Source organism: Ictidomys tridecemlineatus, chromosome 7 (genome assembly GCF_052094955.1).
Source record: "Ictidomys tridecemlineatus isolate mIctTri1 chromosome 7, mIctTri1.hap1, whole genome shotgun sequence".
Lineage (NCBI taxonomy): Eukaryota > Metazoa > Chordata > Mammalia > Rodentia > Sciuridae > Ictidomys > Ictidomys tridecemlineatus.
This window is the reverse complement of record NC_135483.1, coordinates 152,325,870-152,470,048: the sequence shown is the minus strand read 5'-3', so window position 1 is coordinate 152,470,048 and position 144,179 is coordinate 152,325,870. Positions and strand designations below refer to the sequence as shown.

At 33.1% G+C, this 144,179-nt stretch overlaps 1 protein-coding gene across 1 annotated transcript; it reads right to left on the bottom strand.

Annotated features, from left to right (window-relative positions):
- Nucleotides 1-37,744: 37,744 nt before the first annotated feature.
- Fsip2 (fibrous sheath interacting protein 2) lies at nucleotides 37,745-126,013 on the bottom strand. Its single transcript, XM_005324407.3, has 23 exons — nucleotides 125,881-126,013; nucleotides 125,445-125,570; nucleotides 121,620-121,781; nucleotides 120,612-120,701; nucleotides 119,502-119,644; nucleotides 117,641-117,782; nucleotides 116,180-116,290; nucleotides 112,503-112,626; nucleotides 109,870-109,956; nucleotides 92,134-92,246; nucleotides 91,318-91,363; nucleotides 88,384-88,496; nucleotides 86,141-86,207; nucleotides 75,462-75,519; nucleotides 74,399-74,435; nucleotides 63,168-72,144; nucleotides 52,433-61,899; nucleotides 49,374-49,871; nucleotides 48,012-48,109; nucleotides 45,088-45,134; nucleotides 41,732-41,775; nucleotides 39,389-39,458; nucleotides 37,745-37,940 (listed from the first exon to the last, which is right to left on the bottom strand). The coding sequence occupies exons 1-23, from the start codon at nucleotides 125,977-125,979 to the stop codon at nucleotides 37,804-37,806; spliced, it is 20,856 nt and encodes a 6,951-aa protein (XP_005324464.2). The 5' UTR covers nucleotides 125,980-126,013; the 3' UTR covers nucleotides 37,745-37,803.
- Nucleotides 126,014-144,179: the final 18,166 nt, after the last annotated feature.

Below are 144,179 nucleotides of genomic sequence, written 5' to 3'. Positions count from 1 at the left end.
AGACTCTTCAGTTTCAATCACTCAAATACCTTATAATTAACTTTCACACACACATACAAAAAAAATACAAGGAATATTAAAAGCAAGGATAAAATATAATCTTAAGAGTCAAAGCAAACATAGCTGTGTTCAAGTAATTAAATAGAGGTTGGAATGGTAAGACAGAGACTTTAATATAGCTATGACTGATATGTTAAAGGATCAAATATAAAAAGTAGAAAACACTGGAGAACAATGGTTTCTTTAAGTGAGGGGTGAAAACTGTAAGCAAAAATTAAAAGGAAATCCTACAAATCAAAATCACTCTAGCAAAAATTAAAGTATGCATCAGGAAAGCATCAGTGAGCTTGATGATACATCAACAGAGGCACCCTCAATTGAAACACAAAGCGAAAAGAGATTGGAAGTAAACAAAAGCCAGAACAACCATGAACTGTGGGACACTAACAAAAGATACAACATATGTGTAATGGGAGTAGCAGAAGGAGAAGAAAAAGACAATGTTATGAAAGTTCAGACCTCATCCCCAATGACAGCTGGATAATGAAGACAAAATTTTGAGGGGAAAAAAAAAAGTTTTATTGCTTTGCTAGAATGGAAAAACAGAGAGAACTACTGTCCCAGAGTCTGCCACTCGACCAGTGCTGGCTTCATGAAAGAAGGTTCGATTCATAAGTAATTGCTAGGGAGTTTTAAATTAAAGAGACAAGACTCTCATTACCTTTAATACCAGATCCAGGACGGCTTCTCCTAGCTCCCACCTCCAGCCACCTAATGCGGTGGCGAGGTTTACAGAGGAGACAAGGGAGAGAGAGAGAGAAAGAACATGCCAGGGAGTGGGCTTTTATTGGGGAACAAAAAATTCAAGGGAAAATCCCATCCAATGAACGTTAAGGGGGGCAGCATCCCAAGGTCAGGGGCTACGATTGGGTCTTCAGGGCAGTGGCCAGGCACACCTCTGCATGGACAAGACCTGGGACCTGGAAAAGGTTGGGGAAGGCTCTAACACAGCTGTGTCTAAGTGCCTCTCACCCAGCCAGAAAGGTAACTCAAATCACGTGCAAGGATGGCCTCCCACACTAAAGTCTATAATTCTCCCTATGATGGGGAACTGAGGTTTTTTTAAAGAGGTGATTCAAAGGTGATCTCTGTTTCCTGAGATTAGGGAGGAGATATCTGGGAAGAAAGGGTCAGGGAGAAGAAGATCAGGAAGGAGAGAAAATTCAAGTCCATTTTAGAGCAGCAAGGGCTGTATTCAAAGCATGAAGTGAACCATTGTTACTAGAGTTCAAGTGTTTGAAAGAGTAGTGGTTGAGAATTTTCCAAAAGTACTATTCCACCCACCAAAGATTCCATATTCAATGACATTATGCTTAAAAAGAAAGGTCAAATGAAAACTTTCTCAAAGATAAACCTTGGGACCCATCCCCAGTAGAACAACTTTATAAGATGCATTAAAGGATACTCTTAAGGAAGACGTAAAATTATATAGGCCCTTATAGGAAACTGTCAGTGTTTTGAGACTGAGTAACAAAATGGGAGTGATGTCACAGTTTTGATGGAAAATCACCCTTAAAGAATTACCAACTAAGCTAAAATATAAAGAATGAAGATTGCTGCTATGAATGCCAGGGAGAAATTTTAAGTAGAGGAAACAGCTCTGGGTTTGTGAAGGAAGGAACTGAGTGATAGCCAGCATATGTATAGCACACATGCTGACAAGTACATATTTTAAAAGTTTTAGGCAAGACCTTGAAATGACTCAAGATTATTGGATTTACATTACTATTGTTACTACTTGTAAATTCTTTACATTAAGGGGGGGAAAAGATACATTTTTAAATAAGAGCAAATGTGTTAGGCAGTTCAAACATTCTAAAAATTCCTATAATTAAAAAAAGTCACTAGAAGAATTTCTGCTTATGCATCTGTGTTGAAAACTGTAAGGGAACATCATGTTATTCTAAGAGAAAAAAAGTCAGACAATGTAAAAAGAAAATCATACTGCTACTTAAATCCAACAGAGATCTGATGTTCTAAGGAAAGTAGATAAGCTGACTTTTAAAAATGGTAAAGCCCTTCTGCAATGGTTTGGATATGGCTTGAGTATCTTCCAAGAGGTCATGTGTAGAAATTTAATCCATATTGTGAAACAGTAAGAGGATAGAAACTTAATTCAAATATGTGGTTTAGAGGTATGGTCTTGAGGAGGTGATTAGGATTACATAAAGTCATCATTGTGGATCACCATTATTGTATACCCAGGACATTAGAGGGAAATATAATTCTATACTATTTGAGCAAGATTGTAAAAGACATTATGTAATGAATGTAAACATTTTCCCCAGAGGGAGTGGGAAAATGAACAGGAAAATCATTTGAGGGTGCTTTTGTAAGCATAATCAAGCAAGAAAATGTTGGCCAAAATCATGAGAGAAGCTGGTACCAGGGACTACAATTAGAATAATATTATAATTTTCAATGAATATATGATATATATATTTAAGAGAAAGTCAACAAAAAGAAGATATTGATTGAACATTTACTTCATATGATTTGTTATGGGGTTTTGGAACATTTTATACATTTAACATATACTACCAGTTTAGTCCATGCTTAAATATAACATAGAATGGATACCACAATATTACCAGGTAAAATCCTGATATCACTTTTATGTTATTTCCAAATAATCAAAATCACATTTTCAAAACATTTAATTTTCTGGATATAAAAATTATAAATCTTGTTCATATTTATTAGCTGTTTATAATTCTATCCATATAACTCGACATAGGAAATGAGCAAACAACTTTGCCAGGTTAAAAGGTATTATGAAATGTTTAATTAGATGTAAGCTGTATAGTTAATAATTTTGTCACTAACTCAGGATGCAGTAGTTAATGGGATTTAACTTGTTAGCATTAAAATCCTGATTAAAGAGAAGAGTAGTCTTTTGTAACACATCAAATGAATTTTCTCTGCTATGGTTTATATGGTACATATTTTATGCATAAATTTGCATAATATAATCACAAGGAGGAAAGTCTATATACTTTCAACAATGATGTTTAAAGCAACAGGTTGTTTAACCAAAAAGCTATTGCAAAAATTTAATACCTTTTTCTATTTTGGTTAATTTGAAGGTAAGTGAAAATAAATAGACATTTAAAGCAGCTTTGCAAATGTATTATCAAACTTGACTGGGGAACATTGTAAATGAAATCTCACATGAATATTATTGAACTTATCCTTTACTCTTAATTCTCTGAAAAGGGACATGATAACATATATACAATGAATTGGGTTTTTTTAAACAAACAATGTGGGAAAAATGATCAGGAATTTGCAGTTATACAAAATTTCCTATCAAATTCTACTTGAAACTATAATTTTTAATGCACATGTCAAACTTCCTCAAACAAATATTTTTGTTTAATTTAGTTTCTATACTGTCAGCAGCACTTATTAAATTGTAAATTATTAACTATTTGATGATTATAAGTAAGTTTATATTGGATGTATAGACATTTTACACCAAGTTAAGACAAGTGAGTGAATATTCACTTATAGTTATATTTTGTAGCCAAATTCATCAACTTTTTTCTTAGAATCTGTAGCTTTTGGAATCCTATCTAAAAAATTCTTTCCACTCCACAAAAATCTTCTTTAGATTTCTCTTGAGTTTTGTAAATTTGCCTGTCATATCTGGAAATTTAATCTACCTGGGGCTTATTTCTACATGTGATGTGAGTTGATAATAATGATAAACCTCTTTTTTTAATAAAGTGAGTCAAATTTTCTCAAAATGATTTATTACACTGTATTATTTTCACATTTATTTGTAATGATACCTCTACATAAATTCATACTGTTTCTGGACTCTATTTGGACCATTAGTCTCCAAGAGTTCCATCCATATATTTGAATTTCAGTGGCTTCAGGTAGCTTAGTATTTGGAAGAACACATTTTCCTTATTTTTTTTTTTCTGATGTGAATTTTTAAAAATTTCTTGAGTTCATGGTAGGCATCTATTTTCCTATGTAACTTTCAGAACTCATTATACACACTTATACTTTGGGTTACATTGATTTAAATTTATAATTACTTTTTTAAAAAGTAGGGCATTTTAATAATATTGATGCTTTTGATCACTCTGTTAATATAATATATGTGCATTCATTTAGGTCTCATTTTATGTATTTTAATCAAGTTTTAAAATTTCTAATAAAATTCTTACCTATTTTTATTAGGTAAACCTATGTCTTCTTCCTATGATTGGTTATTTTTATATTGAAAAATCCTATTAATTCATAAGTTGTTGTTAAATTTAACAACCTTTTCTCTTTCTATTAATTGTCACTTCAGTTTGTCCACAGTGTAAAGAAATTTAAATTTTAAGTCTTACCTGTGACTGGTTTTTAAGTCATGTTATATTTGTGGAAATACTGCAGTAACCCCTTGGACTTCTTATTGGTATGTGTTATGCATACAATTTCTTGAGAGCAAAACTCTAATTCTTTTTTTTTTTTTGTACTGGAAATTGAACCCAGGAGTGCTTAACCACTGAGCCATATTGCCAGCCCTTTTTATATATTATTTTGAGACAGGATCTACCTAAGTTGTTCAGAGTCTTGCCAAGTTTCTGAGGCTGGCTTTGAACTGATGATACTCCTGCCTCAGCCTCCTGAACCACTGAAATTACAGGTGTGCCCTATAGTGTCTAGGTGCAAAAGTCCAATTCTGATCCTGTTGCTAGTATCGTCTATGTAACTGTTGTATTCATGTTCAGGGTAGAAATCATTTTCCAATCAAAGATGCACAATTTGCCTTCAACAAATGTTACTAGCTTTCAAATCTTATCACTGCAGTGCAACACACTATGTAACAGCAAAACACCATGGGGCATTTCTCCTTTTAACCATACTTACCGGCAATTTGCTTTTAGGAGAATCACTTTCTTATACATTGAGACACCCTGTGAGGCAATGTATTCAGACCTCCAAGTTGGGGGAACAAAGGCCCTAATCAAGGCAATTGTAAATTTTCTTTCCCTCTATGATAGCATCTGTCAAAAAATTTAGGATAACATTTCAACAGTACCAATGAGATAAACTTTAATACTAATTTTAAAAATGGCTTGTTCTGGGGATGTGGCTCAGTGGTACAGAGCTTGCCTAGCACATGCAGAGCCCTGAGTCCCATCCCTAGCACTGCCAGGAAAAAAAAAAAAAAATGTTTTCATGAATGGCAGGGGGTCCCTCTAAACCGGTGCTTTCACCTATTTGAATGATGGAAGTCCCTCTGTAAAAGTCATGAAAGGAGATTCACACTTAGGAAAAAGAATTAAAAGAAATGGGGATTTAACTTATTGGCAGATAACTTGTCTGGCATTCACCAAGCCCTGGGATCAATCCCTAGCACCGAAGAAAAAAAAAAATCCAAAAGGCCTGAGTTCATGATCCCTTCTCATATTATCTTTTGACAGGCAGCATATTTTCTTTATTGGAAGTATTGGAGATATATTGATATCCTATGTATTCACAAGTATACTAATACTTATTCTGACACTTAGATAGCGGTGGGCCTTACACCTCTAAAGTATGAGAATCTTGTGTCATTGGGGAAAAAACTATAAGTGGGAATTTGCTAATCCTTATTTGGTAGTAAAGTTGCTGGTTAAGTGATATTTCTGTGTGGTGTGCATGTTGAGGTTTGCTGAGAGCCACAGCTGAGTCAGAATGGCCCCTGGCATTTTGCCAATAGTACTGATTGACAGGCGAGGCATTTCTATCCACCTCAGCCGCTACTTTTCAGTTCTCACGCTACTTTGGAGTTCTCATGGGGATTCCTGAGAGTTCCCATTGGTTGGGGAAGTGCAGGAGGAGGGATTTCCAGAGGATTTTTTCCAGCTGCTGGTTGCTGGACCAGCCGAGTCGTGTTTGGGAGGAGTTTCCAGGAGCGTGTGTGGAGTGTGCTGGTGGAGTTCAGAAATAAAGTTTGTTCCCTCTTCAGTGGCTTGTGATTTGTGCCCAGCCAGACTGTGGCAGAGGTTGGAGGGAAGCCTACAAGGGTTGAAAATTTCAAGAACTAAGTTGAAACATGTCAAACTGTATAGTTGTATTGGTTCAATCTTGTAGTCTTCAATACTCTCTTATAAAAAATTTCAAAGAAAATTTTCTTTTCTTGAAAAAAATGTAATGACAAAAATACATATAAGGAAAATTGTTAACTAGTGTATAAGAAATAGAGTGAATATTTCAAAATAATTAAAAAAAAGAAATATGGGCAAAATTCTCAGAATTTGGAGAACCACAGAATTTGGAGAATGATATAGGCTATTGTTAGGACTTTGGCCTTTGCTTGGAGGGAAATGGAGAACCCTTGAATAGTTTTGCATAATAGAATGAGATGATCAGAGTAATAATGTTAAAAGCTTTCTCTGAAAAGCAGAAATTCCAGGAAAAGTCAGGAATCTATTATGATAATCCAGGTGAAAAATAATGGTGAAAAAAGTCAGGTGCCGTGGATATAGGTTTGGAACTTCAAATAGATACATCAGTCCAGATACATCCCAACAGAGATTATTAGTCAATTGACTATGCCAGATTGATCATCTGTAAAGACTGACAACCTAATGTATCTACAAATACTGATTCTTCCAGTTGCCTGGGTGTCCTGCCTTCCATTTTCAGTTCATTCAGTAGGCTGAGGTATCAGATTCCAGGGAAACAGAATGCTTAAATATATTTCTTCAAGCTTTCACTTTACATGATTTCCTATTGTCATTCCAGCCACTAAAGTGTCCAATATGAAGGCATTAAATACATGTTAAGCATATGAATTGATAAATGTAGACCAAAAGAGATGGCAGGCATACTGTGACTTTTTATCATTGTCTGTTTAACTCCACAAAGTTATATTAAATTTTTTATGTGTATGGTTAAATTGGTATGCTATAATTTAAATAGAGTTTGAATGTTTGTAGTAATTAAATGCAATTTTGAGTCTGTTACAGAGACAAACTATTAAACTTCTAGTCATGCAGAACTATATATTATTCTCTCTTGAGAATTATATGATCAAATTATTAACTGGTGCAGCTGAGACAAAAACGAGTGTTAATTATGTTTATAATGACAAATAAATAATACTACATAAGTAAAATATGTTGCTGTCAAATTAATGAACATTAAGAAAATTAAGAAGGATCTATCCTATGCTTATTATAACAAGTGTTGTTTTTGTACTAGCATTTTAATTTTCACTTGCAATCTAAAGGAGATATTTTAATGATGTAGTTTAGATAAATTCAGAAAAAGAGTTAAAAAGAGAGTTAGAAAATATTTTAGTTCTTTTATCTAAGAAAGATTTATTTCTGAATTTCTATATTTTAATGAAGAAAATGATTAATTAAAAACTGGACAAGATGTTTCTCCATATTGATAATGAATAATTTATATTTTCCTATGATAGATAACTTTGAAAGTTAACTTATTTTCTTCTATACACTACTAATATTTCAAAAACAATTTTAAAAAGTAGAAAATTGAAGAATGTACACCATATGATGAGATTTATCATTAAACTATAATAAAGAAGATAGTGTTGTATTAGTTAAGTCTAAACTTAAGTAATACAAGTTAGGTATTAACTTACAGATTGGTAACACAAAATAAAGACTTTAGGAGTACATGTACACTTATGTGTTTATTTCTGTTTTGACAATGTGTCAAGGAAATTCAGGGGGTAAGTGATAAGCATTTTTAAAAAGTGATGGGAAAATTATCCATAAAAGAAAAAAATAGATGTAAATATTGAAACACATGTTTTGAGATAAAACTCAGTTCACTGCTTTTGCTGATAAGGTCTACACAAGCTGTAGTTCTCTGAAGCTCTTAATGGTGGGCTATACCTTCCAGTGTTACAGGAGACCCCAGCATCTCACCATCAATTTTTTCTTTCTAAGTTCTTATCTAGCACATTTGAAGCATGAAATCCACCCACCAGGATGAGTGAGGGTAATAGTAGGATTCACTGAAGAATAGAAACAGGAACAGAACTTTTGCAGTTCAAGAGGTGACCAACAGTGGATTTTTCTCCTACAGAGTACTCTAGTCTAGAGCGTTAGCTCTTGGGTCAATACTATTTGTCCAAATTTATGCTAATCGGAGTTTGACAAAGTACCAGTGTTATTAGTCCAAAATTATGCTAATTAGGGTTTGGAAAGGTCCTAACATTAGTTAATTCTGAATCCCGTTCAGGTTTGCCTTCTTTCCATCCCCTAACTCCACCATCCTCTACCCCACATGCTTCTTGGAAAGCCAGAAGTTGAGGTCTGTGAATTGCTCATGCTTAGAGTGTGTGTGTGTGTGTGTGTGTGTGTATGTGTGTGTGTGTGTGTGCACGTCTGCAGCCACTGTCCTGCTAAAATGGGTAATTGTGCCTGGCAGAGCTGCGGTGGGATGACAGGTAGCACACCTTGGCTCATCTGCTGTGGAGACCCACTGCTTCAGACCCACTGCGCCTCAGCCCAGCTTCTTGCAGCATGGCCCAAGCTTGCCACCTGTGTTCCAGCCCAATTGGGCCACTGCAGTGCTACTTCAATGCTCTACTCCTGTTTCTCAACGAGATCAGGAAGTAGGCTGGCTGTATCACTTGGTGGCGAGGAAGCCATGTCAACATTAACTTATACCATTTGCAACCCTTAATTCAAAATTGATCATTGACCTAAATGTAAAACTGAAGTTATAAAGTTTCTAGAAAGAAGTGGAAAGAAACAAAGAAAAATTTTAGGTGTGGGTTAGGCAAAGATTTCTTGGACTACACATGGAAATAATTTCATAAGATATAGAAAACAATAAATGGAATGTTTTCTAAATTAATATTATGGTGTTCCTCAATAGATATAGAAAAAACAAACAAGAATGGAAGAAAGTATTTAAAAAAATACACTCCAAACAACTTAAAGACCTAACATACAAACCCCAGTAATATGAGTAATAAAGTATCATTCTTTATGTAGCATTTATTCCAAATTGTAAGTATTTTGCTTATATTAACTTATTTAAATTACAAAGAAAATATGACATAAATAACTTTATTTCTAACTTAAATATAAGAATAATGTAATAGAGATAATTTAATAAAGCTTTCTGAAATCCCTGTTAATAAGTACAGAACTGTGATTTGATCACAGAGAGAATAGCTGTAGATTCCACGTTCTTTGCCTACTATTTTTGCTTATCACTTTTCTAAAAAAAAGCATGAAATTTAAAGTTATAATTTAGACTTGAGAAACAGAATGAAAAATTATCAAAATTCAGTTGTCTATTCCACCAAAGAAATCTCAATATGTACCAATAAATCAATCAAAAAGACTGTATCCTGTGGCTACAAGGATTTACAATGAGAAATTAGTAGCAAAAAGACGGAAAGTGTGCTTCTAAAATGAAAATAAAGCAAAAATAACAATAAATTGTCCATGTTATCATATATTGACATACTTCTAATCAATTTTCAAATAATTTTGTAAAATTTAATGAATATTTATTTCATTGTTGTATTTGCCATTTGCTTTTTCCATCTCTCATGTTCCAATAAATTCTAGCTATCAAATTAATAGATTTTGATTAATTTCCAAATATAATTGTGTTATTTATTTATTACTATTCAATGAAATACCCCAATACTTAGCAGGAAAACAAGAAGACTTCATTACCTCATAGTATCTCTAAGTCAAGAATACAGGATCAATTTAGTAGACTTTTCCACATAAAAAGAGTTGCGCATAAGATTACAATCAAATCGTGAGCCAGGGCTACAGTTGGGAATGAATTAGTTTCCAAATTAACTTGCTGTTGTTAGAAAGCCTCAAAAAACCTATTTGCAGATTTGTTCATCTGCATCTCTCTCCCCAAGGTTAACTCAAGATCTGGTAACTGAGTTCGCCAAATATTTTTTTTTAAAAATTTAATCTGTGAGTGACACATCATGATTTTGGTTTTATTCCATTCATTTGAAGAGACTCAGCAAGCTCAGTCCACATATGAAGTGAGGATATTACATATGGGTATAAATTCCAAAAGGCAAAAATATTAGGGGTTTTTAGAGAACTACTACAGCCACCCTTCCATCCCCAGTGATTCAGGTCTCTCCCCACATGTATTATGCCCAAGGCCCCAAAAGTTTTAACCTATTACAAACTGCATCAGTTCAAAACCCAGAGTCCCATTACTAAATCATGTCTATACATAGATGAGGCTTTTCAGGTGTGTTTTTAATGTACAGCTTCTCAATATAATTCCTTTAAATGTATAGAAAAAGGAAACTAAAAAGATAAGTTATCTACCTTCATTATACATAGATAGCATGCAATGGTTAGATAGACATAAGATAATTGCTACAGTCTTGTTTTCATAAAGGGAGAAAAGGGAAGGCAGAAAGTAGTCATTCATCTATAAAAAGTTTTAGTCTATCTGTATGGCACTGATCTTTACTTTCTCTCTCTCTCTCTCTCTCTCTCTCTCTCTCTCTCTCTCTCTCTCTCTCTCTCTTTCTCTTTTTTTTTTTAATGAAATCTAGCTCCCGGCCCCTTATAATCAAATGTATTAGCCTGTTTTCTATAAGCAGAAATTTGAAAGCCTAAGATTTTTACATTTGGTGCTTTTTAAACTTTAGCATAATTTGCAGTCTGGAGAAGCTGAGAAAAAAATTGTTAATTTTTTTTTAGTTGTAAATGAACATGATACCTTTATTTTATTTATTTATTTTTATGTGGTGCTGAGCATTGAACCCAGTGCCTCACATATGGTAGGCAAGTGCTCCACCACTGAGCCGTAATCCCAGCCCAGGGGAAAAAAATATTTTAATGATAATTTGGCTTTTTAAAAACATATTCGTTCAACGTATTTCTTTTTGTTGCATTTCACTATTAGCAGCATAAAGAACCAGTAAGCACCTTTCTTTAGATATATCTTTTAGAAATATCATTCAGTTCTCATTTTCAACACAATCCTATCTACTGTTGTTAGTCTTTCTTCCATTAAATGACAAGAATTCACCTTCTTCCAGTTTTCAAAGAGATTTTCTCCACTTCTGTATGTTGCTACCCATAGCACCATTGAATTCCAAAATTCCACACACAGTGTGTTCAACTTGTCACTTTGTCATTAACACCGTGATCAATGTCCACTGCTCAATTTCAAAATCTTCACTGCTTTATGTTTTTGTAATGGCAACCCTCACATTCAGGCACCAAAATTTATGCTAGTAATCTATTTCTGCTTAATAAAGTACTCCGAAATTGGTTTACTTAAAGATCAAACATTTATTTTCTCATAGTTTTTCTGGGTCAAGAAGCCAGGAGCTTTTTTGTAGATGTTTCTCCTCATGGATTCTCATGAGACTGCAATCAATGTGTCAGATGAACTGTAGTCACCTCATATTTTAACTAGGGTAGGATTCACTTTCAAGCTGATTTTCTAAATAAGAGGATCTTTTAAAGATCTGCTAAGATCAAGGGTATAGAGGATTATACAAGGGCTTGGATACCAGCACACAAGGGTCACTGGGTGTGGAAGCATCTTTATGGCTGCACACTTCAAAATTTGAATAAATATATACATATCAATAATGGTTTAGAACTGTTCATTATATTGATTAAAATTTGTCAATAATCCCAAAGTTTTACAAAAAATACTTTATACTTCAGGTCTTAATGGGGAAACTATAGACCTTAAGTACATGGAAATTTTTCTTATTGTGTCTTTTAACTGCTAATTTAACATATCATTATCAGATATAAGTAAATTGACCTTTTTTCCCTACTTCTAGCTTTTGTTTTGTATATGTATGCACTTAAAAAAAAGAGGCCCACTACTTAAAACATTATGATCTTGTTAAATTGGTTTTCTTGTTGAATTTACAATATAGGAATTTCTATAAGATTTGACTTGTGCTTTCTTGCTGCCATTTCTTTTTCCAATATGTCTTCCCAATCTTATATTTAAGCACAAAGACTTTTAATGTTAGAGAAATTAGACCAAGTTCAGAAAAAACATTTGGCATCAATCAGGATCTAGTAAAGAAGAAAATAGAAGCAATTTAATATAAGGAATTACTTTTATGAGTGAAGACTAAAAAAAAAATAATAATAAGGGAACAATGAGGGAAAGAGATTTCTAGCTGTTTAAAACTCCCACCATCCTTGGGAGGAAAACCAAAAGAAAAAGGTGAAATTATCTGAAGACTGAGGAAGGTGTCTGGGGAGAGTGGTGATTTGAATCATGGTCTTTCTGATTATCTCGTGGCTGGGAACTTTCTGTGTGAAGTACAGGTCAAGATGGCTCAGTTGCTGTGGTGACGCCAGTCAGAAGAGGCTATGTGCAAAGATTTGCAGCTTTAACAGTCAAGACCTTGAGCTCAGGCACCAGCTCTGGGGGATCCAGAACATAACAAGATAACCCTAATGTCTTGCCAGTGTTGCATCTTTCAGATTGCTTGCTTTGCTAAAACTTCCCCACAAATAACCTTTTGATGAAATCTATATAATAAACATGCTGAGCTAGCTCTGGGTCACTGCTTCTTCATCAGAGAGCAGGGTCTGGTTTGTTTCCTGAATTAGTAGCAGCAACTGAGAGATGAGAGGGCTGCAGCAAATATTTCTTGCAGCCAACCTTTAATGAGGAGCCCTGGTTTGACTATGCCCAGAAGGCAGAGGAAACACTCAGGCAACTTGATGCTTTCAACACTCAAAATCCAAAGTGAGTATTTTTGAGCTTTTATTTATACTCAGAAGTAGTTACATACAGTGGCTGAGTGTGTCAAAAGAAGCTATAGTCTGGACATATCTGTCCTAACTACAGAAAGGTTACCAGAACAGGGATCTGAAAGTTCTTATCACTTTCAGCTTTATATCTTCCACTAGTGACTACATTAGGAGAGATTAATATCCACTTTCAGTGGAGTTGGTTAAGAGACAAAAAGTAAGTATCCCTTACAACAGAATATTGTAATGCTTTTAGGTAACTAAAGTCTTGACCAACCATAACATTTTAGGAACTCATATGCATGTATTTTCAGGGTGATATTAATAGTGTTAATTCAGGTACTGGTACAACAAAGTTGACATAGATTGGTTTCCCCATAAGCAGGTGCTGCCAAAGTGTTAGGTTATAAGATATTTATTAGGGGTTAACATCTACATGGGAAGGGAAAGAAATTATTAAGGAGACTAGTGTTTCTCAAACTTTAGCTTCTATTAAAATTACCCAAAGCATTTGGTAAAACAGAAATTTCTGATATCCACTTCCACAATATCTCATTGAATAATTCAATGATAAGCTCAAGAATTTGCATACTTAGAAAGGTTCTAGTTGATGTTGATAATGCTCCTATGGGACTCATATAGAGGAAGATTCAAACTGCAATGAAAGTTCAAGAAAAGCCTTTGTTAAACTTTAGGAGTTTTCAGGAGACCTTGTCTGTTGGGAGCCACGAATGAATTGTGGACTTGTTGCTTGTCTGAGCCATCTCTAAGCAAAGTTGTGCCCCTTGGTAAACTCTTGGTGTCATCTCACCCATCTGAGACTGCTCCATTCCCTTGGCAATGTCCTGCTCAAAGAGAATTCTGTAATACCACAGAATTTACTGGTTCAGACAGCCCCAGGTTTCCTACCCACTCATGGACAGCAAGCTGTTCCTTGATATGGGAATCTGCAGGAATATCTCCAAATACACCAAATAGTTTGAAAACAAGTTTCTTCACTCTAGACTGCTGCAATTTTTATAAAATTGAAACTAAATTAATGTGCTATATCCAGTATTCAAATAAAACATGAAATATAGAATCACGAGTCCCTATTCAACCATAAAACAAAATGGCAAGAAAAAATATGCTTACAAAATGAATGCAATATCTGTGTCCTCATGTTGTCTGAAATGATTATGCAATAAAGTTATAAAACAACGCTATTTTATAAAAACAGTGCAAGATGCAATTAAGAACGTTAGAGCTTTTTTGAAAGATAAAGATGTAAAGTCCAGGTATAATGGATGAAATTTATGATTCAGTTATGCAAAATATTCACATTCTTGGTTGCAAACATAAACTATGCTCAAAATATAGTTGGTCTAATTAGAGATTCATACTGGAAACTAAATATAAATTCACTGATGACTCAACCTATTTCAATGTTAATATTAAAGTGTATTTAAATACATTATATTCAGACTAATTTCTGAAATTTACATATATTTTAAAGCTTTAAAACTTTATGTTTATATATATTCAAAACCACAAACACTATTTATTCAGAAAGTAATTAGCAAAAAGTTTTCATTTTGGGAAATGAGGGAACTATTTACTAAATAAAAATTTTCTATTTTAAAATCTAATTCTCTTAACAGAGGTTAGATTAGATTTGGTAAGATTTTTTGCTTTATTTTACAAATTCCAATATTGCTAAATATACAGTTTAGGTGATAATTTTACAGTGGTTCATTCTCAGGTAGAGTGCTCAAGCCCATGACAATAAGTTTGTTCAAAAGTCACCGTGTAAGCTCTGAAAGCCACATGGAAAGAGTAAAATTTAAAACTATCTAAAAATGTGTGAAATGTGTTTCATTTTTCACAACATACAATTGGAGGATTATTATTTTTGTTTTAATGGCTGAAAGAATTGAAACAAATCTTCACCCCAGAAATGACATATTTTTAAAAAAGAGAGAGAAGAGATAGTGTTCATGATTGCCAATATTGTAATGTGAACACTTTATATTTTAGCACTGGATGAGGCCATTCAATTGTTGCATTTTTAAATTTTTATAATATCTCATATGTATTTAAATCATCAGAATATATTAATAGGGAAATGTTATTTTAGGGTTAATTTTATTACATGAATATGTGTGCACACCAATTAAATTCTGTATATGTATAAATGTGTGTGCTTTGGGGTGTATATGGTATTTTCTTTGTGGAACTATCTTTTAGGGATCTTTTATAACCAGGGTACATGATTGCTAAGTTGCCTCTGAATGATCTCTGCTCACATTACATGATGAACATGAAAGTCTGTTATATGAATGAGTCAGATATGTTCTCTGTATATTGACTTTTATGGCATTTGTATTTTCGTAGCAGTCTAAATAATTATCTTAACAATCCACCAACATCAAACTCGTAATTTTCTATATCCAATTATTTTCAATATAACTTAAATTTTTAGTCATTTAGAGCCAAACTTCTTTGTGTCCTCTGTCAAATTGCACTCAGTACACTCAGTATGTGCTAGCGATGGACAATTAAACCTTGGATTTATGATGACCTCAAATTGCTTTCTCACCAGAGACTGAACACTGTATTGCTATATATTTGCAAAATCACTACACAGACACAATTATACTTACAAACTTTAGAATTTGAAATATTCTTTTAGAACCACATTAATGTTCCATACATTGAGAATCACTTTGTAATGAACTGAACTTTTATTAAAATTATTTCAAGACTAAAACAATCAACAATCATTTATTTTTGTTTTAAAAAATTCTTTCCAGAAAGTCTTTGTTATATAATCTTGAATAGAGAGGACAAATATAATTCTCTTTCTTCTCTTATCTACCATATATATGAATATAATATATATGGATACATTTTATATATTCAAGTTTTATATGCATATAAATTTTATACATATAAATCTTGAAGAAATATTAAAAGTTTCAGCTCCTATGTGTATGTTAAGAATTTTAAATATATGTTACAGACAAGGATTCCATGTTATGGGTAGAAACTGCCAGCTTATAGGTGGCAGAGAGAAGTTTTGACTTTGGGCAGTCTGATTTCAGAGACTGCACTATTAATCACCATATCAAACTACAGACTAAGAGAAATTTGGCTTTTAAAAGAAAACATTGTTTTCTCAAAAGCTTTATATTCATCATTCTTTCAAAGAAAGCAATGCAATTGATGCTTATTTTTACTCTGGCTGAGAGGCAGCTCAAAGTTTTGTTTGTTCTCTAGTCATTAATTTTATCAATGCCTTGCAATACTTGTCTTCTCTAACATGCTATTTCAGTTTTAATCTAGACAAATATGATGAATTAAAAATATATAATTTACCATTTGGAACCCTAATTTGTTTTTGCTGTGTTATGCCCTGAGTAATTTGCATTGAAAACAAAATAATGAGGAAAAATTGATAAGACCAAAGGAGAAGACACTGGTTACTAAAACCAGGAAAATAAGGACTATCATTACAGAGCCTTTAGACTTTGTTCTGTCAATTATTCTGTGTAGTTTTTCCTTTTTCAAAGTTTAGTTAACATAAATATTGCAATTGATTAGATAGATAGCACTAGGCTATTTACCCTTCTGAAATTCGTTATATCATCTCAAGTAGGACCACAACTTCTCTGTTATATATTGCATAGTATTAAATACATTTATATATAAAATAACATACATATAAAGTGAAATGTAAATCATAATATGGCATATAAATATAAGCTATACATATTTCAATAAAACATGAATATAACACTAGTCTTCATGTATTGCTATATGTAAATTAAAGGCACATGGCTAGAGCTCTGAATAGATGATGACTTCATCTCTATTATCCAAATATGTGTGAAAATATGGTTCCAGATTGGGATTTGAGATGTCACTATTGCATAGTTGTGTGGTTTCTCCAGTGCATAATGACATTAGGAGTCTCAGTTTAACTGTAGCTCTTAATAAATTTAGTAATTGCTAAAATTTCAGTTAGTTCTGGAGACAGGAGGAAATTTTAATTTTGCTAGAGTAGTCTACCCTCTGATGATTGACAAGCAGAAGTGTGTGTGTGTGTGTGTGTGTGTGTGTGTGTTTAAAATGCTGAATTCCTGCAAGCTTCTGATGTGAATTTGATCTATTTTATGAATTTCTTTCTATCATTAAAGAGTAATATGGTATCTCTGCTTACAGTAGAAAGTGGAAGTTCCTCACGGAACTTCCATGATTACTCACAGACCATATTCTGTCACTCAACTGGTATCGGTGACCAAAGTTAAGAAAGATAGTTTCTTGGTAGTAAGTTCAGAAGGAACGCTCTTTACACAGGAATCTGAGTATGCCTTTCTCAGTATAATACAGCTAATATAGTGGCAACCTAATTTCCCAGTGAAGATCCAGTTTACCAGCTGCAAGGCTTTACCACTAGTTACATTTTTATTTTAGATAGAAATAGTCATTTTTGTAGAGAAGTAAATTGCTTTATTTATTGCTAGTGTTGCTTGCCTCATTTATTGAAACACTTTGTCACAGCTGGAGAATGCAGCTGCTTCCTTTTTCCTTACATTACAATCAAAGATAAATTGTTGGAGAAATATATTAGAAAATAAAAGTTTGTTCAGTATTTAAATTTGGCTGTCACCAAGTGAGAAATATATAATTTTCAGAAAATGAATACATAATTTAAACTAAGATATATTGATAATGATCAATTTTCCTAATTGTGTTGCAGTAAAAATTTGAAACTTTTGTTTCTTGGTTTAATGATACACAAAATGTCATATTTAAAAGTTGTAAGGAAGGTGAAGTTTGAGAATTATAGAATCTTTTGTATAGACATTGCAAAAGGTTGTCATATATAAAATTGACTTAAAGATATTTAATTATATTGAATCCTGTTCACATCAGTAGTAGGAAACTTGAAATTTGAAACTGTAATTTTTCCTAATGATATGATATGAAATACCAAAAAATAACTTAATTATTACTTTTAGGTCAATAATAAACTAAATTCAGATACATTTGCTTTATTTTGTTTACTTGGACATTCCCTCTTAGTTGTTTTACTCAGGTCTGCTGAATTCTATTGGGTGGAAATTCATATGCAAAATAAGGAATGTATATATCTTCCCTTTCCATCCCTGACAGAATAATGGAATGGATTCACCCTATTTCCTTGAGAAAAACAAAGCTAAGAAGCAGACAAAAATATATTTAAAAAAGTGTTTTCAGGCCTTAAACAAAGTACAATTTAAGTCTAAAATCTTTGAAAAAAGCAAAACAAGATGAGTTCTCTGAGCTCTCCCAAATTATTGCCTGGAAACAGTATTCTTACTATAGTGAAAGAAAGAACACCCAAACAAAGCCTGATGCATCGCTGAGTTCAGAGAACAGAGGGTGAAATTTTGACTACCATAGTTTCAAAGCATCCTGGAGAGCTGGAAGAGAGAGAGGGTGAAAGACACTCTTGAAGATCTGCAAAGAGATCCCTTAGAACCTTGACTGGGTACTGGTCTGTGCATAACTGTGCATGAACAATCATCACTTTGAAGTTCATAATGTGTGACATCCAATCAAAAATCCAGAAATAAGTGAAGAATCGGGAATAAAATACATACTTAAGATAAAAAGCAATCAGTTAAAAGAGAAACACAAATAAGATAAATGATAGAATTAGCATGCAAAGACTTTAAGATAGCTGCTATACAACATGCTCAATGTATTCAAAGCAGAACAAACATAATTGTCATGAGGAGAAAAACGTAAGGTATATAGTAGAGATAAAAATACACCATTGTAGAAAAGAATTTCAATGAATTCTACAAAATAGCTATAGAAAATACTCTCTGATAAAGCACAGAAAAAAATATTTAAATGATTAGAGTGCAGCAGTGTCCCATGAAATATGTCAAGAGGTTTAATACAAGTAGATTTGGTAAATCTGAGAGAAGAGAATAATAACAAAAAATAAATAAATAAAAATTTCCCAAAATTATTGAAATAAGAAACCTCCCAAACAAACAATAAGCTCAATAAATTCCAAACAGAATAAATGTAAATAAAAATCATTCTTCTTCCATGATGTCCTGCCTTACCGCAGGCACTGAGGAATGGAGTCAGTCATCTACCAACTGAGACCTCGAAAACTGTGATCATCAAATAGACTTTTCCTCCTCTAAAATTGTTCTTCTCAGGTCGGTTTGGTCCCAATGACAAAAAAAAAATTGAGTAAAACATTCACTGTAATAACTATTTTTAAATAAATTGCATTTTTTAATGTTCAAAGCAAAAAAAAAAAAGAGGAAAATTATAATCAAATTCCTAAACCAGCGTTAACTGGAAAAATCTTAAAACAAACCAGAATAAATTCACTTATTGTGAAGAAAGATGAACTGACAGCACACATCTTGTTAAAAATGATCCAGAAATAGTATGTTATTAATTATTGAATAAAGTCAGGTGCAGTGACTTAAACCTAGAATTCCCGCTACTCAGGACTCGGAGGCAGGAAGATTTCAAGTTTGAGTTTAGCCTTGGCAGTGTAGGGAGATACTGTCTTGAAATAAAAAATAAAAAGGACTAGGGAATGTAGCTCAATAATAGAGAGTTCCTGGGTTCAATCTCCAGTACCAATAACAAAATTGAATAAAAGGGCCTTCAATTTAAATTTTTTACTCACAAAAAACAATTTTTGAAAAATAAAGGCCAAATGACACTTTTCAAAAAAACAAAAGCTGAAGAAAGCATCACCTTTAGATGTGCACTGCAATAAATTTTAATGGTCTTTGTTCAGACAGCAGGAAAATAAGAGCAAAGGAAATTTAAATATCTACACAAAGAAATAAATAACATAAAATATTAAATACATCAGTAAATGCATATTTCTAATCTCTAAAAGAACTGGTTGTTCAAAATCAAAATGTTTAAATGTGTTTTATAGTTTGAGATATGCAGAATTAAATTTTCTGATATCAATAGAATAAAAGATAGGAAGCATAAATGGGAATATGTAGTTTTAAAATTAAGACACATATTCTAAACATTATAACAACAACCCCTGCCTCCCCCACAAAAAAGCAAAAAACTAAAGATATGTAACTAAAAACCAATATTGGGAAAAAGTTTAAAAAGCTAGGAGAACTAAATTCTCCAATAAAAGGCAGAGATTGTCAGACTGAATAGCAAAGCAATTGTTACTCATGTATTATCCATAGAAAAACCACTTTATAAAACATGGATGCAAAAATATATATCATGAAAACAGTCAAAGAAAGACAAAATGTTTATATTAATATCAGAATATAGTATATAGTAGATTTCAGAAAAAAATATTTTTATTATGGCTGTCAGTTCATTATGAGGACACGATAATCCTAAATATGTATGACTTTAATAATAGGTCTTCAATATACATCATGCACATAATACTGGAAATGAAAGAAAAAAGTAGACTGGACTATTATACTGCCTTATGAATAATGATTTGGTATTGGTGATGTGGAAATTGATGAAGTAGAAAAGGAAATATATTTATTTCTACTTCATTTATCTAGGCTGCAAGTTTTCTTTGAGGTCCTAATATATCTTGTTATTTTTCTAAGCACTAATAATTTAATATATATCCATATACATTCAGTAGGTTTTCCATTCTTAAATGGGAAAGGTGAGAAGAGAAATCATAAAAGGTATTTTGATTTTGAATCTTATCATCAACATTTTAAATGAGTTTTTGAACATTGCAATTATCATGATTACTCAGAGTTTCTTTTGGCTGACTCCTGCTCTCTATATATGGAATTCTAATGTTCTACTTCATAATAACTCGATTTGAATCTGATGGACTATCTGTGAATTCCCTGTGTAGGACTTATAATGTACCCATTTGTGCCTTCTACATTAGTGGCCCACAGTTTAATTATGAGAAGCATCAACATATTCTTATCTCTTGCTATTTTTGGAAATGTAGCCCCATCTCTGCTATTTTTTTTCAGTCTATTTCAAAAGCCTCTTGTCTTTAAATATTTTGGAAATGTGAGAAATATTATTATTAGTGCTTTTTTAAGAAAGAAAATATTATATTTCTACATACAAATCTCACCAGGCTTTGTTATTTTTAAATTAATTTAATTGTTCTTCAAAGTGCTTAAAAATGAGGTGAAATATAGCCTACATATATTAATTTCCTTAGCAATTCTGGAACTTTACATTTCTTTGTGTAGATCAAAGTTTCCATCTTGTTATCTTATTCTTACAGGCCTAATATTTTTTTCTCACCCATTTTATAGTGAAGTGTTTCCTGTAAACTAATTTATATTGGTAAAAAATGAATTTCTTTTTCATTTTCATTCATGAAATATATTTCAGTAGATACAGAAGTGGCATACATGGATAGTGATGTTTCTTCTAGGACTATGGTTTTCTAGGACTATGGTCTTCTAGGACTATGGTCAGCTTTCTTCTGCTTTGCACTGTTGAGAATACTGTGGGGTTGTGTGTGTGTGTGTGTGTGTGTGTGTGTGTGTATGTGTGAACACTTTGGAAATATTTATTCAATCCCTTCTATCTTAAAATTGTGTTTAGTGTGTGTGTGTGTATCTTACTTGGGGATTATTGAGATTCTTAGCAGTGTATGTGTGTTTGAATTTTCCTCAAAATTGGAAAAGTTTTTCCCACTATTCCTTCAGGTATTTTTCTGTTGTACCATTTTTTTTTTTTTTACCCTAGGACTCCAGATTCACTTTTGAATAAACATTTGACATGGCCTGCAGATCAGTGAACTTCTCTCTCTCTCTCTCTCTCTCTCTATATATATATATATATATATACACATATATATGTATATATATATACACACACACATGCATACTTTTTGTATGTATGTGTGTATATATATGCATGATATGTATATATATAACATATATATATATAAATGTATATATCTAAAATGTATATATATATTTTTTCTCTCCAGCATCTCTTTATCCTTCTGTAATTTGTGTAGTTTTTATTTCTAAGTAAAGCTTACTTATCACTTCCTTTGGAGTCTGACCTGTTGTGAAGCATATAGTCAAGTTGACATTTAAGATATTTCATTGGTTCTTTTATATAAAATTCTCTTTCATCTTATTCTTCTATGTTTTTAAAATATTTAATACTAATGTATAATATTCCTTTAATAGTTCTAATCTAAACTTTACTGAAATTTCTATTAACTGATTTTTCTCCTTAGCATGGCTTGAATTTCTCTGTTTTTTCACATTTATTTTAATTATCATTGTATGCCCAATTTAAAGATTAGTATATTATCAATTATCTTTTTCTCTTCAAACATGGTAGGATTTGTACAAGAACTCACTTTAATTACTCCCCAGCTTGTTCTTTGGAGGTCTATTTTCAGGCTTTGTTTGAATGTAAATTATCCTTTACATTCTTATGTCACCTCTACAGTCCCTGCTGAACATCATCAGTATTATAGGAGTTATTAGCACCCAAGAGGTAGCCACTGAAATATTCCCTATGTCTAATTCGGTGTGAGCTCTTCACTATTTATAATTTATAATTCCCAAATTGATTTGTTTTTTTTTGTTTTGTTTTTGTTTTTATTTATTTATTTATTTGTTTGTTTGTTTATTTATTTATTTATTGGTACTGAGGATTGAACTCAGGGGTGCTTAATAACTGAGCCACATCCCAGCACTTTTTTATTTTTATATTTTGCGATAGGGTCTTATTGAGTTGGTTGGCCTTGCTACATTGCTAAGGCTGGCTTTGAACTTCTGATTCCTCCTGCCTCAATCTCCTGAGCCACGGGGATTTCAGACATGTGCCAGCACACTCAGCTTGTTTGGTTCTTGTTTAATTTTCTTTTATGAAAATTATGTAGATTTATCCTACACATGTATAGAATTATTGTTCAGTTAGATTCAAGGACCCTTCTAGGAAGTCTTGGAAATTGGATTATTTTCATGGCTTCCTCCTGTATGGTATTACACCTTAGCTATGTTGACAATAAAACACATAAAAATAAAAATTAGCCTACTGCTGACAGTGTGTCATAAAACAAAGTTGTAAAGTTTCATTTATATTATTTGCACTAAAATTAAGCATGTAAATGTGATATTTATTTATTAACAACCATATAAATATATGACTTGTGGTAAGTTTTATTCTCCAAAAAAGGTAACAGTAATTGTCACTATCCTATATTCTCTTCTTACCATGTAACTTTTAGATAATCTATTTTGAAAGATAGGATATGTAATACCTCTTATAGAATCTATGTGCATTCTAATACTGTTATGGAGGTGATGGCTTCCCGTTGGTTGTTCTTGGATCCTCATTGTGACAGGCAGACACAGGCAGCCATCTCATTAGGAGGAACTGTCCACAGGAAAGAATCACAGCATCAACTCTTCTCCCAGTGACAGCCAGTCACTGAGTGAACCCAACCCAATTTATAAACTATGAATATCATGCAGGATACCCTTTGATCTTTGCCCAAATAGAACAAAGTAAGAAATTATGGCTTTAAGCTTCTAATTTTTCCAGCTTGTGAAATTATTTATAGTAAATGATTATTAGAATTCATTTAAATGACTTTTAACCAACTGAAACAATAGTGAATTTTTCTTTTATTATTTTTAATGTATACTAATGAATTTCCAATGTGTAGTGCAACATTATATTCCTGAGAATTGACTTTGTAATTCTGTCAACTGGGCTGCTGTAGTGGATATCATGGACTGGATGGCTTAAGTAGAAATTAATTTCTCTCACTTCTAGAGAGTAGAAAGTCCAAGATCAGGGCACCAGCATGGCCAAATTATAATGAAGGTCCTCTTCCTGGTTTTCAGATAGACATCTTTCTGTATCCTCATCTTGTAGAGAGAGAAAGAGAAAGTATATCACTTTTGCCCATTTGTCTCTGCTCATAAGGGCACACTATACCATTCATGATGGTGCCACCTAATTATCTTCCCAAGGTCCTACTTGTAAATATCTTCACATGGGGGATTTGGTCTAACCTACGAATTAAAGGCACCAACACTGCATCCATGCCATTCAGTATGTACTCTTTCTTAACACTGTATTGAATTGAATTTCCTAAAATGTTATTTGGAAGTTTGACTTTTTTTCTTTCTAAATGAGACTCAACAATATTTTTCTTTCCTCCACCTACTATAAAATTTTGGTGTTATTATTTTGGTGTTCATTTTTCATCACTATAACAAATATTTTAAATACTCAGCTTATAAAAAGAAAGGTTTATTTTGGCCCACTGCCTTAGAGGTTCCAGTCCATGTTCATTGGTGGTGTTACTTTTGGGTCTGTAGTGAGGAAGAATATCAAGTCAGGAGAATGTGGTGGAGCAAACTTGCATACTTTATGATGGTGAGGCAAAGTGAAAAAGAGAGACTGGCTTCTTAACAATCCCCTTTAAACCTACAGCCCCAGTGACCAAAAGACATCCTAGTTTTTGCCCCAGCTGTAAAAGTTTCTGCCATCTCCAAAAAATGTTAAGCTGGGGACCAGCCCTTGTCTATCTTTCTTTATTTTCATATTTTCTCAAATTCTTTGTTAGGATGCATATTTCCTCCAAGAGGCTTGGTAAATCTTCTGTTTAATACATTATGGGGCCTGACTAGTAAGCACAAGACCCTGGATTTGTTCCCTAGCACTATAATAAAACAAAACAAAGCCAAATGAATAAACAAAAACCATTATGAGTTAGCTGTATTCTGATGATTAATAAAAATAATTTAATTATTATTGGTTTATTTTGGCTTGCTACTTATTCAAGTTTTATTCTATAGATATTTACAGAGACACTAAGAACTTGAAAAAAATACTTCAAACTTATTTAAATATCTATAGAATGCTATTTTAAAAATGGAATTGCAACTCAGCCATTTTCAAAATCATTTATTGAATTCTTTTGAAATTATCTTACAAGGTTTAGTTTCAGCATATGTTTAGATTTTCTATCGGCAACTTTTTCTTTGGCTATTTTGTCAAGTTGTAGTCTATATCAGAGTGTAGAGAAGTTGTTATGCTGCCTTCATTTCTAGATTGGATATGTTTTTTTGTTGTTGGTAAAATTATTGAGAAAAGTTTCAAATCTTCCCTAACATCTTTAGACATTTTTTTTAGTGTTTAATGCCAAGCATTACAGAAACTTTTTGTAAATACTGTTTGTAAAATGTTATACTTTCATCTCTTGTTTTGGCATCTGGATATTCTTCTATATGTGTCATTATTGTTTTTTTCTAATCCCAGCCATATAGAATAATATTGTTATTTATTTTAATCAGTTTTTTGGCTTGATAAGAACAATTTTAACAGTCAGATGTTAACATCAGCAGAACTCATCCTGTAATCATTGGTGCTAATCTCACGTAATATTTGTTAACTAAATTGAATGAAGGTATGTTGATAATAGATCATATATTCTATTTAACTCCAACTTGTCAAAAAAAGATTTCTAAATGTGTTGATTTTGCTTATTTACCAGGAATTCATCAGAAGAGTATTTCCAAACATGACTTGCAATTGTAAAATTGTTACAAATTAGAATAAATTATTGGCAATAGTTTTTTGTTTTTATGTGAAATATTAATCTAAAAATATTTATAATTTATGTTAATTGAAATGTAATGAAACTTATTATTTTTGTGTATATGAGTTTACCATGATGATTATTGTGCTGTAATAAACACCAGAGCAATACATATCACCTTATATTCTTTTACTTAATAATTAAACATAAACTCCCATCTTGTTTAAAGCACATTATAGAAGAGTAGCCATTAAAATGTATGAATCAGTTTAAAATGTGGTTATTTCATAAAGTATTATAGACTATTCAACTAATATTAATCAGGGATTTAGAAATTATTTTGCTTTTTCATTCTAATGTTTATTTTTCTGGGGAAGATGTATTTATCAAATCCAGTCTACAAATATAGAGATGTATTAAGAAATTTTCCTGTCATGTGATTGTATAACCTAAGATGTGAGAAATAATACAACTGAGTGCCGCAGTCTGGCTGGGCACAAATAACTGAGCCACCACACAAGCCTTGTAGATTCCAACAGCAACTCTTTATTCCCGAACTCTCACCAGAACTCTACACGCACGTTCTGGGAAAATACACCACCTCCACCCAGCTCTGCGTACCAAAATACCCTCTGAATCCCAGGAGAACTCAACAGGAACTCAAGGAGAGGGCGCCTGAGGCAGCAGGATACACCCTATTCCCAGCAGGATCCACCTTAAACCCGGATCCGCCCTAATCCCTGAGCAAGGTCACCTTTCATGCAATGTCACTGCAAATGACCTGGGACCAAGGCAAGCCCATTTCCACAATGGAGAGTCCTCCCTCTAAGCAACATTGGGTAGGCTGACAAGGAAATTGCCATTCGTCATTCCTACTTGGCTATGGCTCTCAGCAACTGAGAAACTAAATACAACTGAGAAACTAAGTACAACCGAGAAACTAAGTACTTCTACAAAATATAGAAAGTTAAAAATAAAATTCCTGTTTTCAGATATCCCAGCACAAATGTACTTGATGTACAAGGCAAATGTGTTGGATAGGCATACATTGTACTATAAATATCTCCCTAAATTGATAAATTTAGCATTATTTCATGTGCTTCTATGGTTAATCATGCCTGAAAATTTTGAAGTTGAATTATCAAATTGGTCAACTTTGAAAACACACTTGAATATAATTTATGAATAAGTAAAGAAAATTTACATTCTACTAGATTAAATTCTTTTAATTTTAAAATCAAGAAATTTTTTTGTAAGAGATTAGTACTCATAACTTACATATGATAAGTGATTAGGAGGAGGAATTAAAAATTAGAAATACCTGACCAATATAAGATATCTGCACTATCATTAAATGCTATAATATTAGAAATAGAACCTTGCTTAATTTATAAAGGCATATTGAAATCTGTAGGGCAACCAGTGTCAGGGGGACAATAAACAAAGGGGGAATAAGAAATATGGTTGATATGCTAATGGAATTCATCGATGATTACTATTAACATTTAAAAAATAAATTATACAATTTCTCTAAGATCCCCTTCCAGAAAATAGAAGTAATTAATCCATAGCTAACTCTATAATGCCAACATTAAATTAAAACCCAAACTGAAACATTACAAGAAAACTATCAACCAATTGATGTCTCATGTATATTGAGGCAAAATTCCTTAAAAAATGTTAAACTGAATTGTATAAAACAATTTTACATCAGAATCAAGTGAACTATATTATAGGTATTCAAGGAAGTCCCAGCACTTGAAATTAGTATTGATATATTTATCATATCAATGGGTCAAAGAATGAAATTCATATGATCACATCAATATATTTTAAGAAGCATTTAACAAAATCCAATACACATTCATAAAAAAATAAAACCTATCAAAAACTAGGAATGAAAAGGAACTCTTTCAATTTGATAAGGAATTGCCGCAGTCCAGCTGCAGCAAAATACCTGAGGGGTGACAAATAACTTGTGTATGTTGATACAGCAGGAGTAGGAGCCGTTTATTGTAGGACAACAGAGCTATTTATACATTTTGCACAGCTTATCTTAATTAGCATAAACTAGATACATCAGTCAGCCAATAAGGAATCTCCACATTTAATGGCTCACTTTTGTTACTTCTCAAACCACTCCCTCTGGCATTTTGCCAGGCACCATCCAGACTTATTTACGAACTCTAACATTCCCCTGGCAAAATACCAGGTGTTATTTTGACTTGTTTACAGACCTTAACAAGGAATATCTGCCCAGAAACCTACAGCTAACTCCATACTTAATGAGGAAGATAAGAAGTTTTTGAGTTAAAATTAGAAGAAGGCAAAGATGTTCTCTCCTCACTTCCATTGACATTTAACTGGAAGTCCTGGTTAGTGAATTTAAATGATAAAATGAATCAAGTGATACACATAAAGGGAAATAAGAAATAAAATTTTGTTTACAGATGATTTATCTTCATAAGAAAAGGTCCCAAGTTAACAAAAACAAAATATCTCCTGGTACTGATATCCATTTATAGACAGTTTGCAGAATTCAAACTTTATGTGAAAAGATCTGTTACTTTCTTTTATATCTGCACTAAAAAATTATTCTTCAAAGTTAAAACACAATAGTACCAAAACAAAAGTAATAATTCAGCACTAATCCACTGTAATACATTCCAAATCTATTTTAGGAAAGCAACAAATATACAATGATTTTTTTAATACTAAATAAGTGGAGAAATAATCAATGTATGTGGATAGTGCTATGGATGAAATGTTTGTTTTCTCTCAAAATTCATAAGTTGAATTCCTAATCTTCAATGTAATGATAGTTGAAGATAAATTATTGGGAAATAAGTATGTCATGAAAGTGAAGCCCCTATGACAGGATAAATTCCCTCATAAGAAATTACATCCCACTTAGTCCTCACCAGTGGAACATAACATGCTTTTGGAAAATGGAGGGAAGATAATTTTTTTAAAACTTAAATATGTTTAAGTTTAATCCATGTTAACATTTTACCTATCACTTCTGTTTTTTTAAAGATATATATGAGTGTATTTTGATATTTTATGTACATGGAGTATAACTTCTCATTCTTGTGGTTGTACACAATATGTCCCTGATGGTTTCTAGTATCTCACCATTTAGGGGGAGACAAATAATAATGACAATGAATGAATACAATATACAGCATTAAACCAAATAGTTCCTGCTTAAACGTCTACAATGTCAGAATAAACAGAAATAATATTATCAGTATTGCCTACAGTAAAAACAGTAAGTTTGCAAATAATTTTATAATTTCAAATGGTGAAAAGGGAGAGAACAGAAGTGATGTAGGATGTGATGATTATGAGGGAGGAGAAGAGAAGCCAGGAACAAATAAATTAAATAGTGAAAGATGTGGCAGCTGAAATGGTCCTGGGGATTTCTTCCTTATTTTATTGTATGCAACCTCCTAAGTCCCTGATCTGCTTTGAATATCTAGTATTAAATCCCAGTAATGTCCCCACCACCACCCACCTTGCTTAGAAACTATCAGCTTTCTTGATTTCACACCACAGAGCAGCCAAGAAAATGACCTCTATTCTCTGATCTTGAGACCTCCAGGAAGATAATCCTTGTTATAAATGGGAAAGTAGTTGGCTGAATTGTCTGAATTCTAGTGTTTTGTGGAAGATAGTACCTGAGCATGATAAAATTGTATATTTAGCTGAGGAGAATTCTAAGTCAAGCATTGAAGGAGTGGTTTGGTCTCTTCAGATTGCTTATAGTAAAATATAAGAAAAGAGACAGAAATTAGGATGTTATTATAAAGAAACTCAAATTAAAATAATGAGATACAACTGCATTTCTATTAGAGCAGCTAAATAATATAAAATGCAACTTTCCAGTATTAAGTCAAAGGTTAGCAGAATATAAAGCAGTTCCAAATTTCTCATTAATTTAGTTGATATTTTAGTAAAGATGTGTTGTCGTAAATATGTTTAAGTTGAAATCCTAGTTTACTTTTTGTTATTTTGAAATTATTTTATAATGACTATTGTTAGAGTCCGTAACAAGTCAGGATGGCGCCTGGCAAAATGCCAGAGGGAGTGGTTTGTCAAGCAAGCCATTAAGTGTGGAGATTCCTTATTGGTTGACTGATGTATCTAGTTTATGCTAATTAAGATAAGCTGTGTGAAATGTATAAATACCTCTGTTGTCCTACAATAAAGGGCTTCCACTCCTGCTGTATCAACGTACACAAGTTCTTGGTCACCCCCTGATTATTTTGCTGCAGCCAGACTGCGGCAGACTATTTTATAAATTTCAGAGTTTTCATTCATAGTACAATAATATTTATAAATCTAACCCGTGGAAGCTCTAAGATGTCTTTAATAATTTTTAAGAGTGTGAAGTATTTTTGAGACCTAAATGTTTGGAAAACACATGTATTCACATGCACACACACAAACTGATGAATTAACTAATTATAAGGCAGAACACAAGTTTACAATGAACATGCAAACTGTATTTCTGTGTATAGTACACACAATAGAAAAATTAAATTGATATTTATGTTTTAAATATTTAAAGTTACATATTTTTAAATTGTAACAATACCAGTATATGATATTCTATCAGATTATTTTTCTTTGCAATATATTTAATGGTTTTCCCCCCCAGAGTTTTGATCTAAAGAAACTTTTATATTCCTAAACTGATTTAAAAATCCAGTGCAATCCTAATCAAAACCACAGCAGGGCCTATTTTGTAATAAAGCATCATGAGACAAAATATTCTTAACCTTTTTAGTAAACAAACAAACAAATCTACAACCCAAAACCAAAACAAAACCTTGAAAAATTTGATTCCATCAAAATCAGATCTATATGCAAATTTATCAAATTGATTTTAAATTACAAATAATAAAAATGCTCCAAGCACTACAAAAATCAAACAAAATACTTTTAAACTCATAAATCAAAGAAGCACAAAATAATTAGAAAAATTATTTCAAACTGAGTGACAATGCAATAGAGCATAAACAATTTCATGTGATATGATTAAAATATAATTTGGAAGAAAGCTTTAATTATAAGGAAAACAAAGAGGTTTTAAATAAATAACTTATACTTTTTTAAAGAGAGAGAGAGAATATATATATATATATATATATATATATATATATATATATATATATATATATATATATATATTAGTTTTCGGAGAACACAACCTGATCCGCATGCATGCCAGGCGAGCGCACTACTGCTTGAGCCACATCCCCGGCCCATAAATAATTTATACTTTAATCTTAAGGTAGTATATAATGAGAATCATATTAAACTCAATATTGGAAACAGGAGGAGACAAATAAGCCACAAATGTAAAAATAAATCAAATAGAAAAGGCAAGTAGTAAAGAAAATCAAACAAGTCAAAAATTGATTCTTAGAATTTAAAACATTGAAAATTAACACCACTGATAAAGAAAAAAAAACAGAAAAAAATACCTATATCAGGAGTACAAAAAATAATATCACAAATAATATATGAAAATGGTAATAAATATTTCTAATCCATTCATTAATTTAATTAAAAGAGACATTATTTCTAAAAATTGTGCTAAAACAGAAAAACTGATTAAAAATCTGATAATCCCCATCTATCATAGCAAATAAAATATTCTCAGAAAATTTTAGATCCATATAGTTTCACTTATAAATTCTATCATTTAAGAAAGAAATAACACAATACTTACAGTGACTTGGTGTATAAAATTGTGGAACACATTTTAATCTACTTTTTAAAATTTTTAATTTGTTAAATACAACAACAGAATGCCTTGTAATTCATATTACACATATAGAGCACAATTTTTCATATCTCTGGTTGTACACAAGGTAGAGTCATATCCTTCGTGTCTTCATACATGTACTTAGGGCATTACCCTATCTTTCCTACCTCTATACCCCCTTCCTTTCCCTCCATTCTCTTTTCCTATTTTCCCTATCTAGAATTCACTTAATTCTGCCATCCCACCCATCCCCCAGAATATTAAGCATCAGCATCCTTAAATCAGAGAAATAATTCAACCTTTGGTTTATTTGGGATTGGCTAATTTCACTTAGTATTATATTTTCCAGCACCATCCAATTACCTACAAATGTGATGATTTTATTCTCTTTTAATGCTGAATAATATTCCATTGTGTATATAAACCACTTTTTTTTATCATTTCGTCTACTGAAAGGCATCTAGGTTGGTTTAGCTATTGTCAATTGTGCTGCTGTAAACATTGAGTGGCTGTGTCTCTTTAGTATGCTGATTTTAAGTCCTTTGGGTATAGATTGAGGAGTAGGATAGCCATGTCAAATGTTGGTTTCATTCCCAATTTTCCAAGAAATCTCCACACTGCATTCCATATTGGCTGCACTAATTTTCAGTCCCACCAGCAATGTATGAATGTGCCTTTTCCCCTACATCCTTGCCAACATTTGTTATTGTTTGTATTTTTAATAGCTTCCAATGGCATGATTCTATATGAGAAGACCCAAAAAAAGTACACCAGAAAACTTCTAGAACTAGTAAATGAAAATGTTCATTAAGCAAAGTAGCAGGATACAAAATCAACACCCATAAATCAAAGGCATTTCTGTATATGAGTGACAAATCCATTGAAAGGGAAACAAGGAAACTACACAATTTACAATAGCATCAAAAGAAATAAAATACCTGGGAATCAACTTAATGAAAGAGATGAAAAACCTCTCCAATGAAAACTACAGAACGCTAAAGAAAGAAATCAAAGAAGACCTTAGAAGATGGAAAGATCTACCTTGTTCTTGGACGGGCAGAATTAAAATTGTCAAAATGACCATACCACCAAAAGCATAATACAGATTTAATGCAATTCCAATCAAAATTTCAATGACATTCCTCACAGAAGTAGAAAAAAGCAGTCATGAAAATTCATATGGAAAAATAAGAGATCCAGAATAGCTAAAGCAATCCTTAGCAAGAAGAGTGAAGCAGGTGGCATCACTATTATCAGACCTTAAAGTATACTACATACAGAGCAATAGTAAAATAAAACGAAACAAAACAAACAAAAAAAACCCCAGCATGGTATTGGCACCGAAATAGACTGGTAGACCAATAGTACAGAATAGAGGACACAGAGACTAACCTACATAATTACAATTATATTATATTTGACAAAGGCACCAAAAACATTGGAGAAAAGATAGCCTCTTCAACAAATGGTGCTGGGGAAATTGGAAATCCATATGGAACAAAATGAAATTAAACACCTATCTCTCACCATGCACAAAACTCAACTCAAAGTGGATCAAGGACTTAGGAATAAAACCAGAAACCCTGCATCTATAAGAAGAAAAAGTAGGTCCTAATCTCCATCATGTGGGATTAGGCCCCAATTTCCTTAATAAGACTCCTATAGTGCAGGAATTAATATTAAGAATCAATAAATGGGATGGATTCAAACTAAAAATCTTCTCAGCAAAAGAAACCATCAGTGTGGTGAACAGAGAGCCTATTAATTGGGAACAAATTCTTACCACACACACATTAGATAGAGCACTAATCTCAAAAATATATAAAGAACTCAAAAATCTTAACACCAAAAAAGAAAATTAACTTATGTTTGAGTCCAGCACTTCACAGGGATATTTCCAAGAAGAATATTTTATGAGCAAGGTAAAATAAAGAACCCCCTAAATTTGAGGAAGGACATATATGAAAAATATTCAGCTGTCAGCATACTTAATCATGAAATTTGACATCCAGTCCTATTGCTTCTATTCAATATTGGATTTCAGATAATAGGAAGTGGAATAGATCAACAAAATTAAACAAAGAGAAGGCATGTAAGCTTAGGAGATGCAGTAAAACTATACTACTCACAAGTTATATTTCTGCTTATGTATGAAATGCTAAGGCTTGATCACAGTATACTTTAGAATTAATGTTGATATTACAGGACATAAGGTCATTGAAAAATCCATAATGCTTTTATATACCAGCAATAGGAAAATATAATGAAAATAAATTTCTAATACCATTATTGAAATGTTTAAGGTTAAATTGCAGTAAATTTGAGCAATAACTCTATATTCAAAACTACAAAATAGAACTTGGGGAAAAAGAAGAAATCATCAGTCAGTGGAGAGATAGATCAGATTCATTTATTAGAATATAGAATGTTGTTTAAAAGCCATTTCTCCTCAAATTTACATATGGATTCAAATCAATCCGAAACAAAATCCTAGTGTGTATTGTTGAAAAAACTATCCAAACAATACTAAAATCTAAATGGATGCAACATACATCCCAATGTGCAAGGCCATTTAGTAATTTAGAATCTGTTGGGAAGGAAAATATTACTCAGTCAATTTAGAAAACTGTTAAGCAGTTTTAATCAATATGCACTTACAATGTGACCTAGAAATTGCATTCATAGTTATGTATCTAATATAAATGAAAGCATATGTCCATCAAAACATTTGCACAAGCAACAACCACATGTCCCTGAAGAGGATGATAAATAACATGTAGTATATTTATTCAATGAATAGTAGTGAGCAATAAAGAGAATGAATTACTTAATATGTTAAAAAGTAGCTGTAAAATCAAGATATTGAGCAGAAAAATCCAACACAAAATAGTCTATAATATATGAATTCATTTATGTAAAGCTTTGAAAACGTCCAAATTATTCTAGAGTGATGAAAATCAAACACTGCCATTGAGATGGGACAGTTGATTTGAAAGGAGCCTAAAAAACTTCTAGGTTTAAATGTTGGTAGACTTATTAAGACCCTTTTATTTTTCCTGAATAAATTAAATGTTGATTTTTTAAATTGAAGTCAACCAATGTGAAAGCATAATTCATGAAACATAATATTACTTCCCCCAAACCTGAGAACTTACAAAAAATACTTAAAAAAAATAAAATGTATCCCGTATATCTGAGGTTTACAACATAATGTTATTATATATATATATATATATAATATATATATAATTGTGAAGTAAATTTACTTATCCCACATAGTTTATTTTCCTATGATTAGAGCAGCTAAAATCAATTCATTTAAGAAGTATATTACAGTTTGATTAACTATATTTCTCATGTTGAACATTAAATCTCTAGACTGATCATATATATCTGATACTTTATATATTTCAGCTTATGTCTTTCTATTTCTCTCTCCAGATACCACTCATAGTAACCATTGTTTTATTTTCCATATTTGTTATTACTATCATCACCATCATCATCATCATCATCATAATCATCATAATTTGCAGTGTAGGGTATTGATCCAAGGGCTGTGCCATACCCCAGCCTCTGGTTTGTTTTAGATTAAAATGTAAGTTTATATCATTCAATATTTTCCTTTCTGTGTTTGATCCATCTGTTTTGGACAAATGACAGAATCGCTTTATAAGGCTCAACAGTTTTCCATTTTCTTCAGCCATTCATTCTTCAGTAAACACTTAAGTTGTTTCCTTGCCTTGGTTCTTGTTAATAATGCTACAATGAACACAGAATAAAACAGAGAAGAGAGCCCAGAAATAAACCCAAACACATATGGTCAACTAATTTTTGAAAATTGCACTCAGTGGACATAATGAGGAAGGATAGCCTCTTCAATAAATAGTACTTCTCAACAATATACTGAAGAACCAAATCAGTAAAGAGATCAACATTTGAGTTTTGTAAACTCTTTTTTGCAATAACATTCGATCCTTTAGTGATAGAGGCCTTTTTTTGGTGTGGGGGGGGCAGTCTACATACTTTATATCATAATAAACTTATTCATGGGTTACAAATTACCAAAGTGCAGAGGTAACAGGCAAACTGACATTAATGGGCTTTTTTTCTTTTTTTTTTTTTCTCCTTTCTTTTTAACAGTAATGGCAATTGAACTAAGGGCTTTGCACATGCTTCATGAACACTCTACCACTGAGTTGCATCCTCCCAAACCCCACCCACCTTTGGGCTAAATCTGGTCTGTCACTAGTTTGATCAATCAAAGAACTTTTAAAAAATATACTTAAATTACTGAAAAAAATCAATAGAAGACTAATATGTTGTAAATGCAAAAATTACATAAAATTCAGATTTCTGTGTCCATGAATAAAGTCACATAGATCATATTCACATTAATTTTTTTATGTATTGTCTTTGACTACTTGTGTGGTACAAGTAGCACATGTTTTGACAGGGATCATATGTCCCACAAACCCAAAACATATACTATCCAACCCTTCCCAATAAAAGTTTTCTGACTTCCTTTTCAGTACAACCTAAAAAAACAAACAAAAAAACAAACCAAACAACAACAACAACAAAACTAAACCTAAAATGCCTTTTTATACTCAGTCAGCAGATGGAAGGTCAATATTACTTCTGGAAATTTCAGCTACTAAAGATTTTCTCCAATAATTTGCCTTCATTCAATTCAATCTTTGATATTTTTATCTTCTTTACTTCACTACTTTAGCGGAGAATAAGGACATTGTTTCACATAAAACATTGTATCAAATAAAATATTTCTGAATAAAAGTTTTCCCTAGGACATAAATTTATCAATAATTTAAACCATTACTTTCCAAAAGCTTGACAGCTTCAAGTGCAAATTCTGACCTTTTTTCTTATTTCTCTCATTGAGTTGAAGAAAACTGGAAACTTCTTTCATAACAAATCCTTCCTTTATGATAAATTCTTCTTATATCAGAGAGTACATTGCTCTTACATATTAAATTTTTAAATCCAGAGGTATGTGAATCATATTGCTTTAAATTTTTATAGGGAAATATGTTATTTTGAAAGAAAGATTTATGAGCATGAGATATATCAGTCTGGGAAACATTAATGTCTTGAATGACAGATTTGAGGTTACTTCCCATAACATTGTCAATTAATGCACACCGATACAGAGTTAGGTCTCTTGAAAATAAGTCTGAAATGAATTTCCAGGTAGTTCTGATTGTTAGAAAGATTTGTATCTATAGGTTATGCACTATTACATGATCTTTAAAAGCATCAACTTTTGAGAAATCATTAGAAGTAGATTAAAATATCAATTCAATAATTTATTACTACATATACATTTTTGAATATATAACCAGTTCTTTCTTTTCCTCTCAAGTTCCCTGTCATAACTGACCTGAAAAATTTCACCAAGGGAATCCAATTTGGTAATTTTATCAGATATTTCTGCTTTACCACTGACAATTTTCCAGAAAATTTATTAAAAAGACAGTTTATCACATTCTCCAAAAATTGATGCATCAGCCTTTGGGAAGATGGCAATGATCTTGGACATTCTTTGCTATCGGTTTGTTTTACCTTTGGATATTTTTTGCTTTAGATTTCAGCCACAAACATGCTGAAGTTGGGATCATTTCTCAAAGTAGCAGTTTAATTGATACAGAAAACTTTAGCACTGCACTGCCTAGCTATCTTTTTTTAAATAGTCTTCATTACTTTTTATATTCCTACAGTCTTGATATCTATATTCATGTTGAAACACACAATTGGTTGAAAAATTAACAAATTCTTTACGGACATTTTATCTACTTGAGGTACCATGTCTGAAAAGAGATCATTTTTCATCACATGTGCCATTTTATGCATGTATGTTATTTTATCCACAGTTATTTATTTCCAGATGGCACTTTATCTAAAGTTGAATTATTTTGCCTTGGAAGTATTTAAGAACTAATGAAACTTTATCAGCAGCTGATAAAATCAGATTTGTCTGGTATAAATACTTTTATTTTAGCATCTTAATATGCCTTTGACAGTGGAACAATCTGTTTCATAACTGTGTCTATAATTCAGCTTGATTTTTATGTTGATTTGATAGCCATCTTGGTGAAACACATCTTATAAAAATTTAACAGGAAAAATCCAAATTTATTTCTGGTGGGTCCTGTGTGTTGTCTGTTTTACTAATTATAATCTTATTTATTTACTGTATACAGGTAATAATATTGTTTAAGATTTTATAACAAAATGCTTACCCAAAATATTTATAACATCCAGTGGTGGGATTGCTGGATTATATTGTAGTGGTACAATAGGGTGAGAATATATAACAATAATGTACTGTACATATTTAAAAGCTAGAAGAAAGTATTAAATTTAACCATTAAGAAATTACAAATGACATATTTGAGGAAATATATATGCTTAAAATGATTTCAACATTACACATTATATACATGTGCTTAAATATCATGTTATTCCTTTAATAAGTGGTGTGATTTTAATGTTTCTACATAACAGTTAAAATTTTTGAAAAGTAAGTTGTATTTATCAACTCATTCTTTTACCCAGGTATTTTGTATTTTCTTTTGCTTATTTTCATTTTTTAGGAATCATAGGGCACCAGGCTACGTTTTAAAGTCATTTTATTTTCTAAGGGAAGTAAGCATATGAAGTGTATGGAAGATTCAGTGTTCATCCTGGTGAGGTGGTGAGGAAGATTTGGGAATATTGCTGTTAGACCGGGAGAACACCTTAGACAGAGCTGAAGATACCTTTGCCAGCATTTTAGATCTCTGTTTGGGAATACTGGACTTCAGAGTTTCTGTGGACAAAAACAAACAAAGAAACAAACAAATAATAAATGAATGCAATATGGATGTTTATTAAATATTTTAATTGATGCAGTTATATTAGGGCAATGGTGTTCTAGAATTCTGAAGTTGATATTTACAAAATAATTTCTAGAATTTAAAGAACATGGGCAAGGAGTGTTTTTACTTGACCCTTGTGACACTCCTATGAAGGAACAGGGAGAAAGAGACCTTCTATTTTTGGATATTGAAGCTTGGCAAGGTCACATATCTTGCCTAAGATCATATGAGTAAAATTGTTCAAAGCTGGGAGTAGGATCCAGGCTCCCTGACTCTCTTGGCCTCATTAGGCATACTTCACCTTGAGGCATCTCCAGTCAGGTGTGGAAAGCCCCTCTCTTTTTTCTCCAGAAAAAACAAACTCACTGAAACTGCCTAAAAAGCAGAATTGGAAAATAAATTTTGGCTCTACATTGAGAGTATCTATTTCAAAATGGTCAATTGAAAGCAGAAGTGCATTAAAAATGCTATGATTTCTCACCCATGTTGGGTAAATTTTCTGCTGACAAGTCTCCAGTAATATTTTGGCTCAGGTAAGAGAGGACTGTATATTCAATAAGTCTTTATTTTGATTCATTTATTTTGTACCATTTATTCAGCACATGGTTCTCTTAGAGAATATCATATTTCTGTTTAACAAAACTATTATTTCACACATAGGAGGAAAAAGAAGCATTAATGTGCTTTTCTGATCTTCATGATAGGATATGAAAATACCCATGGCACCAAGAATCCATAATTTCTTTATTGCAGTATATTATATTTAAAAATCAGGATTTTTAAAAAATATAAAGCTTTCATGTTATGCTTGAGAAGCGGTAAGACCTGAAATAGAAAACCTGGCAGTGATTGAAGCTCTGGTCTTCAGAGGAAGTATGCTGTTTCCAGTGAGTCACAGACACTTATTCAACCTACTGCTTTGCTTACATTACTACCTTGCTGAGTATATGAACTATGATGATGCTAAATGAGCTTTGGATTTGAAATCAAAGCAGATTTGTGTTTGCATCACAGCTCCACAGTTTACTAGCCATGAAGTGACCTTGGAGAACATACCGTAATATTCTTCCTTATTTATTCTCATTTTCCCCCTCTAATAAAATATGAATAAATGTTAGTTGCACTGTCTATTGACCTTTGGGAGTGAATTCAAAGAAAAATGACTGTCCAATAAGCTTTAAATCAAATAAATCAGTTATATAACTATATCTAATAGAGAATGGAAGGGCCACTCTCAATTTATATATAATTTTACCATTTATATAAATATTTCTATTCTAAATTGTTAACAGAGAGAAGGGCCATTACTTCCAAGAGTATAAATGATGAAAAACTCTAAATTCAAGATGATGTAATTGGGAACTTTATTTAGTTGTTAAAATGATAGTATATTTTGTACCTGCAATGACTTCCTTTGAGGGATATGCTTTACCAGCAGAATTCTTTGATCCTTCAAAGATGTTGGTAAACTGCCAAGGCAAATTGACATATTATCCTACTCTTCTTTGGACAAAGGATACAGCACAACCTTTAGGTCATCTTATATAAATAAAATCTGTACTCTGCACCCTAAAGCCATTGTTCTCTGAAAGTTAGGTTCATAATTTTTGCCAGCGATGATTCCTAGGATTATTCTTTATTATGAATGTAGACTTTGGGTACCACTACATGATACTCAAGGCTTGGCCATATTAAATAATGAAAAATGTCAGCTCCATCTTCCTAATTCCTCCTTTGGGTTAATTGCAGTAAGTTACAAATCTTTTTTAGAGAAAAGATAAAATAATAGAGGAGAAAGAAAAGAATGCTCATTTCCTAACTCTCAATTACCTTTTATGGAAATCTTAGCCATTGCGTCTGTAGCAATCAAGTGGCTGTGTTTACCTATTAGCTAGGATCATGGCTCAGATACTTGCTTTGTTCTATAGACCTGAGTAATTTCTTTGAATGCAGGAGCAGCATTTATCCCAAAAGGACAGCATGTGAACCACTCTAAAGGCCATCAGTTCAAGTTTTCAAAGCTTTTTTTCTATGTAATTTCAAGTCATTTCTATCTGTGTATAACTCGGGGAGACGATATTTTTAGGGGTTCCCTTTTTCAGTGTCCCTCCTTTTTATCGCTTGCCTCAGAGTTTCTGATGCTTAGCCTCCCCTTTTCGGGTTCTATGGCTAGAACGTTGTGCTGCTAACCTCCCTGTATGTGCTATCTCATTTCCTAAGACTCCGTTCTACCACCATGGTAAAATAAAAAGAGAAAGCAGAGGCAAAAATAACAGGTTTATGCAATATTCGTCATTCTCCTGAGGGCCCTAATATCTCTGGCATGAGAGAAAAAATTTCTTTCACAATTTTAGGTTGTGTTTCAGCAGCCTCTTCCACTGCTGACATGCAGCTTCATAACTGAAACTTATGTCAACCCAAATCCAAAGGAAAAGGGGAGTGGAAAATAAAGCAGAGTCCCCCTACCCCACACACAGTCTCTACAGGTATTTATACTCTAACTCAGGTCAGAAGGAAATGACTTTGCTTAAAACTTTATTCTACCTAATCCCTCTGTGAAATTCCAGGTTTGAACTGCTCCAATTCTAAACAAGAAATTGTAGGAAGAAAAAGGCCAAGAAACTCACAATGATATTGGTTTTTCTTTAAATTTTACTTCCTGGCCCAAATACCTGCTATCATTTATTTTCAGGTCCTCAGTACTTGTTTAGTGTTTTTAGTTGTACTCAATGAGAGATACAGTGAACTGTGCTTATTCTCCTTTAGCTGGAATTGGACTAGAAAACTAATTAATCAAGTTTTACTGTGGAAAAAGTAGAAAATGAGAGAAAGAACAAAGTGGAAAGGGTTCAGGTTAGTTAGAAATTCAGGTATGGCACAAGAAGTGTCAATAAATTCTCAGATTAGAGTCTCAGTTTTAGAAAGTGTGGCCTAAGTGAAGTCTGAGATTTTTTTTATAGATGTATCTATTCATAAATAAAAGTTAGGATGACTGGGAACTAATCTAGTATGTTTGGAAATTTAAGTATTAGTTATAAGATTTTAATAATTGTTTCTGAAAAGTGTGCCATATATTGATACTGAGAAGTGACTAGAAAATTGTGCATTTATGGAGGTAGGAGACCTACTTCAAAGCTAATTAAATTCATCCAGGAAGAAAACAAGGTGAGTAAAAAAGAGAGAAAATAGAATCTGTTGCTTTATTCCTTATTAGAAACAAGGAGGATTTAGGAAGAGGAAATTCCCTGGACTGCACTGGGGCTGATGTTGTCTACATAGAATCTGTCCTTGGGAATACAGAGAAGTAGGTGGAATAAGCACTTGCCTCCTGCAAGTCTTTGCCCCTCCACCTTTGAAAGTGCTCCTTTCTCCCTACCTCCACCAAGTCCTGGGGTCTACCCACTCTAGCCAGAGCTATATGACTTACTTCCTCTAGGTTTCTCTCTAGAGATGGAAGTAACAGAGCTAATCAGTGGAAAAGAATTTAGGTGCTAGAGAGAGCCAGAGGCTTTATCTTGCACCTAAAGAAGGAATGATGATTTAAACCTAGGGGGTAAAGATTTTCATTAAGAGATTTTCAGATGCTAGGGACAGGTCTCAGCCAGAGGGGACAATTTGTGAATACCGGAATGCTTCCTGAAGTTTCCCATATCATACCACACAGTGTCTGGACCTTTAAAACTGGGCTATACTTAACTGGACCTTATTGTGCACCAATTATAGGCTAATGGAAAACATTTACCTTAATGCTGCTTGAATTCTCTGGCTTTTGTTCCTGAGAACTTGCTATAGGAGGGGGAAACAAAGAAAAACAGACATTTTTCCCCCCCTGAGTCTTATGTATTTGTTGACACAAACATGTTATTACATTTTTTCATCAAAATTATATAATTTAGGCATATAAAATTATGATTTTTAAGTACATATACAATTAGCTCAATGCTGAAATAGGTGAGAGTTCTCAAATGTTGAGGTATGTCTTAGGGATTATGAAAGATGAAGTGTGATGTACTAGAAGAGGCATGATGTATAACTCAGGAGGAAGAGATAAGGCTGGAAGGATAGGAAGATGGGCTCCTGGGTAACTTTCTGGATAGTACAGAACAAATAGCACCTGCAAATAGTTGCTTAGAAACCTACAAAAAGGCTGCTTTTAAATCAAGACCTAAGTGACTGGGGGGGGGGTCTATGCCTCTCCAAAGAAGGAAAAATACCTGATCGATGTTCTGATTGGACTAAAACCTACATGAATACACTGCATGCCTTACCAGGGATTGGGCAGAGGGCTGACTTCCTTAAACCTATAGATCTATATAAACTGCTAGACTGTAGCCACTCTTTGGTATCCCTCTCTTGGGATCCCTCCCTCTTTGGGAGATCTTCTTTCTTTCTATTACTCTAATAAGTCCCGTTACTTTGCTCTTATCCTTGCGTTTGTGGATTTTAATCTTCAAATTCATCAAAGAAACCAACCCCACACTCCATGTTACATATTCAAAATCATTCTGTCTTTATGACCCTGTTTATCAGGTGATGAGGGATTACTCTGCAGAAGATTCCTAAAGGTCCTTCCAACTCTAACTCTCTTCATGCATAATTAATTAAAAGAAGATCCTTGAAATAAAGAGTAAAATACTGACATAAATATCACTACAAGAGAAGTTTTACAAAGACCTACGGAAGCAGCTAACATGCTAAGGGGTCAAAAAACCTGCCCCCTGAGTCTTAGCTTCACTCCCTAGGGCTATGAGAACTCTGACAAATTGCATATAACTTCTTTAACTTAGTTTTCTCATATAGAGAACAGAAGTGAAATTCCCATCTTACAAGGGAACACAAGGAAAAACATGCAAAAACTATGAAGTTTATACACATGCAATCTTCAAGAGTCAACAGTTACTCTTCAGTCCATTGAATATTCTAGAAGTGAAGAGTAAAATCCCAATTAACTGAATTATGAAAGAGAAAACTTAAATAAATTGCCAAAAATTGGTAAAATTTTATGATTGCTTATCAATATTCTTAAAGTGTCTGAATCAACTTTATATTGCACATAAGTAAACTTGACTATAAAGTGACTGAGTTTATTTGGGTTTAATGCCAGGGCCATCATTCCAAATAAGTTTTAAATTTCTAAGCTTTATAGGTATCAGAACTCCTAAATAAGCTAGAAAGTTCTTTTGATGAAGACATGCAGAAAAACTCCTCATATTTAAGTGACCCAAGTATTTAGATTTAATTTATTTGAGATGCTTTTGTGGATTCTATGGATCCAGCCTGATCTCTTTATTGAACTCTATAGATTTTACATCCAATTGCTTATGTGACATCTCAACTTGAGTAGCAAATGGATACCTCAATCTGAATGTAATCAAAACATTTACATTCTCCCTCTTATACCATTAGCTCATCTTATAGTTTCTACTGTCTCACTAATTACTCCCCTCTACTATATGCCAACATACTGCTTTGGGTTTGCTCACAAAATGTGAGCAGACATAAATCTCCACCTTCATGAAACTTACATTTTAGAGAAAGACAGTAAGTAAAATATACAGTTTGCCAATGCTGGGGAAAAGGAAAGCAATGAGGTGGGAAAGGTAGGGCATGAAAGAAACGGATTGCAGTGTCAGAGTGTGTTCAGAGCGAAATGGAGAATGTGACATTTGAGCAAATTTTTATGGCCAGGAAAAAGCAACATAGATATAGGAGAAAGAACCCTACAGAATTATTTGCAAATGCAAAGACCCTATATTGCTGAAAGAGCCAAGGAACAGAAAATTCAGTGAGTCTAACAGAGGTTATAAAGGCAACTGGAGGTTAGGGTAGTGCTCAGCTGACGATTTGTAAGCCATTGTAATGACTTTGTGATTTTGTCACAGATGGAAAGTACTTTTAAAGACTGGAATTATCTTATGTCCTTACTCTTCAACTCCTTACCCCAAGTTAAAATGTAAATTCCACAAGAGCAAGGACTTTGTGAGTCTTGTTAACCCATAAAGTCATAACAAAAATGAGATGCTCAGTGAAGAGTGAATGAACATATAGATAAATAAGTTTTTGGTAACTTTGAATGAATGAATAGATAAATGAGTAGCTTGGAGAGTCATGGTACTTTGAATTATTTAAGAACTTAAGCTTGATCACAGCAACAAAGTTGGACAAACAAAACAATGTACGGAATTTAAGGGCAGAAGTTGAGGTCAAGATAGGACTATGTTTTTGAAAAGGATTGAATTAGACAGTTTCTGTTTGGAACTAATAGCTTATGATTCCAAAGTGCAGAAAACATGTCAGTAGTTACTGTGATACCTATAGGTTAAGGAATGTTCATGGAATCCAGGAATGACTACTGCTGTGTTATGGATTATCTTAATGAAAATTATTCCCACTTTCAAATTGACTCTTGAGTGGTCTGCATGATGGTGATAAACATGTAGTTTGAATTTCAAGGCTATTTTACAGTAAACATGTTATTCTACCTTTTCTTTACACTGTCATTGTTAGAATTAAATTTATCCTCTTAGGTGTGAACAAATAGAGAATGAAAAGGTTCTAAGAAAGGTCCTAAGGGGTTTACACAAATCAATTCAAAAAAAAAAAAGAAAAAAAAAGAAAAGAAGGTCCATACTATTCAGATTTTAACATAAGCAAATAAGTTTAGCTTTAAAAGGCCTTTTATACATTTTAGTAGGACTAAACTATGACACAAAGGAAGCACAACTAAGGTTGTGCTTTATACCCAAGTATTAGGAGTTCTTGCTCAGATATCAACTGGTTTGACAATACATCCTTTTACTCTCTCATAGGACCATGATGAATGTGAATTCACAAATCACATTATATACTGGATATCAAAATTATTAATGAAATATGAATAGCAATTCAGATAAGACAAAGTATTTTGGTTCATTTTAACATGTGAGTGATGTAAAAATACATCACTTTGGATCACTTTCCAAAAGTAGAAATGCTCAAAGGAAGAAAAACAATATTAACTTCAAATTTGATACCTAAATAATTACTGAAATATTGAACAACTAATTTATCAAACTGAAAAAAATAGTTTAATTTTAAGCAATAAAGAAAATGTCAAACCTTGTAATACTTTAGCACTTGGATATGGGTTATAATCTTCTCCTTCACTAAAATAAGAAAAAAAATCATCATTTTTATTTGGATATTTAATAAATGAAAAAATTACTGGTTAAGAAAAATAGCAATCATTCATTCTTCATGTGGGAACAAACATGTAATAGTATAATTGCTTAAATTCCAAAATGAAAGAAAGTGTTTTCTAAATAGTCTTTACATCACCTTTAAAGGTATGATTAAATATACATAAGATTTATCTGCTCAAAAATTTTTAAGTTCTCTTTATTAGAAATGTTTCATTACATATTAAGTGCACAGTTTTGCAGTATTAAGTGCATTTACATTTTTATTCCACCATCCCTACACCATGTATCTCCAGAACATTTTCATCTTCCCAACCTGAAACTCTATACCTGCTAAACAACCTAGTTCTCCTCTCGCATCGTCACACAGAAACCACTATTCTACTTTCTGAGTCTATGAATTTGACTAATCCAAGACCTTTATATAGTTAGAATCATGCAATATTTGTCCTTTGGGGACTGACATGTTCATAATATAATGTCTGCAGTTCCTTGTGTTGAATTTTCACTCCATTGATACGTCATTTCAAGCATGAAAAATTTTCAATTTTGATGAAATACAATTTATTATTTCTTTTCGTGTCTGTGCTTTTCATGTCATATAAAAATTATTATCAAATTTAATGTCATAAACTTTTCTTCTATGGCCTTTTATAAAAGTTTTATAGTTTTGGTTCTTATGTTTGAATCTATAAACAACATTGAGTCTTTTTTATATGATATAAAGTAATGGTGTAACTAATTCTTTTTTGTTGTTGTTTGCTTTGCATATTGGTAAATTTTCCCAGTATCATTTTTTGAAAAGTCTACTTATTCCCCATCAAATGGTATCAACATCCTTGTCAAAATTATTTGACTATACATTCAATGATTTATTTCTGAGGTTATATTCCATTGCTCTTTATGTTCATCTTTACATTAGTAATGACTGCTTGATAACTGTGGCTTTTCAGTAAGTTTTGAAATCAGGAAGTGAGAAAAAAAGCAATGTTCTTTTTCAAGATTATTTTGGCTTTTAATGTTCTCTTAAGCTTTCAGTGATCTTTAAAGTTTTCTATTTCTGAAAAAAAAATTGGTATTTTGATAATAATTCTTTTAAACTTGTAGATCACTCTGAGTAGTACTGACATATTAATTATATTGTTATTTCAATCCATGAGCATGGGATATTTTCCCACTTATCTGTGTCCTATTTGATTTATCACATTTATTACATTTATTACATCTTTCTCTCCCTTGTTTAAGTTTATTCCTAAGTATTTTTTTTTCTGTTTAATGCTAGTGTAAATTCAATTTTTCCTTAATTTTGTTTTTGGATTGTTCATTGTCTATGTATAGAAAACAACCATTTTTTTAGTATTAACTTAACAGACTGCAATTTTGTTGAATTTGTTTATGAGTTCCAATATGATTTGGGGAGATTCTTTAGGGTTTTCTATATATAAAATCTTATCATCTGGAAACAGGTCATTTTACTCTTATTTTTCCTATTTGAATGCCTTTTATTTCTTTTTCTTGCCTAATTTCTCTGGATGTGTCTTCATGTACTATGTTGAAATGGGAAAGATAGGTGTGCTTTTGTTATTCCTGTTCTTAGAATAAAAATCTCCATTGTTACCCCCAGTGAGGACAAAATTAGCTGTAGATTTTTTCACATATAGCCTTAGTGCTCTTGAGATGATTTCTTTCTAATACTAGTTTGTTGGGTGCCATTCTCATGAAAAGATGTTCAGTTTTTTCAAGCTTTTTCTTATGCCTCTATTTTCTTAAGATAGGCATATATGTTTGTTTCTCCTTTATTCTGTTAAAATGGTATATTACCTAGATTCTAGGCCTAGATCCAAAAAGTACTCCACCTTTGTCTATCGGAGCTTCTAAAATAATTTTCTCAGGAAGTCTATAGACAGGTCAAAACATTTAAAGCAAATAAGAAAACAAAACATTGAAAACACATTTCCTCTGAGGGAAGAAATGTAACTGGACTCTGCCCCCATGATGGGAGGAGGTTGGGTAAAAGTAAGAAAATATCCATAGAACTGTTCTTCTCTAGTTTCAGGGTGGTTTTTCCCTTCATTTGTTTGCTGCAGATATTTGACTGGTTTATAGAGGTCTTAAAAACTTGTTTTAGTCTGTTTATAGTTGTTTATTTATTTATTTATTTTGTTCCCATGGCCTGAGACTTCTTTTGGGACCATCTTACTCTAAATTGCTTTTTACTTAGTATTATCTATGCTCCTTCTCTACTTCACATATACAAATAATAAAAGGTGCATGAATTACTAATTATGCATGTAAACAGATAGTTTTCTCTGTATACCCAATTCTTCTCTGCAGACAGAAAATAACACCTCTTTGTGGTTATAAATATAACAACAATAAACTTAAGAACATTTTAACAATAGTTTTAAGAATTATTAACAGAGTTACTAATCAGATTTTAAGCCTACAGTGGACTTTGTTTCTCTCTGTACTCTGTAACTGCTATAACTCACATACTTTGTTCCTATAGCAATACAGATTTGGATTTGTCTTTTTGTCACGTAAATGATATCCAGTTTTAAAAGACACATCAAAATTTATTGCGTTCTAGAATTCATCTCCGAAGCTTCCCACTTACATTCTTCCCTCTCCTCTTAATTGTTCTTTCAGGCAGCACAATATACTAGGAAATTTAGCTTAATTATCAGAGTTGAACAGAAACCCTTTTGTGATGATGCTCCATATTCTATTGCTGACCTAATGCCTATCTCTCAGGTTAAACAATACCATAACACATTAGCAAATACCTGTCTGATGTAATTGACATTTTGTGATGATACTTCATATTGTTTTAATTTCATGTACCTTGTATTTGAAATGAGATCTTGATTATACGAAGATGTACTCATAATTCTGTGTATGAAGTAATGTGCTGGTTCAGTAACTACAGTCTTTTCTTCTTTCTGTAAAATTGCAAATAAGGTGTTACAAATATGAGTTTGATATGTACTTTTTCATCTTACTGGCATTTTTGCAGTCTAACCTACACTTAAGTGAAAAAAAGTTTTGGAATTACTAAAAAGATTGGTGAACTCTATCACTCTAGTTAAAATGTCTCTTCCAGTATAATTCTTTTAAAATGGCTCAGAGAGATGTTCTAAATTATTATATTGGTTTTTGAATAGATTTTAAGCATAAACCTAGTAAAGTGTTTGAAGGATATACTTTTCTATTTCTAAACTATAAAAACATTTTAGCCATATTTTACTAGTAAAAGAATTCGGATATAACTCTGGACAATTCAGAAACTTGTGAGGTCAATCATCTTTAAATATACTCTGATCTATCTGTGGGGAAATCATGGGCTTCTGAATTGACTAAAGTTGTATCTTCATTTTCTCTGGTTCACCTCAGTGTTTGTGTTAACCAGGGACATCAATCACATCAAGTGCCTAATCAAGAGAATTGTCTCATCAGGGAATCCTAAATTATATATTCTCCAAATAAAAATAGCAGAAATTTTTGGACAGGGCCAAACCCAAAAGGTCATTTAGGCCAGATTATCATTTGAGGATTTGGAAAGAACAACATGAAATGTTCGCCATGATGATAGTGAAGTTAATGTCTGATTGTAAAGGTGATAGATATTCAAAATACATTTATTAACTCGTTAAATTCTGGAAAATGGGCTAAAGATTATTTAAGAAGTTCATATGTACTTTGTCTAAAGGTTAGATAGTTATTAAGTGATGGTCAATATACAAACTCAAACAATCTGATTTTCTTTTATTTGGGGGCAGGTGGTAGTGCTGGGCATAGAACCTAAGGCATCATTCATACTAGTTGGGATTCTGAATTCCTATGGATCATTTCAACTTCCTCTACAACAATCACCCTCTACAAAAGATGTTCAATAAGTGATTCTCAGTTCAAATACAAAAGGACTGGAATCTATTGTTTAAATAATTAGCTTGCATTTCTCTTGACTGGTTTCTATTTTCTGTTTCCCTTGAGCTTCTAATTAGTTTAGATTTCTTTCCATTATCTGTTCGTTCCTTAGTTCAGTTTCTGAGTTCTATATTAATTCTCCCTATACTTTAAATATCTATAGATTTAGAAGAATAATGAGCTCATTTTAGTATTCTTTCTACTTAAGGTACATTCTTGGACAGAGTTTGTGAAGTTCCCTATCCTTTCTATTCACTGATAGTCACGTTTCTCACTTACCTTATGTTGTGTCTTTTTCTGTGGAGAAGAGTCTGTTTCAGTCAAGGTTTTTGAAAAGGGCATGTCAATCTCAGAAGCAGTTCCTTGAACTTGTGTGTCATGAGATTCTAGTATCAGATTTGAGGTTGTTTCAATACTTTCAGTATTCACACCATTTGTATTCTGACAACATTTGCTTATTGATAAGATTTTTTTCAGGTTGCTTGCACTTATTATTGTCTTGGAAGAAGCAACTTTGCTTGCTACTGTCATCCCAAATTCTTTCTCTTGATCTTCAGATAGTTCTCCTAAGCTTCTTTGAACAGCAACCTCACCTAAAACAATTTCATCTTCATCAGAAATTACTTCCTCGGCTACATTATTTCCTGGATGTTCTTGATTAATATCATGGGCTACTAACCGAATGATCAGATCTTTTGAGGTTTGAACATCTTTTAAAAGCTCTACTGTGGTGATATCAGGCTTTTTTATATTCTGAAATGAATGTCTGCAAACAGCCTGAAATTAAAGGTACAACATATATTAGAAACAAATCTCAATCACATTTCCTGTGGTACTATTGTGATATTGCTCTTTTCTTATAATTTCTAGTTTCAATTTAAGTAATACCTTCTAATACCACTTACTAGTGTATTAGCAGTATTTTAAAAAGAAGAAACAAATAAAAATCATAAGAAACATTTATTGGTGTCTATCATTTCTTTTACATTGAGATTATATTAAACTATTATAACATTCCATAAGGCAGGTCTAACATGAGTTGTTGCTTAAATGTTATATTTTCTTGCAAAATAATTTTATTACTTTCAATTTTTCTCATTTCTCTTGAAAGTTTTGTGACAGAAGAAGATATAACAACTTATTTTTAAATCCTAGGTAGGAAATCCTAGAAAATCTAAATACAGATACTGAAAAAAAGGCAAGATATTGCTTGATCTTCACTCATAGAAATAATGAGTAGACAAAATTATGAGCTTTGAATTTTCACTTTTTACTCCTCCACTCTTGATCCTTTGGACATATTTTCCAAAAGATTATTCAAAATATAAACCTTCATTATTTTCCTCCTTCCTAGTCAAATCTTAAGTTCTATTTTCAATGTTAAAGACAGATAAAAATATAATTATAATTAAATAAACAAATTACATCCATTTTGTGGCCTTTGACCAGGCCATAGAATCTCTAAATTAATAATCTTGAACCCAACCTTCCTTTGTAATATTGCAAGCCAGCTTTTCATATTATGATGCCTTAAAGGAATATCTTCTATAAAAACAAACTATTAGAAGCAACTCTTTAAGAACTGAAAACAATCAATTATCCTTTGTGGTGGAGGAAAAGAGTGGGTTAAAAAATATTCCAAATCATTCTTTATAGTTTTGGTATTTGCTACTGAATGTTATTTTAAAATCATATGTCTGGTGAGTTCAGAACTTGTGGTATCTCAAAACAAAGAATTAATCTCTGAGGCAGAACCAAAAATTGTCTGTACTATCTGAGTTGATCTACTCTTCTTTTGTTTCTTTGTCATTTTGTATAAAATAGACAACATACATCTCAGATTGGTGCATAAAATCTATAATTTATGTGCCTTAATTAAAGTCCCTGGGGATGCTGGAGTATTTTTTGTTTGTTTGGTTAGTTTATACAAATTTCTTTTCTTTCTCTTAAAAGGACAGAGGCAATAGTTTGGTTTCAACACTGCTTTCTGTCTTTTTATTCCTTAGGAGAGTCAGTAACTTATGGCTTTCTATGATTTTATTACTTAAGAGAGTTGTGAACTAAAAGTAGAATTTGTGACAAAAAATTCTATAGATAATTAAAAACTGATCTTAGCTAATGGTATTTGGTCTGTTTATGCACATTTTATTTCCAAGAGATTACTTATATATAAAAATGTCACTATGTATGTGCTAAATTAATGATGAGAATTCAGATGGAAAAGAATATTTTACAACTCAAAGGAACCATCACCTATTCCAAAACCTAAGGATAAAGATTAGAGAGTTGCAGACATGATAGTTTCAGTATTTGGCTTTGAAAACACAAATAATCTACTGGTTCATTTATCAGCTTGATATTTAGTTCAGTGAGTTGCAGAACTATGCTGAGTTTATGTTCCAGGGTACATGGTTCTATAAATCTTTGTTAAGTACCCAGTTCATAGACTACAACCTTAAGCACTCACAGCTCTTTTACAAATGCATAACTATCTATACAAGGAGCTTTGATGAAAAGCGAAATGTGCAATGGGTTAGTATAACTATATCCACTGGCAAAATAATTCTGTTATATTCATTAATAGTTTTCTTGTAACAAGTACATAATTTTTGACGTTTTGAAGTCCCATTAAGTTTAATATATTTGAGGCATGAATATGAGACTCCAGAGCAGAATTACATCCACAGAAATGGGAACAGTTTCCTAAAAATAACAACATTAGGACAGTTGGGTCTTCAGCAGGGATAGAGGAGGAAAAAATCTGGGTACATCTAGACAGTATAGGGCAAATGTGAAGGGCCAATGTAATTAAATGAAATCATAAGAACAAGCATAATCTAATAGCAGTATGTTTGCTGAAGAATGTTGTGAAAAGAAAAGTAACACTATTTAGGAGACTTAAATTTGAAAATCAAAACTATTTTAAATGGTTTCAGGTACCTGATATTCCACTAACTTGTCCTTTAGAATACTGTTATATATCCACAATGAAGAATTAAAAGAATTATACACGACTATATTTCTTCTGACTCTTCAAATGACAATTGTACCTTCAATCAGTGTTGTACTACTGTTAAAGACATGTCTTTATATTCCCGTTCTTTATAAGATAAAAAGCTAGTTTAAGTGAATTTTTTAAGGAAAACTTGCCTGAGAACTTTAGAGTGAGTCAAGGTATCAAATGAGTCTTAGTAAACCAGATAACTGTGTGGACGAACTGGTGAAACCAATTCCCTTTTAGGCTAGGCAACAACAAAAAATATGCATTCCCATTTAACTATCAGACTAAAGAAATCACAGAATCACCGTGTCTCATTGACCACTGCCTTTACACTTACCTCCAAGGGTTTTATATCTATTCGTCCTGTCTTACTCAGTGTGGTTCGTCTTTCTTTCTGTCTCTTTTCTGAATCAATTGGTTCTGTAGAAGAGTAACTTTTCCCACTTATTGATGCTTTTCTCAGTTCTGCTATGCTATGTCCAGTTCTTCTTATACATTCCATTTTAAGCTTCTCAAGAGGTTGGGTTTTTACAGAAAGGACTGTTAAGTGTTCTGAAACAATCTCTGGATCTATTTTGATTGGTTTTTTCCCAAGATATGGAACTATTTTAATTGTAGAGTTTTCTTCATCTGGTTCTTCATTATCTAACTCAGGCATAATTTTGAGAACATGGTTTTGTGCCTTGTCAACAATTCTATTAATATCCAGCTCTCCACAGAAATGAGAGTTTGAATTCTTTGTGTTAATGCTATCTGATGAAACACTTGAAACTCCATCAATAATTAAACTAGCCACATTCTTAGGAAAGACTATGCTTGTATCTTTGGTGTCATAAAATTCTTTATTAGTTTCAGATTGTTGAAATACATTGCTATAAACAGAATCAATAACCTGAGAAATCATTTCCATGCTTTCTGGTTCTAAAGACTGTTCTTCAGAATCAGCAGCTACAAGAGAAATATTACTTTTGGAAATTTCAGCAGTTACATTTTTTGTCAGTTGAGATGCGATTTTACTTAACTCTGGCTTTGTTAAGTTGTTTGTGTCTTTGCTTGATGCACTTGGCAATCTTAAAAGTTTAGCCAAAAACAAGGCTAGTGCTTCCTCTAAAACCTTGGCATGTAACACAGAACCTTTTCTGGATGAAGACTTTTCCTGGGACTTAAGTTCATCGATAATTTTGACCACTTTTTCCATAATTTGTACAGCTTCCAGAGCTAATTCTGAGCTTGATACTTCTTCCCCTCCTTGCAGCTGAAATTCAGAATTGGAAATTTCTTTCACCATTAGGAAACCTATTATATCAGAAAGGACATTGCTCTTACCCATTAATTCTTTAAAAACAGACGTATGAGAGCCAGAGTGTTTTAAAACGTTGTCATAAACAGAATTAACTATGTTTTCAATAGATGCATTGTCAGCTAAAGGTACAGTAGGTGATTCCTTAGTTGGTGATACAAGTTTAATCTTACTTTTAGAGATAAATTCTTGGAATGATTTTAATATTTTTAATGTTATATTTTGCATTTCGTTTTCTAGAGATTTGGTTATTTCTTTACCTCCCTTTGGAAACACAGAAAATAACTTAGACAAAAATTTTATAGCAATTTCTTCTATTACATTATAAGACAGTTTATGAGCCTGTGATGATTGAGGTGAAGCAGTCTGAATAATATCTTTAAGGATATTTTCAACAGTACTATCAACTTCTGCACACTGATGTGGAGTTAACTCTCCACAAAAATAGTTCTGCAACTGATTGCCAGCAACTTCTCGTAGAACTAAATCAACTATGGTTTCTAAAAGGAGTATGCATCCACTAGCTACACAATTTTGTATGACCTCTCTTGTTCCAAATTGTGGCAACAAATTATTATAAATAGACTGAACCACTAATTCAATGATCTCATCATCACTGGGGTGTAAAGATTCTACATATTTCACAACCATATTTTCATTTCTAGAGATTTCTTCTGCAACTGTATTTACTAACTTCATTTGAAGAAAATCCAGTTCTGTGGATTTTTTTCCCTCAGGTGATTTTTCTTTGTTTTTGCTGTTGGATATTGATTGAAAATTGAAAATTTTTGATAAAAGAGCAGAAATCACATCCTCTAAAAATCTATGAGGCAACATTATGGTATATGGTGATGATGTTTGACATTCTTTGCTGGATGTTTGGACCACCTTTTGGACTTTTTTGACAACTTCCTTAGATTCTAGAGGAAAACATGCTGAATTTGGAACATCATCACAAAATATCAAGTTAAGATGATGTTGAAAAATTTCATCTATCACTGCACTAGTTACACTTCTTGCTAAATTTTCCCTGTTACTGTTGATTTTCTTACAAATGGATTCCTGAGATCTATTCTCCTTCAAAATATTGCAAACAGAAGAATGAACAACTTTATTGACTAATGTTTTATCAATTGACTGGCTTTTTTCTAGGGAAGGTAACTTATCTGAGAGTGCTTCTTCAGTCATTTTATGCATATGTGACACTTTATCTACACTTTTAGCCTTAATACTGGATGATGCTTCATCTGTAGTTGGTTCTTTACACTTAGGAAGTCCTGTCGGATCTGAAGATATTTCAGCATGTGGGAGAAACTGATTTACCTTATGTGGTCTGAACACCTTAATTTTAGCATCTGAAAACTCCTTTAACAGTGAATCAATGAGTTTCATAGCGGTTTCATAGAGTTCAGCCTGATTTTGATGATCATTTGCTTTTAGACATTTATCACATATTTGTGGTTCGGGTGAGGAAGAAAAAACCAATATATTAACAATTTCACTGATAACATCTTCTAAAAAGTTAGCCGGAAAAACTGCAGGTTTATTTCTTGGTAGGTGCTGAGGATGGTCAGGTTTACTAGGTTTAATTTCAGTATTTTTCTGTCTTGCACATTCTCTTTCTCTCTTTTTCTCATTTTCGTTCTCCTTTTCCCCTTCTTTAACTTTTTCTCCTTCTTTCTTTTCTTTCTCTTTGTCAAGGACTTTTTCATTAATCGAAGGGGATAAACCCTTTTTAACAGATTGTGCAGAATCATTGCCAACCACCTGAACTATATTCAGTGCTTTATCACTTGGAGAGCTTTTTCTATATCCAGGTTTTGATAAATCCAATGGTTCTTGAAGAGATGGCATTTCTAAAACATTCTCATAAATATTTTCAATGACATTTTGAACACATTCATAACCTGAATATGGTATTTCATCCACATGTATATGAGCTGAAGGGTTTCTCTTTTCTTTATTGCTTGGCTTTTGGATTATTTTTGAAGTTTTGTCTCTTATACTCTCCATACTTCTTGCCGTGGGCTTGAGAGGAGATGCCTGAAAGTGTTTGTCAACTTTTTCTGTCGGACTTCCCCTGGTACTGTCAATCTTCTTTTCATTGTCTATTTTACGGTCTGACCCATGTACATACTTATCATATTCTTTATTATCAGTAGCAACTGAAAATTGTGTGTCCACCCCAGCACCTTGCTGTTCATTTTTTGCAGTGGATTTTTTCTTCTTCTCAATTTCATTATCTTTAAGTTTTTTATCTACATGTGGATCTTGAGCCTCCTTCCTTTTCACAGTGGTGGGTGGAATAGTAACTTTTGATACATTCTCACTATGTTCTTTAGTATGAATTCCCAGTTTATTTTGATTCTCTTTCTTTTTATTTGCTACACCTGCAGCTGAATCTGATACTAGGTTAAACAGATTGCTGTCCATAATGGCATTTATAGAGCTGATTATTGAATCTTGGATGTCACTCTTTCTGCTCACTGCAACTCTATCATCAGTGTCGGTAACATTTTTCTGATCTGAGCTTTGAGAACTCTCCTTGCGTGATTGTTCTGGTAAAGTAGGTTGATCTTTTAAGCATCTAGTTATCTTCATAGAGGTTTGTTGTGGTAGGTTTTGAACCCTTTGGGTAATGTTGTCTGGGTTTAGAAATGAAAAGAAGGTAGAAGACCATTCTCCTGAGAACAGTGGTTGAATCTTGAATGCAGAGATGGCCTTCTGGGCTAACGTGGCAATCATTTCTATAACAATACTACTTTTATCACCTTTCTGAATATCCTTAGATCCATATTTACCTATGAACTCATCATATACAAAATTAGATATATTATCAATTGTCTCCTTATCAATTGGTGGAAAAGAAAATATTTCTTCAGCATGTGGTAAAACTTTAACTTCACTTTTCCTAAATTCGCCTATGAGTGAGTTTGCAAATTTGATAGCCAACCCCACAATATCTGACTCTGGAATTTCTTTGTTAGAATCTTCAGTAATAGTTGGGAAAGGACAAAATTTGTTAACAAGGTCAACAATTACATCTTCTAAAAACGTAGCTGAATACAGAGAATGCCGTTTCTTTTTCTTATCAGATTTAGCAATTACAGAAGCACAATCATTACCAGATAAGTCACTGGAAGATGATTCTTCACCATATAAAAATGGTCGTAAGTGATGATCCATAATTTCCTTCATAATGAAGCCAGCTATCTTACTGAGAAATGAACGTCCTTTTTGGTCTGCTCCTTTCTGTACTTCAGCTTGGAATTCAGATTTTTTCAAAATATTATTACATATGGAGTCAATGAAGTTCTCAATAGCTTCTAATTGCACACTTTCTGAATTCTCTTCTGATATGGCAAGTCGAATCTCATGTTCATAAATTTCTTTTATAATGTCATCAGTCAATTTTGAAGCTGTGTCCACGGACTTATCATCTGGTATAACTTCTTCCTCTTTTGGTTCATTTTCAGCATCAGTTGAAGGGGCGATATGCACTAGAAGCTTAGAAATCATATCTTTTAAAAGAGAACGAGGCAACACAGTAACACATGATGGCAAGCCACTGCTATCCTTCGTTATGATACTAAGCACATTTCTGATGATGTTGTCAGCTTGAGGGGAAGAATAGGAAGAAGACACTAATTCTCCTGAAACTAATGACTGTACTTGATAATCATAAATTTCTTCCAATAGTAAATGATATATTTTTCTTCCAAAAGAAGCAGTATCACTTTGTATGGCCCTATATATTTGAATTAGAGATTTATATTCATCTAATAGTTTTTCATAAATTGGATTGACTGTTTTTTGAACCATTTCTTTATACTGCTCTGGAAAACACAAATTTTCATCCAAGTTATCTGCAACTAAAATCTCTGATGTGGTGAACTCTAGAATGATTGATTTTACTAATGTTGTAACAATGTTAGTAATTCTGGCTTTTGCTCCATCTGGGTTTTCAGCAGCCAAGACATTGTGTGTGAATGCATAAAGAATTTTGCATAAAAGCTCAGAAATTACTTCCTCCAAAAAGGCTGCTGAGTTCACAACAAATGACAATTCTCTTTGTTTAGGATCTATTGCTTTCTGTTTATAAGTTTGATCAGCTGAAGCTGAAAAGAAAGTTTTATCTCCATATAAAAATGACTGTAGATGGTGGTTAAAGATTTCTTTTATTATAAAACTTGCTATTTTTGAAACAGGTATGTTACTTATACCTTTTTGATCTTTTGCAAGAGATTGGTATAGATTTGAATGAGAAAGATCAGCATATATGGAATCAACCATAGACTGTATATCTTTTTCTGAAATCATACTTTGCTTTTTATCCCCATGTTTAGTAATACATATTGCATGTTTTGAAATTATTGACATAATTTCCTTTATAAGTTTTATGACTGTATTATTTAAGTCTGATTGGGAAATATCTGTATGTTCTACACTGGAAGCTGATGGACTAATCTGAGACATAAGCTGAGTGACTATTTTTTCCAAGTGAGTATGAGATAACATAGTAGTGTACATTGTTGAAGCCTGTCTCCGGAATCTTGATTTGCTAATGTCATATTGAACTCTATTTATCAATACATTTTCATTGAGTTTGGAATGTGACTTAAAAGGAAGATTTGCTATAAGATCCGAATGGATTTGGAAATGAAGTGTTTCAGTCAGAATGATTTTAGTTACCCTTGCAGCCAATGTCTTTATGTCATTTAAGAAATCTTTATCAGGCATAATTTCCCTTTCATATTCTTCTAAAACTTTGCTATATACCATGTCGATAATGTTTTTGACTGTAGCTCTCTCCACTGGAGGCAAACACAATTGTTCCTCTGCATTATCTACAATGCTCACTTGGGCTTTTGAGAATTCTTCTGCTATGAAATGGATGAGTTTTTCAGCTTTATCAAACAGTTCATCTTCTGAATCTTTCACTGACTTCATTTGTACAATGCCTACCACTCTGTGAAATATTTTGCCTAAAACCCCAGAGACTACATCTTCCACAAAAGTTGAGGAATAAGCACCAGTGTAAAATAATTGCTCTCTGATATCATCAAAATACTCATCTGATAAAGATGATAATGACTTTCCATGCACAAATGGCTGAAGATGTTGTTCACAGATATGTTTAATGATAAAACCTGCTATTCTATCAATAAAAACATCATTATTGTTTGTGATATTTTGCTGCACTAAAGCTTGAGAATCAGAGTTTTGTAAAATATTTTTGAATACTGAGTCAACAAGATGCTGAACATCATCTTCTGAATAAACAGACTTTACTTCTTCATCTTTTGAAAATCGAATTTCATGCTGGGAAATTTTCATCCTAATATCACTGATTAGGTTGGAAGCAATTTCATTAAAATTCATTCTTGATTTATCTTTTGGAGTTTCTCTGTTTGGAACCAGGCTGGATGTAGGAGGAAAGAATCTAGATAATAGTACTCGGATCATATCTTCTAAAAATGTGTATGGCAGTAAAGTATTATATGGAGGTAAACTCTGGTTTGACATGAGAGACTTACTGATGTTACTGAGGATGTCTTGAACAATATTCTCAGCCATTGAAACAGAATAGGAAGAAGCTGACAAATCACCAGAAAACAATGGATGAAAAAGATAGTTTGAAATGGCTGTCACAATTAAATTAGTAATATTTTCCACAAAAATAGTACTATCATCTGACTCTTTATCAATATCAGGGTCTAGCCCATGCTGATTTAAAACATTCCTATAAACTGAGGTGACAAGTTCATCCACAATATCTGTATCTGTAGTGGGAAAAGATTGCTCTTTGTTATCATATGGAATGGGAATTTTAGCTTTGTCCAAATGATTATTCACTGAGTTTATTATTTTATGGGTCATGTTTTCCAGTTCAACTTTAGCGTTCGGTTTTGGGCTAAAAATCTTTGATAAAAGTCTGGTAACAATCTCTCCTACAAGTGTGTCTGGGCGAATACCTAAAGGTGATGGCTTCTGGGATCCATATGATTCTGTAGCTTCATTGAGAACCTGTTTGACCATATTAGACACAGCATCATGTGGAGTCTTTGAACGAGGCCAAACCTCTCCACTTAAAAATGGCTGAAGATGGTTTTCAATAGTCTCCTGGATAATAAAACTGGCTATTTGGTCAACCATAATTGGACTTCTGCTGACTATATTTTTCTGTATTGAAATAAGAGAACCAGACCTTTGTAAAATACTACTATAAATAGAATCCACCATCTTTTCAAGGTTTTCTCCTGTAGCTAGATGTTGATTATCATAGATAGTGAACCAGATTTTATGTTTTGAAATGGCTGACATAACCTTATTTATTATACATGTGGACATTTCATTGAAATCTGAACTCATTAAGTTTTTTGTTTCCAAACAGGAAGGATTGATGGATGGAAGACTGAGCTGAGATAAAAGTCTTCTGATGACATCTTCTAAAAATGAGTGTGGCAACCTGGTGCTATAGCTTTTTGATGGCCTAGGCTGGAAAGTAAATTTCCTCAAGTTATTTTGAAGCTTCTGCAGTATAATTTCAGCTTCGAGAGGGTAGTGTAAATGAGGAACAAGTTTTCCTTTATGGCAAGATGGAAGTTGGTAGTCTAAAATCTCTATGAATATTCTATCAGCTATTTGTTCTGTTATTGAACTATCACCATATAACAGATTATTGCCACACGTCACATTCAATTCATATTGCTCTACAACACTGAAATAAATTGAGTTAACAATCTTACTAAGAGTTTCTTTATCAATTGGTGGAAAATATAGCCTTTCCTCAGCATTCCGTAGAACGGTGATTTGAGAATTATTAAATTCATTCACTATATTGTTGACATACAATATATTCATCTCATTGAGATGGGCCTCAGTGATGTTTGCATTTTTTTCCCACAATGATATAGAGAGATGATAAAACAATTCTGAAATTATTTCCTCCAAAAATGTGGCTGAATAAACACTTGTGGTGTTCATTCCTCTTCGAAGTACTTTGTTAGAAACAGCTATTCTATCCATTTCCTTTGTTTGTTGTCTATTAAGAAGTGACAAAGAAGATTTTACTGTATGTTGCTTGCCAAATGGTGCTTGTATTTTGGAACTAGTCACACTGGGATTACTCAGATCTTCTGTCAAAGAATTACTGTCATAATTCACGAATCCTAAAAAGTTTTTATCTTGTCTTAATTTTACTAATTCTGGTACATTTGCTTTTGAGCAAAATGTAGACTGTATTTCTCTTGTTCTGTATTTCAAATGTTTTTTTGCAAAAGGTGGACTTTCAGGAGCTTGTTGTAAGCTGTGAGATAGTTTGTCCATCAGTGATTTAACCAAGCTGTGGGAAATACTAGCAAGCATACTATCTGAAGACATTAAGTCTTGATCCATGTCTGCCAGATTTTCCAAAAGATCTGACATGTAATCTCCTTGAAGTTGTTCACAGCCCATCAATCCCTTACAATAATCAAAATCACCATCATCTTCACTTTGAAGTATTTTTAAAAGCTGACATTCTTCTGCAAATATTTCACTCGAAAGAGAACCATCATCAGCAAAGACAGTGTTTGTGCATTTTTCCAAAAGTGTTCTAACAAGTTTCTCACACACAACATTGAGAAGAAAAACTGATTTTGGGGAAAGACCTAGGTTATTTGAAAGTGTGAAATTATTTTGTTGATTATTTGGGCAGGAGAAAAGTGTTCTTGGTAGTTTTCCTGATTCCATAGCGTCATCTGGAAATTCATCTGGCAAAAATAAATCTACAACAATATTGAACACCTTATTGACTACTTCTTTGGATTCATTAGTTTTTAGGCTACCAGCAAATCTGTCTAACTTTTTTGCCAGATAACTTAACTTATTATTTTTAACAAGTTGATCAATTTTGTGAGTAGATGATTCCCAGTCTCGTGGACTTATCTGTCTTTCCACTATACTGGTTTTGCTACAAAAGGACCCACTATTGCTTCTAAGCATTGAAAGAGAGTTGTTTCTTCCATTACTTTCAAAGTGATGATTTATTCCTATTTCTTTGGAGATTACATGAATCACTCCTGTTAAGAGATCCTGAAAGAAATCATCCAAGTCAGGAGAAGCTACCTGTGGGCAGTATATGTATTTTGTTTTGATGGAACCCATTTGCTGTGTAATTTCAGCTTCTATAATGTTACCATTAGAAAGAATTTCAATAATAATTTCAGAAATACTTAAAGCAAGTTCTCCAATAGAAATTGACCTGTTCTCAAACATTTCAGAATGAACTGAAATAATCTTGTTAAATGCTGCACTTTGGATTTCCCAGTCTTTGTTTTTTTCTCTACCCTCTTCAGTGACATCAGAAATGCTTGAAGTTAAATGGCAGATGACAGACTCAGTGAGTTGCTCACAAAATTGATAAATTGAAGAAGTATTATATATGCTTCTTAGAGGTTGTGTTAATTCATACTGTTTCCTTGAGAGTGTAGAAATAAGAGATATCTTCTCCTCATTGGAAACTGAAAAAAGGAAACATTACCATTTTTAGCATGCATCAAAGGAAATATGGAAAATTCAATATTTTGGAAATCATTTACATGTGTTTCTTACTTTTGGAGCACCCCAATAAAGAAAAAGAAAATCCTCAAAACCCTAATAAAGAAATAAACAGGATTTTCTTCAAATATTTATTTCTTTATGTTGTGGGTCTCAGTTTTAGCCAGTAAGTTCAATAATTTTAGAAATACTTAAAGCAAGTTCTCCAATAGAAATTGACCTGCTCTCAAACATTTCAGAATGAACTGAAATAATCTTGTTAAATGCTGCACTTTGGATTTCCTAGTCTTTGTTTTTTTCTCTACCCTCTTCAGTGACTTCAGAAATGCTTGAAGTTAAATGGAAGATGACAGACTCAAGTGAATTGTTCACAAAATTGATAAATTGAAGAAGTATTATATATGTTAATAAGCCTCCTGCCCTCCCCCAAGTAAAATATTTAAGTCATGTGTTAATGTCTTTCTTGGTTGGATCGTTATGAGCTTTAACAAGCTGAAAATCTTAGGCCAGAGAAAAGATCTCCAGTTTTGTTTAAATATATTATCCTGTCTCCAGTGATATGTAAAGTCTGAATATAATTATTTAGAAACAGTTTTAGTCAAAACATATAATGCATTGCCATACTTTACTTTCAGGATGCTAAGAGGCTGGTAGTAATATCATCTTGATTAAAATAAAAGTGTGACAACTCTAGACTGCAATGGTGTGTTTAAAGTTTTGGAATTCATGCTTCATACATAATCAACATCGCCTGCCTTAAAATAGTATCTCTCTTTTTCTTCACCTGCAGATACAAAAAACTGAACATATAGTTCAGATTCATTGTGTGTGTGTGTGTGTGTATGTGTGTGTGTGTGTGTGTGTGTGTATGTGTTGGAAAGTACTAGGGACTGAACCCAGGGATACTCTACACTGAGTTATATCCATAGTCATTTTTGAGATAAGATTTTGATAAGTTGCCTAGTCTGACCTTGAAATTGTAATCCTTCTGACCCAGCCTTTGGAGTTGCTGGGATTATAGGCATGTACCACCTCACCTGAATACACCTTTTAGATTCAAAGCATGAAAAATTTTTTGACTTTAATATATATTATTTTAACATAATGCACCTCTAATATTTTTTTCAGAAAAATAGAGAATGCAGATTCTTAAACAGAAGATCTTTAAACATACCTTTTTACCATTTTCTAAAAATTATGCTAATTTTAAAATGAATTATCTCTTGCTTACCTCTACTTCTGAAGTTCTTCAAATATGTGATCACCGAGGTAGTGACATGTCTTGCTATCAAATGAATTTCATTTGGACCCAGTTCATGATCAGCAAAAGCCATGACTTCAAATTCTTTCAGAGTTATTATTTTATCTATCTTTGGGTTTTTGTTTTTCCATTTCTGCAATAAGGAAAGATCTTCCTTGTAGGCATCAGGGTTTCTGCTGTTTTCTTCAGGCATACAGCTATTTTTTTTGTCCCACATTCTAAACAAGTTTTCCGTATTCTTTTGTTGTCCAGATATTTCAGATAGAGGGCTTTGTTTTGATATGAAAAATGGCTTTATTGTTTCCTTGCTTTCATTGGTGTGTGGTTGATTTGGAAAGCCATAGCTTGACAGTACAGTATTGACAATATTTTCTGCAGCTAAGCATATTTTAAGTGGAGAAACACTTGTCTGAATTTGGTTTGGCTCACCAACTGGTTTTAGGGTCTCATAATGAAATACTCTTGGATTTTCACTTTTTCCCATCTCCATAAATGACATGACTTGATTTAATGATGCTTCTGTGGAGTCATTTGCTTTCTGAGACAATTTTTGTAAGACACTGCCTTCAGGAAGGGAGCTATTTCTTTTCATGTCTTCATCAAAACGGCCAAAGTTAGGTTTCCTTGGGCTGTGATATTGTACTTTACTTCTAGAACATGATGGCATAGTTTCTGAATGAAGTTCCTCTGACTCTGATCTTTTAATTGTGTCTTCTACAGAGGACCTGACATATGAGGGTAAATTTGATGAAACCCTGTACTTTGTATTCATATCTTCCTCTGAATAAAACACCAAGTCAGGTACACTTCTTTGTGGAGGATTATTCCTCAAACTATTTTCTTTTAACTTTGATGAGGGTGTTTTTACATTAGTTGCTAATTCAACCTGATTAACAATGTAAGTATTTTCAGTTTTTTGGAACAAGCTTTCCTTTGGAAGGTTTTTGATCAAAGATTCTTTGAAATGAGCACACTGATCCATTAGTGTGCCAATGATCTCACTTGCTACAATGTTCTCTTTCAATGTGGGAATTGAAGGTGGATCCACTTGGCTTATTTCTTTGTCTAGCTTGTTCTTGATTGTGCCAAGCATGTCACTGACAATATTAATAGCATATGTAAGTAATTCTGAATGAAATGAATGAACCTGTAGCAGGGTGTTCTGTGTGTTTTCCTTAGAAATAGTAATTGGCTTGGATTCATCAGAATTTTTTTTCAGTGGTTGTAATTTTGGCAATATCTTTTTACTTAATAGTCTCTGTTGGACTTGGAAAAGGTTTTCTATAGGCATTTTCACTATTTCGGAAAACTCATATTTGGAGATATGTTTAAACTGCAAGTCTACAAACGACTCTAACATATTTATAACCCTTTCTATAATCTCTCGAATAATCTGGTTGCTAGAGCCTATAGAAATTGAATCCTTTGTTTTCATGTTACAGACTGGTAAACTGTTGAGGATATGCTTCGTTGGAAAACCATGATTGCTTTTACTAGAGATGTGTTCTTTCCTATTTGTTAGATTTTTTTTACTATCTGAAGTGGGCATCTGAGATAAGAAGCACAGCTGTAATTTTTCAAAAAGTATTTCAACAATTTCCCTTCCAAACATATTAATTTGTGCTTTGGTATCCTCAGCTCTAGTAGAACCGTCTTTAAAGTGATTATAGAACCTGCTTTCACAATCCTCAAGAGGTGGTAAATTTAAAAGTGAAAGAGAATATTCTAAATCTTTGGCTTTTATTGAAATTTCAGTCAAAACATTTTCAGCAGTCATCAGTAGCTTAAATTTTTCATTTTCCATGTCATTTGATTCACTTTGCCATTTGTCAAACATTTTTTTAAATATACCTTCCTTTGGAAAAATCTGTTCTAGCTGTGAAGAAACATTCTCTAAGTAAAAGCATGCTTGCTCTTTGGCAGAAGATCCAGCATATAAATCATGCTGTGAAGGTTTGAGATCATCCAGATATGAGAGTTTGATTGGATAAGACAAATTGTAGTTATCTGTAGCATATAATTCTCGAAAAATTGTATTAACTAGTTTACTTGCTTCCATGATTTGATCAGATGGTGAAACTTCTGTATTTACCATTGCTCTAGTTTCCATCTCTCTATCAAATTTTTTCACAACTGATTCCAGAATATTACTTGTTATATCTTTGGCATACATTTTTAGTTCTGAAGTGGGCAATTTTGATTCCAGTAAGTTTTTGGCATCTCCTGTTGATAGGATGTGGGGCAGTCCAGTGAAAGTCTTGGACCAACTATCTATTGAAGTCTTCTCTCCAGTACTTAACTTGATCTTGCTTTTGGCTTTAGCAACAGTAGGTCCTAGGTATGGTTTTGTTTTAAATTTAGGCAAAGAGGTAATTTTTGATCTTCCTTTTAAATTTGCTTTAAGACCTTGCCTAGGGCTGCTCTTAGGGCTAACTTTAGAATTACTTAGTCTAACAGGTGGCAATTCATCAGAACAATCTTTAAGGGAAAAACTCTCTTCTAGATGGAGTGAGATGAACTGTGTGATCATACTAAGAACCATTTGGACTAAATCTTTTCCTATGTGCAATGGTGAATATTGCAAAGAAGTGTTTTCTAACACAGAAATATTTTGACTCTTTGCAGAAGAACACACCTGCAGCATTCCATATCTACAGGCATTATTTCTTTTCCCTGCTTGTTTAGTTTCTCTAAAGCTTGGTAGTTTCATTGGTAAAGTATCGTTATTGTCACATATCTCTACTTCTCCCCCTTTGTTTTTGTATAACGATGTCATAACAACATGGTACATTTTCTCCAAAACACTTTCAACTATATCATTTGCAGCACTGTTAATATGTGACTGAAAAATTTTTTTGTGTGTTATACCTGATGTTTTAATTTTATAATTAGACATAAAGGTGGGGATTTCATTATATGGAGGCAAACATCCTAGGACTTCCATTATTCTTTGATCCAAGTTATTCAAAAGATCTTCTACTGCACTGAGTAATTCAGTTTTCTCTTTTTGTTTTGATTCTCCATTTCTCATAAATATTTTTTCCAAAGCATTTTTCTGGCTTTCCTTCTCCAATGTCGTTTGGTTTTGCTCTACTGGGCAATTTGTAAACAGAGATATTGTAGTGCTTTTTTCTTTTTCTTTGTGTTCCAGCAATATTTCATTTGCTATAGTTAACTGTGAAAAGTTATGATTCTCTTTTGAGGAAAAACTAATTTGCTTTACAGAACTTTTATTATATAAAATCTTTAAAGTACTGTCGACAATTTCATTCACAAAGACATTTTTCTGGAACAAAATGTTATTTGGAAATGGATGCATTTTTTTGATTTCTAAGTCTAAGTCATTCTTAATAAGCTTCAAAATGGTGCTAGCAATAATATCAGCATATTCCTTAAGACTAGCTTCTGGTAAATGAATAGTGGATCCAAGTTTTTCTCTATAACTGGCAAAAGTGTGCTCTGTAAGTTCTTCGCTGAGAATGGTTTTAGTTGTTGATATTTTCAAGACATTCACATCAGATTCCACTTGGCTTGATTCACAAAAAATGTTATTATCTTGTTTACAATTTTCCAATTCTGGGCTAACAAATGACTTTGCTTTAGGCTGTAAAGCAAGAGTAATTAATGAATCTATTCGTTCTGTGGCAAAAGAGTGTAACCGATTGAAAATAGTTTTAGTGATGGAATTAGCATTTTCCTCACAAGGGTCAGGAATAGATTTCTTGGTGTCTTCTTTACCCTCTACAGCTATCTGATTATTATCAGCATAAGCTGATTTCTTTTTTTTTAAATATGGAAAATACTCTGTCTTTTCTTCACTTTTTGAAACCACAAGAAGGGACTGATGACCCTCTTCTTTTGGAAATGTATCACAAAAGGTCAATTGTGCAAGAGTGGAATCCTTTGCATTTATGCCAAGCATTACAACAGAATTGAGATTATGAAGAACGATATCCACTATATCCTTAGAGAACAAAATGACGTCTGACTTAGGAACTGAAAATTCAGGAATATTCTTGTTTGTACCCTCAATGAAAATTTCAGAATTTGGTTTCAAATATTTACCTGTTATGCTACTTTTCAGAGAGGGAGTGGCAAAGGAGAGATTGTTCTGAAACAGAGTTTTTTCATAAATATCACACAAGATACCTTCTATGGTATCTTGTATTTGAAACTGAAGTATTTTTCGATATTCAGGCTTATTGAACAACTTTTCAACAATACCTTCTTGCTGATCTGAATTAATCTCTTTGTCAGAACTGTGTTTGTCACATTTACTTTTGCATGATACAATATCTAGCACTGTGCTAACAACTTGACTTGCAATACTTTCAGAAACCACAATTTTTTGAGTCAAGAAAGGACCCTCCCTTTCTTTATCTAACTCATGTTTGATTCCTTGTAGTATTTTTGTAGCCACTTCTTTTGCATAAATATTTAATTTTGACAAAGATGGTTGGCACCAGGAGTTGGACTGTCCTGACTTAATATGATCCACTGAGCAACAGGAATATTGTTCATTAGATTGTGAGTCTTTGGCTGATAATGCTTTGCTCAATGCACTTTCATCATGTGGATAGGGTAAAGTAACTGGCACTGTGAAGTTGACTTGGGGGTAAAAGAGTGATTTTACCTTGGATGTAGTAAAAATTTCTAAGTTGGTTAATATTGTCTGTACAATATCTTCAATTACATTTACTTTGTTTTGTTTTTCAACAGTCAATCTGGACTGTAGAGAACATGGGTTTCCATCCATCACAGTAACAGAGGAGTTTTGACCATAGGTGTGTTCATGAAAAGAAACATTTGCTGAAAAGGTGACAGTTTTGCAACTATTTTCACTTACATTTTTTTCTATCATGGCAGCTGAATAAAGTTTATGGAATACAATTCTAACCACATCATCTGCCACTACTGTTACATCTGTGTCAGAAACTAATGGACCAATTACCTTATTCATAAATTGAACAGATGTTTGAGTAGTTGACTCATGAACATTGTGAGGCATGTCACTGAAATGAGTCTGAGAGGGAGAAAGCACATTTAATTCATTGATTAAATCACTTTGAAAAATTTCATTCAAGATATTTTTTATAATTGGAACAATTGGAGATTTATGTGGTTCTCTGAGTTTCACTTCAATTTTGTTCAGTGTTCTTTCTAGAATCCATTGTTTAGAAGAATATGTTTTAGCTTCCTCTCTCAGTGATGTTCTCTCTCCACTTAATTCTTTCTCTGTAGGTGCCTCATCTTCTATAAATGACTCTGTGTCAGCTCCTCCAGGAAGAAAATTTCCATAAGTTGGCTGGTATCGATAAGTTTCAATGCCTCTGTCTTCAGATTCAGTTTCACTGAACGTATCTGTGGATACTGAATCTAAAATTAAATCAACTATATTTGTAAACATTTGTGTTTCAGGTGATGGGTTTTTTATACTTGTCTTCAAATCTGACATGTTCATATTTAATTCAGTTTGAATTGTTTTCAAAAGAGCACTTGATACCTTCTTTGCTTGTGTATATAAGGTAGACCGCAATGGTTCTTCACAGATATCTGTGAATGCATTGGTACTTTCACATTCCCTGTCTTTTTGACTGTAATCATTAGTAACACCTAGAGTATCTAAATTCCCAGTGGCGAACCCTTCCAAATTAGCAAAAACCATATTAAGAATGTCTGAAGCTGTAGTTTTCAGTGCATTTGGATGTGTTAGTTTTGAGTTCTCTATTTTGGAAGACACAGGAGCAACATTTTTTGCCTTGCTTTCAGTAAGATCTTTATTATTTTTCTGCATCATTTTGGAAATTATGTCAGAGATTATACTGGTGCATTTGGCCATTTCCTCAATAATTGAAGCAAACGATAAGTTGTCAATGTCAGGAGATTCTGATGAAGCTTTAAAACTTGTTAAATTGGTATCCATATCAACACCACATAGTTTTGCAATGATATATTCCAAAATAGTTTTGGAAATTAACTGAACATCAGATACCAGTTCGGTGGCCATTTGCTTCTTCTTGTTTGATTTCTTTCTGTTTTGCTGACTACAGGATGGTTGAGAGTTAGGATAGACACAAGCTAGTTGGTTTAACATTTCCTGTAGTGTTTCCCCAATACTATCTAATACTTGCAATTTGTTATTCTCTTTGAGGTCTTTTCCGTTCTTGATACTATGGAAAGCACAAGGAGTAGCCAAAGATTTGAGAAAAGATTTTTTATCCTGTCTAAATGACAAAGTGTTTTGTTTGTCAAAGTGGTCAGATCCATAGGAAGTTGAAGATGCTGACTTATCTGAAAGGAGAAAAGTATTCCTTTGATCTTCATTTCTACCTGATACCATATCACAAATACAAGTTAATAATGGACTGGTCATAATGTCATCATTGAGATCTGTGACAAGATATTCTAATTTCTTATCATTATCGGCAACAAATCCTTTCCTTGTAGGGGGTTTAGTATAGTCTATCTCTGTAAGATGTAATTTTTTCTTACTGAATTCTACTTCATTCTGGATAGCATGCAAAACAATGTTTACTATTTTAGTCGTATAAATACTAAGTTGAGATTGTATTAAAGATTGTTTGGGAAGTGAAGGTTTGACTCTCTTTTGCAATTTTGGACAAATCAATAGCTTCAGTTTTTTAAAAACTGTATCAATGATCTTATTACTAATGTCATCTACATTCTTAAGTGTACCTTCTTCAGATCTGGACTGGTAAAGCTTTTTAGAATCTACATCAAGGGATGATAAATATTTCATTTTCTTTTCACTGTCAAACCATATTTTCAATGGTTTTTTATTTGATGCTTTATTGACTATTTGGGGACTGTCAGATTTATCTAGAAAAGTTTGACAAACTGATGATGAAATGATACTTTCAGTGATATCAGGAATGCAGCTTGTTGCCTTATGAAGTATATTTAACACAGAATCTGCTATTTCTTTAGCCACTGCAGTAATTTCTGACACAGAAAACATCTTGTTTATCCATTCTTGACGTGACAGTCCTTGAGATTCTTCTGTAACAAGAGCTGAAGATTCTTTGCCAATTTTGCTGCTGAGGTAATCAGAAGAAGAAGAAAATATATCCTTGAACATTTCTGTTAAAATACATTTAACTATGTTTTCTGAAGTCTTTTGAATTTGATGCTTTTGATCTTTGGTGAAAATGGGAATGTCTTTATTCAGGCATGGTTTTTCCTTTAAAATGTCTTCATTACTAAAAGATGGCAGCTCTGTCTTTAATTCCCAATCATGAAGTGCAACTTTGCTTGGAGCAGCAGACTTTGTAGGTGATCTCCTGATTTTTTTGCTTTGAAAATCAGTGTTTCCTTTTGTAAACCGATGATTAGAAATCTGGTCTTGTGGTTTTCCTTTTTCTTCTTTGAAGGATGAATCAAGCACACTTTTCACAATGTGGTCAATCTCTTCATTATCATCTTCAGAATAAAGGACCATGCCTGGGACATTAATAGGTGGAAATGGTTTTCTAGGCATAGGTCCATTAGATAAGCTAGTGCCAGTTAGTCTATACTTTTCTTCATTGTCAGAAATATTTCTCACTCTAGGTTGTCTTCTTTTTTGTACACCTGTTTTTACTGGCTTCTGGCGGAGCTGTGTAAAGATATCATCAAGTAGTTGAAGGAATACTATTGTTTCTTCAGATGCAACAAGTCTCTCATTATTAAGTTCAGTTTGTACATAACCTAGTATAGTACCAATTGCTTCTTTTACATAACCAATCAAATTTGACTGTGAAAAAATACCTGATATTAAATTTTGTATTTCTTCTTTGAAACTTAAATTAGTTTTATCAGGATCAGGAGTGGATTTCTCTCTGCCATCACTTTGAGATACTGTGTGTGTTGTGTCTGTCTTATTTTGCTTTTGATGTTTGGTTTTGACTTCAAGAGGAAGTTCAGTTTTCTTATAAGATGCAAGAGTCTTCAGCTTTTCTAAAATGGCATGTACCATATCCTCTGCAATATCACACATAGGTTCCAAAGGACACGGCGGTAATGACTCTTCTGAAAGTTTTCCATTTGATAATGTGAAACACTCATCACTGGTTGTTAAATTTGGTTTAAGGTCGACTGACAAATCTTCTTGTGAAAATACCTCAACACATTTTTTCTCAACTGCAAGTTCTAGTTTATCAAGCATGTTTTCCACAATGTCTGAAGCTACAGAGCAGATATCAACATTGGAAAACAAGTCTTCTTTGTCAGACTCACACTGGTCAACAAAAACTTCAGCGGTTACAGAAGAAAGAGAAGGAATGGCCTGGGTTAAATCAGACATTAGTTCTTGAAAAATGCTTTCTAAAATCAGTTCAGTTTCCCCTTTCAAGTGACACTTAAAGTTAACAAAAACATTCTTTAAATTATTTATCTCATCCACGGCTTTTGCTTTTTGATCAGAAAACAATGGATTCATATTCACTAAGCCATCTGTTTCTGTGGTAGCATCCTTAGATTTTTTTCTGCCTGTTTCCAATGGTGTTAAAAGATGACTATCTGATTTAGAACTTCCGAGCTTAGGGTATGAATACATCAAGCTGGCTTTGTTATATTTGAGTTCAGAGGCTATAGACTGTCCTTTCTGGTGAAATGCTTTCCCCACAACTCTTCTTTCCACATGAGAAGAAGGAGGGTCTAAGGGTGTGTTTGTTCTTTTTACTGATGTGTGAACTGCAAATGTACAAGGCTCTGCCTGATATGTTTTAGTTGTTGCAGATGTGTAGCTTCCATATGTAAACTCTTCACTGCATGTGCTACAGAAACTTGAACTATCTGAAGAAAGGACAGAGTCCTCAGACACTGGATAGGTATTATTTTGCAACCTTTCTTCATACTTTGTGATGGCTGGATATAATATGCTAGTCACTGTAGCTACAACCCAGGTCATTATGTTCTGAATTATACTAGTCAGTTCTTCAGAAGTTACCTGGAAAATAAATAAGAAGGGATAGAAAAGAAAATCATGTAATAATTTATACTCAGGGAACAGAGAAGAACATTTAATTTTTTTTATATCAAACAATGCATGGCTAGAATACAAGCATGGTTTGTGAAAAACACATAGTAGAAAATTTATTTAGAATTTTAGATTAATTTTGGTTAGTCTATTATCTACAACAGAGAAATATTTTGTGCATAATATTTCATTTATTTGTCTTCTTTCAGAAATTTTTAAAAATTTATTTTCCCTAGTTTTCATTACTAACATAAATGATTGTTTAAAAATAAACCATGAAATTGCTACCTAGGCATGTATCATGCAACTATTTTGTAACAAGAAATGTGTTCATAACTTTGTAAAATTCTTTAAGGTACATTAAATTATTTCCAATTAACTAGTTTTCAAACAGATGTCGTCCAAATATTTGTGTGCCTTCAGAGGCATCTATCTGCCTCACTGAGGTATAAGGATGGAAAATACATCATCCTTATCCCCATTCCCTGCTGCAAGGGTCAATCTGTGGTCTGTATATATGAAATAAGCTTACTGTTAACAACTATTTGATAGGCTACAATAAAAGCTAATACTTCATAGAGATTTAAAGTCTTTGAACCCCACAAGAGTATCAGTGCAAACTGCCTTAAATAGGAAAGCTGAAAACAGATGATCAAGTGAAGGAATAAATTAATTTAGAAAGAACATAAGAAGATAAGCTCAACTGGATCTCTAAGATCCAGGAGGGATGAGAAAATGTAGGAAATTTGGAATATTCCTCAACTTGAACCAGCACTGAAAGTTCAGAAACCAGATTTAAATGACCACAGTGCCAATGTTGCTCTCATAGAATTAGACTGAACTGCAGCAGAAACAAAATGTACCTACAGGATTCAGTTAAACCTCTACTTATTTACTGCACATATATTTTCTTCTAAAAGTCATCTTTCTTAGAATAAAATGTAGTCTTTTTCAAATTATTACCAATCTGAAAACATATAGGTTATAAACACAATAGATGGCAGCAAAGCTGGAAGTCTGTTTTTTAAAGCATAATAATAAATGATAATATGATTCTTGTAACATTATCTAACCCATAATGTTACCTTAAGTTACTCCAAAATTATTCATGCTTCAGGAAAATCATCAAAGAAAAAGTAACACTATGTAGTACCCTTTCTCCTGATCAATTTGTGAGTTTTCAGGGTTCATCCTAGGAAAGTTCATTTTATTAAATTTTCATTCCCCAAAGCTCTTAAAATCCCACCGCCCTGCATCTCTCCATCTATCTATCTATTTTTTATACTATTTTATAGACAGTACATTTTGGTATGACAGTGTATATTATACAACACTTGTTTTACATAAAAATAAAACCTAAAGTTTAACAGAGAAGATAATCATTCAAAATCAACAACACATTTAAAATATAAACTAAAATATTCAATATATACTACATTTTATAACCCAAGATAATGAACAACAGACCTACATTATTACTCTTAGGCTAAGTATGGGAGAGTTTTCAACCTCATTATATGAAAGAAGGGACATTCCTAAAGTTTTGGATTGTAGTGAAATAAGTCAAATAGAATCCTGTTTTTCAAATTTTTTTCTATGTAATATAAATTTGAAAATATTCCCTTGAACCAAAGCTTCTGTATTTGGCTGCATATTCTATGAATTGAGCAGGTATCCATGTGCAGTATGTGCTTACTCCCCAACAGCTTCAACATTCTTGACTGGTCTATCTAGACCCAAAGCTGGGTCTTAAGAAAATATAAATGAACAAAAATTCTCTTATCTTTGCTCATTCCAACTTTTGGCTCAGAGGTGACCAGGTTCTTTCCCATGACGACTCCTGGAGATAGATACTGGCTGACCTGCTTCTGAGCTCAACAGCAACATATGCAAAACATGATGATTAATGGCTTCTCATGAGAGATGAGCTTGTGGCATTCCATGCTATTCCCATGAAGGCTAGGTTCCTTTGTACTCCCCATTTTATACTCATGGACTCCCTCTTGAAGATACACCATCATTTTTTTTTTTATAACAACTGTGGACCACATCAGAATCTGAGAATTAATTGAGATAAATTTCAAAGAGGATAAAGAGCAAACAGGGAAGATGAGCAATCAATATATGATTCCTGGCTATTGGATTCACAAAGTTTTTTCCTATTATGACACATAAGAAGATATAATTAATATGCTGCATTTTCAGCGACTCTTATGATACATACTTTTTGTTGCAAGCAATTTTGTAGAAGGTTCTGTTGTCTGTAAAGCCAAGAAAGGTTGATCACTTTTAGGATAAAGAATTTATAAAAATCTTTCCAAAATATCTAATAATTTAACTGGTCTCTCCCTGACAGTTTCATTGCAAAATTTTTAAAAAAGAATAAACTTTTTTTTTTTTTTTGTCCAACTCTCTTATTTCACCTCTTCTTTAGATATTGGCCTCTGGATTCAGAAATGTGTCTTATTATTCAGGGGTGTACAGTTATAGCTGTTTTATAAACAATATACCTGTCTGCTTGTTTGCTTCTGACATACCTTAGCTATGCCTATGATTCTCTAGGGAAGGACACAGGATTGGGAGGGAGATATTATGGTTTGAATATGAGGTATCTTCAAAAAGCTCATTTTAGAAAATGTAGCAATATTAAAAGGTGAAATGATTATATCATGAGAGCTATAATATAATCAATGGATTAATTTATTTGGTGGATTAATAATATGAAGGGACTCTTCTCAAGCTGAGAAAAATAAGCACCATTAAAATAGATAGTCACCAAGATTTGATCAATGAAAAGACCCTGGGGTTTTAAAAAACATATTTTGGAAGTTTTGACAGGCTACATCATTAGAGATCATTATTGTGGAGTACACTGTAAATATATTTTATGAAGGAAATAACTGATTAATTAATTAATATTGTGTAGTAAATTATATGAATAAAATGATAGGAAGTCAATAATCTCAAAGGGTGTAGGAATGCCAAGAGTAGGAAAAAATTCAGATCCTGAGAAATTTCCTGGGGCAGGGAATGGGGACTGTGCCTACAAGACCCTGAATGTAACAGCCATAAGGATAAGAAGATAGGAAAGAGGACAAACAGTTATTTATTTTGTTTGCAATTTAAGGTTAGTTCTGAAAGTTTGAAAAAAAATGAAGCTTCACTAATTCCAAGTAGATCTACAAGAAGGGAGTTTTCCATGCAATAATGTACTTATGAAGAGCACTATTATGCAGTGATTAAAATATTAATATATAATTTTACACATAAATTTTTTAGATACTTACGTGTTTGAGAAAACAGGAGAAGAAAAAATACCCGTGGCTGTAGCTCTACCCTGAGGTCCTATATATTAGGAAAACAAAATTATAATTTATATCTCATCCTTAGCAACTTTATAAATGGTAAATACATCCTCTAGTAGATTGATATTCTTGGTTGTCACTGCCTTGTTTATAAGCTTTTAGGGATTCTCCATAGTAAAATCCAAAGTCCTTGGCAAGGCATAAAATACACTGTAAGTCTGACATTCTTATCTTCCCCTTCTGTGTATATAGCTAGTTTTTCATACGTATTGTGTGGCAGAGATACAGAATATACCACAATCTCCTAAAGAAATATTTTCTATGCCTATGGACCATTTTGCCATTTCCTGTTTAATACTCCGTGTCCTCTCTTAACTTGCTGTCTTATTAACCTTGTGTTAACTCCTATGGAAAGTCTTCTATGACATGAAACCCACCTAAATAAATCTGCTGCCAAAGCACTGTTATGCTTATATTATAAAATTCATTATGCTTTATTGTAATTGTTTACTTTTATGTATCCCTGACTATAATTTCACCACTATGTCCTTAGCACCTAACATAGTGAGTAGTCAATAACAAATATTTGTTGAAATTGTTGATTTGTATGTTTTCTTAGTATTTGTACATTGATCTGGCTATCATTTATCTCTTCCCATTGAACTATTATCTAATTTTTTAATGTTACAAAAAGTTTTTCCTCATTTTGTTAAATATTCTGGACATATAATGACATAGGAAGTCTTTGTGCAGAGTATCTCTACTTGAATACTGGATTTGATCAGTATTACACAAATGCAACTACACAAATGAGTGAAAATCTAAATAGAATGCTCTGCTCAGAGAAAAGTTGTATTAGTAATTGTAATTACAGTGATTTCGAAGTAAGTTTAATTGGTTATTTATGTTTTTCCTAAACAATGAATCATCAAAAGTATCAATAATGTATATAGAGTCTTAACTCCATTTAACTTTTTTTTGAGTTTGTTAGATATATTAGAGTATGTTCAGTTTTGAAGAGAAACTGACATTAACATTGTCCAGACCTGAGAAATTAAGTGTGAAGACAATGTAATTTTAAAACAAACCAATAAATATTCATATGTCTTCTAGCAATAAAACAAAACAAAACAATGCCTAGATAATCATCAAAAATGTAAATAACCATAAATGCTGTCGAGGATATAGGGGAAAAGGTACACTTATACACTGTTAATAGGAATGTAAAGTAATAAAATCACTTAAGAAAGTAGTATAAAGATTTCTCAAAAGACTAGGGATGGAATCATCATATCCCACTCCTTGACATTTATCCAAAAAAACTAAAGTCAGAATACTATAGAAATACACACATCATAATGATATTTATAGTAGTGAAATTCACAATATTTAAGTTATGAAAACAGTCTAGATATGCCTGTCAGTAGACAAATGGATAAATAAAAATGTGGAAAAGCAAATCTACAGTTCTAAGTAAATGTTGAAGTTGACGCCCCTACCCTGTGAACAGAGGTTACATTTGGAAAATTAACTTATAGTCAAGAGGATTGAAAACAATATATCCAGCTCAAAAAAAAGCCTTTAAATCAAAATAAGAGCTCCTAAAAATATATAAAATTTCAAAAAACTATACCCTCACTGAAATATTCATCTAAAAATGAATTAAAAACAATTAAACAGAAGTTTGAATGTAGAATAGTTATTACTAGAAGCTATGATGGGAGAAGGAGAGGGAAATAGAAAGAAGTTGGAAAATGGCTACCAAAACAGTTAAACAGAGGAATAAATTATGGAATTTCTCAGCACATGACTATATTTCACAATAAACTGTTACATATTTTGTACAGATCTGGAAGAGTTCAAAGCCTTCAAACATACAAATCATAAGGAGGAGAAAAATGTTAATTATCTTGATTGGATCAATGTGCCATACATACATGTATTGAAAAATAACATTGTACCTAATTATTATATATAATATTATGTTAGTAAAAATATAAATATAAAAGGAAATTTTAAAAGGTATCCTGTTAAAATAGCATTAAAAATGAAGTAGCTTGGAATACTCATATGTAAAATTTACAAAACACACAGTGCTATAAACCCTGAGAGAAATTTAAATTATATACTATTGTCCTTTGAGCAGAAGAAATAATGGTTTAAAGATGCCAATCTTCTTGAAATGAATCTCTAAATTAATACAATTCTGATCTTAAAATTTTCAGAAAGAATTTTTGTGAAACTCAGAAGATATTTCTAAAATTTACATGTAGAGATAAAAAGGTTAAGGATGTTCAAAACACTCTACTTGCTCTCGATTTATTAAAAGCCTTTAGTATTTAAGATAGTCATTAACTTAGTAATAATTATGGTGATGTGCTATTGCACAAATATACACAAGTAGACATAAAACCTATACTATAATGTCACAAATTAAGTTAATAATAGCATTTGGAGAGGAGGGAGAGACTATTGATTGGAATGGTTACAATAAGGACTTTGATAATATGAGAAAATATTATACTTCTCAACTTAAGTGTGGGTTATATGGATTTTTTTGTGACAATCCATTTAGCTATATCATATATTGTGACATCTTCTAAATGTATATTTTACATTAAAAATATAAAAAAGTACACTATGATTAGACAGGATTTATTTCTGAAAAGAAAAAAATAATATGATTAAATTTAGAAACAAAACTCTTATAAATCAAAGGATAAATATAATCCGTATAAAATCACTTATCAATAGATGTTGGAAAAGCCTTTTAAAAAATTTATAGGTGCAGTGGTGCATGCCTATAATCCCAGTGGCTCAGGAGGCTAAGGCAGGAGGATTGCAAGTTCAATGCCAATCTCATAAAGTTAGCCCTATACAACTTAGCAGGACCCTGTCTCTAATTAAATATAAAAAAACAGGGAGTGCTAGAGATTTGAGTCAGTGGTTAAGCACTCCCTTAGGTTCAATCCCTGTTAAACAAAAAATTTTATAATTTTAGTTCATAAAATGAAATTCATGTTTACTATCAGACATTTGCAAGAAAAACTCCAAATAAAACAGTAAAAATACTATTTTAAAATAAAATACATTTACCAAAAAACAGCAGCATATACTAACATAAATGACAAAACACCAATTCCATATCAATTAAAAACTAGAATTTCACAGGTATGTTGCAAACATTATGGCCACATAAAATTGAAAGTTCTTTTAAATGTAATTAGACAAGATATTAAATGGGTATAGATGTTGGGGGAAAATTAGCAAAAAATTCCCTTATGTAATATTTATCAAGAAAAATAAGAAATGTTAATAAAAATGGTAGAGCAATAAGAAATTTTGGTATGATCAATGGATATAAGTCTAAGAACTTTAGGGTTTGTCTAGCATGAAAACCCTGCACATGTGGGAAGGTATTTTATTAATAAAATAGACAAAAAATGAGAAGTCAGGAATAAATAAGAATGTAGATAACCACTATATAGTGGTTATCTACATTCTTATTTATAGTGCTCATATTATCCATATCACTTGCATCAATAAATGTGTCATGCATATGTGAATATGATTACATATTATGAAATGATATTGAAGACAACTTCTAGACAAATGGGAAAGCATTTAGTGTTCAATGAAGGGTAGCACTTAATATAAAGAACTGTCAATTTTCTAAAAACAAAAATTCTTCTCTGTTATAGAATCTTTTAATTTTTTTTTCTTCTTTAGTCTAATTGCTAATTGTTTGGGCTAGGATTTCAAGTACTATGGTGAAGAGAAATGAAAAGAATTGGCATCCTTGCCTACTACTAATTCTCTATATGATCTTAGAGGAAAGGCTTTCAGTTTTTCCTCACTGATTTTGTTTTAAGCTGTGGGCAACTCATATATGCCCTGTATTGAAGTAAGCTCCTTCTGTACATGTTGTCTTGAAAATTAAAGTTATGAATTGAAGTCTGTCATGTGCTTTTCTGCATCCATTAAGATGATCATATGTTTGTTTTTAATTTAATTGGTATATATTACACTGATTGATTAGTGTAGGCTGAACAATCTTTAAAATCCAGGGATAAATTGCACTTGATTGTGGAGGATGAACTTTTTAATGTGCCATTAAATTTCATTTGCTAATATTTCAATAAGAACTTTTTTTGTATGTTCCTCAAATATGTGGGTCTATAATTATATTTTCTTATACTGCTTTTGAATGGTTTTGGCATTCAGGTGATGCAAGCTTTAGGATGAGTTGGAAGCATTCTTTCTTCCATTTTATGGAAAAGTATAATAAAGGCTGGTATTAATTCTTCTCTAAATGGTAGAATTCACCCATGAAGACATACATTTTGGGCTTTTCTCTGTTGAGAGATCTTTAATTCAGTCTCCTCATTTGGTATTGTTGTGTTCATATATTCTATTTCTTTTTCATAAGTTTATGTTTGCGGGAATTTATACAGTTCTTCTAGGTTATTCAGTATTTTTTTGTTTTTTATTCATAATAGCCCCTAATGATAATTTTTATTTCTGAAGCACACCTTTTAGTATCTCTGATTTCATTTCTAATTACATTTATTTGACTCTTCTCTATTTCTTAGCCTAGCTAAAAGGTTGCCAAAATATGTTAAGTTTCTAAAGAAAAATAATTTTTAATTTTTTTGATTTTTCTAAAATATTTATCAGTACCTTCCTTCTGACAACTTTTGACAGTTTATTCTTTTTCCAAATATTTGAGGTAGAGTGTTGCATTTCTTGAGATCTTTCTTCTTTTAAAATATTAACTGTTTATCATTATATGCTTTCCTAACAGTTGTACTTTTGCTGCATTCCAGAGGTTTTGATATTTATTGGCTTTGTTTTTATTTGTTTTGAGAAACTACTAATTCTCTTTTGATTTCCTCTTTGTCCCAATAGTTATTCAAAATTGCATTTGTGAATTTTATGATTTTTCCTCCTGTTACTCATTTCTAATTCATACCACAGTGATTGAAGATATTTGGAATGATTTCATTCTTAAATTTGTATTGTGACCTAAATTTGATCAAAGGAGAATCAGTATTCTATATATGCTTAGAAAGAATGGGTATTCAGCTGTTAGGTAGAAATTTCTGTATATATTTCACTTCTATATACCTAATGTTAGGTACATTTGATATATAGAAGTGAAATTACCTCTACTTGCAGATGAAAGGACTGCATGCACAGAAAACCAATGAAGACTACATAAACAAAATAAAATAAAAACAAAACAAAATACCAAAAAAGGAATTCAGTAAATTATCAGGATACAAAATTAGCATACAAAAATCGATCAAATCTCTGTACACAATGAATTGACTGAAAGGAAAGTTAAGAAATCAACCCCACATTCACAATATCGATGAAAAAAATTACTTAGGAATAAATCTAAGGAAATATAACTGAAAGTTATAAAGCACTGATAATAGTTAAACAAAACACTGTTAAATGAAAAGATCTCATGTTAATGGGTTGAAAGATTTATACTTTTAAAATATCCCTATTACCCAAAGTGATAAACAAATTCATTGCATCCATAACAAATTCCCAATGTCATTCTTTACAGAAATAGGAAAACATAATCCTGGCATCACAAGGGATTAGTGTAGGCTGAAGCTAAAGCAACCCTGAATAATAACAAAGCTGAAGGCATTACAGTACCTATTTCAAAATACATTAAAAAACAGTAGGGATGCAAACAGTATGGCACTGGAATAAAAAAGCCAAAAGCTTTTTTTTTTTAATTTTCTCATACTATAAAAGAATATAGATGCAAAAAAAAAAAGAATCCATACATGTAAGGTCAATTGATCTTTGAAAAAGTTACTCAGGACACAATGGGGACCAGATAGTCTCTGGTATATTAACATAAAAAATAATTAAATCTGAGACTTAGTTCACACTTCATATACCAAAAAAAAATAAATAAATAAAAACATTTTTTACAGACCACAAAATGGATTAAATACTTAAATGTAAGATCTTACACCCTAAAACAACTAGAAGAGATTGTAGGGATTGTAGAGATTATTGTCTACACTTTTCCCATGTCTTGAGATTTTCTGTGAGCCTACAATATGACATCCTAAGCAAATAAAAAAAAAAAGCAAAGGTACACAAATAAAATTATGTCAAAATGAAAGTTTTTGCACATCAAAGAAGACAAGCAAAATTGTGCAATAGTTTGTGCAAAATTTGTGTTAACCACATACCTAAAAGATTGATATTGAAAATACAGAAACTCAATTCAATAGCAAAATAATCACCAAATTTTTAAAAATGAGCTATGGACCTGAATAGAACTAGTATACCCCCCTCAAATACAAGACATATAATGAGCCAAAAGTTATATGAAAAGATGCTCAAGAATCAGTAATCAACAGGAAAATACAAATCAATTTTGCAATGAGATAACATTTCACACCTGTTAAAATGGATTTGAGTAAAGAGGCATAAGATAACAAGTGTTGGCAAGGTTATAGAGAAAAAGAAATGCTGATAGCATTGTTTGTGGTTATGTGAATACATTTAATGGTTACAGAAAACTGAGTGAAGTCTCCTCAAAGAATTAAAAATAAACCTATTTATAATCCAGAAATCTCACTTCTGAGTATAGACTTAAAATAAATGAAATTGATATAGTGAGAAGATATTTGCACTCCCCTGTTTATTGCAGGATTAGTCACAATAGTCAATACATAGAAACAACTTGCTATGACTTAGGTATAGTGTAAGTGTGTCTCCCAAAAACTTGTGCTCTGGAAGCTTGTCCTCAATATGGTGATGTTGACAGGTTATGAGGAGCTGATGGGGTCCAGTGAAAGGTGATTAGATCATTGGGAGCATTGCCCTTTGAGAGGTTCTAGTGGAACAACAGTTAGTTACCCTGAAAGCAGAGCATTAAAAAAAGAGTGAGCCTGACTCCTAAATCCGTCTGGTTCCTGTTTCTCTATAGGATCTCTTCCAAATATGCTGCCATTCACCATGAGGCCCTCAGCAGTGACTGAACACGTGGAGCTGCCAATCATGAACTTTTAGCTCCCAGACTATGAACTACATAAGTTTCTTTTCTTTAGAAAGTAGCCAGTCCAAATAGTTGTATTTTGTAATAACAACTGTTTTAGTCAGCTTTTCCACTGCCATGACTAAAATACCAACCAGAACAATTTTAGAGGAGGAAAAGTTTATTTAGGGTCTTACAATTTCAGAGGTCTCAGTCCATAGATGGCTAGCTCCATTCCTTGGGGCTTGAGGTGAGGCAGATACGATGGTAGAAGAACATAGTAGAGGAAAATGGCTAGCATGATGATCAGGCAGCAGAGCAAGAGAGGGACTCCACTTGCCAGACACAAAATATATACCTCAAAGGCACACCCCCAATGACCCACCTCCTCCAGTGACACCCTACTTTGCCTTCAGTTATGGTTCAATTAATCCCAGTCAGGGAAATGATTCACTGATTGTGTGAAGGCTCTCATAACCCAATCATTTGTCTTTTAAACATTCTTACATTGTCTCACACATGAGCTCTGGGGGATACCTCATATCCAAATCATAACAACAACAAATACAAAACCAAATATAAATATCTGTTGATGAATGAGGTTCTAGAGGGGAATGAAACTTTTTTCAACTGGGACTAGGGGACATTCATCTTACATTCTGGCAAAGAAGTTGTCTACACTTTTCCCATGTCTTGAGATTTTCTGTGAGCCTGAATTTAAAGGTGATTGACTAAATCTGGTGGGGGAAATTTCAAGGAAGCACAACATTCTGGCAATGGCATAGGTGTTTTGGTAGCTTTTAGTCAGATATGCTGTGAGAATTGGGAGTGAGAAGCAGAGAGGAAAGATTTTAAAAACTTGCATTTCTTTTTCCAGAAAAATGAATGTAAAATTGGGATCAATGAAGGCATGTTTTTGAAGTGACTATCACCACTAAAAAGAATCTAAGTACTTTGCAGAGAGACAATGGAAAAGATGCCTTGAGAGTATCTCAGGAATCAACAAGACCACACCTGTCACAGGTTCAAGGATGTAAAAGGGAAACTTTCAAAAATACAGTGGGTACCCTGCTCATACAGGGGTTCCAAAGAGGTTGTTACTCCAGGATTCAGTTCATGATGCTTAGCACCTAGGCACTGAGAGGTCACTATGTCCTTGGTACTAGGGACATAGCTACTGCTGGAGCTGGCAGCAGACCTTAAAATCATCTACGTTGTCCTAGTTCTGCAGGAATGCAGGTTGTTAAAGTTAGGGGCCCAGGTGAGGTGAGATTTCAAAGAAATGCCTGATAAATGAGACAACATGCATCAGAGTGAAAATCCTTGCAGGCAGTCTCTGAGTGGGTGATACATGAAGCTATAAGAAGCAAGCCAAAGTTGTTGTAAGGAAAATAAAAAAGGGACACAGAGACAAGATGCAGGGGCAGGAAAGAAAGATGGCAGAATGACACAGGGGCCAAACTGCCAAGCTTTATTTATATCAATAAGTTACTTTAGCTCATTGGCATCATTAGTACATATTGTTCATTGTATTACTAGTCAGGTTACAGACTTAGCAATATTATGCAGCTTATTCCTCAGTTACATACTAAATTGCAATATGCAATGCTAGGAGCTTTGTGTAGCTCTCAAGAAATTTCATTGTATAAAGTTACTGTTATATGGGCAGGTTTAGGCTCAGTGAAACACTGTGGTTGTCTAACAAGATATTTCCTTTATTTCCAGGAGCTGTGTGCCTGAGATCAAGGTTGAGACTGATAAGATTCTGAGATTAAGGTAAGGGCTGGTAAGACTCTAACACAGAGCCTCCCTGTGAAGGACATTGCTACAGCAGCTAGGCATTCTGCATCTTTGCACAGACAATTCCTAGCCACCAAGCATGCAACAGTCATGAAGCTATCAGAGACCTCAATCTCAAACACAGAACCCCTACAAGTTGTGGTGAAGAAACTCCTGATTAACAGATGCCCATAATGAGGAACATCAGCTCATGAAAGCTTCTGGCTTGTCTGAAGACAGAGCCAGCCTAAGTGAGAGACCATGAATTCTGCAACAGGCAAGGCCAAAGTGGACGACTGCCCAAGAAATTTCAAGTTTATATCCTACCAACACGTGCCATGAATGCTCAACATGGCATTACAGGACATATATTTGTCCAACTGGGTTTTAGGTTTTTTTTGGTCCCATCCCTTCTTTCTATTTCTCCTTTTTGGAATGGGAATATTTACTCTGTAACACTGAATACTGGATATATGTAAATTGCTTTTAATCTTTATAGGGGCTCATAAGCAAATGCTTATATTTTCTATTGTCCCTACCACCTTCTCTCTTTGCTCCGTGTCTGCCATGACCTGAGGAAATTTCTTCTGCCACACCAGATGTTCTGCTATGATGTTCTGCTTAACATCAGATCCAGAGTAATAGAGTTGCCCAATCATGGACTAAACCTGTGAACTGAGTCCAATATAAACTTTTCCTCCTTTATGTTGTTCTTGTCAATTATTTTGTTCATAGTAATGACATCTGACTAACACACATGATCTCACCTATATCTAGAATATAAAATGTCAAACTCATAAAACAATAAAATTCAAAGGATTCTATATATTTTGGTAAAAGGGACTTCTTATTTCTCACTGGTCATAAAAATCAAAGGCCTTAGAACCTAAATCCTGAAGAAAATAAAGTAGTCAAGCAACCAACCAACCAACCAACCAAACAAACAAAAGACCCAGAATAGAATGGTCATTACTAGGGCATGGGCAATGGGGGTGGGCAGAATATTTTGGGAAAGTACAGTGAATTGGTACAGGTTTTATTTATACAATATTGGTTAAGTATTGGAGATCCAATATATAAGACATCTATAGGTAAACAAAATTTTGTTGTATACTTAAAAATTGTCAAGAGAGTAGATCTTAAGTTTTCTAATCACACACACACAGACACACACAAAAAATGGCAACTATGTGATCTGCGATGTGATAGTTAAAAATATTGTAAACTTGAAATTTGCTAAAACAGTAAATCTTAAGTGTTCCAACCACACACAAAAGTGCAATCATGTGAGGTGAAGGATATGTTAACTCGCTTGATGGTGGTGAATTTTTTATAATGCATACAAATATAAAATTATCAAGCTGTAGTCCTTATATATAAATTTAATTGTAAACTATACTTCAAAGTTTGTGGGGAGGAGTTACAAAGAGAAAACAATAGATATAAGAATATAAGCACAAATTTCAACAATAGTTTTCAATTTTAATTGTCAACATTAGTACTAACTCAATAAAAATAAAAGATAAGAATATGGAAAATTCTTTGTTATTATTAAAATTCTTTCTCATTATTCATTCAAGCCTCTTCTGTGCAGGCTTCTCTGAGGACCCTAGATAGACCTAGATATTGTCTTCTTACATGTTCTGACATTTATATACACCTACTTTTATATGGTGATTATAATACTGAGTTGTGATTTTTGCCATTACTATCTTCCCAGAACTCTGATAACTCTGGGCAAGAATCAGGAATATTTTCCCTATATGTTCAGTGCCAGACTTAGCATGTAGCAAGAGAACAATAATGTTAGTAGACAGAGTAAGTAAATAAATGCATGCTTTACTCAATAATTGCTGCTGATAGTTACCTGATTCAGAGATATAGCTTGATTTCTTCTTGGTTGGTCTTCCACTCCAATCAGTATTTATCTCCTTCTACATAAACAAAAAAATTATAGATTCTTAAAAACTTTTTCTAGAATTTGAACATTGTGTATTATTTCTATATTTAAATTATGCATACATTTTAAATTTTTATTTTAAGAATTTAAATTTTTTTAAACTTACCTTAAATATCAATTTATAAGAAATGTGCACCTTTTACTATGTTTCTATAATATTTATTATTGTCAAAGGGTACCCACAAGACCATCCATATATTAATAATTTCCTAAGAGTTTGAGACTCAGTCTATAGTTGTAACTCACATCTAGGATTTATTATAATAAAAAATAGAAGAAGTAAGGGCTAGGTATAGAGAAATCCACGCACAATCTTCCTTATTTTATCTATTTCTCCCTTGTAAGAAGATAAACGTAAGTGTATTTTTTTTCTAACAATAAAAAACATAATAATATTATTACAATGTTCCTACCCAAGGAAATACATGAAAAATTTATCACCTGATGATTTTATTAAAGGACGTCCTATAGACACCCTATACAAGATCATATTGTTTTCACTTTCCAGGTACAGTGAACCACTCTTCTTATAATGAAAGTAAAGCTTCCCCAGTCATCTTCCTAAACACCAGTCAAAGGCCAATCATATAAGAAGGCTCCTTTAAAGATAGTAGTTCCAAGGCTGCTATGTTATCTCTTTTCTGCAGAGTAATATTCAGTGATAACCTCCAATTCACTATTTGTGGAATGCACTAATTAACAAGGAAATTAATCCTCTCAAAGGGAAGAAAATGAGTGTTTTTGTTCATTTGTTTGTTTGTTTTTAACAAAACAACAGAAATAAATTTAAGTAGAGCTAGAAGGCAAATAATAGATTCTCTCAAAACATGGAATTTGGTTCTTTAGACTTTTCTAGGAGCCCAAACAACTCAAGGGAAGCAAATTCCTTGCAATATATTTCTTTTTTATTTCTTTTCCTTACCCTGTGTAAGAGCAAAAAATAGGCTACAAGAAATACATTTTCTGACAATGGTAGCCTGGGAAATATTTTATAATACTTAAAAATATTCATTCTGTTTTTCATAATAAGTTAGGTATCTGTTAACATCTGATATCCATTTGAGATTCATATGGATATCAATTTAATAATATACACATTATCAAAAAAGGAAATGATAAAATTCATATATAGTTTTAAAGGCATTTTTCTTCTTTTTTGTAATTAACAACATAACCTTTGAAATATATTGGATAACATGACCACTGCAAATGTCAGTGTTGCTAAGAAATATATTTTTTGATTCTTAGCATAATTAATATGGCTATGGATATAGAAGAACAGTGAACTATGATTATTATGTAATGTCAAATTATTATTTGTAATGAAACTATACTGTAGAGAAGCATATTGTACTAACTATACATTTTAAGAATTATGTATGATTTTGACTTTCAATAATTATATAGATAACAATTATTATGAAAGAATAAATAAATGTGGCAGCTTGTTACTTCAGAGACTTTATTCATAATTAATGTCTCCAGTTTATCAAAAAAATTTTCAAATCATTCTAATCCTTATCATAGTTAACCAGTTAACACTATGCTGAAGATGAAACCAAAACTATGGATTTGATTCATCTTATAACAAGTTGACAATCCACAGAAGAAATTAATTAATTAATTAATTAATTTTTTGGTACTGGGGATTTAACATTTTGGGGGCTTTTAACCACTAAGCCATATTCCCAGCCCATTTTATTTTTTATTTTGTGACAGGGTCTCAATACATTGCTGATGGTAGCTTGTGATCCTCCTGCCTCAAACTCCCAAGCTGCCACACCCACACCCAATGACATGATCCATTTCATATGTAAGGCAATATCCTGAATATGTTTTGCAACTTTCCTACAGCAAGTAATTGTTCACTGGTCTCAATGTTCTATATTAGTGCACTAGAAGCCTGATCAAAGAACTGTAATATGATTACTTTGAAGACTACAGGTACACATTGCAAACTGCCATCGTGTGGCTTACATTTAGACAGAGGGTCCTAGGATTATTACATTTTTATTAAGGTATTATTAATTTCATGGAATAGAGTTATTCCATAAGGTCAGTTAAAGAGTGATATTTCATGTACAAATGATGAACAAAAGACCATATTTCACTTATTCTGTTTATTTTTGGAGAAAAGAAATATTACATACCTCTTCTTTTTGAATTGGAGTCCCTATAAGTGTCTGTGAAGTTTTACGGTAACCTTTTGTGGGTGAAGTTTGAGTTGAAACAACTGAACCTCGAGCTGATATGTTTATACCTCCTAGAGAAAGAAGAGATTCCTTTAAACACGAGGAGATAATATTGCTGGGAAAAGGGCAAATACTATTTTACAACATTCTCCCTGCTGCACATTTTCTCTGTTGAACTGTCAGAATAGCAGGAATTACCACAATCAAGAATTTATTTGAGTTAAGGAAGTATCTCCAAGAACAACTTGTCTGTTTTGATGCTTACTCTTACCATCATCTTTTTCGCTGCTGTGACCAAAAGGCCTGACTAGAACAATTAGCAGAGGAAAAGTATATTTTGGAGCTCATGATTTCAGAGATATTAGTCCATACATGACCAGCTCCAATGCTCTCAGCCTAAGGTAAGGCATGACATCATGGTAGGAGAGTGTGGGAAAGCAGGTCACAACATAGTACCAGGAAGCAGAGACAGAGCTCTGCTCAACAAAAATAGAATATATACTACATAGGAGCCTATTCCAGCCACACCCTACCTGCCTAATTATTGGCCAGTTGATCCTTATCTGTCGACTAATGAAATGATTAGCTTAAGGCTCTCAAAACTCAATAATTTCACCTATACACTTTCTTGCATTGTCTTACACCTGAAGTTTTGGCAGATATCTAAACTGTAACGCTGGTTAAAATTTTCAATGGGTCATCATTTCCTTCAAAGGCAAGTTTGAAGTTCTTAACTTCTAACCCTAGTTCATTTAAAACTCCAGCTCATTCTTATGAAACTATCCATAGCTCACTGCTGAAATTAACAGTTTTCATTTCATTCAGTTGGTAATGAAAACAACATGTGACTCACACAGGAGAATAAATAAAACTGTTTTTTAAGAAGATTGCTTTCACAGTAAAATGTATGGTGGGTTAAAAGATGAAGAAATGATAGGAGGAAAGTTATTTCAATAGTAAAGCATGGAGAAACAAGGACAGAAGTAGTGGGCTAGAGATTGCTAGATGAGAGGATTGTTATTTTCTTCACACTTAAGTCTCAGGAGGTCATAAAGGAAATTCACAGAATATATGTAAAGATCCTAAAGGGTCCAAAATGGTTGTCATAGCTAATAATCAGAAAAACTAGTAGGATATTCAAATAAAATCTTTTTTGGAGAACATTTTGGATACACCCCCACCATCAAATGTAAGATATGATATAATCAGATAGTATAGTAGATGTTTTGAATTAAGAATTCCTCTATATTGCTTATGGAATTTTAATATAATAATATAATTTTGGAGGTAAATTTAACAAGACAGTGAAAATATTATAATATAGTTTTTATAAAAATTTATAACAGGTTATAATTATGATAGAAAACATAGTAAAATGTAGAAACTAGTAAATATTTAATATGTCAGGGAAACATTTAGATAAACCACTAATTTTTCAATGTAGGCATCTATTCCTTTGCTCTATAGAAAATATTAGGAAGTTTCTCATGTCTAATGGAAGTGGTACAGATTGTACATTGAATTAAAAATAAGAATCAAATGGTATTAGAAGAAAAATCAACGATGTTAAGAACTTAGTGTTTGATGAGCATAAGCAAGATTGACTGAGTTCTCCCATCACCCTGAGGATATTAGAGCTGAACTTGAATATCCTTTTGTTGTGAGGTTTAGTCCAAAGATACATAAAATTACTGCTAAATCCAAATGTACTGATTGTTCTTGGTAAAATATTTAACCCATTTCTGTATGAACAATATGAAATCAAGCCTTTTTCATCAGAAAATTGCTATTTTATTATATAGATGTGTTTTTATTAATATATATACATATATTAAGTGATGTTATAATTAATAAATTGATTCTATTAAATAAGGTATATATATATATATATATATATATATATATATACACACACACACACACACACACACACGTATGTATAAAGAGGATAGGATAAAGTAAGAATATAGTTATACAGAAGTAGCAACTATTAGATGTAAAAATAACAAGAAAGGCTCAGATAATTCAGGTTCTGTCCCTGAGTGAAAACAGGAGATTCATGAAGGTGATAAATTTATGTTATGTTAAATTTAAAGTGGTTATTAGCCACTATATGGAGATGTCTTATATTTCCTGTGTATTTAGGACATACATTGGAGTATTTTTAGCATATTTAGTATGTTAGTATTTAGACTTGTACAAATATAGCAAGTCACAACATTTTTTTTGTAGTTGTAGACGGACAGCATGCCTTTATTTTATTTGTTTATTTTTATGTGTTGCCAAGGATAGAACCCAGTGTCTCACAGAGACTAGGCAAGTGTTCTGCCGCTGAGCTACAGCCCCAGCCCAAGTCACAACATTTTTAAGTAAAGTATATATCATGGGAAAATGGGAAACTGGATGTATTGTTTTCAGGGACAAATGGTATTGGAATATGAGGACAATTGTATTGCAGCCTCCCAAACCATAGTACTTTAGTAACTTACTCTACCTTCCACTACAAACAGCTACAGCAGAGAGTTTTCTATCACTCACGAATGACAAAGGGAACATTCATCTAACTGTAACTTAAGTAAATATTCTCATTAAAATATTACATTCACTAATAATTTTGTAGTATCCTTTATTTTTCAAAATAAGCATACATTTAATAATTAAGCAAAATAACTTTAAAAACTATATGATAAAACTAAAATTATGGGGCTGGGATTGTGGCTCAGGGGTAGAGTTCTTGCCTAGCAAGTGCGAGGCCCTGGGTTCAATCCTCAGCACCACATAAAAAATAAAATAAGGATATTGTGTCCAACTACACTAAAAAGATATTTAAAAAACAAACTATAGTTATATATTTAATAACAAAAAAATTATGAATGTTCTTCAATTTCTTACCTCTCTCATCAGTAATACTTGATTTTTTATTCATTATTCCATCTCTCTATATGATACAACATAAATGACAAAAACAAATCCATGAGTAACCGTACTTCTGAAAGAGATTTTCCTTTCTATCAGTCAACAAAATGAGTCTACATGCTTTCCCCTTTCATCCAAGCAATCTTTCATAAAAGTTGTGTCAGGAAGAATATAATCATCAACCTCTTAGATACCTACCATATGGTCTCAAATTTAGTTTAAAATTGAGCCCAATATATAGCAATGTTCTCTTCTAGTATTCTATATTTTATTTAAAGGCATGGTGATCCCTTCAATGACTGGATCTAAAAAGTTTAGAGTCATTTGTCTCAGAAAAAATCCAACTCTAGCAATTCATACCCTTTCTAACTCAATGTTTATTGAAAACACTGCTTAGAATTATTAAAATTTATTTTATTACAACATTTTTCTGTGTCTGTTGCCTCACTAGACAATGATAGTGTCTTATTTATCTTTGGAATCTATGTAACCCAATTTCTTTATTTTTCATCCTTCTGACTTAGCACAGTGTATGATTAACAGTACGTGCTCAATAAATACTAGCTAATATCATTATAATGGATAAGTATTTGTTTGGATCAGTTTCTGCTAAATTGCACAGTACATTGAGAACACAACTAACTCAACACTTTGACAGAGAAAGGGATCAGATCTCATGAATATAACCCAACATTCCTACCTAGTCAGTGCCTTATCATAGCTCACAGAAATAAAAATTAAGAAGATAAATCAATAACTACTGTGTAAAATTTTGAAACTTAATATTTTTACCTTTAGTTCTATACCATTATCCTGTAAATCTTGATGATAAAGAATTGAAGTTGATTTTTTTGTAATATTCTTTGAACTACTTAGAGACTGATAAATAACATTTGTTGTCTGTCCTAAAAGTAAATGAAAAAGTTAAAAATAAATTTATTGAAGAATAATTGAGGTACAATAAGTTGTACTTATATAAACTTTATTTTTAATAAACTTTTAAATACGTATACAGCTCTGAAACCATTACTGCAATAAATATAACATTTTAGTTACCAATAAAAGCTTTCTCATGCCCCACTGTAATCTAGCCATCTCTTTAATCCCATCCCCCAACATTTGATCTTATGATTTCTGATTTTGTTCTTACTAAAGATTACTGTGCATTTTGTTTTGCATTTTTTCTAGAATTTTATATGTACATAATGTTCTTCTGTTTGCTTTTTTTGTCATTTTATAATTTGGGGGGCCTGTTTTCTACCATTAAACATAATAGTATTATGTGTTTTAATAATTCATTCTTTATCATTGTATGGATATGTCACTATTTTTTATCTACCCATCAGTTGATGGACATTTGGATTGTTTCTGGTTTAGGCCTTTTATAAATAAAACTTTTATGAACTTTCAGATACAAATATTATAGGGATGTTTATATTTTTTCCATTTCACTTGTGCAAATACCTGGATCATATGGTAAGTATGCTTAACTTTTAAGAAACCTCCAACTAGTTCCAAACTGACCATCTAATTTTTACATATACCAATCAGCAGTATATCAAAATTTCAGTTCTTTCATGTCTTGCCAAAACTTAGCAGAAAAAATAATAGAATTAAAGTAAAATGAAATAGAAAAATAAGTAGAAATAGAAAAGTGGGAGAAAATAATGAAAACAACAGCCAAATCTTTAAAGTTCAGGAAAAAGGGATATGTTGGATTGATTAGGAATAAAGGACATAAATCATCACAATAGATTCTACAAATAATTACTAAATTAACAACAAATCTAATGCAAATTGCATAGAAATCAATTTGAAAAGTTATGCAAGACTCAAATTCCTTGAAGAACTCAAACTACCAAATCTTATTCATGAATAGATCATAGGAAGAATCTTCTATTAAAGAAATTGGATATGTAGTTAAAAACTTTCCATACAAATTAAATTAATTTCATTTCTGAATAGTAACAAATCTCTAAGGAGAAAATTAACTAAATCTGCACAAACTCAAAGAATTGAAAGAAATTCAAAGAATTTCAAAGATTGAATAAGTCTGAATGATTATTAGCTCATATTTTAAGATCACAGTGATCCAAAATATCATTTACCAGATATTACAATAAAATAAAACCTTAATTTCTCCATGAAGAAAATAAATCAAGTCCAACAATATATAATAAAAATAATGCATCATGAATATGATGAATAAATGAAGTTTATCCCAAGAATGAAGCACTAGTTTACATTCAAAACTCAAAGTAAGGGGCTAGGGCTAGCCCCTACTGGCTTAGTTATAAAGCCTTGCCTTATGTAAGGGGCCTTGGATTTGGTCCCCAGCACCACACACACACATACACACAGACACACACATTTAGTAATTTATCACATTAAAAGAAAAAAGGAAAGAATTCATGTGATTATCTCAAAATGAGGGAAAAACCAAAAAAGTTCAATAACTTTTCATGTTAAATCCTCTTTGTGAACTACAAATAGAGGGATGCATATCATCTTATAAAGGCTATTTTCAAATTTCTACAATAATCTCACTAATATCAATGACTTTTCCTTAATTTATATAACAACATCAAAATGAACACAACCACCATATCTGTTTAACATCATAACAGAAGTACTATACAGGAAAAAAGATATGAAAATTAGTCTTAAATAAAATCATGACAGGCTACTTTTTATAAGTTTCCAAGTTATTTCTAAATTATTTTTTGTAAGTGCACAAGGATAATCAAGTCAAGGTAGAAAACAACAAACACTGGATGATTCAAACTGTTAGAATTCAAGACTTATTATAAACCTACAACAATGAAGAGGATGTTATATTTACATACAAACAGATCAACAGAAGAGCAGAGAATGCTTATAAGTAGAATCACTTATCTGTAACTAAATTTGCCAGTACAATTTAGTGGTATTTATGCAACTCTATATATAGAAAATAAACTTGGCTCATCCCATCTTCTCAGATAGCTATCACCAAATTTATACCAACATTTAGACACAAAAGAACTCTAGGTTCATCTTAGAGGGTATCCACTGGCCAGAGCTGTCACAACATCAGCATTAATAAACAATAACACATGCTGTTAAGTGTCACAAATCCACAAATTTAAATAGCTACGTATGTTGAAGCACGTAAATCTGGGAGTTCTTCATGACACTTAAAAAAAACTAACTGCATGTTTTGAAGATTGTTACTAAAATAATTCACCATTTTGAAATTGTTGAATGATAATAAACTATTAAATATTTAGTCTACTTTTCCTAAATAGTCTGTACCATAATGTAAGCAAATTGAAGTTGAGAGCAAATTTCTTTTTACAAAAGTGTTCCAGCTAATCTGTGCAGAAGCAATGATAGAATTAAAATATCTCAATTTTGCAATCCTTAATTTATGGATTTAGGCCTTGAACTCAAAAGACTGCTGAGATCATGGAGAAAAAACAGATATTACATGCTTCCTGAATGAAAGGTACACCACCATTTGGGATCCATCTTACTGAAGAAAGTCAACCTGAAAACAAATAGATCTAACTAGTACTTTATAGTAAACACAGAGGAAAAAACATACAGAATGTATCATATAGATAAGGAATGTACCAGATAAGCAACTCAATTTTGTACAAATAAACTGTAAACATAAAAAAGAAGGCAGGAATGAAAAATGCATGGAAGAGGAACTTATAGATTAAAACATACTCAAAAATATATCACAGTGAACATTGATAAGCTGATTAGTGTAAATTCAAACTAATAACAAAATATATTTACAACATTATTGAAAATTTAGATGATAATTGATTATTAGATGATGTAAAGAAATTATTAATTATTAATTTGGGTAATATGTAATGGCATTATTGGTATGTATTTTTTTTAAATAATCCTTATCTTGGAGATTCAGATGCTGGGCTAGAGAAAGCTTGCATTATTTGACCCAGGATTCAGGAAGCAGAAATACTGCTTCTCTGTGAAGTGAGTGAAAGAGGGATTTCACTACAATTCAATGCTGAACAGAGTGTCTTAGAGACTCAGAAATTTGGGTATATTAAACAAAGACAAAGAGACTACATTTTGAAGCCAAGCTGGTTGCAGCAGCAGTAATACCAGGGCTGATTCAGCATAGAGGGAGGAAGAATGTAGAGAAATACAATAGACAGATTTAGTTTTGAAAACCTTGAGATCAGAAAAGAAGCCTCCCTTAGCTGATCTGGAGGCTGCACTGTACACGGATGTACAGTGAAAAGCATCTGTGTTTCCCAACTGGCCACAGATTGCTGAAGCTGAAGCCATCGTGAGGCGGCCATAGTGCAGCTGTTGCTGAGGGAACCAGGAGATCTGAGCAAAGATGGTTATATGGGCCTGGCAAGTGCTTGCTGCATGCCCTCGGCTGTACCTAGGAGAATGAAAGTGAATATTTTACCTAGAGGGATTCAAGTTGAAAAAGTGAAGGGGGCCCTATTTCTGGCAGCTGATAAGACCAGCTTAAGTGGGTCAGGAGTTTGAACAGTAAACACTGTGTGTGTAGACAGCAGAGGGGGTGAAGGATTGGCAAATAGAATCCTAGGGAGAATTCAGGGATCCAGAATTCCAGCAGAGATTGGCAACTTCCAGGCCCTAGGGGTGTACTACTGATCTAATCTCTCAAGAGCAGTTGCCATCCCACAAAGCCCCTGAGGCCTGATTAGACCCAAGCCAGTGGGAATTTCACTTATAGAACACTGTAGAGGCCCCACCCTGAGAGTGCATGGACCTGGTCTGTTCAGACAAAACTCCAGCTGACAGTACTTCCTATCCCATCCTAACTCATACTGGTGAGAAGGAAAGCTGAGAATTTTTTAACTCAACTGAGTACTTGGTGAGCAACACAAAGAGAGGAAGTGTTTAACAACCCTTGGCCTTTACTTTCATGCTCATTTTTCAAAATGTATTTATTTTTCCTTGACTTGCCTTTTGGGCATTAGGGTTTTTATGTATATCTTGATTTTCTTTACTGTTTTTCATTTGTCTGTTTTTCTTATTTCTCTTTCTCTCTTTTCTTTTGCTAACAGCTAAATTCAATTGTTCTTTCACCTTTCCTTTTTTACTTCTATTTTTTTCTCTTTCCTTATAACCACCACACCCTACTTCTCTTCTGCTTTCTCTGTTTGCTTTTTGAAATTGTAAATTTGTTTTTTACCTTCCTATCATACTTTATTCTTAATTGCATTCCTACCATCTTTCAGCACTAAGTGATTCATATAACACCTGCCCCCACCATTAATATTGTCGAAATTATTACTACTGTGGATCCCATAGTGGATGCTTGTTGTTTGATGTAATGTAAGATATAATACATGGATACTTATTGTTTTGCTGATGGTAAATACTGACCTACCATTTCTGGATTTTGTGGAAATTAACACTCTAGATGTCAGAGTAGTAACCAAGTAACTAGTTTAATACTGTATATTGTTTGTTGTTATTACTTTTTCCCCTTATCTGTGAAATGCTGGACTTACAAGGACACTTCATGTAAGTTGATAGACACTCAACTCTGTTGCTGAACTCAACCAAAAGACAGTGTACCTTCCTCCACACACAAATTAATGATATTCAATCTTCAACTACACTTTAATACAGAGAACAGAAAAGACAAAAACCCAAACTAACAATCAGGCCCCAAGCAGAAACAGCTATAGTAGGAACAGATTGAAATTATAGAAAGATTGTAGACACCACATCTACAAAGGGATTTCAATGCAGATCACTCTATTATACTTAAGCAACTGAAGACTGTGCCTTAAAAAAAAAAAAAAAAAGAGGTAGAGGAATTCACTTCGATTGATGCACAAGACCAAGCCCTCTAAAAACAGGAGAAAATAGGCAAACAAAATCCACAATCCCCCAACAGAGGAACCCGTTGATGGTGAGGTAGATGAAAACTCAGAAAAGGATTGTAAAAAACTGATTATCAAAATATTCAATGAACTAAAAAAATATATATAAGGAAGGAAAATTACAGGAGATGAAAGATCATTTTAGTAAAGAAATATAAATACTAAAAAAAAAAAACTAAGCAGAACTCCCAGAAATGAAAAACAAGATCAATCAAATTACAAACTCATTTGAAGGTATCAATAACACACTAGATAGTATAGAAAATAGAACCTCAGGCCTTGAAGAAAGAACTTCAGGCATTGAAGACAGGGCTAAATGATCTTGAATACACAGAAAGCAATAAAGGGAAAAATTATAGAATGTGACCAGAATTTAGAAGAACTCTGAGATAACTTTAAAAGACCATACCTGAGAATCACGGGATAGAAGAGGACATGAAGATGCAAACTAAAGATATGAAGAAAATTTCAATGATATAATTACAGAAAATTTCTTCCATATCAGAAATCAGATAAACATCCACATACAGGAGGTTTATAGGACGCCAAATGGACTCAAGCCAAATGAGAAGCTTTGTGAGATATATCATAATCAAAATGTCCAACACAAAACAAAGAAAGAATATTAAAAGTTATAAGAGACAAAGAACAGGTCACATTCAGAGGCAAAACCAGTAAATTTCACTTCTTATTTCTCCATTCATACCCTAAAATCAAAGATGGCCTGGAATGAAATATTCTAAACACTGAAAAAATCAACTGTTAGCTAAGGTTACTATACCCAGAAAAACTCAGTCGCAAATTCTAAAGGTAAATAAAAACATTCGATGACAAAAGTAAAGGAATTCATGAGCACCAAACCAGCACTACAAAGAATACTTAAACTTCATACAGAAGAATGAAAAAACAATTCCCAAACCCCACAGAGGAAATTCAAAAGAAAAATAATCAAGATAGGGTAAACTATAGAAAAAAACAAAATGGTAGGATACCACAAACACATACCCATACTAACACTGAATGTTAATAATCTCAACTCCTCAACTATAAGACACAGATTATCAGAATGGATCAAAAAAAAAAAACCAAAATCTAACTATATGGTATTTATAAAAGACCCATCTCATAAACAAAGACACCCACAAGCTGAAGATAAAAGGATGGCAAAAAATATTCTAGGTCCAAGAAAACAAGAAAGATTAGTATTCTCAGATCTGACCAAAGTAAATTTCAAGTAAAAGTTGACCAAAAGAGAAAAAGAAGAACATTATATACTAGTATATAAAAAAGAATGACATTATATACTAGGCAACAATTCAAAAAGAAGGTATAATCATAGTAAATATGTACATCACAAATATCAGCAAACCCAAGTACATGGAAAAAATTCTCTATGACATTAGATTTTACACAGACCCCCAAAACCATAATAGTGGGGGATTTCAATATTCTCTTATCACCAATAGACAGTTAATCAAAACAAAAAATCAACGACGATATCTCCAACCTACATAACACTATAAATCAAGTGGACTTAATGAACAATTACAGAATATTTCAAACAGTTTAATTAACCTTTTGCTCAGCTGCACATGAAACCTTTTCTAAAATAGATCATATTCTAGGCCACTAAGCAAATCTTAGCAAACATTTAAAAAAATGCTATAATCTCATATATCCTATCAGATGATAAAGAAACTAGAAATCAACAGCAAGAAAAATAATACAAACCTTATAAACCCATGCAGATGGAATAATAGTCTTTTCAATGAAGAATAAATCAAAAGGAAAAATTTAAAAAATCAAGAAATTCTTAGAAATGAATGAGAACAAAGATACAACATATCAAAATCTCTGGATCAGTATGGAAGAAATTTTAAGAGGCAAATGTATAGCACTGAGTACCTACATTAAAAATTAGAGATATCCCAAATAAATAAGCTTATGGTCCACCTCAATATCTTAGAAAAAGAAAAACAAACTAACTCCCAAACCAGGAGAAGACAGGAATTAAGATCAAATCCAAAATCAATGAAATTGAGAATAAAAAAATACATAGGATTGATGTAACAAAAAGTTGGTTCTTTGAAAATATAAATAAAATGGACAAACCCTTAGCCAAATTAACCAAGAGAAAAAGTGAGAAGCAAATCAATAAGATGAAAAAGGAGATATCACCACAGATTCCTCTGAAATCCAGAGGATTATCAGATCATACTTAGAAAATTTATACTCTAAAAAAACTAGAAACTCTGGGAGACATGAAATTTTAGACATATATGACCTGTCCAAATTGAACCTGAAGATATGGATGCACTAAACAGATAAATATCAAGTAATGATATTAAAACAGTGATTAAAAGCTTTTCAAAAAAGAAAAGCCCTGGACCTGATGAATGATCAGCTAAATTCTACCAGACCTTTACAGAATAATTAATACCAGTCTTTTTCAAATTATCACATGAGCTTGAAGGACAGGGAACTCTCTTAAATATTTTTATGAAGCTAGTATAGCTTTGATACCAAAACCAGACAAAGATGAATCAAGAAAACTATATAGCAATATTCCTGATGAATATAGCTACAAAAGTCCTAAATAAAATATTAACAAACTGCATTTCAAAAATCATATCAAGAAAATAATACACCATAATTAACTGGGTTGCATTCCAGGGATACAAGGTTAATTCAATATGCACAAATCAATAAATGTGATTCATCATTTAAGCAGAATTAAGAACAAAAATCACATGATCATCTCAATAGATAGAGAAAATGCCTTTTGATAAAATTCATTTATGTTAAAAAATATTGACAAAAAACAGACTGAAAGAACTTACCTCGACACCATTAAGGATATTTATGACAAACCCAAAACCAACAACATACTAAATAGAGAAAACTACAGGCTTTTCTACTAAATTCAGGAACAAAACAAGGATGCCCACTCTCACCACTACTATCAATATAGCCCTTGGAATATTAGCCAGAGGAATTAGGCAAGAAAAGGAAATCAAATGAATACAAACTATCTCTGCCAATGATATGATCCTATATCTAGAAGATCCCCCCCAAAAAAAATCCACCAAAAGACTTCTAAAGCTTTAGAGCTTATAAATGAATTTACAAAATATCAGCATACAAGATCATACTCAACAGTGATTCAGTCAAAGAAGAAATCAGGAAAACCATCCCATTTACAATACATTAAAAAAAAGCCATACTTTGGAATTAATCTAACCAAGGATATAAAAGAGCTCTACAATGAAAATTAAAGAACACTGAAGAAAGGAACTGAAGAAGATTCTAGAAGATCTAAAAACATCCCGTGTTCTTGGATAGGCAAAACTAATATTGTCAAAATGTCCATACTTTCAAAAGCAATATACAGATTTGGTGCAATCCCCATCAATGACATTCTTAATAGAATTAGAAAAAAAACATTTCTTTTTTTTTTTTAAAGAGAAAGAGAGGAGGGAGAGGGAGAGAGAGGAGAGAGAGAGAGAGAGAGAGAGAGAGAGAGAGAGAGAGAGAGAGAGAAATTTTCTTAATATTATTTTTCAGCCCAGTGCCTGCAAGGTAGGAGAACCGGCGACCCACGGGAAGGTCAGGCCCAGCAACCTGCCGAGAGACAGAGCTGACACACGTGCCTGCAGGGAACGCGGTCCTGCGACCCACCAGCGGCCTTCTGTGGGGCAGGCCCGTCCCCTCCCCCAGTGCCTGCAAGGTAGGCGGGACTGTGACCACCAGCAGATCAGGCCTAGAGGCCTGCTGAGGGGCAGGACCGTCCCCTCCCCCAGTGCCTGCAAGGTAGGCGGGACTGTGACCACCGGCAGATCAGGCCAAGCGCCTTTTTGAGGGCCGGAGCCGGCCCCACCCCCAGTGCCTGCAAGGTAGGCATACCGGGGACCCACCGGGAGGTTAGGCCCAGCAACCTACGGAGAGACAGAGGTGCTCCTCGCGCCTGCTGGGTAGGCGGTCCTTCGACCGGCCAGCAGAGCAGACCTAGGGCCCGCCAGCGTGGTAGACGGATCGCACCAATTGGTGGAGGATCACAGCCACCACCTGTCCTGCAAGGGAGAATTTTCAACTATACAAGAGCAATATAAATAAATAGAGGGAAAATTTCAAAAACACAACAGTTTCACCAAGCAGAAAGAAACGCCAGCAGTATGAAAAGACAAGGAAAGAAAGGACCACAGGCAATGCAGGTCAACTCAACTCTAGAAGAGGTAATAGCTGCAACAGATGGAATGTCAGACAGAGAGGTCAGGATATACATGCTTCAGATGATCTGGAGTCTCAAGGAAGACATGAGACAGCAAAATCAGACAATGAAAGATCACATTGACAAGAAACTACATAAACAAATCCAGGAAATAAAAGATCAATTTCACAGGGAGATAGAGGAAATAAAAAACAAACAAATAGAAATCCTAGAAATGCAGGAAGCAATAAACCAACTTAAAAACTCAATTGAGAATACTACCAGCAGAGTGGATCACTTAGAAGATAGAACATCAGACAATGAAGACAGAGTATTTCAACTTGAAAAGAACATAGACAGCTCAGCAAGTCTGCTAAGAAACCATGAGCAGAACATCCAAGAAATATGGGATAATATCAAAAGACCAAACTTAAGAGTCATTGGGATACAGGAAGGCACAGAGATCCAAACCAAAGGAATAAACAATTTATTCAGTGAAATAATACGAGAAAACTTCCCAGACTTGAAGAATGAGACAGAACCCCAAATCCTAGAAGCCTACAGGACGCCGAATGTGCAAAATCATAAGAGATCCACACCTAGACACATTATAATGAAGATGTCCAACATACAGAATAAGGAGAGAATTTTAAAAGCTACAAGAGAAAGGAAGCAGATTACATTTAGGGGTAAACCAATCAGGATAACAGCTGATCTCTCAACACAGACTCTAAAAGCTAGAAGATCCTGGGATAATATATTTCAAATGCTAAAAGAAAATGGGTTCCAACCAAGAATCGTGTATCCGGAGAAATTAAGCTTCAGGATGGAAGATGAAATTAAAACATTCCATGATAAACAAAAGTTAAAAGAATTTGCAGCTAGAAAACCATCTCTTCAAAAAATCCTTGGCAAAACACTACAGGAAGAGGAAATGGAAAACAACAATGAAAACCAACAGTGGGAGGTAGGACAGTAAAGGGGGGAAAATAATCAAAGAGGAAAACAAATCAGGTTTAGCAGCATTAATAAACAAATATGGCTGGAAGAACAAACCATATCTCAATAATAACCCTAAATGTTAATGGCTTAAACTCACCAATTAAGAGACACAGGCTAGTTGAATGGATCACAAAACAAGACCCAACAATATGCTGCCTACAGGAGACGCATTTGATAGGAAAGGATATACATAGACTGAAGGTGAAAGGTTGGGAAAAATCATATCACTCATATGGACTGCGGAAACAAGCAGGAGTGTCCATACTCATATCAAATAAAATAGATTTCAAACCAAAGTTAATCAAAAGGGATAAAGAAGGACACTACATACTGCTCAAGGGAACCATACACCAACAAGACATAACAATCATAAATATATATGCCCCAAACAACGGTGCTGCTGTGTTCATCAAGCAAACTCTTCTCAAGTTCAAGAGTCTAATAGACCATCATACAATAATCATGGGAGACTTCAACACACCTCTCTCACCACTGGACAGATCTTCCAAACAAAAGTTGAATAAGGAAACTATAGAACTCAATAACACAATTAACAACCTAGACTTAATTGACATATATAGAATATACCACCCAACATCAAGCAGCTACACTTTTTTCTCAGCAGCACATGGATCCTTCTCAAAAATAGATCATATATTATGTCACAGGGCAACTCTTAGACAATATAAAGGAGTGGAGATAATACCATGCATCTTACCTGATCATAATGGAATGAAACTAAAAATCAATGATAAAAGAAGCAAGGAAAAATCATGCATCACTTGGAGAATGAACAATAGGTTACTGAATGATCAATGGGTTTTAGAAGACATCAAGGAGGAAATTAAAAAATTCTTAGAGTTTAATGAAAACACAGACACAACATATCGGAATCTATGGGACACATTGAAAGCAGTTTTAAGAGGAAAATTCATTGCTTGGAGTTCATTCCTTAAAAAAAGAAAAAAACAAATAAATGATCTCATACTTCATCTCAAAATCCTAGAAAAAGAAGAGTAAAACAACAGCAAAAGAAGTAGAAGGCAAGAAATAATTAAAATCAGAGCTGAAATTAATGAAATCAAAACAAAAGAAACAATTGAAAAAATTGACAAAACGAAAAGTTGGTTCTTTGAAAAGATAAATAAAATTGACAGACCCTTAGCCATGCTAGCGAAGAGAAGAAGAGAGAGAGCTCAAATTACTAGCATAAGGGATGAAAAAGGCAAGATCACGACAGACACTTCAGAAATACAGAAGATAATCAGAAATTATTTTGAATCCTTATACTCCAATAAAATAGAAGATAGTGAAGGCATCGATAAATTTCTTAAGTCATATAATCTGCCCAGATTGAGTCAGGAGGATATAGACAACCTAAACAGACCAATATCAATTGAGGAAATAGAAGAAACCATCAAAAGATTACCATCTAAGAAAATCTCAGGACCGGATGGGTATACAGCAGAGTTTTACAAAACCTTTAAAGAGGAACTAATACCAATACTTTTCAAGCTATTTCAGGAAATAGAAAAAGAGGGAGAACTTCCAAATTCATTCTAAGAGGCCAACATCACCCTGATTCCGAAACCAGACAAAGACACTTCAAAGAAAGAAAACTACAGACCAATATCTCTAATGAACCTAGATGCAAAAATCCTCAATAAAATTCTGGCAAATCGGATACAAAAACATATCAAAAAAATTGTGCACCATGATCAAGTAGGATTCATCCCTGGTATGCAAGGCTGGTTCAATATACGGAAATCAATAAATGTTATTCACCACATCAATAGACTTAAAAATAAGAACCATATGATCATCTCGATAGATGAGGAAAAAGCATTCGACAAAGTACAGCATCCGTTTATGTTCAAAACTCTCGAAAAACTAGGGATAACAGGAACATACCTCAACATTGTAAAAGCAATTTATGCTAAGCCTCAGGCTAGCATCATTCTGAATGGAGAAAAATTGAAGGCATTCCCTCTAAAATCTGGAACAAGACAGGGATGCCCTCTCTCACCACTTCTGTTCAACATAGTTCTCGAAATACTGGCCAGAGCAATTAGACAGACGAAAGAAATTAAAGGCATAAAAATAGGAAAAGAAGAACTTAAATTATCACTATTTGCAGATGACATGATTCTATACCTAGCAAACCCAATAGGGTCTACAAAGAAACTGTTAGAGCTAATAAATGAATTCAGCAAAGTGGCAGGTTATAAAATCAACACGCATAAATCAAAGGCATTCCTGTATATCAGCGACAAATCCTCTGAAATGGAAACGAGGACAACCACTCCGTTCACAATATCCTCAAAAAGAATAAAATACTTGGGAATCAACCTAACAAAAGAGGTGAAAGACTTATACAATGAAAACTACAGAACCCTAAAGAGAGAAATTGAAGAAGACCTTAGAAGATGGAAAAATATACCCTGTTCATGGATAGGCAGAACTATCATCATCAAAATGGCGATATTACCAAAAGTTCTCTATAGGTTTAATGCAATGCCAATCAAAATCCCAACGGCATTTCTTGTAGAAATAGAGAAAGCAATCATGAAATTCATATGGAAGAATAAAAGACCCAGAATAGCAAAAACAATACTAAGCAGGAAGTGTGAATCAGGTGGTATAGCGATACCAGATTTCAAACTATACTACAGAGCAATAGTAACAAAAACAGCATGGTACTGGTACCAAAACAGGCGGGTGGACCAATGGTACAGAATAGAGGACACAGAAACCAACCCACAAAACTACAACTTTCTTATATTTGATAAAGGGGCTAAAAGCATGCAATGGAGGAAGGATAGCATCTTCAACAAATGGTGCTGGGAAAGCTGGAAATCCATATGCAACAAAATGAAATTGACTCCCTTTCTCTCGCCATGCACAAAAGTTAACTCAAAATGGATCAAGGAGCTTGATATCAAATCAGAGACACGGAATCTGATAGAAGAGAAAGTTGGCTACGACCTACATGCTGTGGGGTCGGGCTCCAAATTCCTCAATAGGATACCCATAGCATAAGAGTTAACATCTAGAATCAACAAATGGGACTTACTCAAACTAAAAAGTTTTTTCTCAGCAAAAGAAACAATAAGAGAGGTAAATAGGGAGCCAACATCATGGGAACAAATCTTTACTCCTCACACTTCAGATAGAGCCCTAATATCCAGAGTATATAAAGAACTCAGAAAATTAGACAATAAGATAACAAATAATCCCATCAACAAATGGGCCAAGGACTTGAACAGACACTTCTCAGAGAAGGACATACAATAAATCAACAAGTACATGAAAAAATGCTCACCATCTCTAGCAGTCAGAGAAATGCAAATCAAAACCACCCTAAGATACCATCTCACTCCAGTAAGATTGGCAGCCATTATGAAGTCAAACAACAATAAGTGCTGGCGAGGATGTGGGGAAAAGGGTACACTTGTACATTGTTGGTGGGACTGCAAATTGGTGCAGCCAATTTGGAAAGCAGTATGGAGATTTCTTGGAAAGCTGGGAATGGAACCACCATTTGACCCAGCTATCCCCCTTCTCGGTCTATTCCCTAAAGACCTAAAAAGAGCATGCTACAGGGACACTGCTACATCGATGTTCACAGCAGCACAATTCACAATAGCAAGACTGTGGAACCAACCTAGATGCCCTTCAATAGACGAATGGATAAAAAAAATGTGGCATTTATACACAATGGAGTATTACTCTGCATTAAGAAATGACAAAATCATAGAATTTGGAGGGAAATGGATGGCATTAGAGTAGATTATGCTAAGCAAAGCTAGCCAAACCCTAAAAAACAAATGCCAAATGTCTTCTTTGATATAAGGAGAGTAATTAAGAACAGACTAGGGAAGAAGAGCACAAGAAGAAGACCATCATTAAACAGGGTTGAGGGGTGGGAGGGAAAGGGAGAGAGAAGGGAAATTGCATGGAAATGGAACGAGACCCTCAGGGTTATACAAAATTACATACAAGAGGAAGTGAGGGGAAAGGGAAAATAATACAAGGGGGAGGAATGAATTACAGTAGGGGGGGTATAGAGAGAGGAGGAGAGGGGAGGGGAGGGGAGGGGGGATAGTAGAGGATAGGAAAGGCAGCAAAATACAACAGACACTAGGATGGCAATATGTAAAGCAATGGAAGTGTAACTGATGTGATTCTGCAAGCTGTATACGGGGTAAAATGGGAGTGCATAACCCACTTGAATCAAAATGTGAAATATGATATATCAAGAACTATGTAATGGAGGGGTAAGACAAGATAATACAAATGGAAGAAATGATTTACAGTAGAAGGGGTAGAGAGAGAAAAGGGGAGGGGAGGGAAGGGGAGGGGGGGATAGTAGAGAATAGGACTGACAGCAGAATACATCAGACACTAGAAAGGCAATATGTCAATCAATGGAAGGGTAACTGATGTGATACAGCAATCTGTTTACGGGGTAAAGTTCGGAGTTCATAACCCGCTTGAATCAAACTATGAAATATGATGTATTAAGAACTGTGTAAGGTTTTGAACGACCAAAAATATAAATAAATAAATAAAAGAAAAAAATATTATTTTTCAGTTTTCAGTGGACACAACATCTTTATTTTTTGTGGTACTGAGGATTGAACCCAGTGCCCTGTGCATGCCAGGCAAGCGCGTTACCGCTTGAACCACATCCCCAGCCCCTAGAAAAAACATTTCTTAACTTCATTTGAAAGAATAAAAGACCTAGAATAGCCAAAGCAATACTAATCAAGAAAAGTGAAGCAAGAGAATCACAATACTTGATCTACAGAGATGCAGTAACAAAAACAGCATGATATTGGCACCAAAATAGACATATAGACCAACAAACATAATAAAAGACACAGAGACAAACACAAAATCCTATAATATCTGATATTTGGCAAAAGGTGCCAAAAGTATAGCTCAGAAAAAAGAAAGCCTTTTTTAATAAATAGTGCTAGGAAAACTGGATAGCTTTATGTAGAAAATGTAATTAGACGCCGTATCTTTTACCCTGCACAAAACTGAAATCAAAATGGATTAAACACTTAGGAATAGACTAGAAACCTTACCACTGATAGAAGAAAACATCTCGTCAACACTATATCATATAGGTGCAGGCACAGACTTCCTTAACAAGATCCCAGAAGCATAAGAAGGATAATATTATTAAAAAACAATCAAATACAAATTAATAGACAAGTGAAAGGAAGTCTAGTAGTGTAGAAGAAGAAGAGGGGAAGGGGGATAGGGAGGAAAAGGGGGAAGGAAAGGGGAGATTATAAACTGAAATTGATTTCCATGCATGTATAAGTTTGTTGGGATGAACCCAACTACTATATACAACAATTAAGCTCTAATTTAAAAAAATGCAAAAAATCCTAATCTTCTAAAGTTATATGTTGATATACTGATGGATGAAATAATATTATACATATCTCAAAAATAATACATCTAAAAACAAAACAAAACAAAAACAATATGGCCACAGGTATAGAGTTTGAGGGTAATGGCAAGATTGTCCATGAGTTATTGAAAATGAATAATAGGCACACAAAGGTTCATTATCCTCTTCTGTGTGTTTTGGTTTATATTTGATACATTTAATAAGAAAGTTTTAAGAATATCATTAATAACTGAAAATATTTTTCACAACTAAGAGACTCATGTCTCTATAATGTCAAAAAGAGATCATCCAAATAAATCTAAAATAAAACATAATAAAATATACAAATTATTTTATTATAAAGATTAAATTTTATTATATTGGACTTCTATATATCCAAAAATAGACATAAATCATAAATTTTTTTTAGAGTGGCATATAAACCACATTACCTTTTTTTTTTTTTTAAAGAGAGAGAGAGAGAGAGAATTTTTTTAATATTTATTTTTTAGTTTTTGGCGGACACAACATCTTCATTTGTATGTGGTGCTGAGGATCGAACCCCGGCCGCACGCATGCCAGGCAAGCACGCTACCGCTTGAGCCACATCCCCAGCCCCCATAAATCATAAATTTTAAGAAAATATTTGCTATGCCATATATACATGTATAATAAGTGAGGAGTATCAAACATGATTAAGAACTCTTCTAAATCCAATAAAATCAATCCAGGATGAAAACTGACAAGAGATGGTAATTTCTCATAAGAGATGGCCCAGAATCCCTAAAGAATCACTTGTCCATGTTTACCAGGTGATTTATATATACAAGTATAGTCAGTGAATCATAAATTGTTTAAATTATCTAATACATTCATCAACAGAAAAATGAATGTTAGAAACTATGATAAATTTATATAATGGGATATGACTAAAAATGAACCAAAATTTCATTTCACAAAATTGTGAAATGCTTTACACAAGTATAAATTGTTTTGAAACAATGCTGAGTATAAAAAGAAAGTCAAAGAGTGAATACAATATCATATATTAGTATTAAAATATCTTAAAATGGTATTTATATTATATCTATATATAAGTAGTTGAAGAATAAGTGATATAGTAAATGTATTTTCTAGAAAAGTTTATGATGATCACCAAAATTAGATGACAGTTCTTTTTGTTGGTGGAGGTAAGTCTATTCTACGGAAATTTATAATAGATATAAATTTATATAGTTCCAAGAATCCAGTGGAAGAGGACTAGGAACAAAGACATTCACATCTAGACACATCATAAGTTGTTGAAAACTAAGACCCTCCAAAAATAATCGTAAATAACCAGAGAAAAAATATGGTAGCATTTCTTATAGGAAAATTATAATCAAAATATTGTTGGTGCCTCATCATATTCATGAAGAAACAATGAAATGGAATGACACATTAATATCTGGAAATGAAATAATTCAGGTTTCTCAGTTCTGGTGAAATAAGCATACTGTATACTCAAGAAGAAAGGGTTTGGATTTGCTCTTTTTGGATTCTAGTCTTTAAGAACCAGGTGATTTAATGTCCGTAAATTAATTTTAAATGTTAAATTTAATGGTGAGTCACATTGTTTAATTTTTAAGTCTTACATTTTTTATGGTGTATTATTAGAAAACATTTTTGTTGTTTGGACTCACACTCTAATCTATTGAGCTCCAATGGACAACATGAAATGACATAGTATAAGAAATATAAAAGTTGACATTTCAATAAAGTTCACAGAGGTTTTAGAGTAATTTCTAAACCATTTCTGTTTTTCTAAAATTATTTTGAGTATTAAAAATATTTTGCAATTTAGATAGGTACTCTGTATTATAAATAGTGTAGTTGCTAGTACCACTCTAAATCAATCATTTGTCAAAAGATACAGAGAATTTATCTGCACTTAAGTGAAAGAAGTCATTACCAAGTTTGGTCTTTCTCCACATTATTATACTTAGCATTTAGTATTTCTTATAATAAAATTCAATTACCGGGTAGTCCTTTCTGTGATTTCTGCTCAGGAACTGGATAAACTACTTTTATATCATCATAAGTCGTCTTTTTCTTCTTTGGAGAAGCTTAATTAAAACATGTAATAAAACATTTGATTTTAATTACAGTGATAACAGAAGTGCCAAATAGACTTTATACGTTTTATGTCCAGGATATGAGCCACATGCTAATCCATATGCAGGATTGTGGGGTGATATGGGAGAAGATGGAGAGAGATAAGAAATGGGATATGCTTTCAGAAACAGAATTTTTTTCTGTTACAAAGGAAAATCCATACTGCAGTCTATTGGAACATATAATTTTCTCTACCATGAGAATGCATACCAGAATAATGACTGGGCTGAAGATCTACCAGCGTACAGTGATTACTGCAATTGTTGGATTTGCATTATAGCCTGGCACAAGCAAATGTAAATGTATATTATAATACAAGATAGAATATTTGTTTTATACAATGCACAAATGTATGTGTGTGTGTGTGTGTGTGTGTGTGTGTGTGTCTGTGTGTGTCTGTGTGTATATTCCTTTTTTCTGATAGAGATAATTAGAGTTTCTTTTTATAGCTGTTTAGGTGGGCAATAACTTGACTGCATATGGGCTCAATGAGTTTACATTAGAGATGTAAAATGTGAGAGTGATCTGTTTCCTCACTGACCATTGAAGAAGAATCTTCTAATACTCCCTCCCTTCCATCCTCTGAAAGTTTCAACTTGGTGGAAAATGACATTACTATAGTGGTATAAAACAATTTTATTTGTGAAATACATATTATTGTTCTTCTGTCATATTATTATAAATTAATAATATACTACCAGTTCATAGAAAAAGATGTGAAGTAATAAGTATTTAAGGTAACACTTGACATTCTTTTCCTATTAAATGAGACAGTTGACAAATATGTTGGGGTATATATAGTTACTAAAGTGATTTCTTATCTGAAGCATGAGATTGCTATCATTGCCTCAAAGAATTAAACAGACTGAATCAACCCATTTATCAAATATACATTTAATATACAATTTCTTTTTGGGACCAGGGGATGAATCCAGGTATACAACAGGCTACGTCCCTAGTCCTTTTCATTTTTTATTTTGAGACAGTGTCTCACTAAGTTGCTTAGGCCTTGCAAAGTTGCTAAAGCTGGTCTTGAGATTGTAATCCTTCTGCCTCCTAAATTGCTGGGATTACAGGTTTGTGCCATGATGTCTGGCTAGCATATATATTTTTCTTGAAGCTCTGTGACACAAAAAGGTGGGAGTTACTATTGGAAGTGATTAAGGCAGTGGAAAGTCTGTAATAAGTGCATTTTGAATGTTACATACTATTGAAGGGATTCAAAAGAGAAGTATCTTACCATTGGGTTATCAAGTAAGACTTAATAAAGGCTTAAAATGAGGCTTAAAGTATTGTAGGATTTTGATTAGAGTGAGAAGATCATTCTAAACTGAGAAAACAGGGTAAAGAGGCAGAGAAGCAGGAAATGTAACTTGTATTTTAGGAATGTCAGTAGTCTTATTTGACAGACAAATGAAAACAGCAACGAAAAATGTTGCTTACTATGTGCCAGAATGTGGGGGTTCTTTATAGAAATTATTTGAGGTTTTATCTTTGTTTTTAGATGGTTAAACTGTTTCTGAGAGCTTAAGTAATTTGCTCAAGCCATTTACAAGGCCATAAAATGAGTTGGACCTTGGCAGTCTGGCTCCAGAACCTGTTCATCTTATCCCTAAATCATAGGTATCAAAAAGTGTATAGTGTGGAATAAAAATTAAAATTTAAAATTTGGAATGGATTCCTTTTAGCAATGAATGCTTGCCTAAGCAGTCTGAGCTACTTTTAATGGCAACAGCTTTTGGGGCAGGAGAAGAAAACATCAGAACAGAGTTTTAAATGCAACTGGGGAACAGTGCACACAATAGATTTGTACTCAATTTTAAAAAAAAAGAGCCAGCTGAAACTAGTCAGTCAATCAGCTGGAAAGTCACAAGGAGATTCTAACAGAGAAATAGGATAAGAAAGAAACAGGATTGACATCATGTTCTTTCCTATGTAATATTATTACGTAGTCATAGATAGTTAAAACCCATATACTCTTTTACATTTGAGCCAGCAAATGAGGGATGGAATTCACTAGTTTTATAATGTTATAAATAAAACCGAATCTGGTATGGATTGGGCATAGTGATGTCACTGCTCTATATTCTGTATTCCATCTTTACACTTCATTTTTTAAGTTTTTGCTTGTGTACATCCTACATTCTTTCTTATCTTCCCCTTTTTATTTCCTGGTGCTGTATATTTTCACTGGTTGGTAACCAGTAATTATCACACACACAATTATCACAATAACAATTTTCACACACACAATTCTATAGTTTCAGTAGTATAGGAACTACAGTAGAGGAAAACTCATCTCTTGAGTCACTTCATAACATTGTTTCAGTTTGCTATATTTTTTTACACATAAATATCCAACATTCAACTTAAACCGTAATATGAAAATTATTAGGTTAGACCCTTGAACCAAGTGTAAGCACACAAAATATTACAAAAGGATTTTTACATAGATAATTATATCCTACTTAGCTACATTGCCTTTTGATGTCCTCACATTCATAAATGGCTCCATCTTGTCCACTGTTTTCTAGCGTACTTTTCCCTATATCTTCTTTAAAGCCGGTATCGTGCATTTTTTGTAAATGATAAGCCATTTTTTTCTCTAGCAGGACTTGTTTCTAAAACATTTCAAAAATAACATCAATTTGGTTAATATCAATTTTCCATTTATAAATACAAAAATACTGTTTAAAATATGACAGTATATTGGAAATGAGAAATCTGTTTTGTGACTTGTAAGTTCACACTAAGCACAAAAGTGGGAGGGCAATAAGGGGTACACATCTATCTGTGGTCAAGTATGAAGAACATTTTTAACATTCAGATACAATTGAACTCATTGCACACTTTTGGGGAACTAGTACAATTTCTCTTCAAATAGGGTCTGTTATTCTTATCCTGGTAAACTTAAATAATTTTTCTAATTAAATAATTTTTAATTAGAAGATTCCTGGAGGCCTAAGCAAACGTCACCTTGGTCTACCACAGGCAAACATAACATAATATATGAAATGTGACTTCTTTTTGTGAATTTCTGTGCTAGTATAGCCATGAATGTAGCAGAAAGAAGATAACTTATGAGAAAGAAACCCAGAGATCCTCAGAGAGTTTTATATTCAGCAAGAAAATGGATCAGAACACATGCATAATGAAACTAAGACTGCATAAAGGACTATTCTAACGAATGAAATTGCATTCTAAAGAGTAGTAATTGCATCAACCTTAAGATCAAAATTATATCTATTTTTACTGGTTGCACTGGAAAGACTTCAAATCACATTGGGAGGAGTACTAAAATGAGTCTTACCTCAGTAATAAGAACTAACTCGTCCTAGATCAAATGTAGCTCTGGTTTTGTCTAAAAATTTATTTTTAAAAAGATATGAATAATCAAACTTTCCAAATAAATTACATATATATAAGAAAAATGATAAGGAATATGTATACCTATGGAAAAATATCCTGTACACAAAGTAAAATTCCCAATAATTGGCATTCAGTCAAAGAATGAAAGGTATATAAGAAAGCAGGGTAACATAACCCATAGAAAAAATAAATCAATGCACTAAAATCAACTCATAAAAGACACATATGTTAGAATCAACGAAAGAGCATTAATATAGTAAACGTAACTGCATCCTGTATGTTTACCAGTTAAATAGGAGACATAGCAGATGTAATATAAGCCAAGATAAAATTATGATATATGAGCTAAGTAATGGAAAGGATACATTAATGACAATATAGATATTACAAAAGAAACTGACATGAATTCAGCAAGAATAACTATTCAAAAGTAAGTATATGGAAAAAAATAAGAGTTTCAGAGACATGTGATAGCTTCAAGCAGTTTAATGCCTACAAAGAGAAAAGACACTATAAAATAAATATTTAACAATAATGACCTATAGTGTTCCAAAGTTGATAAAAATCATAAATTTGCAGGCTCAGGAAGCCCAAATAACCAATTTTACAGAAAACAACTAAAATGTCATCAGGCATATAGTAATCAAATTTCTCAAAACTAGTGATAAAAAGAAAATCTTAAAAGTTACCAGGGGTAAAAAAGTTATGTTACATAGAAACAAAGTTAAGAACAGCTGTAGAAAAGAGAGCAGAAAACATATTTTAAGGTCTAAAATAAAACAAAAGGTCAATGGGGAACTCTATATCTATCTGATATTAATTGAAATATGAGCTAACAAATATCCAAAGAAAATCTTTCAACATAAATGTAACATAGTTTTTCTGACATACAAATTAATTGACTAGGACAACTATTGAAGAAAACCCTTCAGAAAGAAGAAAGTTAAGATACCAGAAGAAAATATAGATATACAAAAAAGAATGAGGAACACTGAAACTGGTAAGCACATGGCTAAATATATAAGATTTACTATTTAAATGATATTAGTATATAAATTACTGTTTAGACATATGTCAATGTATTATGAGATTTATATATATACATATGGCTCAGGTTCTAAAAATAATATATATGCATACATATATATACACATAATATATATATATATATATATGTAAAATGAATAACTGAAACAGATAAAGACCAACGGAAAATAGAAAATAAAGTATATTATTGTAACATTCTTATAGTATGTAGAGTAATAGCACTGTAAGGTGTACACTAATAATAGCATACCATGATTCCTAGAGCAACTAAGCCACAAAGCACCAAATTATATAACAGAGAAAAAAATAAAATTCCAATAAAATTAATTTTAAAAATAATTAAAATTTAAAAATTCACAGAAGGAGGCAGAAAATGTAGAATAAGTCAATAAAGAAAAAACTAGACAAACAGAAAACAAATACTGAGATTATAGGTATAAAATTAAACATATTAATCATAATATCAAATATAAATGCATTAAACAACTTAAAGGCAGAGACTTTAAGACTGAATAAAATAGTCAAATCCTTCTATATGAGAAGTATGTCCAAACAAGGAACACAGAAAATGAGCCAATAGAGGGTTTTTTTTTTTTTGGTTGGGGGGGGTGGTTACTGGGAACTTAGGCACAATCGACCACGGAATCACATCTCCAGCCCTATTTTGCATTTTATAGAGACAGGGTCTCACTGAGTTGCTAAGGGCTTCAGTTTTGCTGAGATTGGCTTTCATGTCATGATCCTCCTGCCTCAGCCTCCTGAGCCGCTGAGATTACAGGCATGTGCCACCATGCCCAGCCTGGTGAATTAATAGAGTTTTAAAAGTTAAAATAATAATAATAATAATAATAATTTAAAAAGGAAAATGTCATGCTAATGCTAATCAAAAGAAAGTTGGAGTGATCAGGATTCCTTGAACAGAATTGATATCAGTCAAAAAGTTAAAAAAAATGTAGCATTCTATTGCTCTCAGAAAAGAATGATAGTCTCTATGAGGAAAAAAAAATAAAGAGAGTGGTAAAAATTGTATTCCATTAGCAATGGAAAGTTGCTAATGGTATTTCACTAAAAGAAGAGGCAATCTCCAAGCAGTCTGTAAGATATAGTACCATATATTTAATTATTTGTTGAAATAAACAAATATTCATGGAAACATTATGCATGGGTATATGTCTATGTGTGTGCTAAAAAGTTAATAAGGTTATAATTAGTTTATGGATGTTATCTCTTTTCTTATTCTAATTTACACTTTATATCACAACTCACTACATGTTATTAACATTAAAAACAGTTAAGCTTAAAAAATTAATTGATGAGAAAAAAATCAAAACTTTTACTAAGAATTTCTCATTCTCAGAAAAACAAAATTGGTTATTTAATTTTTATAAGAATTATAACTACAGCATGTGGTATAAAGCTAAAGCCAAAGGCAATTATATCAAATAACAGGACAATATGTTGTACATTATAGAAAAATATTTCAGTTAAGATATAGTAAAAATGTTTATAGCCAGGTGTGGAGGTACACAGCTGAAGTCTCAGTAACTCAGGAGATTAAGGCAAGAGGATTATCTAAGCCTAGGAATTTGGGGCCAGTCTAGGCAACATAGTGAGACAAAGTCCCCCCAAAAACTGTTTATAAATTTCAGTTTTGTATAATGCATATTATCTAGGGCAACCGGTCCATGGTCATCTTGCAGTGATTTTTATGTTGGAAAAATCCTCTCTTCAAACAGCCCCAACTAGAGTTCACCCTACCTTTCTGTCACTCTCTTCTCTATATTTACGCCGCTGTTCTTCTACCCTCTGTTCTCTTTTAACATCTTCTCCAATCCTTGTCAGAAGTAACATCTCTTTTGTCTTCCATTCCTAGAGAGCACAATGTTACTAGACTTGGTGTTTGTTCCCTTCCCAGGGATACCTTAATTTTGTTCCGCCACCCAAAAAATTAGACAACTCAAAGGCCTAACAAGCATCTGTTCTGGTCAAGCATAAGCAAAGTCATACAATGGTTTTGGAATGGGCTTTCCCCGCCCCCCACTGTTTCCTATTTTATAAAAGCAGGTAGCATGTTGGTTGGTTTGTTTTTTGTGATACTATGGATTGAACCCAGGGCTTTGCATAAGCACTCTTCATGAGAGCTTCACCCTCAGCTCTTCTTATTTTTTTATTTTGAGACAGGGTATCATCACTGTTATGGCCAGGCTATATAGGCAATGACCAAAAGACTCCATTTTATCCCCAAACTCCATGTCATGTAAGAAATGCTTCTCCCATGGGAAAACCCTGCCTTTGTACCTATCAACATTTGCTTAGCATAGCATATTGGCAACACAAAATGATGAAATTGTTCCTTCTATTCTTATATCCTGTACTTGTGCAGTGTACCCTAACTACATAAAATGTTAATGTTTGCCTAGATAATAGTAACCATTTTTCAACTTGTACACAACTACAGTCATTTTTACCCACTTCCCCTTCTACTTATGATCTTAGATCTTATGATGTTTGCTTGTAGTTTTGAAATATAGCAATAGCCACTTGTGAATAAAGTACTGACATGCCTTAGAAGGTGTGCTCTAACCTCTGGAGGGGGTCAAACAGTGTAGACTTGCAGCCTGCCTCCTCTTCCCACCAGCTAGTGCCAGGCTGGCTGGTGAATAAATATAGTTCAGTCTCCTTCTAAATCAAATTGTCAGGCTGGTTTCGGATTTGAAATCCTGCTTCAGCTTCCTAAGTACCTGGGATTACAGGCATGTACCACCACAATGGGCCATAATTATTTTTTACTAAGTATAAATTCAAAATTTTTTCCCCTTCACACAGAATGATATAGGGAAGTGAGTGTGTCCAGTAACTCTTTCACACTGCGGAAGTTCAGCTAGGAGTGGTGGTGAATGCCTGTAATTCCAGACTCAGGAGGCTGAGATGGGAGGATACCTTGAGTCCAGAAGTAGGAGTCTAACCTGGGCTACATAGATGCCTGTCCCCAAAGAGGAGAGGAGCAGAAATTGATTTATATGTACAGTGTGTGGTCTCTGCCTTAATTTTTATGTAATAATTTATACATTATAATTCTGAAGATAGTTTAATGGGTATAAATTATTTAGAAGTGAAATGACTTGAACTGACTTCATGCATTATGGCATACATTATTTACAAATGGAGAAAAGTATACACAATTTTTCCTCTCAATATTTTAAATCTATTATGTCTCACTTCTTCAATTTTTCTGCGAAGGTTAAGTTTTCTTCTTGTGTGTTCCCGCTGACGCCTCTCTTCTCTATCTCTCTGGAGTAGGCGATGCTCTTCTGCTGTGCGCTCTAGTTGTTCTAATTCCCTACATATCATATCCAGATACCTGAGAAAGAGTGCAAACATCATGAAGTGAATTGGATGTTTCCTGCACTATGGTATCTTGTGTTTTGATATTCCCAAATCATCTCTTTGCTTGCTTTTCACTTTTTGAACTAAAGGATTTTTTTTTCCATTAGTCCTGTTCACAGACCTTAAAGTCAGCTTGACTCATAATATTTTAAACATTTTAAAATCTTCCTATTCCATTTGTATATGTTGTCATAGCCAAGGCAATGGGATAATGTGTATCATACTAATTAAAGCATTTGCACAGTAAGCATTCAAAACTCAGTAGGTTTAGCAATATGAAGTTGGAAAGAATGTTGATATAAATGAAGCTGCAACTTCAAATCCAGAAGAAAAATTGAATTTTCTGAAAACAAAGTGAGTCCTTGTAATTTATAATTCTTTGAACAAATCTTCCATTTATAGTCTGGGTCTCTGGTACATAAATATCTTATGGTATTATTGCAAAATATATCTGTGGAATAAAAATTAAAAAATAAAATTCAGATAATACAGCCTAATTTTTCAACTCCTAGTGAAGGAAAAAAAATGTCACCTACCTTCACCTAAAAATACAAACTTGACAATGGAATATTAATGACTGAGTAATACCTGAATTAATTTACATGATTTTTAATTTTTTTTTTTTTATTTGTCAATTTTTTTTTTTTTTTATTGTGGGAAATGATTGGGAAATGATTAAAACTCAGTAGGTTTAGCAATATGAAGTTGGAAAGAATGTTGATATAAATGAAGCTGCAACTTCAAATCCAGAAGAAAAATTGAATTTTCTGAAAACAAAGTGAGTCCTTGTAATTTATAATTCTTTGAACAAATCTTCCATTTATAGTCTGGGTCTCTGGTACATAAATATCTTATGGTATTATTGCAAAATATATCTGTGGAATAAAAATTAAAAAATAAAATTCAGATAATACAGCCTAATTTTTCAACTCCTAGTGAAGGAAAAAAAATGTCACCTACCTTCACCTAAAAATACAAACTTGACAATGGAATATTAATGACTGAGTAATACCTGAATTAATTTACATGATTTTTAATTTTTTTTTTTTTATTTGTCAATTTTTTTTTTTTTTTATTGTGGGAAATGATTTACAGTAGAAGGGGTAGAGAGAAAAGGGGAGGGGAGGGGAGGGGAGGGGGGATAGTAGAAAATAGGACTGACAGCAGAATACATCAGACACTAGAAAGGCAATATGTGAATCAATGGAAGGGTAACTGATGTGATTTTTAATTTTTTTAAAGATAGTTTATGTTCATATTTTGCATCAGATATCTTAAACTATAAAGTTTTGGGCTTTGTATTAACTGCCTCGGATTTAATGCTGTCAGACCTTAAAAATGGATCACAAAAACTTGTTTTCAACATGTGCTAAAAATACTTTCCCTTCCTCTCCTTCTGTAGAAAGGGTTTTGGACCTGTTTTTCCTTCAGTCATGTTTGGCTTACCTCTTGGTTTAAGTTTATCTTCTCTGGTAAAGCTTAAATTTTCTTTCACAGCCTTGACACCAAGGTTCCCAACCCTGTATCTCTGTCTCCTCACCTTCTTCCTTTCCACACTAAGGACTATAAGGGAGTAAAGCAGTATCTACTATTTAAAAGAAAAAAAATCTTGCTTTCAATGATTTCCAGTATTTTTTCAATTTATTTGAGTTCATAATATATATGTAAAAATATGAATTAATTTCAGTCTTACCTGTGTCTTATTAACCTCTCCTGGTCCTTAATAGATTGTGCAGCGCCCTCATGTAACAACCAATTCTGGAAGTGTGCAATTTCAGAACATTCAGGGAGATGATTGGTTTCCTGCAGTCTACGTAGTTGTTTTGCAATCATTTTCTAGTTTAGAAATGTATATTATAAATATGTAATTTCTTATATTTCCCAGAAATAGAGCCATTAGCATTTCTAAATTGCATAAAATATTAATCATTTAATTGCACTTAAATCTATTTTGAATATATTAGACACAAAAACAACCAAACCAAAATGAAGATTTATTTCTCTGAAAATTAGAGATAAACCCTTCATTTGTATACCTGTTTTAAAGAAATTAAATAAAATCATCAGAGAAGTAGAGGGCAAGTGGAGAAAGATACACAACACTTAAAAGTGTAGGGAAGTCATTCTCATTTTAATCCAACTCTCTAATCTCGAGCATAAATTTACAGACACATGTTTCCTTATTTTGAATTAACTTTCTTGCCCCTAAAACCTGAATGTTCTTCCCCTCTCTCTCTCTAACACAGATGTGCCCCATATACAGCTTAGAGTTAAAAATCAGAAGGAAGTCACTGCCTAAAACCGCTCATTCTATGGCCAAGAATTCCATTGCACCTTTAAGAAGAACATTTCGATAGAGTAAATGCAGGTGCATGGACGTGAGTAACCACACAGTGTACATGTTCTTAGAGTCATCTGTAGGACACCATAGAAATTCTTCATACTGTTTTCTTCCTACTGCTTAACCGGTTTTGGATTACAGTTTAAGAATCTTGCTGTCACAACATACTTCCTATTTGCCACAGATCAAGCAGAAGTAACACATTTGACCAGAAATTTAATTTCCAGATTAAGTCAGTCACCTTTAGTGATTTAATGCATGAACTAATTCCTTTCCCATTTTTGGTCAAAGATAGCCAACTTACAAATATTGTCTATTCCTGTTCTAATTTTTTTATTCAGAAAAATACTGAATTACTTTGTCAACAATTAAAAGTCAAAGTGTTATTAAAAACACACACACATACAAACAAAATTTCTTTCTAAACTGCTTAAAGAAATCAAATTGAAGTATTTAACTTACTTGTTCCCTTACATAGTTTCTTTCAAAGTCTAATTTTAAGCTGGTGAGATATTGTCTGTATTTATTTAATTCCTTCAAGGTACACACAATCTAAAAGCAAAAACAAAAATGTATAAATATTTTAAATATATAATATATAAAAGTAATAATCACTTTGCAGAGGAAAAATAGTAGAGACAAAATTTAATCACATTTTGGTATCAATAGTAATAGTATCAAGGATAATATCTTTCTATATTTGTTGAATATAAAGTAGAATACAAAGAATTTGTAGAATATAAAATAATATTTTTAAAATTTCGATCCAAAATGACCTATAATAAGGAATTTATTACTAACAATTAATTGAAGTTTTTGAAATAGTAATTCTGATTAATTATAATTCAGATTATAATTATAAATGTCTAACTCAAGTAAGAACATTCCATTGGGATTCAAACAGAGTGAACAGTCCTATTTCATCTAATTTTTTATATTAATACACCACAGTGAATCTCACCATCATGTACATCCATAAGACACTAATAAGAAAAAAAAACTATAATAGCAGAAAGATCAGTAGAGGGAAGGGAAATAGGGGAGGAAAGAAAAGAGGGAAAGGGGAGATTTTGGGGACTGAATGAGAAAAAAAAATTATATTTCATACTTTTAGAATTATGTTAAAATGAATAATATTATGAATAACTAAAAAGAATCAACTTAAAACATATATGGTTCATAATCCTGACAAGCATACAGTGCCATTAGAGACAAATAAACAAGACTGTAATACAGCTGAGGCAAATAATATATTTTTACCATCATAAATTACTTATTTATAATCATGATATTTCAAAGAAAAAAAGGTGAAGAATTAGTTTCATTTAGAAACACCTGTTGTCTGATTTCGTTTTGCTCAAACAATTCTAAGTTAAAGGTGATACTGGCTCTCCAGGAAGGTATAGAAGCACACATGTATGAAATTTTTAAGTTTCTTTTTTTCATTTACAAAAAGTAAGTTTAACCCACTTTATTATTGCTGGTGATGTAGCCACCTTTCTTTAGTCTCCTCAGGATATCTTTGCGCTTATAGTAGGCTCTTAAATGTGGATCATGGAGGTTTTTATACTGGTTTTCCAAAAGCTGACAATAAGGATCTGTCAGGTTAAAACCATAGGAAGGTCGAAAAAGCTGCAAACACAGATTAAAAAATATTACATATGTAAAATTGGTGCATTTTCAAATTTAAATAACCTATTGAGATGGCTAGAAATAACACATGATGGAAGAATCTGAACAGGAGAAACTCCAATGGAAAGATTTACTTGAAGCAAGTTTAAACACTATTCTCCTCTTCTTTTTCTCAATTACATGAATTATTCTAAGGACCCAACCTCACTGCTCTGTATCAGTCTCTGACCCTAATCCAGAGAAGACAGGATGAGAGGAAAAGAAAAGGTAAAGTGTAGAAATTTTTTAAGGCATAAAGCAATGCTAAGTTCTCCCTTTCTTAATTCCTCTATCAGATCATGGCATTACATTCAAAAGGATAGTATTAATTATATTTATTATATGTCAACATCTGAAAAAGAAAATCTTTCAATGTAATTAAATGGAAGTAACTTGAACAAACAGTAAAAGCAAAACTCAGATGTTAAAACTTTGGGGTTAAAGAGTCATTGTATTTTGGGTCTTTAATGAAAGAAAATTCTACATTCAAAGCAAACTCTAGATCTACATAGTTCAACATATCGAAGAGCCAACTTTAAAACATATTTATAGGAAATGAGGGGGGTTTTGCATTCTATCTAAGTTTGGCTACAACAACACAAGTGTGAGTCAAAAGGGAAAAAAAGCCAGATCTGGAATCAGGTGAAAGAAGTGGAATATGTGGGTGAGCTGGAAAACCAGGGAGCATGTGCTTTTTCTGCAGGCATCTAGTTCCATGAACACTATCACACAACACAGTGCATGATCCACACATGTCTGCAGCTATTGATTGGTGACCTCCAGATTTGACTACAGATATAACTTTGTTCAATACTTTTATAAGTACTCAGAAGGCTGGCTGGGTGGGACCCTACAAACACTTCCACAAAAGGGTAGAGAGAAGGTCCATAATAGTATAATAATTCTCCCTTTTTACTGAAAATCTTCTTTGTTAAGTTTCTGACCCCCTGTTTAACACTAAACTTTAATTGCTTTCAAGTGGCCAAATCAGAAAACCAAATTTCCTGTTTACAAAATGCTTCTCTGCAAAGCATAGAAAAGAATCTGCTAGCATAAAGTCTTTAATTCAATGAGAAAGACATCTCTCCTATAAAGGAAACAATTAATAATAATAAGTTGAGGAGGGGACTGTCGCTTTTAGATGGTGATAATTAGTTTTCAATTTTGTTTAGATGTTTTTGACCTTTATTTATTTTTTCTTTTAAATTTTCCCCCTTTTCCCCCTACCTCCAGGGTGGTACTGGGATTAAACCCAGGGGTACTCCACCACTGAGTTACATTTTCCAGCCCTTTGTAATTTTTACTTCTTTCATTTTGAGAAAGAGTCTCAGTTGATGAGGCTGGCCTCAATCTTGCAATCCTCCTACTTCAGCCTCCAAGGTCCCTGAGACTACAGGTGTGCACCACTGCACAAGGCAACTGTTGACTTTTAGTTGTACCAGGCATATGTTTCTCAAGGTGAAACCTGATCACCTAAGTCATGAAAAGGTATTACCTTTTAATACATGATTCATTAAAGCCAGAGTAACCCTTTGTTGTCAATAGAAATAACTGGTTTTTCTATATATAAAAATAATAAAGATTTACTTCATCAAATATATAATGCTGAGAAAAAATAACCTCATAAAGTCAGTCTTCAGGGAGGTGGCCTGGTACCTAATTATGGCCAAGTGAATAATTTTGGAATAAGTAATAGAAAATATAATTTTAAAAAGTAACATACAAATGAATTTATTGATTGAAAAATGGTAATACAGTAAACAAATTAGAAGCAGCGGATAAAAGACAGGGCTAAGTTTCTATGCTAAAGAGAAATTATATTGTTGTATGACTAGTAATTGAATAAATTTCAAGCAAATTTTAGCAATAAATTTGTGTAGATATGACACAAATTTTGTGAGGATGGCTTTTTTAAAAAATTAATACATAAAAATGGTAACATTTATGGGGTACCATGTGATATTTTAATGCATGCATAAATTGTGTAGTGTTCAAATCAGATTGAACACATTTATATCTTCAATATGCATCATTCCTTTGTGGTGAAAACATTCAAAAAAATTTTTAAGACAAAATATAGAGTACACTATCATCACCTCTAGTCACTATATGTACAAGAGAATACAGAACTTCTTTCTCCTATCTATATCTTAGCTTACTATATTCAAGTAGAACAGATTAGCTTTCAAAAAGTAATTATGTTTTTGTCAGAAATAAAACTTATTTTGGGAAATAAGTATTTCCCAATTTTATAAGTATGTCCTCATATTTATTAGGGGTTACACAATGTAAGTGTTCCCCCAAATTTACATTTTGCAGTCTTAGCTTCCAATGTGTTATTAAAAGGTAGAGTCCTGGGAGGTAATTAAATCATGAAGGTTGAGCCCTTAGGAATGGTACTAATGCTCTCGTAAGAGACCACAGACAGCTCATCAACTCTTTTTCTGCCACTTAAGAGTTATAAGCAGAGGGTGCTAAACAGAATCCAATCATGCTGGCACCTTCATTTCAGATTTCCAACCTCCAGAACCTTGTAAATAAATTTCTTTTGTTTTATAGATAAATAGTCTACAGTATTTTACTATAGGAACAAAAATAAGATATTCAGCAAGTATAAAATATCAAAGGGCTCCACTTATTTCTGATGACATCATAGTGAAAGGGTTGAGTTCACTTAGAATTCTTTTACAGAACTTTTTTGAATATTGATCAAAGTAACCACTCAATAAGAATATCCCGAATCTCAAGAATTTGTCAATAAAAACTGGGGAGTTTTCAGACAGGGATAGAGTTGAGGACTAGAAACATGAAAATATTTGAGAGAAGTAAACATTATAATCCAGTCTGGATGTTGAGTGAGATCAGTCAAACCAAGGACATGTGAATTCTAAGTAAAGATAAGCTAGTCAAGGTCTATACTGGCTCACAAAGAATCTTGAAGAACGACTCAGATTCATAGATTAGGGAGAAGAAAAACTGTTAAACTAGGAGACTGGAGGACAAAACCACGGTATGGATGTGTGATTATAAAAGACATGTACTTGAAGTAGCCAAGGCTCTGGAGATTTGACTGAAAGGCCAGATTGGGGTAAATGTTGGGACCACCTCCTCATAGAGGCAGGGCCATCTTTTTCCACGTTGTGTGTGAAAACAGCATTGGGCTCAAAACTCACACACACACGCACAAAAAGTGTTTTAGAAAGAGAGTTAGTTATTAACCAATATTACTATTGGTTAAAATCATAACACATAAACAACAGCAGCCTTTGACCTTTCATTCAAAATACATTTTTAAGCAAATAAAAACTAATTATGCTGTTATATGTGAAACATTACTAAAACTGTTAATAAACTTCCATAAGTTATAAATTAAGACAGAACTCAATACAAACTTTCTGGCTCGTGATTTTGTCCAAATTATGTAGGATGCAAATGCTTTACATATATTACAAATAATGCCTCTGGATAGATGTATGTTTTGATTGTTTGTTGTTGTTGTAGTTGTTTTCTCTCGTGAATGTTAACGCAAATTCCCTTAATGGACTTTGTATACTGTAGCCTCTGAATTTAAGAGCAAGTAGAAAGGGAAAAAGAAAACTAAAGACAGTTAAAAATCAGTTTTACCTTTTCACTTATATTCGTAGTAAAGAAAACAGTATTACTTCCTGGAATCACAGGCAGCTTGACGCCAAGGGGCAAATCCAGTAGTTGAGAGGCTCCCACCCCTGGAAACTGGGTCTTGTGTACACCCTGTCAGGCACAATTGGACACTTTAGTTGTTCTTCTTTTCCGTGGGTGAACCCCTTTGGTTCAGGCCAGTCTCCTCCCACTCCCACTAAGGAAGCCCTGGCCTCTCATGCCGGGTTGCAGGGGTGCGCGCACCTGATGCCCATGAAGCCCTCCAGCCTCGCGGGGGGCCCCTGCTCCAGCTCCGCGGGTGCGCGCCAAGGGGGCGCAGGGCTGGACCGTTACACTAAGGCCAGGCCCTGTGTGGCTAGGCCCTCCCCAGCAGGCCTGAGACCCAGCAGAGAACAAAGACCCCGGGCTTGTGGCCACTCACGTCTCCGCACTGCTGACTGTCCGCGGCCACGCTGCTGGAGCCCGTCTTGGTGGCGGCGACATTGGCAGCCTTGGAGCAGGCTCTGAGGTACAGCTCCATAGCCGGCTAGGCCTGGGTCCTCCCCCGCCGCCCTCGGGGCTCGCTTTCCCAAGCAGCGCTTCGCCGTCGTCCCTCTGTCGCGACCCGACGGGCAATGGCCAGTGCCCTCGGTCTCGAGGCCCCACCCGCCGCGTTCCCGGCTAGAACTTCCAGGACGCGGACGAACGCAGCGGCCTCGCGGGCGGTGGCGGCTCGCGCAGGGGCCAGAACCCTCCGGTTGGGAGGACCGGTACTCAGGCCTGATCCCAGAGACCGACTGCAGTCCAGATCCCCTCAGAAGATCCAAACCCACAAAGCTTGGTTGCGGGGTGGCTGGTGAAGGTCTCCTGAGCGCGTCGACGAGGGGTTCTGGCTTTCCACACCTGCCACATGCACACATTGGCACCACAGCGCCCAGGCTGAGGGCTTCTTTCCATGCGAGGTCCCCAGGGGTGTATCAGTTTCCACTGGCCTCCTCCCTCCTCTAGCCTTGATCTTTCCTTGCCAGCTGTCTTCTCTTTTACTTTTAGGACTGTCTTGTTTTATCCTGTTTCTCTCTTTCTGTTTTTCTTAACCACCCACTCAAATTTCGTAAAGTTCCCGCCTTCTTTTGCTCCACCCACCGAGGTAGGCCCAGCCTAGAACAGTGTGTGACATAATGGCTCCTGACTTTAAGCCGCATCAGGAAGCTGGGGCAGAGACTATTTGAACTCAGAAGCTAGGACTTGGCTTCATAGGTTCGTTGACCCACAACTGTTCCCCATCATTTCTGGGCCCCTAGAAATACTGTGCTAAACACCTTTCAAACATTTCATTCTTAACAACAGCCTTGCCAATAGTTACCCGCTTTTTTTTTTTTTTCAAATATTGAGAAAGGATGATGATCACTATTAAATCATGGCTCCAGAGGCCGTTTTCTTAATCAGAATAATCTTACTTTTGCTCTCTTTTAATTTCACTTGTATGAATAGGATTCAGTTTGAAATCTGGGCAATATAGTCTATTGCCAGCTCTCCATGTGGATGTCCCACAATCAACTCATTCAATATACTGAAATTGCAACACACACACACACACACACACACACACACAGACATCCTTCACCAGTATAAAACGAAGGGCTCATTCTTGTATTTTTCATCTGATTGAGGGATACTTATGGATACTTCCTTTTCCCTTGTGCCCATGTACAGTGGACACTTAAATCTTGATTGTCCTTAAAATTAATTTGTCCCTTCTTTTCTATCACTTCACTACTCTCCCAGTTAAGCAACTTATCACTTTTTATTTATTTATGTTATTGCCACGGCCTTACAACAGAACTGTTTATCCCACTGGTTCACCTTTTATCTAACCGATCTTTGATGGCAAACTAACCATTTCTCTTGCATTAAAATTCCATTTACACTAAGGAAGACTAAAAGGATGTGACAGCCTCTATTACTTAATCTGTGTTTTAGTTTATTATTACTGATCTAATAAATTACCACAAATTCATTGGCTTAAAAAACTAGAATTATTATCTTATCGTAATGGAGGAAAGTAGTTAAAAATGAATCTAATTGGACTTAAACCAAATGTTAGAACTGCCATTATACACAGAGTGTAAATGGGTGGATTCTTTTTCTTGGGAAAACACAAAAGAATGAAATCCATGGACACAAGGATGAGAGCAAATCATTAGGATTTATTAGAGTAATAGCAGAGGTCCCCAAAAGGAGGGACCCCAAGAGGGTGGGGGTATCTGTTGTCTAGGGGATTTTATGGGCACCATCTGTCCCTGTAGTTGACTGGTGGTATGATAGGATTCAAAAAGGGACTAGTCAACTCTATTTTTCTTCAACAAATCTGGGGAAAGCAGTTTTCAAGCCATTATTAACATAAGGGGGGTTGTGGTGCTGAGGGTTTGTTGGCACAAGGGAAATGCTTTGGAGAAGATGTGCTTGGTTGTTGGTAGGATAGGAGTAACTAAGGAAGAGCTATTGTAGTTGAAGCCCTCAGAGGCAGTGACAGGATGTTCTCCAGGCCTGATGTCTCCTTCTAGGACAATATGGTCTCACTCCCTCTTTTCCTTTATCTGCCTTTGGGTGGTCTATCTTCCTGCTTCATTGTCTCACCATGTTCCTTTTTGAGGTCTAAGGCACAATCTGTGTCCTTACATTTTCTGGCTTCTACAAGTTTCCCCTTCAAATCCAGCAGGATAGCCCTTTCAAACTTATCTCTGATTCAGATCTCTGTCTTACTCTTCTGCAATTAATAAATTGTTGTGAATATAATGAGTCCATCTAGATGACCCAGGAAAATGTATTTTTTATTTGAGGGCAACTAATTTAGCAATTTTAATTCCATCAGCAATATTTTTTTAATTCTTTTTTTAATATTTATTTTTTAGTTGGACACAATATCTTTATTTATTTATTTTTATGTGGTGCTATGGATCGAATCCAGGGCCTGGCACTTGCTAGGCGAGTGCTCTACCGCTGAGCCACAATCCCAGCCCCCATCAGCAATATTAATTCCCCCTTGCCATAAAGCAATGTTTTCACAAATGTTGAAAAGTTTTCTTCTGCCTGGGATAACCAAACTCATTTTCTACTGTTTGCAGTCCCAAACCATATCTCATATAATACACACTGTAGTCCCAACTTGTCTTCATTTTCATCATTTCTTAATGTAAATATCAACAGAAAACACTAATGATTGGGTTTTGCAACCTCCTTATGCTTAGTTAAGAAATAAAATCTAAGAGCTTTAGGATATTGTATTAGGATTCTCCAGGGAAACAGAACACAGAATCTCTTTCACATGTGTGAGTGCTCTCTCTTTCTCTCTCTCTCTCTCTCTCTCTCTCTCTCTCTGTATGTGTATGTATGTATGTATATATATATACACACACACACACACATATGCACATACATATATGCATATATCTACATATATATAATATGTGTGTGTGTTTCAAGTGATTGTGGAAACTTGGCCAATTCAAAAACTGATGGGATAGGCCAGCAGATGGGAGACTCAGGGAAAAGATGTAGTATAATTCCAAAGGCAGAATTCCTTTTTTCTTGGGAAAAAAAAAAATTAGCTTTTGTTCTATTAAGGTCTGCAACTGATTAGATGAGTCTTATCCATATTATGGGCAGCATTCTATTATATTCCAAGCCCACTGATTTAAATGTTAATCTATCTAAACCTTCCCTCACAGAAACATTCAGAATGATATTTGATGAGTCTGAGCACTATGTCTCAGCCAAGTTGACATGTAGAAATAACCATCACAGATCCCAATCAGTGTATTTCATTGAGCCAAATTACTTTCTGAACCTGAAAAATAGGAATTGGTCACTTTAGGAAAAGTATTTCAGTTTAAGTTACACTCTTTAAAATATTGTATTTAATTGTTACTCCTGTATTTGGACTCAACCTAGGTAAAATGTTTTCTTTTTCTATTTATCACTAACTGTCGTTTGATTGTACTTCTTAATTTCTTGAATGCTTAACAGTTTATTCAGTTATTTTGCTTCAAACTAGTCTCTGACATATAACCAATAACATGATATTAAGATAGGTTATCTTTCTTTATATTGTTCATTTTCATTAATATTTTATAGATTGACAGTCTCACAATAACCTTACCTCATTTTTTCCTAAGAAAGTGTTTTTAAATAAAATTAGAAATAAAAATTAAATCTTTATTTCTGAGCATGGTGTCACATGTCTATAATCCTAGTAACTCCAAAGGGTGAAACAGGAGGATAGCAAGTTTGAGATCAGTCTCAGCAACCTACTAATATCCTCAGCAATTCAGTAATATTCTGTCTCAAAATAAAAAATTGAAAAAAGATCAGTAATAAAACACCCCAGTTTCAATCTCCAGTACTGAAAAAAAAGGATGAAGCTTATTAAATGTAATTTTTCTTTTTCTTTTTAAAATTATGTCACCTGTGTTTGATCATTTAAACTGACTTTAAAATCATTGATATTAGTAAATTCATCAGATAACAGAAAATGTTCTTGATATTATGTGCAGTAATTGCTATTTTGTTTAACAGTTTTAAGGGAGATTTGCACATAGAACACACCTAAAATTCTTAGAAAAGCTATCAAATAAATTATAATGTAATGGAATTAGATGTAATAAAGTAAAATGAAAGTAATTTTAGGGACTTGCCATAACACGCAAGTAAATCAATCAGAGTCACTCCAGGTGAATTGGGTTAGCACTGAATAATCACACAGACACAGAAAGTACCTTTTTGGGGGGATTCATTGACTCCTCTGCCTCAGCTCCCACAAGGAAGGCAAGGGAGGCAGGCAATAAAGAGAGCACACCTGAGACCCTATATTTTTGGGGAGGACATTCCAGAAAGTTCCATCCAAATGAGACAAAAGATTGGGTTTTAGCCAGGTGTCTCCTAGTCCCATTGGGTGATGCCCACTTCCAGAGCTGTAATTCCTTGCCAAGCAAAGGTGATCTATCTGCTTTCGCACTGTAAGTAGAAGCCAGTCTCACACCTCCATTGCTCAAAGCTAAGTGTTGTGCTCAGCTCCTTTTCATGGAGGCCCCCAACAGGAACTGACATACTGTTGTGCATAGACATAAAGTTTGAAAAGTTTTAGGCTTCTTTCTAGAAATTTATAACAATGATTATGATGTGAAATGCCTGAGACATAACCAGGAGATGAAAAAGGGGAAAACATACCTATAGTAATGCAGTGGACTGCTAACCAGATTACAGTTAAAGTCATAAAATATATATAGGTAGGTATAATAAGAGGCGGGGTAATATAGATCCCACCAGGGAGACATAAGGGATCTATATTACCCTGAGTAATTTGGGGGAGGGGTATTTACAAAGTACCAAAGTACCTGAGTATTTGGGGGGAGGGGTATTTACAAAGTATCAAACACCGTGGCATCTTAAAACAACCACATTTTACTCTATCACTGTTCTGAAAGCTAAAAATCTAAAATCAAGATGTTGGCAGAGTAATGCTCTCTTTTAAGGCTTTCTGGGAGGAAACTTCCTTATCTATTTCTAGGTTTTGGTGATTGCTACCAATCTCTGGATATATTCTCTGTGTGTCTCTGTATACAAATTTTTCTTTCCTTGTCAGGCTACTATTAGTCTTGTTAGTCAGCTTTTTGTCACCATGAACAAAAGACCTGATAAGAACAACTAGAGGAGGAAAAGTTAATTTTGACTCACAATTTCAGAGGTTCAGAGCATAGTCAGCCAACTCCATTGCTGTAGGTCCAAGGTGAGACAGAACATGATGGTGGAAGGGCATAGTGGAGAAATGCTACTCAGCTCATGGCAGCCAACAATAGAAACAGGGGAGAAGGGCCATAGGAATGATGAACTCTTCTAGAGCATACCACCAGTGACCTACCTCCTCCAGCCATGCCCCAACTGCCATAGTTACCATCCAGTTTGTCTATTAAAACTAGGGTTAAACATCTCATAATCATTTCACCTCTGAATATTCCCTACATTAACATAGGAGCTATTGAGGCACACTTCATATTCAAAGGATGATATTCTTACCCTAGACCCCCAAAAGCTCATGTCCATCACACAGTGCAAAATACATTTAGTGTGTCTTCAAGAGTCCTCATAGTTTTAACATTTTCACCATTGCCCAAAGTTCAAAACTTAAGTCTCATCTGAGAACCAAGGAAAACTCTTGGCTGTGAGCCCTGTAATGATGAAAAGCCAGTTACATATATCCAATATACTATGGCACAGAGTAAACATTCCTGTTCCAAAAGGGAGGAAAGGGGGTATAGAAAGAAGAGATGAAAACGAAACAAGACTGCAATCCAGCTGGAAAAATAATTTTGGAGCATCTGGAGCACATTGTGTTGAGATGTGAGATCACCACCAAAGGGCTTAGCCAGCCCCATCCCTTTGGCCACATGATCTCTCTCTCTTAGCCTCTCTCTTTGCAGCCAGAAATTTTCATTAATTGTAATCTGTAACAAGTTCAAATGATTTGCATTTCTTAATTCTTGAGGTCTCCATTTCAACTTTGGCTACACCTTTACAGCTTCATGTATCACTCTCTCCAAGGTTGTCTGCAAGGATTCCAACCCTGCTACATTTTGTTTAGCCTCACAGACCTCCCTTTGTAATCTTGATGGAAGCCTCCATGAACCCCTAAATCCAACATCCTGCATTTCTGCAGGATGTGGATGATGCCAGGGTCTGCTGTCAGACTGACCAGTAGCTGAGTTGCCTTGGATTTTGTCTGGGTAGCTGAGCATGATGAAACAAATCCTGGGGAAACACATTTATAGACAACCCTGTGCAAGAAGGATGTCCCCAAGCACCCTGAAATGTTTTTACTTCTATACTTTGAGGCTTCAGATGTGGTCTTGCTGAATCCTGAGTTACCCTCAAAGCATCTTTCCTATTTAGCATCACTTTAGAGCCTATAATGCTTCAACAATAACACCTTCCTTGACCCCAATTTTATATGCAGTTTTCTCGCCAGACTGCAAGTTTTGAAAATTCTTCAGCTCTGCTGTGTGTTCCCCATTCTTATAATAAAGCTGACTAAAAATATCCATGCCACTGCCTGAATGCTTTGCTGCTTTGAACTTTCTTCCATCAGATTAATTATTCCATCACCTTTAAATTGGGACTCACAGAAAGTGTCAGGAAGTGCACAAAATGTAGTCAATTTCTTTGCCAGAATGTAACATGAATGGCCTGTTCTCCAATTTTCACTAGAGTCCCCAGTCACCTCTGAGACCTCATGTGTGCAGCCTTTACTCTCCACATTCCTATTGGCATTCTGATCTTCTGAGCTCCCAGAAGAATCATCCAATAAGTCCTGCTTACAATAGTCTAAGTCTTCTCTGCCCTGCATCTCCAAGCATTTCCAGATTCCTTCCACAAGCCAATTCCAAATACTTCTGAACCACATAGTTCAATCACAGTAAAAATTCCACTCATTGTCCAATTTCTGTCTTAGTCAGCTTTTTGTCAATGTAACCAATAAAGCCTGAAAAGAACAACTTAGAGGAAGGAAAATATATTTTGTCTCATGGTTTCAGCGGTTCAGTCTGTAGTCAGCCAACTCCATTGCTCTGGGGCCCAAAATGAGGCTGAACACTTTGGAGGAATTTGATAAAAGAGTGCTACTCAGCTCATGGTATCCAGGAGGCAGTGAGAAAGGTGGGGAAAGGACCACTGAGATTATGACCCTTCCAGGTCATGCTCCCAGTGGCCCACCTTCTCCAGCCATGCCCCATCTGCCTAGAGTTGCCACCTAGTTATTCCATCTACCAGGATAAATTGATTATGTTTCCTGCTGTCCTGAGCTTTTAGAGACACCTCATATCCAAACCATAATTGTTACCAATCACTGGTTTATGGGCCAGGCTAATCCAGTATAGCTTCATTGTTTTAGTGCAATTACATCTGTACATATCCTATTTTCAAGTAACTCCACATTCTGAGGTTCTCATTGAGCATGAATTTTGGGAGAATTCTGTTGAACCATATAGTAAAGCATTATAAAACATCCTTTTGATGGCTGAGATTAATATATTGCTGGATCAAGAAAGACTGTTCAAGATATTGATTGTCAACATAAGAACCTGTATCATAATAACAAAACCTAGTTACACAATCTTCATAATGTATGCAGGTTTCTAAACAATTCCTGGACCTACAGAGAGAGCAGATGATATTAAGCCATCACACTTTCTTTAATTGATGCAATTAAAGTAGGCAAGAAACATGAAAGAATATTACACATCCATATTCCCTGCAGTAGTCCATTTCTACCATATAAACACTTAGATTCTGATTAGTTACTACTTCTGATTAACCACCTCTCTTTATATTACTGAAAAAACTGACTCAGATTTTGAAGTAAACCATCTTCTGAGTATATAATTCATTGAATGCCAAGTAACCAGTTTTTATATTTCTGTAAAATAGCTTCTGTGTTGATGTTTCAGATATTTTTAAGCTACTTATTTTTACACGAGAGCTAATAAAAATTGAGGTTAAAAATCTAGTAAGGACTACATACATTTATAGCTCTTTGATAATACCTTACCTTTTAAAGCACTTTACATTAACTGTGCATTGCCTTTTAATAATAAGCATTTTTATTTAAATTATGCTAAAAATGTATACTGTACACAGATTAATTAGTTCAGATCCACAAACAAAGAAAAAGCCCAAATTGCATATTGGTTAGTTAACTCATTCATGTATTCTCAATATATATAATTTAGATTATAGCACAAACAAATTAGAGTAAAATATAAAATAAGAATTACTCTTGAAATATATGTATAGTTTTAGCATAAAAATTTAAGGTAGACAGACAAATAATACATCACATGTGGAGAAAATATCTTGGTAGTAAGAGACATTAGGGAAATATAATACAACATTAAAATTGCAGACTTGGGTGTAAAGTTACCTGGTTTTAAATCCTCCTTATTTCAAAATTTTGCTTTAGTTTCTTTATTTTCAAATTACCATAATGATCATACCTATCTCATAGAATTTCTGAATGAGTCAAAGTGATAAAAACAGCAAATTCCAAAGAGATATTCAATTAGAGTTTTTTAATTAACATTATTTGATCAAATAGCATTAGTTGGGACAATCATTGATTCTTAAAATTTTTATTTTTATTGATTTTTCTTTTCTCTTAATTGTCAGAGTTTACTGTTTTTACAATATTTTACTGTTATTATGCATTAAGTATGCTTGGGGGAGAAAGATTTAAAAATAGCTGTAAAACATTATTTAGTAAAATGAATATTTTTGATTTATTAGTAACATAGCTATAGTTTGTTTTTAAAATTTTACCTTATTTATTTCCAAAAATAATATTAAAACACACAAATTCTTTCTGTTTAATAATTCTACATATGAATGTACAGCAGATGATTTTCTATTATACACCTAAGTTTCAGTATAAATGCATTAATAGAAATTATATTATCTCTCATTCCAGAGGTCTGCTGTTTCCCAGTGATCCTTGTCTTCTGTTATTCACCCTGTTATATAATCTCCAAAACTTAAAAAATGGGATAGACTTAATAACTTTCTTCTAAAATACAGAATATGGCAATAGTGATAAGATATCACTTCCAAGATTTTCCTTCTACAAAGGTAAATGTCAATTTGTGAGCAATGTGTGGAGAGGCCATTTGGCAAGGAATTGGGGCCCTCAATTCAATAGCCTTTGAGCAACTGAATCTTGCCTACAATTATATAATTGGGGCTGGAGTCAAAGTCTTCCTCATGTTGGTCTTCATATAGGACCTCAGATCTGCTTTCCGTTTAACTGCAGCTTTTAAGAAATGCCTACTGCTAACCTGTGCTCAAACTCCTGAGACCCAGAAACTGATATGCTAAATGTTCATTGTTTTCTTATTTATTTGTCCTAAATAGTTATACATGACACTAGAATACACTTTGACACATTATACATAAATGCAGTATAACTTCTCATTCTTCTGGTTGTACATGGTGTAGAATCACACCAGTCGTGTATTCATATATGCACATAGGGTAATAATAACATCCAGTTCATTCTACTATCCTTCTTAACCTCCACACCACCTTAGCACCCTTTATTCCCCTCTGCCAAATCCAAAGTAACTCTATTCTCCCTTAGCCATCCTCCTTATTATTTAAAGTCACTAAGTTTGGACAAATTATTATATACCAACTGGTAGCTAACACTTTCTGTGTACTACTTACTCATTGTGGCAGTCAACTGACAGGGTGATCATCAGTAAACACTTTTATTAATATTGTGAGACAGTTATCAAAATCTGATTTACAAAGAACTTTGGGCTTAGAGAAAAATATTTCACTGACATTATAAAGCTTTGAAATGGGCTTAGTTGCAAGGGGTCATTCTTAATTATAAAGGCATCTGCCTTTCTAAGATTTTTAAAATAAAATGATTTTTTACAGATTAAATATATTCTAAAAAATCCTTGTACATATTTGCTTCTCATGTTGGATTTCACTAGTAAAAAATTTCCAAAAAGAATTGAAAACAACATTAAACCCACTTCATAGATAGAGCTTCATTATCATTAGTGTGTATAATAATCCTGACGAAGCCTGAAAGAAACAAGAGGAACAATTATAGAAGAAGTGCTATACTGATTTCTCTCCCTGAGTCTTTCTGAGATAATAAAGATACAATTTCTAAACTATTTTAAATACTTTAATAATCTGCTTTGATCTCATTTATCTATTTATCAAAATCCATTTTTATTTACTTTCATTTTAGTAACCTTCTGTATTTAATATAGAGGAATGTAAATAAATATGTTGTAAAATGTAAATGTAAATAAATGCATACTAGTTGCTAATTGCTTTCTTGACCCATAATAATTGACTACCTGTCTCTCTCCTCGTTTCAAATACAATATAAATGTATTTGATCAACAGGTCCATGGAGTTCATCTGTCTATCTGGAAAAGAAAAGATATGTTGGAGCTCTGCAATACATTCTTTTCCTTCACTGAGGGTGCTCCAGGGAAAGGAAAGAAGGCAAGTGGTATGAAATAATTCTCTTAACAACATACTAATGAATGATCTCCAGGCAAAACAATGATGACAGTAAAGGCTTTTGCAAGCAACATATTGGTTCATGCTGCATGCTTTTAGCAGAGTGTGCTTAATTGTCTATAATTACTTAAGGTAGACACATTGGGATGCATAGATTTATGGATAATGACTTCTAGTAAAATGTTATACCATATAATTTGTATAACCCCTCCCGGTGTGTGTGTGTGTGTATATCATACACATACAACATAAATGTTTTATAATCTAACTAGCTGCTTCTGTGAATGTGAGGCACCAGCATACCTCATAGCAATCTTATTTATTTACTTAGATTATAATGATGTGGTATGATAGTACTTGGGGAACTGTACCAGAGGAGCTGGACCTTGCTTTGCTTTTCTTATGCTTACAGCATAATTTCAAATGTCCTTGAAATTATTAGTAAAGCTTGATACTAGATAAGATCTCTGAGTCTTCTGGATCTCAATTATCAATCTGATCTTTTATGCTGTCTAAAATTCCAATATTGATTTTTGTGATGGCTCTTCTAAAATTTCACTCTTCTATTGATTGAGTCAGTCATTTTTGTATTCCTGTGAGGTAAAGGAGGCACAATTTTATATTGGTGAAATAATATACATATTGGACAAAAATCCAATCTGTAAGGAGAAATATATTTTACTCATTAATCCTTGACCTTAAGGTTTTCAACCCAGGAGCAATCAACAGTAGTTTTGTATTATTACACACATGCAAACATATCTTGCAAAATATTCAACATTCAGAGTTCTACATGTTACATTTTTCACTTGTAATATATCTTGACAAAGATTTCTTATGAGTATACTGGGATCTATTTTAGTTTTTAACCATATGTGGTACATAGTGTTGTAATTCATTTTTAAATTAGTTTTGTATTTATGAATTTTTAGATTATTTTATATTACAAAAATTCTATAGTGTAAACATCCTTTTAAAGCAGCTTGCTGGATTAAAGTGTATATCCATTTCAGTATTTATTTTTTTCAGATGTGGTCAGTCTTTCATTAAAGCTGTTACACTAATTTAATTTGACCTCCTACAAATGGAAATCAGAGAATGTATGTGCATGGGGTTAACATCCTCTTTCCATATTGAATAGACCTACCTCTTAAATTGTGGTTTCAAGTAATAGATAAGGATCTCTCTATCCCTATCTATATCTTTATCTACTTTTAGAGATAAGAAGGTTCATTTTTTTTCTTCCCCCCAATTTTCACTTCTTATATTTTTTTGTGAAATTTTTACTCATGTCGAACTTCAAGGAAAACCTCTGGAAATTTTTCAGATATTTTTTAAATTATATGTTTAGATGATAAATGAAAGGACAAAAGGTTAGTAAAAGTACAGTTTTTATTATAAAATAATTTGCAAAATTTTATAATTTTTGTATCTCTTAATAATCAAATCAAAATTAAGTAATCACAATAAACATGATACATATGATTGCAATTAAAATATACTACAAATTCAATGACATTTTTACTTGTCAGCCTAACTGTTCAAATGATTTAACATAATAGGCTGAAGACTGCTATATTGTAGAAAGGCAGGCTTGCAAGTTTTCTCCTTGGCTGGCTTCTAGGAATGTGGCATTTGAATTATTTATAAACTGATAAGACCAGTTCATTGTGTCTAAACTATCTGCGAAATGATGTGGTTTATGCTGATCACCTGCCTTCTTTCTACGAGCTTGGCATTTTGGTATGTCCTAGAAACAAGTGCATATATGATCAGCTCTTTAGAAACCCTGAAGTCTGTTCTGGGCTGCCAACAAATTCATAAGTTAAAGTTTAGCTCTCCTTTCTCTACCATATCTCAGAATGCTACTGTTTGGAAGAACAGGTTCTGTAAACACACAATAACATTAAAATAAGGTCATTAGGATGGGCCCTAATCCAATATAATTGTGTCCTTACAATAAGAGGAGATAGGACACAGACATTTATAGAAGGAAAACCATGGGGAGATGCTTTCCTTTAAGGATACCTTTTGAAAGAACGAACAAGACTCGTCCTTGGAGAAAATACCCATTTATTGAGGAACAGCTCTGCATATTTATTGAGCCAGGGGTGATTTGACAGTTACCACAGTTTAGTGGTTGAATGGTTTGACAGTTGGCATGGGGTGCTTTCTGATTGGTGGGTAAGGATCATGTGAGTCAGCAAGGATAGTCTGATTGGTGGGTAAGGATTATGTGAGCCAGCAGGGGTAGTCTGATTGGTGGGTAAGGATCATGTGAGCCAGCAGGGCTCACCATTGGACGGCTCTTCTCCGGGGATGGGGAAGTTAGTCTTTGGAGCTGGGGTGACTCCCAACACCTTTGATGTGTGTTTAAATTTCTGTCTAAACCACCTGGTCTCTAGAACCATATTGTGGCAGCACTGGAAAACTTAATGTAGACTCTGATTGTCTTTCCTCAGAGAATCATTGCACATGCCACTTTACTTTTCATTGCTGAGGAAAAGTGTACTCAGTGTGTCAGGTAATGGAAAGGGAAAACAATAGAAGCCTGTGTGTGGATGTTTTTCAGATTTTGCATGTGTGTTTGTCCCTTGTTAATCCTGCTGTTTATCTTTTCACTGTCACAGTAAATCTTAGAAGTGAATGAAACTTTGCACAGAGTACCAAGAGTCTTAAGTGAATCCAAAAATCTGGGTGGTCTTGGGAAATCCCAGAAACACTAATCCAGCCAATATAATGTTCTGATTAATAGTTTTGATAGTCAGAGTAGAGTTTTTCATTATTTGGCTTGCAAATACTTTTTTCATTCAGGTGAAATCCCGCATAGATGAATTTTAGTGGGCACTCAGCTTCCTTTTAAATGAAACTTAGGATGGAACTCTGCAAACAGTTGTACTTGTCGGTCTTATCTGCCTTATCAAGATAAAAGAAAATGAAATTAGGGAATGTATTTGTGTTTCTTGGTCAATGCAGAATTTATTACAGTGCCCTGTAATTACCATTGTATAGAAAGATCTCAATAATAATTATTTAATAAATAGTACTCAGTAAATGAGTACAATTTTTTTCTTGGTCACTTCTTAAGTGGACATTACAGACATTTCTCTTAGCATCCCTTCAGTTTCTTTTCCTTATCTTTTTGTTTGTTTGTTTGTCATCAATTTCTAAATGTTGATTCTTTTAATTGACTCTGTCCTCTTTTTAGATAACATCCCATGTTTTTAGCTACTAAATTACTATTTCCCTATGTAGGGTTAATAATGTAAGAGATGAAATAGCAAAAAAAAAATGTGTTATGGTCTGCTATTGTATTTTCTCATTTATTTATCTATTTTATAAACAAATTCATTATAAATTTGTATTAGTAATGTTATGTTATACTTTGACAATAACAGAATATTTTGTGATTATTTAGCTTCATGTACTAATGCTCATCTAACCCCAGTATTCACAAATTAACCCAAGTCCAGGGATTGCTGATCTGCATAAAGATCATAGTTATCCTGTTAAACAGAAAATTACAAACTGTTAGTAATGTGTAATATCATCTATTAGGTCAAAAAGTAATCTTTAAAAAAAGTAAAACAAAATGAATAGAGTAGCAAATAGAGTCTTTCAAACAGGGAAAGTATCATAAGTGTATAATTCACATACTTTGCTTAAATAAACATATCAATATATAATGTACAGGTTTTGAGCTTAAGGAAGGAAAGATTTAAAGTGGAAAAAGAGGCTGGATTTAGAGTATATTTCAATAAGAAATTCTAAAAAGCAAAGTGCTTTAAATTTGAAAATAGAAGTTACTATTGAATATCACTTAATTGAACATTTTTATTATATAAATAGAGAGTGAATCAGTAAAATGAAATTATCTTTTAAAATTTCAAATTTAAATTTATAACTCAGTTTTCTATTTTTTTTTTTATGAAATAACACAGTTTAAGACAACATCATGCTGTAGGGCGCAATGGTATATGCCTATAATGCCAGATACTCAGGAGACAGAGGCAAGAGGATTGCAAGTTCCAGGCCAACCTCAGCAATTAAAAAAAAAAAACAAAAGGATGACTGGTTAAGGTGTGCCTCAGTGGTAAATCACTCCTGTATTCAACTCCCATTGACACCAAAAAAAAAAAAAAAAGACAATATTATGCTAACTGCTCAAACATATATGTTTGAATCTGTTCTGCTTATTAGATTGAAACCAGAATTGAGTTTAAGATTTTTTTTAAGAAAGACATGTGCTTCACTAAATGCAGTCAACCATAGAAATATGTTGTTCTTTTCAATTTTTTCACGAATCAACATTCATTTAAGTACAGTTCCTATAATTGTGACTGTGTAATTTCTTTACTTTTTTTATATTTATAATGTTAAACTAAGACGATTTTTTTTGTTAACATGGATAATTGCAATCCTTTATGTAGTTGGTATTATAACTATTCTAATATAAGTGTTCAGAACAAGTGCCAATTAAAAATATTACTGCATCCTTATCGTCTTCTACCAGCTGGTTGTTTATATTAACATTGCAAGGGATCACAGTGTTATTTCAGGAAGCTGCTTACCAGTTATGGGCTTTTTGGGGGAAGGTGATTAATTTTTTCACCTAATTAGTCAATAGTCCAAGAAAAGCTTTATCTTTAATATGGTTTCAAAAGTAATGAAAGTTAAAATTAAAAAAGACCTTGAGAGACATTCTGCAAGTTAAAAAAGAATATAATACAATAAATCCTTAAACCAAAATGAAAGAAAATGAAACCTTTCCATCTTTTTCTTTCTTATTTGAGGATTTTTGTTTTGTTTTAATTTTACCTTGTCTGACATCAGGAGCTCACTCTTGTTGTATTAGTATATGTTTGTCACACTAATTTTTATCTTTTTATACAAAATTCTTCTGAACCACTTTGATTTAGACATATTTCTGCATTACAACAAACTGTTGGATTTTGCTTCATGATGCACTTTGAGATCTTCTTTGTTTTTAAAGGTAATAAATTAATTTATTTTTACTTATAACATAAATACAATGTAGTCAAATTTTTTCATGCTGTTTCTTTAGCACTCTGGGCTCTTTTTCTCTGTCAACTCTGTAAAGGGTCTTTGTTGCCCTGTAAATATTTTGTTTTCCTAAATTTCTTTGGATCTTTACAAAATAAGTAGTAATGAAGTGATTTTCCACTACTGGATGATTGGGATGTGCTCTTAATATTTTTATTTTGAAGTGTATATAGGAAATACATGATACTTCAAATTTTTGGCCAAATTTAGGAGACTATCAGAGCTATTGTTTCTTACTGAGACTTTAAAAATACAGAGCTATTGTTTTTTATTGAGATTTTTTTAAAATACAAAAAAAAATGTTTTCTTCATGAGCAAGAAAATAAAATCCAGAGAAAATTTGCCATTTAAGAATTAAATATTCCATGCGTCCTCATTCATATAGGTGCTTAATTTCAAATATGATCTTAGTATTATCTGAGAGATCTAAATGTTGTTTTAGATTTGTACTCATTTAAAATATTTTTGTTCTGTTTTAGATAATATAGATAATCACTGAAATCATTATTTGTGTAGGTTCTTAATTATGTAACAATTATGTATTATGAAATAGTTCTCATAATGGAAATTTTAGAATGTCATACAATAATTTATTAACCTTATTTTTGCAAGATATTTTTCTTGTAGGAAGAATGAAGTGATTGATTTACCTAAATTACCTTTTAATACCCAGTGGCTTACACTATATTTTGTCAGAAGTATGCGATTTAAATATTTTTTAAAGTAATTTTGTTAGTTTATTTTTTAAATGTAATATATTCACTTTGCTAGAAAAGTTATAGTCTACAAATGCATATTTATATAATGATTGCATTACAAAATATTGATATTTATAATTTCTTTAAATCAGTAATATTAATTAATACAATTGTTACTCTCATTTCTTCTTTATTTCTGCATTTCATTTTTTTTAATATCTGGACAGTAATTTGTGGTTTGTAATTTTTTGCTAAAATGGATGTCTTAAAATGGTATTTTCCACTAAATGATTAAAAAAAAAATTGAATGAAAGACAAACCCAACAATCTTATGTTTTATAAAAGTAAGTATGCCTTTTATCTACCTATGTTATTGTTAACCATCTATAAACGGAATGAAAATAGTGTAGTTAATACTGGTAATAATTATTGCTACTGATAATGGTAATTACTGTTGCTACTGGAATTGTTAGTATTTTTAACATCATAATTTTAAGACATGGAGGATCCTATTGGACCCTTACAAAACAGATAACCTGTAATCCATTTGTCTCCCATACAAGGATAGAGGGGGAGAGTGCTTCTGAGGGAAAATAATGTAGGTGATTTTACAAAATCTTATGGGGAAAATGCTGATAATTGACCTCCTGAAAAATAAACTGATGGTATTTGCCTGGAAGAAGGTTTGTGTGTGTGGGATTCCTTGAACAGGATGTTCCTAGTTTAGGATTAGTTGTGGTTAACAAACCTAATATTTATGGATTTATGTGCAATGGCTCTTTGGACAGTGCTATATAAAGTATGCAGTTTTCTGAGTATTAAGAGGAGAGTTTCATACTCTTAAATGCTCACTAGTCTGTGTGATAAATTGAATGTCTTTCTTAATGACCTCCTTAATTATTCTGAGCCAAAAGGCAGGTATTTATGTGAGAAAAAAAATACTGGAGAGGGTGCAGACAGTACCCCTTTCCTATTATACCTATGGTTTTTGATTGCTTATATATTTGAAATTATTAGGAAATATTCATACTGGATAACTTATCTGAGTCACCTTTTTGTCATTTTAGTAGCTAATAGTTTGGTCAAGGTTGTGGAACTAGAAAGTAATTCTTGTTTTGTTGTAGAGTTCTTATAAGTTATTGTTAGTAATAAGTAATATTCTTTGTCATGTTAAAAACAAACAAACAACAGCAACAAAGACCAGCAGACTTTTGCATAAGATTGTTCTAAGTTTACCTTGACCCTATAAATACTTAATTGAATGGCAGCATATCTCAGTTACTTAATTTTTAAAATGGGAATAATTATAATATCTGTTTTAAATCATTGTGGAAAGTACTGAAACAATATAAAATAGCATATGTGAAGGATCTGTGCAATGATTTGCAGATGGGCCTCAATAAATGTTATAAATGTTATTCTTCCTCCCCTTCTCTTTTATTGTTTTTTTCCCTCTTTGGGAGTCAGAATTATTGTGAGAACTTGCATATATCATACTTTCCTGGGAACAAAAATTTCAAATGAATTTTCAGTTTCTTTGGGTACCCTTCACTTTCCTCATTACTTCTTAATTCAAATAAAACAGTATTCTATATGTGAATTTTCACAAAATTTATCTTAAGAAGTTGAAATGTAGTACCTTTATAATTTCTATTAAGAGACTGTTTTACTGTGAAAGAAGAAACTTTTAATAATGAATATCTGATTGACCAAAGATGTTCAGAGAGAACATTTAAATTCTTACTTTATTTTCTAGTTGATATCTTTGTAACATTGAACATGCTAACATTGCAAAACATTTATACCTAATCTATTTCATAAAATATATCAGAAGGTGATTGAATAAATCTCACAAAAATTTGAGAGACTTGAACTCAGAAAAATTTAT

Coding starts and splice junctions, on each gene's coding strand:
- Fsip2 (XM_005324407.3), bottom strand. CDS start 125,979: ATGGAGCTGTACCTCAGAGCCTGCTCCAAGGCTGCCAATGTCGCCGCC. Junction 120,702..121,619: donor ACATCACCAGCAATAATAAA/GTGGGTTAAACT, acceptor TTTTGCTTTTAG/ATTGTGTGTACCTTGAAGGA. Junction 37,941..39,388: donor CTCAAAGGAAGTCATTGCAG/GTACAAAATATA, acceptor TTTTGTCCACAG/AAACTCTGAAGTCCAGTATT.